Genomic DNA, 111237 nt, shown 5'->3' with positions numbered 1-111237 from the left:
GCCAAGGAGTCACCTGACCTTTTCTTCCACCCTCATGAACTTGGCAAAGAGGATTTTTGTCTTTGTCAAGAAGCTACCTAGCAGGCTACAAACTATGCTGAGCATTACACATGCAGTCGTCTCTTTTTGGCTGAGCAGTACGTTGTCACACAGTCTCACTCATGGAGATGGGCAAGAAATACATGCTGTTGCCGAGTAGCTGGATGCTGACATTTTGTTGTAAACAAGGAACAGAATTGGGAAAGAATACAAAAGGCAAGTTGCACTGAGAGACTGCATGATAACCAGTCAGGTGTCAGAGACTGAAACAGCCTGCTCCATGTTCTTGCCAGACAAAGCGCCCAACCTCTGCCATCATGGTCCATAAAAAGTGCAGCCTTTTGGGCTGGTTTTCCTTACCCATGCATACCATGAGGGATGGGGAAGGGTTGATATATTTATATAGAAATACACGTATTTATATGCAAAATGCATTACTTATGCAAAGGAAAATGTTGTTAAAGGCCGAACTTGAAACCCTGGTGAGTATTTTCAAGTAACATAGGAACTCTGCTACATAAACATCTGTTGAACTTTGAAAACATTTGTCCTCAACATTTGCCCATGCATACTGAATGTGAGGTACACTTTACCCTTGAATAGACATATTTTATTCCCACCATCCGGAGAACAGGAATCCTACCAAAATAAAAGTAGGTTTTTGTGTTACACTGTTTTAACAGCAAACATCACTCTTGTTTGAAACAAAGCTTGGTTCTAGATGCATAAGTCCAGTTCAGGGGAGAATAAACAGCTCTACGTGAGGCACTAGGTCATCAGAACTGACAGGTATTTCAGATGTTCCCAAAGTGTGTGGGAAATCACTTCAACCAGGTCTGCCAGTGCTCACCTGCCTCAGCCCTCAGGGAAGCTCCAAGCAAAACGCAGCGTAGCACAGTGAAGCTGGGCTGTGAGCTGCCTGCACTTGAACGGCACACCAGGCAAATGGGGAGAGTGGGAATTTCCTGCTGCTGGATCCCTCCCACGTCACTGAAGTTACATGTACTTCTTTTTGCGGAGCTGAATGAAATAGCACAAAACCCACAAGCTGATTCAGTTGTTGCAAGATTCTGTGATTCCACCTGTCCTGAATGAATACAAAGGAAAGGGCCTGTTACAAGTGCTATTTTTAAAACTAGAAACTACATTTTTTGTGACGAGTTTGTGCCTATGCAGCTTAACAGTTTAACCGTTACATGCTTAGACATAACTCTTTACAAGGTCCTGTGTCATTTGTCATCTGAAGCAATCTGAAGAGGCAGACCACGTTGATGAGACTTTTAGGAGTGTATCAGGCACCTAGTTTACATCTCAGATCCTGTGAACGAAGTGCTGCTTCCTGTGCCTCTGCTTTTCTCTCCATCTTTCTCAGTTTAGACTGCAAGGTCTATAGGCAAGGGTCATTTGCTCCTGCACCTACTTCGTGCCTACTCTGCTAGCTGTACAGCAGCGCAAATAACATCATCACCTGGAGGAACCTCACGGAGTAGAGGTCACTTGTTACTGTCAAGATATAAAAAATAGGGGTGCTGTTTTAATGTGGGAGATTTTCTGTTCAAACCAATACGTTAAAAATCTTCCTGTACGCATAAATCTCTCAAAGATAAAAGAAAAGAGATTCTCACCTGGATTGGTTTGATCTCAGAATTGTTACCTCTGTATTATTATCAGCTTTACTCCTGGAAGAAAGAGTGTCTAGTCAAAAACACCCATCTGCTAATCAAACGAGAACCAATTGCATCAGCTCCATGGTCTCGGTAGTGCTGCTGAATGACAGTGCCAAATTTCCACTTTTATTTAACTGTTTTCCCACAACTCAGGGAACAGCAGTGTCAGCTCACTTCCACATTTTGGGTTTTAATCACAAAACACCTGTGAGAGCACCTCTTACATTTTGCAGGAGTGTTGAAATAGCCTGCGGCAGATTGGGAGGTGTCATTTCTCCAAGTGTTTGGAGAAGTGTGATGGGCTTGCGCAGTCAGCAGGTACTAGGCAGGCAGTAGTATTCCCTCAAAAACACTATTCTATTTCCAGTTATTTGTACAGCATATACCTGAAGATCCACACTGTTAAAATGCAAATCTTGTTTCAGAATTTAATACTAAAAAGAGGACTTGGATACCAGTCCTAATGACAAAGCTCTTTTTTTTTTTTTTTTTTGCTCACAGAAGCAATTGCAGAGCAAACAGTAACACAAAGACTCTTTAATACACCATCAGCTCAAGAGACTTTAACACTTGCCTTCTTTTAAGAAGTGGTAAGATCTATGAAATTTATACAGTTTGTTGATTCTTTTCTAACCCTCACAGGAGAAACTATGAGAGATCTCGTCCTGCCTGAAATTCTGTAGTAGGTGGGAGAAGTAAGAAAGAACTGCTAATAGAAGTGAGAAACATCCCAGGTACCTGAGCTGAGACACGGCAGTAAGCTGCATCATTGTTTTCCTCAGTTTTAAAAATAACGGTAGGATAGCAGGGAAACTTCAGGATACCTTGACATTCCAGGCAATTCATTCAACAGCTGTAGGAGAGATGCAAGAAAAAAAGCAGAAAGGCTAGAATGCTGGTGACTGGTGCTTCATTTGCACCCAGTTGCAGCTCATTGTCCCTCTCAGCCTGAGAGCTGAGTGGGAGGCAGGAACAGGTGTACCTGGTGGAGCTGATTTTCCAGCAAATTAGCCCTCTGCTAATTTGAGTACCAAAGTTCATTCAGGTAGTCCTCCTCAGAGGAACAGCTAAAATACCTTTTGTTAGTCTGTGCTGTCTCTACCAGAGAGGAATAGAAGGTATTTTTCTATACGCTAGTGTAAGTAGAAGGTCTTAGACCGGTTTTGGTTTTTTGGGGGTTCTTTTGTTTGTTCAGTTGGTTTTGGTTGTTTTAGTTTTTTTAATGGGGAATTATGAGCAATATTTAAAAATGTGTTTTAGATAAAAAGACTAATATTCTTTAATGGAGGGTTACTTTTCTTGAAGGCTCTTGTGCACGTAAAGAACATACTGAAATTTAACTGCAATCTGTTTAAGTTTTTCCTCTAATACACATTCTGCATATCTAATATAGGAGATTACTTTGACTTCCTGGGATTTATTGAGGAGTAAATCTTTTAAAACAACCACTATAATAAAATGCATTCTCTTCTTTAAAACCATTCTGAGATTCTTACTATTGTTATATTTTTAAGCATCCATGGGGCTAAGGACATGTTCGTTAAGGTAAATGTTACTGCTTACAGAAATAGCAGTAGAAAAATAAACTTGGGGATCTTGACCCTGTACATATGAACCCAAGCTGCTGATGTGCAGGAAGCTTGTAATAAACCAATTCGAGAAAAACATTGAGTATTTATGTCTATTGCAATATGGATTAATAAATACTTAAATGTGATTTTCCTCTTTGCTTCACAAGATTATACAAGTGGCAACACTTGGGTTAAATGCTAGGGAAACATGTCGCTGTTTTTGAGAAAAGAACAATTTTCTTCTATCTAAAAGAAAAGCAGGGATCTAACTTCTTGAGGAGGGGGAGGTTGCTTCATTTTGTTTCTTGATGCACGGTCTGAGTAAAAAGACACAGTTCAGTGAAGTCTATATCCTTCTGGGGGCAAGTTGGTATTTCTACTACACAGGGGGAAATCCCTTCAGGGTCAAGGAGTTTGGTGTTCTGCCCCTGCAGGCAACCACGTCAGTCCCTCTCAGATGCACGCACCATCTCATGGGCTCTAGTTATAAAGCTGTTGTTTAATTTTCGTCTACCCCTACCAGAAGTCTGGTCTGTGATAGTGCTGTTCTGATAGGGTGGTTATGAGTAAAACCTGATCTTGGAGGATCTGAGGATGGCTGTTGCTGGCCGTGTAGGTTATATAGTTAACATACACTGGAGTCTTCACTGCGGCCCTGCTTCTTCCTTTAAAGCAAGGGTTATGTTTTGTGTGTGTTTTGAGTTTTGTTTTATAACATTGTGTACAGTCTTGTGGAGAGAAGCAATACAGTGTATTTTCAGAGCTGGGGAGTTGAAAGTGATAGTGTGATGGAAGGTAGGTAAGTAGCTGTAATATTGTGTGCAAAATATCACTTAATCTGACTCTTGGGAGCTTTGGCTAGTTTTATCTGGTATGTTATTATTATTTTTTTAAATAATACATCTCTTATAATGATCTAGATGCCATAGCTACCTTCCAATAGTATTGCTTCTTTCCCTTTCTTTCTGAAAACAAAGATTCAGTCAAGATGCTGATGCCTGTTACAGAGCTCTGTTCAAGTCCAGTCACATTCACTGGGTTACACTGGCTGATGGGATGGCATTCTCGGTGCTGATGTTTCAGCAGATGCTCTTTTTTTTGGGGTGAGAAACTGTGAGTGAAGTCGACAGTGGCATGGTGTAGGATGAGAACTCCCAGCTACTCGGTTCAGAGAAGGTTGTTGCAAGTTGCAGGGTAGAGATGGTACCTCACTTGAAAAGTGTCTCTATCCCTGTAAAATGCACCTCCCATGCCTTGCTCACACACATGCTTATCTTACTGGAAATACTTTTTTAGGTATTGCCTGGGAGAATAGACAGTAAAAATACAAAATAGAAGTGAAGCACCTCTGTGGGGTATGTTTCTTGGGTAATTCCCTGTGTGCTAGTGTGACAGCTGAGTAGTGGCTAATTAGTAACAGGAACAAGCGGGGTTTGTTTTTTTGTTCTTAAAGGCTTACTGAAATGCTGAAACTCTTGTTGCACTCACTTTTCCTGCTTCCCCCACCTCCCCTCAACCCAACACCCACAAAGTGCAAACCCAGAAAGACGGCCTAATATTTTCCTGAGAGTAAACTTTGTTTAAATCTTGGCTTCTGAAACCTGCCCTGAGATGGTTTCCAGAAGGCTGCAGGCTCAGAATACTTTGACTTGTGTAGCTCTGGCTGCAGGCTTTGACTGGGATGCCATGGAAAGAGACTAGACACTGATAATGTCTACAGCTGTGTGAGATAACAACAACTGTCCAGCTCTTTATTGAAGGTGTTAGGCTTGAGCAAAAGGCCATGGAAACAGAGAAGGACTATGTGCTACCAATATGATCAGAAGTAATAATTACAGAAGTTGTGCGAGGTTTTGTTTCTTTTGTTTCTTTAGTCTGAATAATATTGCTTAGTGCTTCCTTTAGTCTAAAAAGAAAGTTAGCTGCTAGGTTGCAGGGAGTTCTTCAGGGTTTTTTTGTCATGTCCCCCACACCTCCAACATGGTTATTGTATTTCAGAATAAGCAGTAAGTTTTCAGAAGGTATTTCTCTCTCTCTTCTCCACCTTTGCCAAATCCACATCGCTTCTAGTCTCCTGGAGAACTAAACACCACCACTGAAGGTTTCTGTCACAGCTGGTGTGTGGACCAAGGGTTTTCAAACCACTTGATACCAAAGCTCCAAGTTCTATGCTGAACAGAAAAAATTGGCACAGAGAATATGTGTATGTTGATCATCCTGACTTACATCTTGTCCCTATTCTTTCCAGATACTTTGCAAGACAGGGCAATCGATAATGTCTTCAGAACACGGAGCTAACAAACGGCATCATAACCCAGTGGACAGTATATGCAGAAAAATCAAATCAATCCAAATGCTGGACCAAGTCTCTAACCCAGCTTTGCAGATACCGAAATTTCAGTCCCGGAACTTTGACAGTCCACAGTGCAATACCAAAAAAAACCTAGAAGAAATACTGAAGAAAAGAACTTTTAGAAGTCATAACAGTACTGGTCCACACTTAATCAGTCCGAGCGGTGACAGTGATTTGTCTGCAAACTTGCAGTTGCTGTCACCTTGTCTCTGGCATAGCTCTGACTCCTGCTCTGCAAATGCTACCTATTCAATCATTAAAAGCGAAGAGCGATCCAGCAACTCATGGATGCCAGTATGCCCTGTGGAGAACTGTTCTCCATCCTACTTCAGATCCGGAGACGTTAATACCCAGAACAAACTGTATGCTTTCTCAAATGTTGAATCTAAAATGGTGCCTCGTGAACAGATGTATCTTACGTCAAGTCCAATATATTTCTTCACATCTGATAAAAAGTCAGAAAGTGCTGTGATGCAGTCTCCTGTGCCAAACAGATTACCTTTGACCGAAAGAGGTAAAAATCCTGGAAAAAAAAATCCCTCCCAATTCAAAATCCTAGACATCTGAACGTTCAGCCTACATAGATGACATTTATTTACTACTTAAACTAGTAACAGTATGTTTTAGAATCACTCAAGTCTAACAAGACTGCAAAAAGAGCTGAGTAAAATCTTGAATTTTCTCTAAAAAATATTGATGTGAATGTAAAAAGTGAGGAAGTAATGAATCAACTAAAAAGCTTTTTCAGATTTGGTAATTCCTCTCTGTAGATAAGAGATTTGGCTGTTAATTTAGTCTGCCTTTAATATAAAAAGATATAGGAGTTTGGGTGTGGGTTTTTTGTCGTGGGTTTTTTTTTTTGTGTTTTGTTGTTTTGTTTTGTTTTTTTTAAGGATTGTTTTCTTAATAACTTCATCTGACCATGATGATTTCCCTACAATATATCTGGAGGGGGAGGGAAGAAATAGCTGGCTTCTTAAAATATTCTGGTTTATATTTTTACTTCATGCAGAAGAATAGCTAGAGTTGCCAAAAATGCATGTGTAGAAGTAGATGCATAAACCAATTCGTAGCTTAAAGGCTTGAACAGCATGAACAGTTCCTGGTGTTATTTGGCAGTAAAAGCTCTGTTTATTGGTGGTGGGGAGGGAGCTGGTTGGTTGGTTTGGTTTGGGTTTTGTTTTGTTGTTTTTTCTTTAAAAAGATTATTAAAAAAAAGTGCCATTCAAGCTGTGGCATGCTATGTGTGCTCTTGCTATTACAAACATAATATTGTAGTTAGAATCTGTGGTGCATGAAAGTTACTATGAGCAAATAAAGATGGACAATAACAAACTTATTCTTCACAGGATGGAAGCAGTCGCTGGGGTACAAAGCTGACAACATGCATGATGTGAGCTTGATCTGTGAAGAAGACTTACTGACCACTATCTTCTGTGCCTGTGACACAGAGCATACAGGTTTGCCAATGGCTTTTCATTGCTCCATTTTATTCTCCTCTCAAAAAATTTTCAAGGCTGAGATCGTGTCATGATTCCCGAGACATGCCAATCCATGATGTGCTTAGCCTGACTGGCTCCTTTAGCTAGGTGGCTGTATGTGTGGCAGATGCAGAATAAATGTCTGTACCTCTTTTGCCTATCTCTTCCCTCCCCCTTCCCCCTGCAGCTGATTTTTGCTGTATTTTAATGCAGAGGAAGTAGAGGAGCAACATGCTTCTAGCAATTCTACCCCATTGGAAATGGCTGTTTATTTTTCTTTTAGGCTTTTTGCTGTTAGAAAAGAGAACGCTGGGAAACTTCAGAGCAAAAGAGCATTCCTCTGAATTCCACCTCAAATGTGACTAAAAGTGGTAGAGAAAGGAGTTGTCTAGCAGAGTAATATGATGTCAGTCACAGGGTTTGCTAAATTTGATGAGAGACCTCAAAGTAGTAATATAGCAAATGTGCCAGGTTTGTTCTTCTTAAACTGAAGTCCACAAAAGTAGTAAACTTGGACTTTCAAGCTTCTGTATTAGAAAAACCAGACAAAAGCTCTAAGCTATTCCTTTCCAAGTCACACTAGAGCTGCAGGGATCAGTGGCTTGCCTACAGCTCTTGAGGCCAATTGAATACGCATTAGTGCAGATCTAGTAGCATGCCCTTTTACATCTTTTTATAATGGCCTGCTAGACTTTAGAGTCTGGCACATGGACACCTGTATCTATTTTTAGGAAAAGTAGCAGTTTCCAAGATAGTTGATTATTTGAGACATACAACTAGTCGGGGATCGGAAGATAGTGGTCTTGAAGAGCTGTGTAACATGCTTGACCCAGATCAGAAAGATGTCTCCATGGACCTGGAAACATACCATGCCATCATGAAAGAGTGGATTGAAGACTGTAAGAGAAAATGGTAATAGCTTTTTATCAATCTATATCATAAAAGCTTCTGTGAAAACAGGAGAGCAAAATGTTCTCCTGTGCCTTGTGCCTTCCGTACAATGACAGTATCAGGACACTGTGACCACAGTGTGGGTTTTGGCTGAAAGCTTTTAAATGTTGCAAAGTTAGCAAGCTATCCAGTGTCATACTGATTCTGTGACTCTTGATGCTTCCTTATTTCAGGGAAGATAGTGCCACTGAGGAAGCAACAGCAAGCATGGAAGACCTGGAATTTAAAGTGCATAAAAACACCTCTGAAGGTGCAGATCATTTTATTCTGTTGTTATTCAGGAAAGCTCCACTTTCTTACCCTATAACCAAAACCCCCACCTCTTTCAGCAAAAAAGACGCATGTCAGGATGAATGTTACATCAGGAAGCTTGGAGGCTTTTGGGGGTGAAGTGTCTAAAGGAGACATGTAAGTCCATTTAACCAATTCTTTCTCAGAATTTAGCACTCCTAGCTTTGAATTACTTGAGAGCAATTCCTAGAACCACCATTCCAGAAAACTATCTTGGCAGAGTTTCTAAGGCTGACCTCAGTCTGCACTAGCCCTTGCTGCTATCGCAGTCTTCCTCACAGCTTCTGCTCAGACTTAAAAACACACTAGTAACTTTTCCCACTGATATCTTGGTCCCTCTGTGTCCATTTGCCTTTTTAATTCCCTGTGGTCAGAGTTTTTGCTGTGTGTTTCGTCTCCTTTTTAAACTGGTTCCTTCCCTCCCCCAGGTTCTTGGGTGTATGACAATAGAAGACATTATCTCCTGAAAATCTGGTCCTTGGTTTTGTTTGTTTAATTTTTTTATAGTCATGACTCTGACTTGGATTCTATTAATAGCAAAGCACTTAACAAACGCCAGAAGTTTCAAAGATAACTTGCATTTTATGTATAGTCAAAAATCTTAAGAACTGCTTTCTGATGCTTCCCTATTGTTTCTCAAGATCTTGAAAGGGTGAACCTTGATCAAGTTTCAGTTGCAAGCATAAGTGGTAGATGGTTTAGGGGAAAAGAAAGGATCCAGAAATTGTGGAGTCAATACAAAAGTATTAGTGGTGGCCTAAGAGGTGATTAGCAAAGGCTTAAGATACTGTCACACAGACATCCAGATATGGTACTTGTCTGGTGTCATACGTCAATTGCAGGGAGCATAAAAAAAAAAGTGCTTAAAACAAATCAGTTCCTGGTGTCCGTAGATTTAGAGAACTGATCTGAAGATGATCGGATATCTCTGTGCAGAGCAAATAACTACACTGCAGCATTACAAGTTCTCTGTGGGCTCTCCTCTTGCCTCTCTAATCAGCACAGCATCAGGATTTTCAAAAAGTCTAAATTGGATCAAATCTACTTTCTCAATCTTTCCCGGTTTTGTTACTGGAACAGGGAAACTTCTGACTTGATAACTTGTGTTGCGGACCTGCAGTACAACAACCAGAAGCTTCAGGAAGAGAACAACAAGCTGAAGCTCACACTGGAAGCTGTGGATGAGACCAACAATAAGCTATTGGCAGATAATGAGGATCTACGTCAACAAATAAAAAGGTTTGGAGACCCTGATGGCACCAGGTCTGCAGTGCAATGGCCTTGGGTAGACCTATCTTCTTGCAGGTGGACCAGCCTTGCTTTATGCTTTTAGCCTCACCAGTGTTTCAAAACAACTTTCTTGACTTAATGTAGTATCTATAAGGTTTAACCCTCTTGCCTGATGGTTCTGCTCTGTACCCCTTGGTTCTTATAAAATCAGTCATTCACCTTATAGCCTGGCTCTCGCAACATGAGGTGCTGTGAGTGCACAAAAGCAAGATCTTAAGGTAAAGCAAAATCAATCAAACAAACAAAATTACAAAAAAAGACCTTAATAAGCCTTAATATTACCAAGAGAACAGCCGAGCACCGGAAGGCTTCCAATCCTAGACAACACACTTGCTGCCAAGCAGAGGGGGAATGAGCAAGTAAGAGCTATTTTGCTAGTCCCTTGAGGAACTTAAGTGATTTGTTTCACTAGCTTAGTGTTGCTGCAGCCTGGGGACCCATCAGTGCCACAAATACAAGCGTATTTTTACAGTGAGTTTGTAACACTCATCTGACCCAACTAGTTCAAATGTGATATATCAACTGCCAACATTTCCCAGTGTCTTCTGGGGAAATTAAGGCAAGAGTCCTGCAGCGTAGCTAGTGTGAAACATGTGCCCGCATGTTTGGACCATGTGCTCTGGGGTACTCTGCAGCCTAGAGCTAGCCAGGAAAAGGGCCTTGCCCCACTGGTCAAACATGCATTGTCTGGGGTATCAGGTCAGGATAAGAAAATGATGCAGAGCTTAACTGAACTGGAGCGGCTCTGTAACTGCTAACAATGAAGTATTGTAAAGATGAATTCACGTCCTTAGGTAACCCGGTATGTTTCACTGTAACAAGCTAGGTTGTTAGGTGAATGCAAACAAAAGCGTGCTACCTTGGGTGCTATGTTTGCCTGGGGTTTCCTACCTTACTGTGAGCGTGGAAGGAGGTGATAGATAGAGGGTACATCTATGAGCCTTTACTTACTGGACAAAAATAATGGGCTTACTCTTTGGCACAGATACTTAACGGAAGAGCAACAGTCAAGTTTATGTCCCTCGTGGCTTCTAAAAATGCTGTTCTTGGTATTTCAACCCTATCTAATGACCAACAGTAACTCACTAAAGTTTCCTTGGATTTACTTCTCCCCACGCAGCATCCAGCATTCTGTGCTGAAAGCCAAATCATTGGAAGAAGAACTAGAAGAAGCAAAAAACAACCTGAACTTGTCAGAAGAGACGAGACGGCAGATTCTCTGCCAGAATAAACAGCTAGTAAGTGCTCTTATTTCTTAGCTTACATTGTACAGCATCTCATATCTTGCTGTAGCAATGGCTTGACCTCTCAGACCATAAAAATCAGTGCTATGACCTTCTCTGAACCAGTAGGTACTGAAGCTTTTTGAGGAAGTTTGAAATGTGGTTTATTAGTGTTACAAAAACACTGTGAAGTTTTTGCATGGAAATTTCTTTAAGTTATTGTCAGTTGCAATGAAGAAAACAATTACAAGGACCAGTCTCACATATAATTATGCTTAAAGACAACAGCTCTCATGCCGCCATCGAGCCATGTCTCTTTTCAAGCTGGTGATGTTCTGCTAGAAATTCATGTGGCTTTTCTGGAACGAGCAGGGACAGGAGACTCTGTTCAAATGTCAACACAAAAGCGTCATTTTTCCGAAACACCCCTAGGTTATTGTCAATGTCCGTATGGGCTGGCAGGCATGACAAGGGCCTATCAGAAAGCTGCTGACTCTGGACTGACAGCTGGAATCGAGGCAGCACACCTTGGCATGTCTCAAAGGGCACGAGTTGTCTACACAAGTACATCTCAATTGCACCCCAGGTGACTGAGTAGCGAAGCCTGTGATTGTAAGAGGTGTAAAGCAGCCTGGTAATGAGGCTGCTGTGGCTGCAGCTTTAGCAGGTGTTGCCAGACACCAGTGGGTAGGCTTTCCAGGGAACATATGTTTGCATTGCTGCCATGTGTGTTGTTCACACTACAGTGGCATCTCTACATCTTGCTGCGTGGGAGTAGGTGTAAATTGATGTTCCATAGCTCTGTGAACTGCTGATGGTGGGTATTTGGAAATCAAAAGAAGTCTTCCATGCTGAACAAGAACACAAGGTGCTATCCTGCTGCAGTGTGTGTATATTTTTGTTTTTTAAATTTGGATTACATGCACAATTCACCTTTTGAGAAGGAGATGGGGTAGGAGGGAGAAATATTATTAAAAGTTTCAGAGTTGTGCTTATAAACCCCGTTAGCTACTGTTCCCTGTGCAGTGGAGGCACAGAGTGAGGTGCTACTACCTTTCTTGGTGCCTGATAGGACAAAATTGTAGTGTGGCACATAAGCTTTCCAGGTTTGTCTTAACTCAAGCTTGAGTGCAACTAGACTTGCTCACTCTGCCTCCTTCCTATCATCTAGTGGTCTGAGTTTTACTCTGATTTGAAATGCCTGGGTCAAACCCTCCAAAGAGGGTTTACAGGCTGGACCAGCCTCAGTACTCCCCTTTTTTTCTGTGCTCTCTGAAGCAAGGGAATGCAAGCCACGGCTTTGTATTTGGCCCTGGATGTGTCTGCATCTGTGGCTTTTTGGCTTAGTTTGGCTTTGAATGTTGAACTTGACATGCTAAAAATTACTATCTTGCTTTCTCCTTTTTTTCTTTTTTTTTTAATAAACCTGATCAGGAAAAAGAAAATCAGTCTCTCATCGTCAAAATTACTTCTCTTCAGGAAGAGGTAAAATAAATCATGATTTTGCAAGTACTAGTTCTTCTAGCTAAAAGCTCACGATTAAGAAATGAGATGTTTGTCAGACTCTGAAGCCTGACATGCTAATTAGGTTATCAAAATATCTTACATTTTACAAGGATGACTTATCATAAAACTTCAGGGTATGAAGTTGCACTGTGCTTCAGACTTCCCGTTTGCTGCACAAGTAAGGATATAAGTTTGGGAACTATGGTGGACACGGACAAACAGCTTTTTTCCCCCCTCTTTTTCAAAGCTTTATAGATAAAGTCCAAACATTTCTAGTTAACGTAGCTATAAATATACTAATTCTAAATTGAAACAATTTCCTCTAACACTTTTTCATTTCATATTCACGTCTGTTTCTCTCCAAGATCCAAAGGAAGAGCCCTGTATAGAGCTGTAACTCCAAAAAAATGCAGTGGCTGGGGGCTCCACTCACAGATAGATCAATTGACACTGGCCGAGGACCTACAGGAGGCTTGTAGTGAATACACTACTAATGGAGCTACATCTCTACTCTAGGCTCTTTTCTTTTCCTTTTTTTTTTCTTTTTTTTTTGTTCAGATGAGAGCTATTCATTCTTTCTTTTATTTATTTCATTAAAGTAAATATTTTATAAACCAGTTTTTATCAGGTAATGTTTCAATACTTTCTTACAGCCTGTATTACAGACTATCTAGGAAGAAACAGAGAAATAGGTTAAGTCATACATAGTAATGAAAAGAAGCACCTCATGGATTCAGGAATCTATTATCTATTATAACAACATGGCAGTCATTGTTCTTTGCATGTTTACCGTGCTCAAGATTAGTCTTTCTGCAAAGCTCTTAAGTCCTAATAGCTATTAAGATGCATCTTTCAAAAAATGATTCTCATGCTGTAGGCCTGAAAGCTTTTCTTTAGCTTTCTAGGTCTGGTAGTGCTTATAAATCATATTTTGAGGTTTTCTGTTTTAACACTGCTCTGAAGGAATGAGAAGGAAAAGGCAGCAGAAACAGTTTTGATGAAGCAAGCACATACAATGTATGTGCATAAATGCTGGTAGTGCTTTAGAGTAGGCAGGAGCTTGGGGGTGGAGATGTCATTTTGCCTAGTTTCTCCAAGGAGAAGCTGTCAATCCATTCAGCTGTGCCTAAACAGTCTGTATCTTGTTCAGAATATTAGGAATAGCATGGACACCGATGGACTTCAAAAGAAGATTTTGGAGCTGTCTAAAAATGCAGCAGAGCTTCAAGTAAGCATTTCGGCTCTAGGAGGAACAAAAAGACAGCCTACAGTTTACTCCGGTCTAGTGAGGGGGATTTCTACCTCAGGGCTGTCTACCTTCCAGAACCTGTCTGTATTAAAGAATTGCAGTGCAGTCGTAGCTTGGACATTGCGACAGCTTTGACCAAGAAAGTTGCTGTCTGGAGGCTAAAAAATGAGCTAATATAAACAATCCACCGTTTCATTGTTTCCTCTAAGTTAAACTTTTAGGAAGCCTTTTCGCCACTGTTTGAGAAAATATGTCAGAAAGTCATGCTTTGGCTGATGTTGCTGAAACTATTAGCTCGGACAGACAAGATGAGGAAACAAAAGTGACTGTGAAAGCTGAGAATGCTTTCAGTTTTAATTGGGTACAAGATGAACTTTGAAGCACACCATGCAAGGTATTCAAAGAATAATTTGATTTTTCTAAGGAAGGAATATTGGTACCTGTTTTACCTTCCAAGCAGGAGAGAGGAACAGACTTGCAGTGTATACTGATGACTGGAATTCTTTTTGATCTTTTCATTTTTCAGATCCAAGCACAGATCTATGAGAACACTATGGTAAATAAAGAGGCAAGCTTGATCCAGGTTAGTCGCTTTTAATTCATTACTGTCTTGACTGAAAATACTGACTATGGGATGATTTGTAAAAAGGCAAGGCAAAAGTCTTCACTGTGGCACTTTTATTTCTACTGTTCTCACACTACAGAACCTGATCCTATAAATGGCTCCAAAGTAGGCGAGATCTGCTTTAGAACCTGATTATGAGTCAGCATAATTAAAGGCTTCAGGATTTGCTTTTATTTTTTTTTTTAAAAAAGGCACAACCTGTTAAAACAAAACAAACTTGCAAACTTCAGAAAAATGTACAGAAACCTCTAAAGGCTACTTCCTTCAACGGCTGCTAAAAGAATGTACCTGCAGAAGATCCTTCCCTTCATGTTTTTTTACTTAAGTTGCTTAATTTTTATGTCAAACTAGAAACAGTGATCCAGAGCCCAATGGAAAAACAAATTCCTTTCTCATCAATGAGGTGTAAATATCTAGGCTTTACTGAAGAGTGAACACTTCTAATGATGTTTTTAAACTTGTAATTTGTATTAGAAATCAAAGACATAAGACTGCATAAGGGTGTTGACATTCTCTGGATTCATGAATTGTGCAAATAGCCTTCTAAGCTAATGGAGTTTCTATTTAGCAGAATATGTTCTAAATCAGCTGATGAAATATTTGACTATTAGTCTGTCTGCAAAAAAGAGTGCAGCTGAAGTCAAATAGTGACAAGAGAGAACCTAACTTCAATATGATCCAGCTGATAATTTTGTAGATGAGTATGTCTTAATAGTTGGGGGTTTTTGGCCAGAAGCAGCTTAAGGGCACAAATGAATTAACTTTTTTAAATTTTTTAATAGCTTTCACTTTCTCCTCCTTGAATAAGTCAAAGCTTCTGGAGTATCCTTTTATTCTAAAAAGTTTTTTTTTTTTTAGTTTGACTAAATGGGAGTTTTGAAATCGGACTGCTAGATTGCATGTTCTTGTAGATAAAGGTGACTGGTTTGTATAATCTTGAAGAAACAGGTGTGGAAACCTGACTTTGCTTGCTGGCATTAGGATCTGTGTGGGATAAGGGTTTCCCTGTAAGCTAAAAAAATCCCTCTCATAGCTCTTTCTCCAAAGGCAGATTGGATAGGATTTATGGTCGCTGAAAATCATGACAACCTTTCTGTTCCAGGACTGCAGAAGGCATGTGAAGATAGAAAACACTTTAAATTTTTCACCCTTTTTTTTTTTTTTTTTTTTTTTTTTTTACTTAAACCTTCAGCACTATACATCAGTTGTCTCTGCCAAGGCTGGAAACCTGGTTCTATAACCTTACTTTTCCCGCTTATATTTCTGTGTATTTCACCTCTTTCAAAAACCTCAATTATTTTTAAAGAGGAAGAGTAGGAAGAAGTTATAAAAGGGGTGGGAGGACGAGAGTGCCTACTTGAAGTTCCTGTTTTCTTGAAGAAATTCTCTGCTTGTCTGTGCAGTGCCCTCTGTTGTAATGCCGTAACATGACTGAAGCCCACTGATCGTTTATGATGCTAAGAAAGCCGCTACTTCTACTAACCCCTCAGTCTTACCATGAGGGTTTATAAGTTCCCCATCAGCCCTTCCATTAGGCAGGGTTTAATCCGCAGAGTACTACGCTGTATGCCCTTAATCATGAAAACTAATAACAGTAAACCTGAAATGTTGCAACTTGTTTTAAGGGTCAGTTAAGATTAAAACTCATGCCAAGGATAATATAGTCCAGGTTTTCAGCTAAAACTAGGGTACTTCTGTCTAGTGTGATCTGATACTGCTGGTACAGTAACCAGCTAAGTAATAAAGCACAGCACCTGGAAAGAGATTTTCTGTCTCCTCAATTTCAGAAGTTACACAGAAAAGGTCTTCCGAGTACTTTCTGTTAGCCGTTGTGCAAGGTAATTGACTGTATTCTTTTAAACTTGCAACTATTTTTGATGTTACTTAATTAGATTCCTGCTCAAACCTAAATTGTCCAGTTTGCTGCTGTGATGTAGGATTGAGTATCGTATTATTTTGGTCACAAAGCATGAGAGCTGTAACTACTACAAATTCACTTCAACGTGCTAGTTGTCGGGTTGTGTACTTTAAAGGCTCTTTTCTTCACAATCTCTGCAGAAGGAGCAGGACATCAAGGAACTGAAGTTAACCATTGTGGAGTGTTCCTCAATAATAGAGGTATGGGACCCGAGTTTAGTTTTTGACTATGTGAGGGGAAAGCATGCATATCCTATGCTTATTCTGCATGACAAACTAACACTCTAACCAGGTCTGATGTATGTTTTAGACTTTACGGGCAGAAAAAAATAAGCTACTGGAGAACATACAACACATGCAGCAAGAGCTTATCTCGTGAGTATTGTGGGCAAGTAGGAGGAAATATAGTTCATCAAAAGTCAAAAAAAAGGCTTATACTTTTTTTTTTTCTCTGCTTCTTTTAGAAATGGGTTGAGTTTCCCATTGCTGTGTAAATTTAACAGTGATATTCCTGAAGGGATGAGTTCACTGCACTGTGAACTGGAACTTGCTCAGTCTTCTGAGGTATGAATCAAATCTTTATTGAATCTCACCCCAGCTGTCTTGCATCAGTAAAGGAAGAACAAAGCTCATTCCCTGTAGATCATTAGTAACCCTAGAACTCAAAGCCATTAGTCCTAGCACGCAAGCATACAATGTGAAGGTTACAATATTGTCCCAAGTACATTGGAGAAAGTCCAAAGAAAAGCAAACAAAGCACTTGGAAATTTAAAAAATGAGACCTACAAAGTAAATCTGGAAGAGCTAGGGTCATGCATTTAGCTGGCAGAAGAACAGACTGATAGGAGAAGATGTGAGTTTTCAAATACATAAAGGCTATTATGCTGAAGAAAGTAATGGTCTGTTTTCTTCTTCTATACTGCCTACACTGGACAGAAACAGTGGGTTTCAGTTGCAGGAGGGGAGACTCCTTTTTCCTTGAAGTTTAATGTAGTGAAAAAGAAAATTAAGCATTAGAGTAAGCATCTTGACAAGATTGTAGAGTCTTCACCTAATTTATTCTTTAGAAACCTTGACAAGCATCTGTCTGTAGGTACCATTCCCTTGCCCTCAGCGGGTATAATGGAGACCAATCCTTAGAAGTCCTGTCCAGCTTTTATTTTCCTGAGGCCTTTGGATAGGAACTTAGAGGAGGACTGGCACAGGCTGACAAAATCTTAGCACTGCAGTTGAGCCTCTTGGTTTGGAGTTGTAGTGTTCCCCATGCCCTCTGCAGAACACCCCACAGGTGATCTGGTGACTTTTGGGAGCTACACTTCTGATCAGATAGACTTCACATAACACTAGAAGTGTGGTCCCTAATTTACTGTTCTCGTAGCTTTCTGGCTCTCCAATGGAGAACTAGTTGGAAAAAAACAATTTACGTGTGCATTATGGGTTTGGTTCAGATTTTTATCTGAGCTATTCTTTGCCCATTTCCCTAAAGACGTTCCATGGACTCCCATCCTTCCTTACAGTGCTGTCTTCCCTTTAGATGCAAGATGTGCAGCAGAGCTGATTACAAATATCTAGTATTGCAGTGATTTTTCTTGTAAGCCTTCATCGTGCTGCTACTTGCTTTTGTGTGCGGTGCGTTTGCAGAATTAGCACTTGCAACAGAAAAAAAAATAATCTACTAATGGACTAAAACTACAGACCCAGAAATGAGAGGTATGCTTCGCTAGGCAGCTCCATTTCAAAAGTAACATATTGTCCCTTGTTGCATCTCCCCACAGCCACAGTGAGTCACTGTGTTTACCTTTCAAATGCTGTAATGAGACAAGATTCCACCAAATCACCTGTAAAGCAAGTAGGGGCTCTGCTTATTCATCACTTGGTAAAGCCTCTTCTGAATAAAGATAACTAATTATTGACTTCCTCTTGCCTACTCCTGACGTGAAAATTTACATTGGATCACTCAGCAGCTTGGCTGGCTTGCCTTTTTTTTTTTTTTTTTTAATTCCCATGACATGATGGTTTTGAAAAGCTTTTACAACCTTTAAGTTTCAGTAGCTCTGACCTTCTGGTAAATATGATGCAGGGATACTTCAGAAAAGTCTAAATGTCACTGATGCTGGATTGTAATAAGGAGATGTCAAAATAAGCTAGCTGGCTCTTCCATCTCTTCAAAGATTACCAAGACTGAGTGGACATCTCTGGACGAGACGCTGGACCGTGAAGTGCTGTTTTTACTTCAGGGACCTGAATATGTGGGAGAAAAATTTAAGACTATCATGCAAAACCTGGTCAGTGGTAAAGATTATGTGAATAAGGATGTGATTTTTCTGTCGGCCTTTTAATTAGGATTTCTCCAAACACCGATAATCAGGTTGCGTTTACTCCTTCTGGAAAAAATATTAGCTTCCGGGGGGGGGGGGGGGGGGTGCTCCTTACTCTAACAGTATCACTTGGCACCTACTCTAACACTGTAATTTATAACCTGGGTAATTCTGGGCAGGATTGTGTCACACTTGTACTAGAAATGGCAGGGTTTGGGTTTTTGTTGGGTTTGAGATTTTTGGTTGTGGTTTGTTTTTTTGGGGGGGTTTTGTGTGTGTTGTTGTGTGTTGTTGTTGGTTTGTTTGTTTGTTTTTTTCAGAAAGAGGAAGTTTCTGAAGCAGAGGAGCTTGTCATGACTTTACAATGGGTAAAAGATCCTGATGTGAACATGCAACAGGCTTGGGAAAGAAAACTTGTGGTAAGTAACTGTTTCTCTGAAGATATTTTTTTAAAATACTGGGGCTGTGCAAAAGCTTAAGGTGAGTATCTTGCTGCATGCTATGTGTAATTGATTACTCAAGATTATAGCAGCCCACCTGGAGGTCAGGGATGGCTCTATGGAGAGAAATATATTTTGTAACGCCTTTTTTTTTTGAGGCGGGAAGGGGATGATTGCTTTTCACTTAAATGCTGTACTGTTCCTGACTTGTGCAAGATCTCACTTTGTTAAAACAGTGCTTGAAGGAAAGGGTAGATGAAGCAAATCTTTTTGAAGAGGAAAATGAGGTCAGATGACAACACTACATTGTGTGAGCTATGAAGCTTTTCTGCTCACTGCACGTTTCTGTGTGCCTCAAGCATCCATTTTCCCTTATGCTCTGAAGCTGACTACAGTAGTGGACGGTTTCACCATCAGGAGGAGGAATCAGGTGACTTTATAACCAGATTTCCAAGACAAAACTTTCATAGGGTTTGCTTTCTTCTGAAAAGCAAATTGTTCCGCTTTTGCTGGACACACTACACAGGAAAAGTTTATATGAAAAGATGCTTTTACAACTTAATCTTGCATAATGTATTTTTTATGTATTTTTTTTTTACTGTTCCTCATACCTCCTGTAAGGATTGAAAGTAAGGACTTTTGCTCAAGGTAACTGGCAAGAATAACTACCCTGTGTGGTAGCAGCAGTCTGTGGACACAGCTGAACTCTCTTGCTCTTGTTCCCTCCTCCCATCCAATCTAACACTATGGTTTCTGAAATTTTCATCTCACTGGATGCAGCTTTTCCTTTAACCTGCTCCTTCTTACTAATCTGTTGCAAGGAACACTGCTGCAGAAACTTCCACCAAACTGTATATTAATGCTGTCTTCCAGCTCCTTAATAGATGCAAAACCCTCAGTTCATCGCACTTGGGTAGTGGCAGGTGGCACCACAGTACTTGCTGTCTTAAGCTGTCAGCTTTTCCTCTAGTGCTGCAAAGTGTAGCTGGCCCTCTTCATCTTTCCTGGGCATGTGGAAGCAATCATTGGAGCCATCCAGCCCTGCAGCCAGCTTTTTGTAGCTTTTTCTTCTTTATGTAAATCCTGAAAGCTTCACCTTGGAGAAGGTGAAAACTGTTTCAGTCTCCTCACCCTGGTGTGACTTTGGATAGAGTTTGGGAAACTGCTGGCTCATGCATTGCTGTAACTTCTTGATCTTGACTGAAAACTTCCTTTTTCAAAGATGTCACAGCTGAAAATACGCTCATTAACATACCATTCATGTTGGGATCGTATTCTTGTTAAACATGTGAGGCTAAAAACTCCTGATGTTGATCCAGTCAAATGAATCCCATTCTGGCTCCTAGAAAGTGATGCATTTGGAAACTAAGCTAACAGAGGATCAAGGAAGAACAAGATTCTTCAACAATAAAAGGTCCTGTCCTGAAACCCACGGGGATGGGAAGTGTCTTCACGTCAAACATACTGTCTTCACCTAGCTAGAACCAGCCACATGTGTGGGAAATATGGAACTGGACAACAGTAGACCCAAACAAAGAAATATTTGAAGTGGCTTCTTCCAGCCTTAGAGGAAGCTTTTATAAAAAAGGAATTGGACTATGCACTATCACTTGAAGCCTAAACACTTCCCCACCATTTCCTGTGAAATGTATTACGGACATGTTTGCTGGGTTTTAGTGTTTTTTAAGTATGTTTTAAAGTATATTGCACATAAAGTAAATCTTAAGTGTGCCTGTGTTTTTATGTGTATATACATACATTTAAGCATAAGTAGATGGTGACAGTAAAAACTTTTTCACCCTTCTCCTGCAGGAAGATAAGACTGTGGCCCATGTGCCCTGATAAGCCTATACCACTTGCACGTCAAAACCATGTTATTTTGAACAGCAAGTGCTGCCTGCCTTGGCTGAGAAACTGATCTTCAGGATGTGGGCGTTTGCACATGGTCACATCCCATGTCATCCTAGTAAACTTATCTAGCAAAACTGCTCAGGCTCTTTTTTTTTTTTTTTTTTTGTAGCATGATACTTGACGTGCTAGACTTTGTTTTGTTTGAAGCTCATGAACAACATTAGACTCTAACTTGCAAGTAGGTAACGTGGCCCATATTTGTAGGACTGATGTTTTCCCCTTTGACCTAATGTAAAATCCCAGAGATGTGAACCTCAGTCTTCCCTGACCTCTCACTGACTCTCATTAAGCATTTTTTAAAAGCTGAGGCCTCTATTGTGTATGTTCAACTGAACAAGGTCAGAGAAAGAGGATGGGACTCTTCTTTCTTGGTACTTTGTACTGTAAGTCAATGTTCAGAGAAATACAGCAGATGCAATGTTACTTAATGCTTCATTTTTACCATCTTCCACTTTTTCTTCCTATAAATCAGAGGTAAAACTGAAAGCCTTTGTCACAGGGGTCATCCCTTGGACACATTTCATCTGCTAGGCATGTGTGACAAACTGAAATATGGATTTATTGGGTTTTGGTTTGTTGTGTTTGTTTTTTTTTTTCACTTTGCTGTAATACAAACTCAAATTGGTGCCAGTGGACTTGGTTGTACTTTGAAGAAAGGGTCACGGAAGTCTAAATTATCAGTTTTAGGGCTTCCTGCAGGATGGTCATTATAAAACTTCCCCTTATGAAATATGTTTTTTTGTTGCTCTATCTGGGCGTCCTGTAATGGAGTTTATCTGGTATAAGTTGTAAAGACTCCCTCACGCACTGTGTAATCTCCTGCCCCACTAACCATAAATACTTGCTAACAATATATTTGTTTTACAAGGGATAAAGAGGACTATCTGTGTACCCTCACTTTTGACTTAGAAGTAACCTTTTGAAAGAAGTGGGAGCCATTTGTCCAATTAAACTAGCATACAGAAGACTTACATTTTCTTGTGCAAACTGCTAGGCGTTGATCCATCTAAAAAAAAAGTCTTAAAGTACTAACCCTTTGTAGGAGTCTAGCCTGTCTGTCCCCATATGCCATCAGATTCAGGAATTGGAAGGCACAGGTTTGAAGTCTAGGTAGCTTTGTTAACCTATTAGACTGCACAAAACACTGTTTTGTACAAAACAAACACCCATTTCTCCTTTATAATATCTTTCTAATTCAAATGTATTTTTCCTCATTTCTCTCACTCCCCCAACCAGACACTGTGTGAGAAGATTACAAATTATTGTTGATCATTCACCTTTATTGCTGATAGTGTTGGATGTAGGTGATGATACTAAATGGTAGAGTAGGGAAATCATTTCTCATTATATGAATTGGGGCTCTGGTTTACACTCTGGCTTTGCTCCTCATCCAACCACACGGCAACTCAGTTTCAAAACTTCACAGGTTCTCAAGCAAGAACTAAAAGAAAAAAGACACCTTTGGATCCAGAAACTTCATCTCTTAGAAAAATGCAGAGAATCCCTAGACAAGGATTTTATTCGAATGGCAGGCAACCTGAGGAGAACAAAGACAGAACAACTTCACCTAAGGAAAGAGCTCTCTGCCAGGTACCACTTCAAAGCATGTCTGTCTGGGTTTATGTTGTTGGTTTTTTATCTGTTTAGTGGTTGTTGTGTTGTTTGGTTTTTTTTTTTTCATTTTTGGGTTGGGATTTTTGCCTTGTGGAACAAAGTTTACTGAATTCTGAAGACTTTTTTTCACAGAGAAAAGTATATCTGCTGTTTTGGAGTGTGGATCTGGCTTTGGCATAATGTTTACACTATGTGGGAGTTAAGGTTTGTGTATGAAATAACATACCATCTTGGAGATGTATTTGAAAACACCAGGGAGACCACAGACAGAGCAGTCAAAGTAAGAGGGCACGGCCTATCTAGCAGGTGCAACCATTAAATAAACTGCTGGCTTTGTGTGAAGCAGAAGACCTGTGGAAGATGTGCCTGCAGGTGTTACTGCTTTGGGAGACAACTGCTAGTCCCAGTCGATATACTGTCTCAGTTTCTCAAGGGTATAACTTCAGTGAGATATCTCACTAAATATGAAAATGTAACTTTAAATTTTAGTTTATTGGTATGTGGTTCCGGGTGTGGGTTTTGATGTCACAGATATGGCAGCAAAAGACAGCAGGTGTAAACCTCTGCCCACCTGCCCTCCTCTCCTCAGACACTCAGGGAAGTAGCTAGTCAAGTGTTTGTTTTTTTTCCAGAGCAGCCAATCTGAATTTGTTGTCTTTGTAGAACCCAGGCTACTCATAGTGTCAGCTTTCTGCTATCCTACACTAAACGTAAATTTTTGCACGCCTGACTTTACCTGGGTTTGGGCTGTGAGCAGCTTCCTAAGGCTCTACATCCCTGAGAGCTAACGTGGAGCAATCATGCTGCACTTCTGCCTGACTTCTCTTCCACTAAGCATTGTTAATGTAGACCTCCCACATGCTCTCCCTTCACTCAGAAAAGAGTTGATAAAAATACTGATGGCTTGGTTTCTTAAAGCTGCCTCTCTGTATCAAAATTGTTTATGGTGGTAGCAACAAGGAAAAAAAAATGAAATGAGTTGGAGAAGAAATGGGCAAAGGGTTTCTGCAGTGGAAAAGAAAGGGTTACTCAAAAGCCATCATCTTTAGAACCGGTTCTGATTGCATCTGCTTGCTGTCAAGTGAAATACCCTCTGAAATACCGGGAAATTAATCTGATGAAGCTGTATATCTGCAGTAATGGCTCCAGGGTATCTTTTTCCAGAATGATTGACTTCATATTTGATTACTATTTCTCCCAAACCATGAGACAATGCATTCTTTTGACCAAATTGCAAAAGTTTACCCCACTAACCTCTTGCTCCCTGAGAGTTCTCTGGATATTCCACAAGTTTCCACTACGGTACCCAGCTGGCTGGGGCTCACACAGCCATTGCACCGTTCATCTGGGGAGAAACCTGGGAAAATCTCCATACCCTTCCTAATTTTGGAGCTGCTCTAACAACTCCCCGTCTGCCTCCTAGCACTTGTGCTTAGCAAGAACTAAGCCCCTGATGCTGGATCCTGAGGAGCTGCAATATGTAACAGCTGAATGTGGTTCTTGATGCATGTCTCAACAACCGGTGTGCGCTGCCTCCCAGGCACATGCCTGCTCTAAAATGTCAGTAACGGATTGCGGTTTGCGTTCTCTCACCCTGCAGGCAACGTGAGCTAGAAACTGTCAAACAGTTGCACGAAGAAACTGCTGGCCAGGCAGAAGCCCTTGGTTTAGAGCTGCAAAAAGCTACGAAGCAGCTTGAGGATGCCAGCAAACAGGTAAGGGGCGGTCTAGTTGCTTCTATGCAGGAAACAGGCAAGTAGATGCAAAAGGCTACGTACGATGCATTGCTGCTCTTGGGAAAGGAAATCGCATGTTCGGAATGGAGTGCCTGATTGCAAAAGTGGAACCGGCAGAGGAAGTCAAATTTGAGGGGGTGGTGACAACAGTTTGCTGATGAAAGAGGCAGAATTGCATATTTGTGGTGGCTTAAAAAAAAAAAAAAAAGAGGAAGAAAAAAAACCCAAAAATAGCTTCCATACACAGTCCACCCCAATGTAAAAATGCAGAAGTTCAGAGGGAGCTTTATCACTTCCTGAGAAAGAACAGATGCAGTTTGGTTTCATTTATATGAACTGTAGAGGCTCCTTGTGTTAGCTAGGCTGCTTTATTATCTTTTTTCATTCCCTTGTTTTTTCTTAAGTATTGTTTTGTGCTTAGGCGGAGGATCAAGTTGAAGCCTTTCACTCTGCTTGTGAGGAAGCCGCATCCTTGAAATGCAAGTTAGAGGAAGCCATTTCTGAGCAGCAAAATCTCAAGGATATGAATGCAGCTCTAACAAGCACTTGCCAGTGGCTTCAAGAAAAAGTGGAAGACCAGAAAAGTGAGTAACGCATGGCAGTGGGCCAGCATGCACTCTTGCATGGGCGAATGCTTTATGGTTTAGTTATGGCAAGAGGGAATAGGACTGATCTGCAGGTCGTCCGGTAAAATGCTTTGTCTTTTTTTTTTTTTTTTTCTCCTTCTTTCTTTCTATTTTTCTTTCTCTACTGAGAGATCTACAACCATAGCATCTGGGCTGAGAACGAGGTGGGATCCCAAAGAGTGGGTGTTAGGCTGGAACAAAGCTGCAGAACCTCCTGGCAAAATCTCCAGTCCTAGGAGGAAGGGCTAGTAACTCCATGGGTGGCACTGGCACTCCTTTACCGACGGTGCTGTTCCCACCCCTGAATAGCCCACCTTATTCCTAACAAAGTCATCCCTCTTTCTTAAGCTTTCTGTGCCAAATAGACCCGAGTTTTATGTTCTGCGTTCTGCTTGCTGCTTGTATTTGCTTTGTGGTTTTTAATAACTGCACAGCATTAGGCTGTTCTCTTCAGTAGAAAGCAATCGTGTCGTTGCATCATACACGTGCAACTTTTGCTACGGAACCATGGAAACTTCGTACTACCTCTTGCTCACTTGCTAATGTCAACACCTCAAAAAGCTTCGGCAATTAAGGAATGCAGTGGTTTGGTTCCAGCACATGTGGCTCTTTCTTTCCAAATTCTGGAGTGCAGATCACTCACAGGAAAAAAAAAATTTAGTGACTTTAAACCCACTGAATGTTTGGCTTCAGGCATGCATTTCCCAGGGCAATGTGACTGATGCTCAACATATATGTGCATTGTAAACAACTTTAATTTTGTCTTGTAGGTAAATTTACATGGGTCCCTACATCTTAGTTCTAAGACACAACTGTTAAGCACTGATGTGGCAGAAACAGCTCCAGACTGTTTGCTGACTTCTGACCAATATTTTGGCACTGTTCAAGTGTGTGCACTCATGTTGCTTTCATGAGTACTGCTTCCTTCAAACAGTGGGGTGGTTTTTTTTTTTAGCAAGAGGCATAACAATGGAAATAGTGTGTCATTTTCCAGCTCTCAATAGACAAAGCTCTTCAAAGAGAGCTAGAGTAAATTAAAAGAGAGAACCTTGGACATGTGGAAGAGATTGGTGGAATTGTGACTCCAAAAAGAAAAAAAAATATTAAGAAACCTCAGAGAGACCTCCCAAAAACCACTGTCACCCTGAAAATGACTGAGACTCACTTTAAATTAATTCAAGTAGTTTGGAGAAATCTTTCTGTAGTTAAACAGAAATAAACTGGTAGATGTGTTAGAGAAGTTGCAAAGTGTTATGAAGAACAGGGCTGACAAACAGGGATGGGAGTAGGGGAGGACAACACTTTACATTGGTACCTGCAGAAAGACAGACAGGTCTAGTGCCCCTTCTGACCGAAGGGCAGGGCTGTGGTCTCTTCTCCACCCACATACCCACTCCAATCCTCTATTTCCTCCCACCTGTGAGGTAAGAGATTAGAAATTAGGGAACCTGTTGGCCGAGGAAACTACTGCTCAACCTAAGCCTGGCACAGCTGCTTCTATGTTTCAGAGGTCTAATCTGAATCTTGCCACTAATTGCTACAGCCCTCATCTGGCAAAAAAGCTGAACAAGCTGCTGAGAGCTGCCTTCCATTTTTGCTTGGGCACTGAAGTGACAGTGCTAATGAGATGTCCTTTCACCACCACCACCTCCCCCCAACCCCCATTATTAGCTGCAGTAGAAAAGCTATGATAGACTTACATCAAGCTAGAAGTCACCAGAGGCAGGCTCTGGCACTACCGAACTTGAACAGAGGATGTTTCTAAGTATAATGTAAAGCCCATCGACTTTAAAACTTCCGTACAGGATGTCAAATTGGAAGGACAAATGCTTCTCTCCAAATAGGTCATAATGGAGTTGTTCATTTCCCTAGGGAACTGTGACACCTTAACGCTGGCGATGTGAGGAAGCTCTGCCTCCCCTTTATAGCAAGGGGAAACGTAACCACAGGGAAGAAAAAGTGTCCCGTGTTTTCAGTGGGGTGGAACTCCCAAAACAAAAATGCACTTCTAAAATTCTCTTTCCTGTGAAAAACTGTTGTAGATATAACTAGACTAAAGCAAAGTACAATGGGTTTTTGATAGGCAGTAGTCGGGTTTAAAGACGCTATAACATCCGACTACTTGTTATCAAATTACAAGGAACTCTGCAAGACTTGTAAATGTCTCTTCATAGCAACTGCTAATGAGCTGAGATGGGAACTGCTTCAAAGGCGACTCTGTGAATTGCTGTGTCAGGTATGATGCTTGTTTGGTGGGAGAAGAAAAGGTAGGCTTACACAGGAGGTGCTCTGGTGGAAGGACATCTACAGCTGAGATGAACCGCAAGTGATGTGGCAGCATCTGATTTCTTCTTTTCTAATATGCACGTAATTGCGGAGGCAGTAAACGGTCTGCACTGATCTGAACACTATTGTTTTCATTCTTCTGCCTTCAGGGGAAAAAATGGGCTAGAACTTACACGTATGGTGTTGGTCTTCTCTGTGAAAAATTGTTGGTGATCGTATCAAACGGGGCTGAGGGAAGCTTTCCCTGATGCATTGGGGTGATTTGGCCTCCCCAGTCAGCCCCCTCCTTCTGCAGACAGTCTTGAAAACTAAAGTTAAATCTTGTAATAAAATATCTTTCGATATCCAGATAGCGGCATAGGCAGAGAAACACTACCTTTGTGCTCCTTTGTGGAAATATGTTGGAAATTATATAACTCTGGAGTGCCTTGCTTTGAATAAAAATACTTTCTTCAAGTTTGGAAGGGGGTGGAGGGGGAGATGTTGTGGGAAGACTTTTTTTTTTTTTTTTTCCCCCAACCACCTCTAGTAAGGAACGCTATAGCTCTGGGTCTGAACAGTCTGGATTTAACATAGAATAACAAGGTATATATAAAGACAAACAGATGATCCTAAAATGTATCCTAGGCTGTAACAGGGGCATCGGAGGAACAGAATCAAAACCATGGACCACCTGCATGTGAATAAAACTTGTATTCGTGCATAAAGGTCTGCAGAATTAAAGGCTGAAAGTAGCAAGGGGAAACAACTGCCTGGTTTTCCTCATAGCTGAAAATAGTTTAATTAGAAAGATTAAATTCTGGTTTGTTCGTAATCAGTAGTAGTGTTCCTCCTCTCTTTCTACACTGTTTTTCTTCTACGTCTGCCTGCCTTAAACTATTTCTCTATCGCAACAGTGCTGTGCAGAGTTAGAATCTGACTACCGTCTGCTGCCCACATCAGCTGAGCCACTGAAAGAGAAGGTAAGCGCGCTTGCTATGACCTTTGCTGAGCCTGTTAAAATGTGACGCTCGTTTTGTTTGTTCTTATTTTTTTTATGACCTTGTCAGAAACTTCGCCAAGTTAAATATTCAATAAAAATAATTTGATACATGTTTATATATATATGCATGCACATGTATACACATATACAAAAGTATACTCAAAAGCTTATTGCAAAACCAGGTTCCTATTGCTCTGAACAGTCACTGTGACAAAAAAACAGGCGTTTGACAAATTGCATTTTAATAAGGATCAGAGGCTGAAATGGGGCTACATCTCCCCGTTTCTTTTCTATTTTTCAACACTTTAAGAAACATTAGGTCAAATGCAGCTGCGTAAGCGTGGCTTCAGAAGTTCCCTCTAGTCATCTTCAGGTGACACCTCTTCAGCTCTACACAGTACGGAAGTGGTCTGCATTCAGGGGCAGGGGTTGGGGAGGGCAATGCTTTGTCTCCGGGCAGCTGAGCTGGAGCTGCCCTCCTGCTCCTGCTGAGGGAAACCTGACCTGTGTAGCAGGTGCTGGACACTGGATGAATGTTCCCGTTCTCAGTTTGTCTGGTTGACTTGGCTTGGCTGAAAGGGGTTTTTTTAATTGTTGTTTTTTTGTTTGGTTTTAATTTGTTTGGTTTTTTTCACGGGGGTGGGTTGGTTGTGTGGGTGATTTTTTTTTTTTAATTTTTTTTTTCCTTTGGTTCTCCTGTCCTGCTCATCTTGCCTGTTTTTGTAGTAACTAGTTCAAGACCTAGCTTGAACCAGCATGCCTGTTGCAAATGTAGAGTTGAATTATTCTGCCTCTTCCTGTAACTGTTCTGTCCATTAAGAACGTAAGGTTTTCTAGACAAAAAAAAACAACAGATGAGGTATTTGTGTAACCGTTACTGTTACATTATGTAGATGTAACTGCATGTGTGTGTGGGGAGTTGGTGTCATTAATGTATTCAGCGTGATCGAACAACAGCAGCGCTTTCTATTTTTTCAATCAACAGCTCCACCGCTCTAAACGATTGCGGAGTGAAGGACCCACCTATTGCACTGACCTTCTCAGGGCACTGCCCTCAGATGTTTCATACCGGCGTAATACACTTCTGCTAGGTAAGACCTGGTGGTGGTGGCCATTTTTCTGTCTCTCTCCTGAAATATAGGAAGAATTGATAGAACAGTAACAGTGGTGCTGAACGTGATGGTAGAGCATGGAAAAATCTATCGTTTGCTTTAGCCTTTTTCTGAATGTAGTCCAGGAGGCTGAACCACGTTTATAACACTTGCAATGAGAGGCCTGAAAAGGTGTCTGGCTGTCAGCCGAACAGGAATCCCCAAAAGCTTAAGGAACTACTGGTATAAATCGTACATCCAAATATATTCCTGACAAGATGCTTGCTAGTCTGGATCGAGAGGGCTCAAATTATGCTCTTCCCATTCACTCTGACTGGCACGCTGAGATAGCGGTAGCAAGCCATGTCCTGCTACTTTGCTACTGAGCTGAGGTCAGTCCTGGTTTAAAAACTTGAACAGGTAACATAGCTACTGAGATTCATGTAATTGTATTTGTTGATTTCTCAATGAGGTGTTTGTACTTCCCTGCACCTCTCGGGCCTTATAAGTATTAAAAGCAACCACTGACAGACATGTATTGCAGGGCCACAGAACAGCAGAGGGCGTTTGGGATTTTATAGGCAAAGTGTTTCTTCCAGGAGTAATCTGGTACAGCATAGAGACTCTTCTCACACAAACCATAAAATGCTCAAATGTAATTCTATGTCATAGTGAGGGAGATGGAAGAAGATCTTGCTTGACTGCACATGCTCCTTATAAGAGCACTCTGCTGTTCTCAAAGAACTGTTTCAGTGGGTCAGCTTGGAATGTTCTTGCAACTTGCTGTAATATCACAATCCAGCCACAAATAAGGCAGGTATTCTTGGCTTGCACCGATCAAGTACTAATACAAGAAAGATCTATTTCCCAGTCCCATCTGCCACACAAAATAATTCACTACAAAAAAGCTGTCCTATGTGGAAGCTTCTATAACCTGACTGATGGAAAATCCCCATCCCCAGGTGCCACAGACTCTCCATCTACAAAATATGTTAAGGCCCCATAACCTAACCCTTCCATACCAAGATGGAAGCTGCCTTATAAACCTGTGTTTGGTTGGTCTGCTTCTCGATTATTTTACACTTAGTCAAAAATTGACACGTGACCAAATTCAGCTTTGCCAATGACCACCACTCGTCATGCTTATCTCTTAACAGATGCTCTGACCTTGGAAACCTCATGCCCAAATAACTCTCCTGTGCACAGCTGGGATTGGCCTTGCAGACAGAGCTCTGGTAGCTGCACGTTGGAAAGCTATGATCTGGGACACGCATCTACTTCAGATGTGACGTCAGTAGGGTGCAAGTAAGATGGCAGAACAACCTCTTTGGGGTGAAGGGCGGAAGAGTCCATGGGATCTAGCAGGTTCCAGGGGAAAGTTGTATCCCCAGTTCACTCTGAGTTCAGCAGCAGGGCATCTCTTATAGGAAATACTGAATGCTCGGTGGCCAGCTAATGGTGCTTTGGGGTAACACTGCTTCTATTCACAAAAGTAATAATAAAAATTTTACTGAAATTGATGGTTGGGACTGCCAGCCAAATACAGTGACAGTGTTTCTATCTCATGCTGGAGAACCAAGGCATGATGTAAGCATTCTTGTGTGTATTTTCACTGCTTAACTCACAACTGACACTCCCATTTAGGAGCCAAAATCCTATTAGCTTTGAGGAGTCACATTTTTGTTTGCAGCATTTAGAGCAGGAATTCTGCAGTCTTTACTTATCAAGCTGCCTCCTTAGATCTTTAAAATAGAGATTGAACTGCTTAAGATTATGAAATCTAGCTGACTATTGTCGGTGAATATTTTAAAAGATAAGGATGTTCCTGAAGATGCAGAGGCAGGCAGTCTGCAGCAGAAGACTCAGCAGCTCTTGAAGCCACTGGTTTTCTGTAGAATTGTGCGGTGTGGAGGAGGTTGGGAGAAGGACTGGTGGTGGTTCTTGCTGTTCGGGGGAGGAGGGATTGATGTTAGTGATGAATTTGTCTTTCTCTAAGAGACCAGCTGTCTGACTACACAGATATTCAGTTGTTATGTGCTTAAGGAAAATGGGCAATATGCAAATAAAACGTGTATTGCCAGGTGGAAAATATGCTCTGCTGGTAACTATACTGATGCAGACCTTCCTGTTTCCATTACAATGACGGACTCTTCACTTGCTGAGGTGAGTGCTGTCACAGAGATGTGGTTTTGAATGGGTTCAAACATTTAGTGCCTTACTGTGACCCAGATCCAGATTGAGCAGCTATAAATCAGTAATGCTTCAAAGTGAAGGGAGCTGACATCTGTCAGCAGGGTGCTGTGACGTCTTGTTGTGTGGGGGGTAGTCCCTTCTATTTGGGTATGCTTCTGGAGTATTGTAGTTCTACAATTTGGGCATGTAGACCCAAATGTCTTCATGTTCATGTGCCTCTGGGTCATGCTTTTAGCTGGGGGGTATTTTAAATGTGGTTTCGAGACTTGAGACAGCACTGTTTCTGCAGTAATACTCCATTCTGCCAGTGAAGTCTGAGTGATTTCTCTCTCTCTATCCACCTGCAAGAAGCCACAGGATGTTTTAGTTATGAATGGTGCCTTTCTCTGCACTTCTCCCACTGCTACCATGTAACAGCTGAAAAACGACGTCTTTGCTGTGTGAAAACTTGCCTTCAGGTGATGTGCTCCGATACACTTTCACTGCTGCGTAGAATCCTGCATCTACAGCTTGCGCTGTCAGTCTGCTTTCTCATGGCAACAGCAAGATGAGCTGCAGCTTAGCACACCTAGTTGTGCTCTGTGCTCAGTGCCACAATACTCACTATTGAATCTAGACCTCAGCCCTAGTACACAAGGCTTCTAATTAGCTTTACAAACTCCAGTATTGGCATTGGTGGCGATGACAGAAGAATATCGGTCAGTGGTTTCTGTGAATCTGGAAATAACCTTTGCAAGACTGATGAGCACTCAACCTCAGACCTACCTCAGCTGGTATGTGGTACCTGCAAGTGCAGTAGTGGTCTGGTGGTAGTGGCAAATCAAGGCAGAAAGTGCAGTGAGGGTAAAAGTTAAGAGTGATGGGGACTGCCTGTGGTTTCAGCACACTGCTCGGTTGGGGCGAAGCAGGTAAGGAACTCCAAGCTTGTGCAGCTACTCCTTAAACTACCTTGAAGAGGATAATCTCAAGAGCTTTTGCTTTATCCAGTCCTTCTGGAAAGTCACAGCCTTGCAAAGTTGTTTGAGATGCCTGTGCTTCATTGCTCTGGAGCTTTCTAACTCTAGCTGACCTCAGAAATGTTGTTTTCCATTTTTGCCTTTTTTTTTTTTTTTTAATTAATATAAACTTTCTGCATGAATATTCTGGAGGAGGAAAACGAAAATGTTAAAGCTTGCCCTGGAGAAAAGGCAAACAGGCTGAGTCCAGTATCTGTTCTAAAAACTATGATGTGCAGCAACATTTGAATATCCTTGTTTAATAGGAAAAGTCTCCCCAGACTTTTTTTTACTACACTGTAGTTGCAGATGTGTTTGAGCAGATCAAACCCTTCAGCATGTAAGTAACTCAAGTTATTTTGCCAAAGCATTGTCACTGTAGGCGTTTAGGGGTTATTTATTAAAGAAGCTCTTGCAAGAGCCGGGTGAAGCTTGGGCTTTTTATACTTACGAAAGTCATGTCACAGTCTAAAACCAGGTGTCAGTGCTTGTTTGGGAGGAATTATATGAGACTGTGGCCAGAATTCTCCTGTTGTGATAGAGGATACTGGGATTATTACGCTAATTGAAGGGATGGAGGGGGGAAAAAGTGATTGAGAATATACTGCGGGATCTTCTTTGACACAATCCTTTTATTAGGAAGAAAACCCAATCTTTAATGCAGTGTGCAAACAGATTTTGTTAGGAAATCTAGAATATGGGGTTTTCTTCTTGGTTCTCTTTACATGCACCCTGTGCAGTCCATGGGACCTCACAATCCTAATAGTCAGTATTGGGTTTTAGAAACTGAACCGAGGGTTTTTCCTTCATTGGAAAGAGAAACCACTGACCACATGATTACCTGGGGAGGGAAAGGGCATGTAGAATAATGTATCGCTTTAGTCAGTTCAGGTGGTACAAGGGGTTTTTTTGTTGCCTGTTTGGATGGTGTGGGCTGTATGCGTGTGTGTGTTTAAAAGCCCTTTAGATTTCTTTTGTTTTCACTCTAATGTGCTCTTTGTTTTCACCTTCTTCCCCAACGCTCCTAATGGCCTGAACAAGGCAATCGCAATGCTGTACTTCCTTATGCTTAATAGAGAATTCAAATAAGAACAAAAATAGCCTGGATTTGCATTAGGGGAGACATCTGGCTGGCTGGGGCAAGGCTCTGTGAGTGCAGTTGAGCTCTGATGGGTGGGCGAGCAAAGAGGAGAGAGAAGGCACTTACTGGTGCTGAGAGCAGTCAGTTGCTCTTGGAAATGATTGAGGGGCCTTGGTCACCTCCTTTTCTATTTTGCTGGGTTTCCTGGGTCCTCTGAGGATGTCTAAGGGGGAAAGAAATGTACCAGAACATAGGTGATCACTCGGTGATGTGTTTTTTCTGTTGTCTTGTGTGTCTGTGTGTCCCAATTCAACAGTGCTCTTGGGACACCCAAAGGTGGCTAGCCTCATACCTTCTCTGCTTAGAGATAGGTTTGGGTTTGGGGTTGACTTTTTTTTCTTTCTATTCAGCTCTTGCCTTCAGCAGTAGGTGGAGTTCATCACGAGTCATTACTGACTTAACCCTTTAAACTTCTGTTTCGCCTTGTATTTTCATCCATAAAGAGACCAATCTATCAATTGAACAAGCAAGCTGGAGTTACCCAGGGTGAAATGAGGAAGAGGGATATTTCCCACTCAGTATTTCCACTCAGTATTTCCCTTGCCATATTAAAAGGCTTAAGAGGGTGTCATGTGATAAGACTCAGGTCCAGAACCGCACTGTTAGCAGCTAAAAGAACATGAGCAAAACTACGCACCCGCCTTTTAACTGTGGAATTCCTCTCTGCTGTTTGCACATAAAGGAGGAGGCCTGAAGCCTTCTGAAGGGGTTAGGTAATAGTTTTCAATATTATACATAACAATGGTCGTTTGAAGACAGACACTAAAGTGTACAATACAACATGCAAGGCTTCTGCATTCTGGATTATCTGCTTGGTCAAGCTGTTCATTTCAATGCTTTCATTTACCTAAATGAGTCTGACATCTATAGCCGAGTGAAGCTCTGTGTGCTTCACTTGTAGGATTTGAGGTCAAGACCTTGAAAATGGATATATCTTGATGCATAGCATTAAGACAGAACAGTGCTGTGGTAACATGTACGTTGGTCATTTGAAAACATGCGTTAGAAGTGAAACATGAAGTTGGGAACAAAAATACATCTCTAAGTATGATATTCCTGAGATAAGATTTCTGCAGAAACGTAGTTGTCACTCCTAAGGATGATAACATGCTCAGCTACATACTGTATGCATGGGTGGCTTTAGACTAGCAGATGAATCTGCGTGCTCTTATCTAGTTCTTCGCTGCTGAAATAATTTGGGAACAGCTGGGGAATTATTAAAACTGACACACAAATTTTCTACCCGCACAGCAATCCTTTCCCTGATACTAAATGCTTCTCTCTTTCCATTAAGATTGACTGTGGAGAGCCAACGCTACCAGCCAGTCTGACCCCATCCAGGTCAGGTTTTGTACAACTTTTAAAAGCTTTTGTCAAGATTGTATCATGCAGATGAATATCTGAAAGAATTTTGTTTTGGCAGTGATCACTTAACATCACCCCAAGAGGTTCTTGCATCCTCTTTGGAAAGCACTGCACCAGTAACAGGTAAGCCCTTAATTTGGGGCACAAATATGTGAACTTTTTGCACTGAAAGTCTTGGAAATAGATATGCTCAAGTCTGTGCGCTTACTGAACAGTAATATCTCTGTCTTCTGTTGCCTGATATTACAGGTTGCCTTGTTATGGACAAAAGATCATCCAAGCGCTCACGTGAAAAAGAGGAAGAGGTGCCAACTTCTGTAGCAGTGGAGAAAAACAACGATAAGGATCCAGCTGGTCCTGTATCAGGTACAGTAACTGCTGCAGCACACTGGCACCCACTCAGTGAGGAAACGGCTTCCTTCCAGCATGTCTTTGACCTGAGGAAGCTGAGCAAGGGAAATAACTGTGATAACCTCTGATTTTCTGTTGTTGAACACACTTTTGCCTGCAAGTCCTTTCAACCCTTTCTGAAACCCTGGGTAGGAACAAGGCTTCACTCACATGCAGGAGGTCAGTAGCCTGCAAGAAGTAAATGTGAAATAACTTAGTGAAATCTTGATGCTTGCTCAGCTGGCAAAGCATTGTGTGGGTACTAAACCCCAGGCAATTTTGGGAGGAGAGAAAATGTTTTCATGGTTTTAAAAAGTTTAGTGACACAGCTAGACTATATAACACTTTCCTCTCTTTCAAAACTGATGTTCAGCACACAAGAAGCTGGGATGAGTCGAGAGGAGAGATGAGGATAGAGGCCTCTGTGTATGGTTTTGTCTTTTGCTGTAGCCATCATCACCCAGAAGAATTATTCTTGCCAGATCTGATGGTGCTTCTTCCACTTGAAAACTAAAAGCAAAACAAAACTGGTGTGTGTGTACACAGTCTATTTAAGCTATTTTTAAAAAGCTGATCTAAATAAGCAGCACAGGATATGTGTGCATGCTTGTTTGTAACCATTTTTTAACCTTTACCTAAATATAAGACGTTTCGTCATTGTTTCTTATTAGGTTTTGTTTCTTTCTTTAGTACTATCTTCCTGAAATCTAATTCAGTCCCCCCACTTAAATGTGTTTTCTTTCTACTAATTTGCCTCTACTGTTAATTTTCATATGTGGTCTAGGTGCCTCTGGCAAGGAGGAAACAGATATGCAAAACAGATCAGAAATAGTCCAAATAGCTTTAAAGTCTGAGAATCCTGCTGCCTGTTGTACATCTCTGAATAGAAAGTGTTTCTAGTATTAGAACGGAGGCACTGATGAATCTCTACTTGTGTTTTTTTGCTAGTACCACACAATGTCTTCTAAAGGTGCTTGGGAGCCAGGTCAGACAGAGGGGCTGCTGCAAAAATCATCAGGGACAAAAAAGAGCACTAAGCAGAGGTTAACGTGAAGGATGAAAAGAGAAAGCACTTCAAATTTGAAGCTGCTTCTTGTTGTTGTGCCATTTCTTTGGTTTGCATCTCTGTGGGGGTGTATGACTACATAAACAGCCAAAAAAGGAAAATTCTAGATGTTCTAAAAGGTATAAACAGCTACCAGGGTGACTGCTACGCAAGAAACTACCGTGACTCTTGGACTTTCTTCAGTTTCTTAAATATTTTCCTTTTAAAATCTTAATAGCTGTCCTTCTGGAGGTTATTTTTGCCCATTTAAAACCTTTTCTAAATTGAGGTACTTGAAAGTCTGTGTTGCATTTGAACTGGCATCATCTGTTCCTGAACTTACCGGTTCATCACTACTCGTCTTCTGGGAAAGAGAGTTTTTAGGCACAAAGGACAGCCCAAGTGGCAGATGAGGTTTGAAGCTTATGGACACCTGAAATGCCACAACTATATGCATTTCATGACCTGGTTGTGCTCAAGCTCCTCTGTAACAGCAGCTGAAGTAGCATCTATTTCTTGACTTCATCTGATATTCCATAACACAAAAGAAGATAATAAAAAATATTCATCGCTTCTCCTGTTAATTTGTGCATGGGATATTTTTTACATATTCCTGTGCTTATAGAATTCCAAATAAAAATTAATTATAAACTCTCCTTGAATAGCAAACAAAGAACCCATGGTGGTAGCAAATTAATAAAATTCATCTATCCAAGCGAATATTACTGTAACTTTTGCAACTTCAACTAGAGCAACTACAACCAGGAGTAATATTCTCACTTGTAGACGTGTAATGCTGCTTATTGGGATTTTTTCCAAGCCAAACATAATTATCATCACGCTTCCTCCTTTATGTCTTTGTAGTATTGTTCGCTGCTACCTCTCCTTCTTAACGCCCTCTCCTGGCATTTGCTGCAATTTTTTTTAGCCCTGTTGGTCCATGGCTAATACACCGGGCATTGGAGTCTTGCTTTGGTTTTACCATTATATTTCATTTTGGGAATGTTTATCCTCAGGAGTGGATCTGACCAAGAAGGAATTCTGCCCCGTGATGGATGAACACAAAACAGCATTTCAGAACACTTTAAAGCAAGATACGGTAAGAGTCCTAGTGACAGTGAAACATAGAACTGGTTTGGCTAAGCAGTGACAAGAAAAAAATACTGCAGGAGGGGACAGGCCCCTCCAGCAGCGGTGTGGCTGTTCCCTTGCTATAACTGCTCTCTGATACGCCTTTAGGAGGTGGACCAGGAAAAGAAAAACAAGAAAGAGCAGAGTGAGGAAGTGCCAGCTGTGGTTCCAAGTAGGAAAGGTAAGAATCATAGAAAGTGTTGGGTTGGAAGGGATCTCTAAAGGTCGTCTAGTCCAACCCCCCTACATTAAGCAGGGACATCTCTAACTAGATCAGGTTGCCCAGAGCCCCATCAAGCCTGATCTTGAATGTCACCAGGGATGGGGCCTTCACTACCTCTCTGGGCAAACTGCTCTAGTGCTTTACCACCCTTATGGTAGAGAACTTCCTCCTAATATCCAGTCTAAATCTACCTGTTTCTAGTTTAAAACTATTGCCCCTCGTCCTATCGCTACGTGCCCTGGTAAACAGTCCCTCCCCAGCTTTCCTGTAGGCCCCCCTCAGGTACTGGAAGGCCACTATAAGGTCTCCCAAGAGTCTTCTCTTCTCCAGGCTGAAAAACACAACTCTCTCAGCCTGTCCTCATAGGAGAGGTGCTCCAGCCCCCTGATCATTTTCGTGGCCCTCCTCTGGACATGCTCCAACAGGTCCACGTCCTTCTTGTGCTGGGGGCTCCAGAGCTGGACACAGTACTCCCTTCTTTTGATGCAGCCCAGGATGCAATTGGCCTTCTGGGCTGCAATTGCACACTGGTGGCTCATGCCCAGCTTTTCATCCACTGTCTTACTTTCATCCACTTTCATCCCCTAGTGCCCCCAAGTCTTCTTCCACAGGGCAGCTCTCTATCATGTCTTCTCCCAGCCTGTATTGATAATGGCAGTTGCCCTGGCCCAGGTGCAGGACCCTGCACTTGGCCTTATTGAACCTCGAGGTTCACTTGGGCCCACTTCTCCAGCTTGTCCAGGTCCTTCTGGATGGCATCCCTGTCCCTCTGGCATAACAACTGCACCACCCAGCTTGGTGTCATGTAATTTACTGGAGTGCATACCTTGGTCACCTAGGTCAAGAGCTGTGTAAAGAGAGCAGCCTGCCCCACACCAATTATTATGAGGAGGGTTTGTTTTAAGGAACAGTAGCTGCAGTTAAAGATCAAAATGGATTAGCAGTGGAGAGAAGGAAAATATTACCGTGCAAAATCTGCTTCTCTGATTTCTACAGATACTGATCTAACAGGCTCCATCTTCCTCTAGACAGGAGGGAAAATTTCTTAGGACCCACAAAGGAGCTGGGATATTTGAAACAGTTCTGGCATGCCTGCTCTCTCCAAAGATTTGTAAAGCAGCATCTTCTATGCTAGCTAGAGCTTGGAGTAATATGATATAGATAAACAGGATGATGTTTTTACTGAATTGTGCTCAGATATCTCCACTCTTCTAGTCACCTCACTTTTGCCTTTGGAATTCACTGAAAGCTAGTGATGTAGTAAGTCACATAACACCCTGAACCTGTGTGCTAGGGACTTAAGCCAAAACTTATAATTAACCATTCCTGTAGTAATTAGATGCCACTTGAAGCCAACTAAACAACTGACTTTTGGGGCTTTGGACGAGTGATAGTGCTGTGCTGTCTTACTGACGCTCTACCCCTAATATACTCTGAGCTACACAAGTTGATTTTATTGGCAAGAGCTTTAGCCGTGGCTTCTGTGGAAGTTTAAAAGACTTTCACAAACTGTTTTCGGCACTCTGTTTTTTCACTTTTGTCTGAGAACTTCCTTTTCTCTCTTCTCAGGGAGTTCACCCACTGCAGGTGGCATTAAAGGAGATAAAACAAAGCAAAATGAGCCGTAAGTGTTTTGACTTTCGATGATCACCTGCAGGTATGAGTTTAAAGCTGCAGTCTGTTACATGATTTCTTCTTCTTATCCTACAGTGACTCCCCTAATGAGAAAGAAGTGGAGGTAAGTCTTGACTGTCTTTGTATCCTTAAGTATCTCTGACAACAGAAAGATCTTGTAGATAAGCCCTGATTGATATCTTGTCCTACGTAAAAGAATGATGCTGAGTACCTTAAACTGGATGTATTTCTATAAGTTGGCTTCTGAAATTTGTCTTTCCAAGCCCAACGGAAATTTTGGAAGAGATAGCATGGGGAAAGGTGGAAATCTGTGTAAAACTGAACAAAAGATTTGTCACTACTGAAACATTTGCTTGCAAGCTTGAAGGAGCATAGCTGTGACCTCCTGCCAGGCGGAATGTGCTGATTTAAGACAGTTTTGTCAAAAGACACAGATGGCACACTGTGTGCTGCTGCCAGGATATCACCTATTCTGGCTGCAGATTATTTCCCCAGTCACTACAGGTAGGGAGACTGGCCTTGTGGAAGCAGGTTGTTGGCTTTCTCTTCTGTACCTCTCCTATGACTTTGTTCATGAGGTATAGTCCCAAATGTCATGCAGGTACCCAAATCTACTCTAAAAGCTTCTGCATCACCTGAATTACTCTGAAACCTTTTTCTCTCCCACAACAGGCTGAATTTCTGAGGTTGTCTTTAGGTTTTAAATGTGACTTGTTTACCTTGGACAAGAGAGTGAGGCTTGAAGAAAGGTCCCGAGACTTGGCTGAAGAAAATTTGAAAAAGGAGATCACAAATGCTCTGAAGATGCTAGAGGTTAGTATTGGCCACAGCTGGTGGGGTGGATGGGATGGACGGTTGTGAAAGTGCCTCTCCTAACACGACTGCTCTTAAGATTTGTGTATGTAATACATTATGAGCAAATCTGAATGAAGTTCTGAAGTGATGCCCTTGAAATATGACAGACTTTGCGTTTGAGGGGTAGCCTTCATCTGGGCGTATTTTGTGCTCAGGCAGTGGGGGAACTTCCTGTTGCGCAGGCGTTGGGCAAGAACCCCCGCTGCACCTGGTTTTATGCTGGGTAAGCGGAGGTCTCTGCCCAGTGGAGGTCTGTATCCAAGTTACACTGACTGAGGATATGGGGTGCTGATCTTGTGACTGTCTGGGCCCGAACACAACTCCTCAGTGTCATCAGTTGGGTTCACCCTTCTGTCTCTACTAATAGCTCACACTGTTTTTCTTACCAATATGTCTTTTAGTCTTTAGTTCCTTTGTGTGAAGAAGATAACCAAGCACAGGAGATCATTAAGAAGCTGCAGAAAAGCTTGCAGTTCCTTAGTCAGTATGCAGCCCGAGTCGCCAGCAGAGCAGAGATGTTGGGAGCTATTAATCAGGTAACTGTTTCCATGTAAACGTATTTTGTAAAGGGATAGCAGCAGCTGTTTGGTAGGCTTATGGTTCCAGAATTAGATTTGGAAATGTCGTGTAGGTAATGCAGACTGACCAGTACAGCTTAGTCCTGGTTCCCTCAGATCACTGTTTGTGCTACTATAAGGAATGCCAGGCACCATGAGAGCAGCTATGTTGCACTAGCGCTGTTCAAAAACACACAACAGAAATATGGTCTTGATTTTAAAGCAAAAAAAAAAAAACCCTAACAAACAAAAATCCAGAAAAAAACTGCATCAGAGGGATATATACAGTAGAGAGCACAAGAATGCAACGTGGTAACAATAGTCTTGATACTCTAATGGTAACCCTGTGCCTTATGGGAAGCGCAGCTAATAAGCTAAACTTATGGAAATTTACAAAGACATGCTCAAATGTATGTGTAACTGTGCATAACACCAAAGAACAGCATGAAAATATGACTTGGCAATACTACCAAATGCGTGGTGGCAGCTGAGACTGTAGATCAGAGAAAGAGATGAGGAGGAGTCGTAAGGGCTCAGAAAATGAAGACTAATTTATTTTAGGATAGGAGTAATCACTGCAGAAATGAGACCTGTGTAACTTGGGCACATGTTGGGAGATGGGTTGTAGAGAAACTTTGAAAGGGTGGAAAAAACGAGAGGATGCTGCAACACAGTGATACAAGATGAGAGGAGAACGTTGAAGGCGGGGGGAGGGGGGTGTCTTAAACTCTGCACACGATGCAGTTGCTCAAAGAGCCGCTGCTTTTTCCTACTGCTGTTGCACTCGCTCTGTTAGGAGAGCCGTGTCAGCAAGGCTGTGGAAGTAATGATTCAACACGTGGAAAACCTGAAACGCATGTATGCAAAAGAACACGCAGAACTCGAGGAGCTGAAACAGGTCCTGCTCCAGAATGAGAGATCCTTTAGTTCTCTTGGAGATCGAGGTAACCAAGAAAAGCTGCTGCTTCTTTTGTCTTTCTAGCCCCTGCCAGACAGACCCTTATCTAGTTGAAGCTTAAGATACTAGGAGGAGGGGCTACATGACTGTATCTTCTTTCCTAAAAATAGAGGGGGGGAGGAAAAAGGCATTTTACTAACAGTATTAGAAACAACTCTCCAAAATTAGACTTGTGTGTAAACTTGTCATGAATCTTGGGGTGGGGGAAACACTGCAAATATGCAGTAATGTTCTGGCTTTTAGAAAAGTGCATTGCATGTGGTGGAGATGATAATCTCATTCCTTGTGAGCAGTAGACTTGGCTGCTCACTCATGCTGAAGCATTCCCAGCAGCTATTTCTACATAGCCGAGCTTTGACAGCTCTCTGCAGGTGCTTACCGCTTTTTTCTAAACACGAATTACAGACCCCTTAAGTGCAGGTGCTCTGAATTTGCCCCTCTAAGCAGACGGCACAGTGGTCAGGTTCTCAGGTGGTGCTGTGCACTTGTGGCTTTGCCAGAAAAGTATTAAATTCCTCTGAAAAATAGGGCGTGTAATTTAAAAACAGAAAGGGCAGCCTTGCACACTGGGAAAATCCTCGCAGGAGCCTTCTGAATCACAGGCTATTCCTTCCTGACTGTAAAAGATTGTCCTGTAACAGGACACTGTCTTGATACTAGAATAACACATTTAATGATAGCATCAGAAATTGATGTTTGTAGATGATGCGTAATGTGTGAATATTATGAACTTACCCTATGAAATAGAAAGCTTTTTCCTGAGATCTCATTTCTGCTTTCTGAGAGTACTCTGATACACTCTTCGCTTAAAACATTTACTGCAAAGTCAGACCTTTAGTTGCAAATAAAGCTCACTGCATTCCTGCAAGCCTTTCTGATGTTTGATCTCTTCACAGATGAATCTACAAACAAAAAGCTACCAAATTCTTTTAACTTTAAGGTAATAGCCCTTGCAGCCTAACATTAAACTTAAAGTGTGGTTTTAAGTGTGTGTTTGTTTCTTTGCTTTGTCATGTGCTGGTGCTCTGCTACATGCTTGACTTGGTGGCTTTGTGTCTCAGATATGGTCTGTTGTCATCAAACATGAGGATATATTTTTCAATGACCCCTACCTCCGACCCCACCAACCCAACGGAACTGCATGTGGTCCTACTTGGAAGATGAAATGCTCACAGAAGCCGAAATGGCTGTGCTCTCATGCAGTGGTTAAGAAATATTGTTCATGTGTGGTTCTCTCACTGGGGTTACAGAAGAGGGGTTTAGCATAGAAAGGTGGAAAAAAATAGACTGGAGCAATTCAAATTGACTGTAGGAACGCACGTGAGCATCATTAGGGGAATTTAGACACATCCAGCTTTGGTATTTTGCTGGAAGTGGTGTAGCCAGCCTCGCTTCGGATGCTTGAGGGGGGAAAGCAGTTAATGTGGAAAGATGCTGGTTTAAAGAATATGGTTTGGGCTGTGCTTACGACTTGGTTCTTCTTTGTGTGTCACTTCAAGCTAAGCATCGACATCTATTTTTTTTTATACAGTTTGTATAAAAACAGATGGTGTTTTTATGTGATCAGTGAGTAATCCAGTCATTCCTTGATAGAGTCAGTAATGCCTCTTATTTGTATAGCCATCATCATCCCTACGAAGAGTTAGCATTGCAACATTGCCTAGGAGTGCTGGAAATGCAGGTGTTGGGTTGCCGCTGGTAAGTAAGGGCTCCCAGGTGGTGAGGCGCTTTACCTTCTCAAAACTGGCTGGGCTGAAGCGTGGAAATGCCAACGCAGTAAGAGCGTGCGTGTCGTTCTTCTCTAGGCCCAGCTCCATGAACCTGATGGAGATGAACGGAGCGATAAATTCAACAGGAGATCGAGCAGTTGGTAAAGTTACTTGGGTTTGTCTTCGAATAGGGTTACATTTTCAACTCGAACTGTGCCTGTATTAAGCTTATGGAGCTTCTTGAAGTTTAATAACATTTAGGCTGCATCCTTCACGTTAATTTTACATGCTTCAATAGGTAAACAAGCCTTCATGACTAAATGTTACAGCTTTTTTTTCTTTTTTTAATTATCTCAACTGTCTTGCATTAGAACTAGAATATGAAAGCTAGGCAGCAGGCATTGATGGATTGGTTTTTTAAAAAAAAAACAAATCCTAATTTCAGGCAACTGATTCTGAAACTTATTTGTCTGAGGCCCACTCAAATGAGTAGGCTGCTGCTGAATTTCTAATTTCCTGCTGTATATCTGATGGGGAAATTAAGGCAAATTTTGTTTAAAATATGACAGGGGGCGACTAGGAGCAAAGCAAAATGAGAAGCGTCCTTCACTACAGCGGTTCATCAGCACGTATTCCTGGGCAGAGTACGAAGACGAACATTCTGAAACAAAGTAAGTTCAACAGCAACCTCCTCCGAGGTGTGTGCACAGGGTGGGTTAGTTTGTTTTTCATTAACTCTTTAACTGTCCTGATGGGGCCTATAAAGCCAAGCTATTGCGAGCTCTGTCAGATTGAATGCTTGATGGGAAAGCTTTGGATCTGTTGATGCTTGCTTACAGAAATGAGGAGTCGGAATCACCTGCTGAAGTACAAGAACAACCATCCAGGAAGGAAAGCGTCTCTGAAAAAGGAAAACATTCATCAAAATGGAACCTAGAGTCAGCGTAAGTCTTCTCATCTCACGGTGAGGTAAAGCAATGTTTGGGTGGTGGGCACGGGAAGAGGAAGCAAAGTTCTAGATTTGGTTTGGTTGGTTAATGCCCGCTCCTTAAACAAACCAACTGGGAATGAGCAATCTCCACCAGGGATTCATTACTAATCCAAAACAGTGAGGTGAAGAGGAGCCCTGTGCTATGATCCCACCTTTTCGGTTACTCTGTGACAGCTGTTACAGCTATGCTGATAGGTCATGCTAACACGTACTCTTGTAAAAATGATGAAGGATTTGAGGCCTATGCAAAAGTTACCAGCAGCGTTGGCACACACTGACACATGAATAGTTATCAAGACTAACTCCAGACTATTCCAGCTAATTTCTCTGAACATCTCCAGTTAAGGAAGAGAGTGCCATCCCAAACAAGTACCCCTTGGAAGCCTCTGCCTTACAGGAAAGGAGGTCTGCTGTCTCTGCAGAGAAACTCTTTATTCCATATGAATATACAATGCTAAGTCTCCACTGTGAGCGTTCTTGATCAAGGGGGAGACACAACCATTATGCTAGTGTGTAAAACCGAGAAGACAGCAGGAACAAATATATGTTGTGGTTTTTTTTCCTACTGTTTGATAAAGGATAGAGGTACCCAATGTCATGAGAGGTCTAGGTTTTGGATAGTCAGTGAGGGTAAAACTTCTCCCTAACCTCAAGGAAGGCACCAAAGCCCCAGAAAACCATAAAACCTAAGGCCAGCACTTTCAGTGCTTTCTACAAGCAAGGTTTCTTGATGATCTGCAAGGCAGCTTTTGCAAATCCTCTTCAGAAGCATTGTGTGGTACAGGGAGCAGAGGTGGACTTACGAGTTGGGTCAGACACCTAAACAGCTTACCAAGGACTTGCTTACTGAGGCCTGCGCTTTAAGCCCCAAACGTAAGCCACCCACACTGCACACAGCTCCCAACACAGTAACAGCCTTGTCCCTTTGGGTAGCCAAGGATCTGTACATTTGTTTGTGGGGCAGGAAGAGGGCTTCCAGGCTTCAAAGAAAACTGAACCACTCTGTGACTTGCTCTTCCCTGCAGGTGCAATTTAATGTCATCGTGGGTATCCCATTTCAAGACGTCCTTTTCCAACGCTAACAAAACTCTCTGGGTTTCTGTTTCCATCCTGGTACTGCTTGCTGCTCTTACAAGCTTCCTCACCGGGCTGTCTCTTCAAAGACCAGCAGATGCAGCACCTGTAGGAACTGGGGACTCCTGGACTTCACTACAGCAACTGTTGTGGCCATATACAGGACTTCAACACAACGGACCGCCCCCAGTATAACAAAGGTTCTGACTTTTGTAGTTACACTTCCAAGTCCTGGACGACAGTGTGAGAAGCTGAGATTGTTTATTTAAGGTTACATGTTTGGGTTTGTTTTGTTGGGTTGTGGGTGTCGTTTTGGGGAGATGATTTTTTTTTTTAAGCATGACTTGAAATTGAAATTATTTTTTTTCCCCATTCTGACGAAAGTCATTTACAAGTACCTAAAAGGGTCTCAGTTCTGTTCAGGTTTACAATAAAACAGCAATTTTGAACATAGCTAACAACAAATATGACTAAGTGGTCTAGCCACAAGAGAAGAACTTATTTTTCTTTAACAAAAATAAAATGTTTGCATTTTAGTCATTGAAGCTGTTTCAATGATTTGAAAAGGATTCAAGACTAGGAAAGGATTCAAGACTTGAAATGTAACTTTATTGAAAGCTTTTGATAATAAAGTTTTAAAGGAAAGCATGCAGTATTCAAGAGTATGTTAAAACTCTTGTAGCAAGGAGCAGCTGATACACAACGTCGATAAACAGGAAGCTGGCTCTTTCCACTTTGTCAAGTGCTTCTTTCCTGGCAAAGTCCTTAAGCACATGGTAGAGCGTGGAGTGAAATTCAGAATCTTCTGCTAGCTCTTCTGAGAAAGTTTCACTGTTTTCAGTGATCTTGAGCTTTTGTGCTTTCTGACCATTAAACATATAAAGAGACCAGTCTTTGTCTTCGACAGACTCTGCTTTGAGATGCTCACTCACCTATTGCAGAAAAAATTGTGCCGTAAGATGAAGCCCCTATCACACTGACAGAGTACAAACTCTAGTATACTCATGAGTGTAACACAGAAACAAAACCAAGGCCCTGCTTCGAACCCCTAAAACAATATTAGCTCTCTGTGCCTAAAAGCCTGTGTACCAGGTACCGTATAGGCATCAAAATCTTCCATCTATTTTGTCTCTGAAAAGGCAAGGTTTGGCTACTCTGGCTGCTGCTCCTGACTCCTAGGGAGAGAGGAGCTAGGTGCCAAAGGCATCACTTTAGTTCTTGCTCTGGGGATAAATATTAGGCTAAACATTTGTACATCACATGCATTTAACTCCAGAGAGGGGAGAGCTGCTCCGCATTTCAGCAGCAGGGTATGTTCTGTACCCACAGCCACAACTGGGAGTGCAGTTCTGTCTGTATGGGAGAAGCTTTAACTAGAGGTGTTTTAGTTCACAGATAGAAACAGATCGATGCTTAAGTTGCTTATATCCCTCCTTTAGGGAACAAACGAAACCCTATATCGACACGAAGAAATTTCCAGATATTAATTATAAAAGCTGCAGATCAGATTGCTATTCAGGGGACCCTGACAGTGGGATACTTCCTGAAGAATCAGCATCCAGCTCTATCATCCCAGCCTTGCCTAAAGCCTCAACAGCTGTTTGTCACCGAGGTGTGTGCCCCATTAGAGATCTCTCAAATGCACGAGCTGTGAAGCAGCAGAGAGGCAGGCTCTGAACTTTTACTGACACACAAAGGACACTGCTAAGCAGTCAACCCCAAATCTTGAAACTGCCGCACTAAGGGCGTAGGCAGGGGTTGAAGACGACGTTTGAGATGAGCGTAACTTATGGGAGCAAATTGTTTCTGTCTGTTTAACTGGGGTAGAGGTCTAGGCTGGTTTTCTCTAGAAGTTTAGTCTAAATCCCCAAACCTTGAACACTGCTTGCTCTTGACCTGCTTCTAGATTCCACTTGCTCCGGGCAAAAGCAAAAGCAGACGCAACCAGTGCCATCTGTTGATAGGCCCTGACTTCTGCAAGGAGAGCCTGTAATCCAAAAGTACAAGTTAGAAAATATACGTATCAGTCTAATTCCCTGTGTTACACAGATGTGAGAAAAAGCCTGCTTCAACCAGAATCCACTGGCTAAGCTGGCAGAACACTTGTATGCTTGCCACCTGATTCTGCACAACAACAGGTCTTCACACAAGAGAATGTTACTTAAGTGAAAAATAGGTGGGAAAAACAACAGGAAAACCATCTTGCCCTTACCTTCTTGTTCACAGAGACATACTTGTGAGAACACTCTCCTGGGAAAATATTCACACCAGCTTTTTTCAAAACCGCTCTTAGGTCAACTGGACTTAGCCATTTTCCTGTGACATGGGAAAGCACATCCTTCTCTTCCACCACTACTGAAGACAACATACACTGATTACCCTGTTGTACAAACCAGTGAAAGCAACTTACTGGTCATGAAAGCTATTTTCTGCTTCAGGCATCAAATATTAAGATCTTTGCTGTTCTGGATATTGCATTCATGATCTGCCCCTCGGGGCTGTAAACTTCCATTCACACACGGCGAAGAAAGCCGCTTCTCCGCAGGCTTTCAGAAATGACGCTGGTCTCCTGGCCCGCGCTTATGCCCGTCACTGAGTCTTTTAAAATCACGTCTGTTACTGAACTGATTTACACGGCCATGAGCACACGGATGCGTAACTTGAACCTTTAGAAGGAACAAGTAGCCTTAGTAGTAGGTTGCTTGAAATGCTTTTCTTTCTCTTGGTGTAGTTGGGAGGAGAGAGGAACTATTTTGAAGTCTCGAGCTGGTGAAACAGTCTTGAATTCAGCAATGTAGAATTAGTATCAAAGCACTTACTGGAACTTTGCAGAACAATCATACAGAGGCCGCCTTCTAACCAGTTCACAAAAAATAAATTAAATCACCAGCAGTATCCCTTACAGTGCTTGGAAAGGAAGAGCTCCTCCCTCATTTTCACCAGTGCAGTGACGTGCAAATTGCTCTTGTGGAAGCATCCCATATTCTTCATAAAGGCCACTGCAATAATTCTATATGTTTTTTTTTTAAATCTGCAAATATTTTATTAAAAAATATATATACAGTACCTTAATTTGTATCTGAATTGTTGCAAAGACTGCAGTAACTGTAAGTAGTGCTTCATCTGTACCAGTAGGTCGCAATTCCCATGCCTGATACGGCATGTTGAGATGAGCATCCTGGAGAAGGGCTACTGTAGAAAAGGCACCCATCTCAAAGGTGACACGCTTGTCCTGAGTTTCGTATGTTACGTTGCTGATGCCGTCAGTCCGCCACTGTCGGCCTTTACAAAAGGGATGCAAAAATACAAAGCCGTATATGTAAAGCTTCTGCTTGTGATAGGTGCTGGGGAAGAACTGGTAAAGACATCCTAGGTTAACTAATGTTCACAGTTAAGATAAAATATTAGGCCCAAAATAAAGAGAATTAAAGGCAAAAACTCCCCTCATGTTAATTGTCTTTAAGTACAGGATTGGGCTAATTTTGACAGGAAAGCTTCTCCTTAACTTCAAAAGAAATACTAATACTAACTTAACTGTCATTTCTTACGTGCTATACAGCAGTCCACAAGCTTGTTCTCAAGAGTAACTTCAAACATCAAACCATTTTAATAGGTTCTACTGTCTTTCATGAACGTAAAGTCAGAGGTGTTGTATTAATCTAATAACTAAAATATCACATTTGGGTTTTAACATTTAATTTTCATATTTTAACTTAATACTAATACATGCAGTTAGGATCAAGGTGGACTTTACGTGGCTTCACCCTAGCAATACTTTATTTGTGGCATACAGTTGTACTACTGCCTGTGTATTTTTTTCCCTTCATACAAAAAAGCTACAGTAAAAAGCCTCAACAAGCAGTCCATTGTTACAGATGATACAGCAGCAAATAGAACAAAAAAAAAATGCAACAAACCTCAAATTAATTAAGACTGAAGTCCCCAAATTATTTCTGAGCTCTGAATTGGCTCTTATTTCACAGGTGGGTTCTGGAAACAGTCAAACTCAGGTATAAATTCCATTATTCAAACTTTTATCTGCAGTTCATACCTGCAGGATCCCATCGGGCTATCACAGGATCCTCAAAATACATCACGTTGTCAGAAAGCCTGAGGGTTATCTGTATTGGTGGATGTGTGGCATCTTCAGCCTCTTCTGGGGGGTATGGGTATGCCTCCAATCCAGCATCGACTAACTTTGGCAAGATGGGAACAGGACAGATAAGATTTTTATTAGAAAATGCAGTAGCCTACTGTTTGTTTTTCTTTAAGTCCACTTAATCACCTGTAGAGTTTCCTAACACACCATTTGAAATTTATTCATATTAATGGTTTCCTAACGTTGCACATTCCAGCTACAACGTTAAAGACAGTAGAAGGGTGACTACCAACAGGCCTTTGAACCCTTGATGTGCTGTTGACGGCACCCTTAAGGCAGTGCCACGCAGTAGGCATAGTCATTTTTTAACAGATTCGCAGCCTCCAAAAAATCCAAGAGCACCCGAGAGGCAAAAGCAGAGATAATTAATTCCACTTCATCCACACAGCGTCAAAGGGAAGGAAGGAGGTCACGCGTGACTGGTAATGCAGGTCCGCGTGCTCGGCTGGGAATGAAGATCCCCTGCCTCCTGGTCTGCCCGCAGTCCCGCTTTCCTAGTTAGTCTGTACGGGAATTTCACTTATTGAAGGTTTTCAGCTTCACAGTAAAAACTGTGAGGCAGCCTAGTGCTGCATCAGGCTCCACGAGTGGGAAGACTAGAGCGCATTGGCTATAGTCCTCAAATGTCTTGCAGAGCCTGGAACTGAACTGGCAATAATTTTGTTACCGCCGTTCCTTAAGTGTCCCTTCCTGACCCGAAGACCTGAGAACATCTCGCTTTGCTTTTACTATGGGCAAGAGCATTTTCCAGCACAACGGTCCGTGCCAGCCATGCTGATGAGCACTGACCGAGCACACAGCTCTCTAAGCGCAGGCTGATCTGTTGCCCCCCCGGCTGCTGCAAAAAGTCCGCCAAGTATAATTAAAAAAATGATTTGAACACTTGGTCCTTTAGTTTGCTGCTCAAGAAACCACGTGCACTGCACACCTACATGTTGACACACCTCAGGAACAGCTCTCCAAGGATGACAGGGAAGAGGTCTGCATGGGGTGCAATCGCTTTCCTCACTCACCTCCACCACACTCCAGTCCTTGATCTGTCTGACCTGCGGTGGAAGCCGCAGCGCGGCGATGTGGTACACGCCACCCACCGGCACAAACTGTTGCAAATCAACAATGTTTGAAACAGTCTCCGCCTCTTCTTTTTCATTCGGCTCTTGCTGCACCCGTGGATCCTGAACTAAAAAGAATAACAAAACAATATGAATTAACTTGGTGCTTAAACTAAGACATGGAAATTTCCCACTTATATTATTTTTTCAATTTGCACAAAAAGCCCATGTGCTTGAAGTGCTTTACACTCTGCAGCACTTCAGCACCATCTGCTGGTGTTCCCCAAATCTTCTACCAATGAACATGGGGAAAGACAGACGGTTGGGCAATGAAAGGCACTTCTTGGTTTGGTACTGAGCTTCTTAACAGATTAAGCTCTGCTCCAACTTTGTGGTCAATTCAAAATGCTTTATATAGGAATAAAGTTTTACTGACAAAATGAGTCACATCATTGTTAATCACAGAAGAATTTCACCGCTATACGATACAGTAGATTCTAGACAGGTTTAGTAAGTAAAATTGTATTGGTATGAAAAGAAATGAGAGAATAAAAAGATATGAGGCACCTACAGGTCATGCACTGAAGGTGAAAGACAGATGAAATTTATGAAGAGCAAGAGGGATTTAACACAAAACAAAATTTCAGATAACAAAGATAATTAATTCATATTTTTCTGTGCATAACTGTGTATATATTACATATATGTACGAATTTAAGTTTTAATTAATTGGAAAACGTTATTAGAAGGCATCAATGCCATAGAGAAAAATGCCTAGAAATATCTTTAAAAAAAAAGCCCCAAAGCCTACATGAAACATTGCACCAGATGTTACAGAAGGAGGACAAAGTTACCATTAGGGATCAAGAAAAAATGTCCAATACTGTAAAAACAGATACTGCGTTATGAAATTTGCTTTTAGAGAGTGAGATAATCTCCAAAAATGACAAATACCTATATAAACTGTCTTAAAGCTTTTTAAAAAACAAGTGAAAATGGTGTTTATTTTATAATGTCAGATTTAGTTGCACAGCGCGGAAGTTTTATTCTACTGTATTCACACAACAACATAACACCGTTCTGCAGTTGCACCAAGCAAAAAATTTACAGGAAGTAAAAACCATTTTACTACCAGCCACTGTGGTACTTTAACTTGCTTTTTAAAATAATAATACAAAATTATTTAAGTGTCCTCTAAACAAAACTATTCATTCTCCCAAGAGAAATTAACTTAACACTGGTACAATGAAGGTAAATCCAGAGAACTGCAGTAGTTCTTACTCTTTTCCCTGCTGTTGCATTCCTTTTTTTTTTTTTCCTCTCATCTACCTGGCTGCCTGTTTTCACTGAATTTGTGGTAACCGAGTATCCTTTCAAACTCTGTTCTGAAAAGCAGTTGAATGGGTTTGCAAGTCATTACCGTACCAGCAAAAGCATCGTTTCACAAGCCTCCTGTCCTTATCAAAGCAGATAAACAAGCTTGAAGACATGTTACACACACACACACACACACACACACACATTTCACCTAACCTTATGGTGGGGATTTTCAACGCCTTATCGAAATAAAACAGCCAATTCCTCCAAATGAAGGCCAAGTGCTTTATATTGTCTTGAAAACCACTTTGTTCGGGTGGTCTTTAGGGTCTAGTCTGACACCTGGCTGCTTGGACTGTGCTTAGTAGAAAGTGTTGTGGGGTGGGGTTTGTTTGGGGTTTTGTTTTACAAGGCAGCCGTACCGTTCAGCTGAACTATGCTGAAGAGTTCGCTGTTGTTTTAAGACAGCACTACAAGAAAACTCACCCTTATTAAACCAAAGGGCACAACACCAAAGAAATTTGTAACTTAACTTGTGTGGGACAGACAAACAGATCCCAGGATCAGGCCCTCTGTTAGCAAAGCGTACCAGCGTGTATCTCGCTTGAAGCACACGTGTGAGTACTGCTCAGTCACACCTACGCTACCCGCGTGCCCACCCTTACACCCATTTCAATCATTTTTTCTGAGGAGGACAATCTCATCAGGCAGCCTGGCAGACTGATAAAGATTGTATGTCTCACCCATAAACATACATAAACATATGCATAATAACATACAAATGTACATAAACATAAATATGTACATGAACATAAACAAGAAATAAATGAAAATAAGTGTAGGGACAAAATCCATGTTCCTATCTGTCCTATTTTCTTTCTGCATTTAACAATCATTAACAGAAATGTCAACAAAACTCAAGTGTTATCAAAACATCAATATATTTATAAACTTTGTTCCATTCACACAGAGATCTATATCACAATATTTCCATATTAAATATTTAGAATAAGTACTTTTGTAACGCTGCACATAAAAACCGACCAAATACCTTGTGATGGTATGTCCAAGATTTCTGATTTCTTCTCAGTTTCCTCCCCTGTCTCATTTATTTCTGCTATGCTATTAGTGTTTTCTTTGAATGAGATGGCACTCTACATAAAAAGCAAAAGACATTTTTCATTAGTCAGAGACAGACACAATAAAGAAGAGGGTACCGCCTCCGCCAAGGAGGCCCAAGGAGGAGGAGTACAGTCCCGCTCCTCCAGCAACATTTGCACCAATCTTGCTACAGGGTCAACGTTTTAGGAGAAATCATTTCTACCTGGCTAGCAAAAATAGCTTTGATTAAAGGCACTCTCCAACTTTGGAACTGGATACATAAATAGAGATAAACATAAAATAAATACTTCACATCCACAGCAAATTCCACCTCGAGCTCCCCGAGTACCCCACCAGCACTTAACCTTTTCAGCCGTGTGTGCACTCAAAAACTATGTTTACGCTGCCCTGACAGCCAGAAGAGCGACACAAAGAAAACTTAAGCCGATGTCGAATCCGAAGCCATACTGAACCTCTGCCGGAACCCCCACTTGCAGCCCGAGCCTGTGCCTTGCCCATGATGTTTATTCCCTTCCTCACACTGTTTTCTATTTTCAAAACATTACCCTGGATTTCCAGCCAAATTTCCAAGCCAGGTACGAATCCAGCCCTGTCATAGCAGACCCCTCTGGCAGCACAGCAGCGGGCAAACGGCAGTTCAGCGTACGAGCCATTTGTTTGGAGGCACGAGCACCTCCTGTGCCCCGGGCTGTGCCTGCCAGTGCGTGGGGAGAGCACACAACTCCTGAAACAGGGCAGAAGGTGAGGGGAAAGAAGCGTTTACGCACCTAAATGTGGGGGAACTCAAGGCGGAGCCAGACAGGAGGAGAGACTGCAGTAGCTGAGAGAAGTGGAGTCTTCAGAGGGAACAGGAAGATTCACAAAACTGAACTAAGAGAAAGACAGTAAGAGTTGGAAAATAACAAGACAAGGAATGAAATGAGGAGCTTGAATAAAGTCTGAAAAATGTGGGTGAAAACTGTCAAAAGACAAGATTTGTCACACAAAAAAAGAAAACAGGAACCAAGAAAAATGGGATTTCAGGCAGTGATTCACAACAAGGTGTCAGGGACTGAAAAGGAAAAAAAGATCATTGACCAAATGTATTAAGAAGGCATGAACCATGATGCTTTACAGTCATTTGTGCAGAGATTTTAGATAGAGAACCCAAGTCATCTATCTGCAGATGACACCAAAAGTGAAAAACCCAACCCCAGTAAGAAGAACACAAAACCAGGCAACCTGCACACCACCTAAAGCCAACATACTCCATCGTAGGGTGCCGACTAAGACAACCAGCAGCCAGAAACAGCACTGGCAAAGCCCTCTAGTGGGAAAAGCCTCAGCACACAGGCAAGGAGCAACCACGGAACTGCACAACCAACCCCTGCTGAACTCTGAATCCTCTCGTGCACGCTGTGAACTTTCCTCATACTGGATTCCCGCAGTGACTTTACGGGGCTGTCGGTTTCTCAGAAGCAGAATCCACTCATCTGGACACACAACAGATTTGTGGAAACATCTTACAATGGCACCCGACGTTCCTCACGGCTTGATCCGACTCTTGAACTGCCAGCCAAATGCCAACTCAGGCATGCCAACTGCACGGTAACTACCACACCCTGTCCAAACTTCCCTTTCTACCTTCTGCACAACAATCGTTGGTCATCCATCCTTCATTCCCTGGAGAAGGTCTATCACACAGTATTAATACAAGTTGCCTTTTTCTATAAAACATTTAAGAACCTGGTGCTCTCAGGCACAGGGCACATTAGGAAGTAGCTGGGCCTTGAGTAACAGCAGCACTGCAGAACACCCTTCCATGAGACACTTTTTACCTACCTTTCTCCCCCCAGAACACATTTCTTCTTCAGTGGGTGTGCTGGGCTCTTCTCTGCGTTTCTTTTCCTCTTCTGCTGGTTCTCCTACCTTGCCTTTTGAATGCTGAGCTGTTAACTCTTTGCTATCTAAGACTTCCCATTTCGGCATGCTCTGACACTGCAGCCAAAGCGGAGATACGTGATCGTAATGAGTATGCAATATGCGAACGGCAACACTGCTCACAGCCAGTGGCTTTGGAAGATCAAATCCATGCTGTGCATCACAAAACACGTGATTTTTGAACCTGTAAGTGACAGTTAAAAAAAGCATTCCCCAGTAAGACTGGCAGTGCTTACTTTTATATTTTTTCATAAGTATTCAAATTGATGTTTCACACTAAACGTCACCTAACCTCTCTTTTGTCGCATGGCACGGTCTAAGAAATAGAGTGGGATGTCACAATACGCTCCCTGTCTTGTGCTGACGGCTACCTGCAAGCCCCTCCAGAAAAGCTGTAACTGCATTAAGGGGATCAGGAGCTGAAAAAATAACAGTCCCGATAGGATGCCAATGAGGCAGAACCAGACAGCAGCTCTTCTACACAGGACATTCCCGGTAAAACCGACTCATTTAAGGGGCAAATCCTACACATGTGAAGGCACCAGCTGTCTGTGTTACATCAGTCTCAGTACCTTCCACATAAACCCCGAAGTGATACACAGATGTAAAGGTAATTTTGATAATCAACAGTATTACACAGCCACCGATCCTTGTGACAGTGCAGGAGACCGGCTAAGAGCAGCACAGGAGGCCAACCTGCATCCAGTCAAGTATCGAACTTGTGAACCTGGGTTCTTTCATCAGATTCAGAAGTTTCTTGCTCATTGCAAGTCCTGCCCAACTAAAACCAGAACAATTCAAATAATACCTTTGGATAAGATCAGCTGGTCACAAGTTCTAAAAATCTTCTAGTAAAGTAACATTTATTTTTTAATTCTTGGTTGAAAATGTTCAGTGCATCTCTAAGCTGGCCAAAAGGCTTTAACACTAACCCAAGGGGGCTCTTCCTGCGGGTCAGTCTGACACCACTCAGCACACAGCCTTCTTGTTATCTTGGCAAACCTCACAGCAACAGCTCCTTCATCAGGGCAAAGTCCTTTTACCAATTTATTCCTCATATTTGTGGAGTAGCAGCAGGAAGTCCACTCAAAAATCTTGTTTTGAAAAATGTATCAGTTAAATGCTAATCTAATTTAAAAAAAAAAAAAAAGTGTAGATTCAGAACCCACTATGGAGGATATTTGCATCCCAGGCTCTGGAATCTCTTATCTAACAGAGAACTGAGCACAAAGCATCATTCACCACTTTACAAGCAACTGTAACAGCTTAGAAACTGTTTAATGAATCAGCAAGAAATATTATTTCCACGGGAATTTCAATCTCTCTGTGTGAGTTTTACTGTTTTCCTTTAAAAATTGTTCTGGCAGTAGCAGGGTTCTACTGTAGCATTTTAAGAGATAAATATATATATATAAATGTGCGTGTGTATACATATATAAACCACTCCTGTTTCCTTACTAAAACCCTGATGCAACCAGTACCTTCCTTAGCACCAGGCTGGTACAACATCCATCAGCTGGGAGTCTGCAGAAGGAATGCTATTCACCATGAAACAGATTATGAGAAACAGGTTCTCGGTGTTTACTCGACTTGGGTAGGCAAGGCCAGGCCTCATTCCAAATTAAGAAGTTCAGCATGCTGTACCTTACTTTCTTCTTCAGATTGGCCCAAATACAGAAAGTAACATTTTTATCCTTTATGACCGCCTGCATGTTTCCGGTTTCAGAATCTTCATACATATTAGCTGTCTACAAAGAAAAAAAAGCTGATAAAATCATCTTTTCTTCTTATTTATACCACCTTGATTTACTCACATTTAGACTTGAATAAACAAAAAAAGACACATAGGAATAAAAATTCACCAGAGCAAGTTCAGGTATGTTGTACTTATGTACTACAACGTGACAGATATAAACTCCAATCTCTTTGTTAAAATTTCAGCTATGTTCTTTTTCTTCCTCTGACTTCATCAATTCTGTCAGTCAAATACTGCCAGATATGGGATCTTACATTATCCCCTTCAACGGTACTGCCTGTCTCCCTTAAGCATGTGCCCTCAAAAGTACTTCTCAGTACAAGTTTAAAAAAAGAAAAGGACTTACTGAGTCCTTTCCTGAGTGCACTCCTATCCCCTAGTCAGTGCACAGATTACTTGATTATTTTATAGTTTTGTCAATATAAAACTTGTGAAATGATAATTAGATTAGGAGTTTAATCCTAAACTCAGTAAAAAGACAATCAAGAATTTAACATTCCTTAATTTGCAGAGGGTTCTGACTGTGAACATACAACTGGTTCGCTATTTCCTTTACTCCTTTTCCTTTTTTTGTTTCCTCTAGCAATATTCTTTCTCTAAACAAACTTACACATATGATTAATATATAATTAAAACAGCAAGCAAGATCACTATCTATACACACAACCCAGAACACTGATTCCTAAGTACTGATTCCCAAACATTTTCTTGTTTAAATACTCTTTACTCTTCCCAAGATCTTAGTTTAAAAAATATTTGTCATATGAACTTGTATCAAAAACTATGTACAAGCTAACCTTATGACCTGTTTTTCACATTTGCAATTTTTTATACAGTATATAGCTGTAATTTGAATCACTGAGACAAAACAGGAAACAAATTTCACACAACGCCCCTTGTTTTCTCAAAATCTCACGGAATTTCACAATACTTTAATCTTAAATGTCGTAATGATGGGAATTTCCACTGTAAAGCTAAGATTTGCAGGGGTTTTGAAGAAATACAAGTCTGGTATCTGCTATATGCATGATTTGGAAACTCAAATACTAAATTTGGAAACTGAAACACTAAACTCTGACAATTTAAGAACAAACAAAACCAACCAGCCCAAGACACTTGTAGCTAACCCTACGTGCGTTGCGCGTATTACAGCTTCGAAGCAGTAAATCTTACTTACCTTAAGCAGGTGTTCTGTTGCTCCGTTGTACTTCTGATGAAGCAGATTCTGCAATTCCAGAATAGATTCCTGGTACTGGACTGTTTCTTTTTCTGTTATCTCACTTGGTGGTGTGTCCAATAAAAGAAACTGCAGCTTCTCAATTAACTAGAAGACATTATATGTGGGAAAATAATCTTTGACACCACCCTTAACACACCGTGTGTTTTGTCATAAAAAATGAGGCAAACTTCCTTCCTTTATCCCTAAACACATCTTGGTCACCAAAATAATATCTTTCTATTGTTTCTCTAGAATGCCAAGCCAGCATTACCAGACAGACAGTCAACCATGCATAGTGCTGGAAATTCCAGGGTCAAGTCTGCCTTCCTTCGTTCCTCCAGTCTAATTCCTTCACTCCTTAACCTGTGGGCTGTGAAATCTTAGCTTGTGAAACAGACCATTTATTGAACCGGTTTGGTCCTATGAAGAAACCTTTTGGTCAAAAGTTAGTTTTAATGAAAAGCTTACAGCTTTATTTTGGAACCATATTTTCAATAGTAATAATAATCTCAACTATGAAATCTTGGAAAACCAAAAATAATAGGAAGACATACAGCAACTACATTTCAGTTCTCAGAACAATCCTTATTGTGAAGTTTGGAACTCTGTCGTAACGTTGCTCTCTTCCACTACATGCTAATTTCTTAACATCTAAATGCTTGTATAGAACTAAAAAATCCCTAGCTGGCCAAAGTGACAGGCAGCGCTGAGATGATGGAAGGATGAGATGGTATTTTATGCCTCCCGTCCAGACTTGCCAGACTCTTCTTCCTCTTAGCTTGTGGAATCTCAGCGCTGCTGCTCGTTAAAGGTGAGGCAAAGCAGCAGCAGAATTGTAACTACCGCTGTCTCTTTCATGTCGCAGCTTTAACACGGTCTGCCTCAACAGTGAGGTGGTCCCTGCCACTGAGAACTGCTGATCTCCATGATCTCATAGTTCAGTGTTTAACAGTTTCATCCGAAAACATGCAGAACAGGAAAGAAATGCTCAAGTGTTTTAGACCAAGAGAAGACAGACAATCTTTTTGACATCACATCACATTTCCAGGAGGGGCGAAACAAAAACGCCTACCTTCTAGTTCTCCATAGCACTCTACTGAGCATACAGTGCGAGGCAGTATATGGTTACAGGGCCTGAAGCAGCTGCAACTGCTTCAGCGTCGGACGGGAAACACACAGCGGGGTGGAGGGGAGTGTGTTTGTGGGAACGATGTGAGCGCAGGGAGGAGAGGGGAGAGAAGGAACAGAAGCGGGCAATTGCCAGGCTTCCTGCTTGGGTGGCAGCGTGGAAGAGAAAGGGAGGAGTTATCTGTTGAAATTCTTGGAAAGGACCAGGACATTCCCCGCTGGCTCAGAAAAAGGCAGTACGTGGAAGGCAAAAATCGCAGCACCCAGCAAGCACTGCAAGATCAGAAACCTGACACTCGGAACCAAACCAGCCCACTGAAAATCGCGTTGCACAGGCGACTCTCCCTCCCAATTTCTGGAAGACCCCTTTTAACTTTCTGGAAAACACTATCAAGTTAGCATAAATGAAAATAAAATCCTAACTTTACAGAGCAGCCACAAATTGCTTAAAATTGCTTCACAAGCCATCAGTAGTTGGTGACTTGTATTTTGGGAACTGCTCTTACATGATACTTTACTGGTTGTAAGTGTTACACAATAAGGCTGCTGTCCACTGAGGCATCTGTGTATGACTTGAGATTACATGTTCTGGCTCAAGATGATTTAAAATGTACATAGCAGGGAAGACAGACGTCGGAATACTCGAGCTTAGTGTAGAAACATTACAGACAAATCTCTTAAATGCACTGCATATTTAAAGTCAATAGTCATCTTCTTCAGAGTTAACAATAAATCTGTAATTTAAAAAATGTAAAAACTGAAGAAAAACATCTGAGTTTTGAAGGTTATAGCCAATCTCAGCCATTTGGCTTGAAAAAAAAAAAAAGGGAGGTGGAGGGGGCTGTTAAGGATACGTTCTGGTAAGCTTAAACTGAAAAATACCATTTTAACACTTACATTTAGCACCTGTTCTCCTTTCTCCATCACAAGTTGAATGTCCTCATTTTGATCTTCACGCCATAAGCTCATGAAAGTATTTATTTCCTGCAGTACAGTTGGGTCAGGACTTCCATCACAACTGAGGTAATGCTCCCACTACAGGAAATGTTCAAAGAAAAGCAGATACAGGCAAGTGGCGCAAATGACTACCATTATTACAAGGAAAAGGAGGATCCTGAAAGACAAATATATTACAGTGATACATTCACACCTGCATCTCAACAGGACTGTAACACCACCTGGCTTATCAGTAGGCCAGAAAAAATGGTTTACTTCGATACTAATGTGTTAAGATATTTCTGCCCACCCAACATTTGCTGTTTATACTGACTCATTTATCAGTGGTTTCTGTTCTGCTAGGCAGAGCTTGCATGTCTACAAAAGCAATGAACTCAGTACCCGCCACAACGAGGGGCTGAAAGAATAAACGGCTGAGAACATAAATGAGGAACGGGTGCAGGCAGAAGACGCAGACGGTTCTCAAACCAGCGACTGCCAACAAAACTGAAAATCCCTACACTGGCAATAAAGCTGCTGAAGAGCTACTTCAACATGTTGATTCCTCCTTTCTCTGCCTCTGAAGGAGATTTCCTCCTCCTTACCAGGACCAGTTCAGCTGTTACAGAAACCTCTGGTGGGAATGTGAAATCCTAGATTTATTTTTCTTAATAATTTTATTTTCAAATCAGTTATTGGTCAACCTTACAGGTGGGGGAAGAAAAAAAAATCAGCGACAGGCTAAACTCACTTAACTCTATCCACAGGCATAACATTGGCTCATGGGATCAATTTATCACCTATAATGTAATTTTTTTCATCCATACAGCAAGATATTAAGGAAACATTGCCTCCCTGTTTACTGTGAAGATTAATAACACCATGTTACTGCAGGTTTACATTACCATGTAAAATGGATCTTTTAAAGTGAAAGCGCTTGTATAATTGCATTTCCAACCACTTCCATAACCATTTCCACAGACTTCAAAAAGAACAATAATAGGTGAGTACTCAGTGCACCGGAAACTCCTCTATAAGAGATTGATCGGTCTTCACCAATTAAAACATTCAGTTTCTTTTTTTTTTTACATCTTTGCACCTAAATAAGCGCTTCAGTTTCATCATCATGAAAACACATCCTTAAAAATAACAGCACTTGTTCTCTGAGAGAAAGGATAAATTTCATGATAATTTGTAAGTGTATCTGTTAATCTGAAGTGAAATTGTTCAGAAACAGACATGAAAACTCAGCATTTGGTACTATATAGATTTCTTTTGCCCTAAATAGTCTTAACAGCAGACTAATACAAACCCTGTTTTTTCCCATAATCTAACAGTATTTTAGATGAAGATTTCTTTTTAAAATAATAGTACTATTTTGCCATTACTTTTCAAAAGAAAAGAAAATCCTATGTTTCTCCTTCCAAGAAATACTCTTCAGAAACACCCAGAAACAACAACTGTCCCCTTTCCAAATAGCCAACAGATTCTCTTGTTCACAAGGATAATGAAGTCAGAGCTCATCATCAACTGAAAAAAGTAACAAAAATCATCATCATAAGGCATCAAGGCGTGACCACGCAGTTATCACGCTGCACCCGTGTGGCAACGAAGGCTGAGGGGCCCACGGGGCTACGCTGGGAAGAGTGTAACCAGCCAGCCTAGGGCTGTCCCCTCTGCAGGGCTCCTGAGGCCACACCTGCAGTGCTGCACCCAGTTTGGTAGACTGCAGGGTCCAGGGGAGGGACATTAAGAAGGTTAGGCTACTGGAGAAAACGACCCACGAGGAAAGGCTGAGCTTTGTTAGTCTGGAGAGGACTAACGAATGCAATCTAACGGTACGTAGAGAGGGGTTACAGAGGAGAGAGAGGCAAACTTTCCTCAGAGGCACACGGGGATGATGTGTCATAACAACTAGGCAATGATCACAAGTTGTAATGAGGGAAACACCAACTGGATTTAAAGAACAATTGTTACAATGAGAGTGGTAAAGCAGTCAAAAATACTGCAGTATCCCCATCCTCAGAAATTTTCAAAACCCGGCTGAGAACCTTGATCTAACTTCAGAGTTTGCACTGCTTTGTGCAGGAGGCTGAACTATACGAATGTCAGAAGTCCCTTCTAACATGATTTATCCTACAATTCTAAATTTGTTCTGCAGAGGCTTTATAAAGGATTAAGCGATACACAAGACAAAGAGAAAATCCTTGTGGCCACAAGTCTATTTAACCTTACCTGGAACCAAACTGACAAAATCTCATCCCAGACTGTTACTGAATGATGTTTCTGCAAGACGGATTCACAAAAGTGAAACGTTCTACTAGACTATTTCCATATCTTACCATTTAAAATTTACCTTTACAGGCATATAGTACTATTGGTGACGATTCAGGCACCATGTCTGTCACCCTAAACTGCAGACATTAACTCTGAGCTGCATTTTCACATTTTTCCAGCCTGATAGCTGACCCAGGTTTGTGCTGTGCCTGTCAAAGATTTGGCCAACCTCTCTCCAAATGATGACCTGTGATATTGATGAACCACTGGAACAACTGACTCAAATTCTACAAACACATTTTTAATCCCTGGTAGAGCTTTTTTTATAGAATGTTTAAAAGTAGAATGAATTAAACAAATAGAAAACGAAGGACAAATACCAGAACACCTGAAATTACAAGTCCTCTTGACTGCTGGGGTAAGCTGTGGGGCTGTAATACTCTGATCAGCCAGACAGGCTTCCCTTTGCCCATGCTTTTTTCCTGTGTACACCAAAGCACAGAAGAGCGAGGAGCGTGAGCATGGCCAGTTACTACCTTGAGACAGAACCTGAAATGCAGTCAGAGCACACACCTAAGTTCCAGAAAAGGAAGCATTCCTGGATCCCGTAATGGAGACACAGCCTAAAGTCTCTTCATTGTCGAACCGCCACGACAGTGGGCAGAATTTGGAAAGAAAGGTTACCTTTGCATATGCTCTACAAGCTGTTTTCCACTGTTGCGCAGACAAAAATTTCTGTTCCAGGGAATGAAGTTCTGCTAGTTCAGACTCCCTTCGTTCGTGATCCTGTTCAAACACATATATCAAACAGCGGGGCTAAATATTTACTTCTTACAATTATTTCATATCAAAGAAAAAAAAAAAGGGATATTTGAACAAGTGATCATTTAAACAAATCCAAACACTGATAACTTGTTTTTTTATGAAACATTCAATTGAGAAGACTGCAGCAGTTCACAATATGTTATTGTCATCACATTAGTTGCTGAGCCATATGATAAACATAATGTGTCGTATGATTGTAACCTCTCACTTGAACTGTTTCCATATCATCATCCTGGAACCACCTCTAATGAGAGCTGCTAAAAAATGTAAGCATATGTTGGAAAAATGTGTGCAAGATGATTTTATTTTTTTTCTTTATAACTTCTATTTTAAATTCCTCTTCTCCCTACAGAGGGGAAAAATATGCAGCGAAGCACAAGAGGCACAGGCAAGAGGGACTTTTTTCTGGGGGGGGAGAAAGAAGAGGGAAAAAAAAAGAATTTTTTTTGTGGTAAATCTGCTTCTTTCTTTCTTTTTTTTTTTTTGAAAACACAAAAGTATTTAGATATTACCCATCAGTTTTTGTTTTGAATTCTCAGAATAATAAACACACATATTCAAATACATGTACACACACACACATACATATACACACACAGATGCATGGACACAAATCAATGCATCTGACCTAACATGTAATAAGCACTTCTAGAATTTACACCAAAATCTTCCTGCCACAACCGTACCAAATGTAATTGTGGGGAACACAAAAAAATACATCCAATTGAAAGTATAGTGGAAATGGAAAAAAATTTAAAAAAAGAACTATTAATTGAAACTGGAGTATCACATATCCCAACAGTTAATGTATTAAACCACAGCGTCTTTATGTATCAAAACCAGGGAAGACTAACTCATCTCAGGAAATTTTTCTAATCCAAAGCCAAATATTGGCTTAGTGAAAGAATACTATTGAAAAAAATTCAGCACCATCTCTCTCGACTTTACGTCTATGGCATTTTACTCAATCACTAATCCAGCTCACTACCTTCTCAACTTGCAGGATCTTAGACAAGAGTGTCTTTCAGTGGCTTAATTTTAATCTAGTGATGCTAGAAAATATCCTCTACATTGTTCCTAACACTAGGGACATTAGGAAATTCCTTTCCATTCTCACACTAAATTAATAATGTTTTATAGACCTTGTCACAAGTTTAGAACAGGATTAGAATTTTTCAGTAGCTATTGAGTATGAACTAACTTTTGCCTCAAGCTTTTCCATCTGCTCTTGTTCAATTCTCTCCTTTTCAAGTCTTGCTGCTTCTTCTTGTTGAGCTTTCAGTCGGGCTTCCTCTGAAGATTAGGAAATACATCAAGAGCAGAATTATACTTTGCTTAACAAAACCAAGTTATTTTGTTATTAGCTGTAATGATAAAACAGCCATAATAATGAGCAACATAAAGTTGTACCTTATATTGCCCAGAAACCTTCCAAATGAGCCAAATTAATGTGAATCACAGTACTAAAACAATCTATGGCACCACCCCTATCAGTCGGTGACAATACAAGTGGAGATGAGGATCAGCAAGTCCTCTTCTTCCCTTCAGAAAGAGCAGCAGGCGTGCCCTCTCCCTTTATCTACAGCTTGAACAGGCCCAGGTTCTTAATCCAATGACCATGGTGAAACTGCCTGACTGCCTCTGTCCCAAGTTACTCTTCTCCTTTCCTACAACCTTCACTGGGTACCTCAGTCTTCCAGCTATTTCTTCACTGAAATCTTCTTCAGGATCAGGTACTGCTGATAGCAGTTTTAGCTTTTCTTTGCTGCCATAGGGACTAGAGCGGATGTGAAAAGTAAGATTGATTTCAGCCTCTAAGCCTACACCTTAAGCTAGCACAGCCTGTGTATCAATCCAAGATGCTCCCAAACAGCGGCTTGAGTGTCACCACCTACATGTAAATCACTTCAAGTATATCTGTGTTGCACAGAGGCAAAGGCAACGGTAGATCCCAAATCTGCCTGTACCCACCTGAGCTCCTACTCCCATCCACAAAGGTTACTAGTGATTTGCAGTCACTATTGCTAGCAGTCATAGCATGCCCAAACCCCCACCAGGCTGGACTAACAGCAGAAAGGGAAGTAGAAGGGATGGAACTGACATTCAGACAGGGGTATCCGTGGTGATACCAAACTGCAGAAGCAGACACGTTCGGATGGGGAGGACAGGTCAAGTCACGCAGCCGGGGTTTCATTTTGAGGGATACAGCGATACACAACAGAAAGATCTTGAAGAAGTGGGGGGAGAATCAGTCACTCAGCAGAGACAGAAGCCCAAGCAAACTACACTTTAATCTGTCCTAGTTTGTAGCCACCTTAACTGCTATCTCTGCAGAACACTAGCTAGCCCCCTGCCAACAGAAGTACTCTGTTGTCCTTCTCTGGGAAAGGTCCTTTTCAGAGAACGTCTCTTGACTATGGATAACCAGGCTTGAGAGGAGAGGGGCGGGGAAATAAAAACGCAATTTTCTGTGGTTTTCTAACTTGCTGAGAGTATTTCAAAAGGTAATCGTAAAAAAAGAGAAAAAAAAAAAAAATATTCTTCCAGCCATCCTCCTTCCGAAGTTCCTAATCACAGTAGAAACAACTAGAGAAAAGAGCAAAGCTCTAATAGGAAAGTGAGATGCGGTAACAAGTAACACAGAATCTGACCCACACAGGAAAAGAGAGAGGAATCGCCTGTGTTTGTGAAACGGAGACAGATAACGATGCACATATAGTTTAGGAAATTACTTTCTGTCCATTTATTTAAAAGAAGTGATTTGTGCCATCGCAGTCCGTACAAATGAAGTGCACAGTACCTTCCTCTTTCAGCCTCCTTTCTTCCTCTTCTTTCTGTAATCTCAGTCGTTCAGCTTTGCTAACTTTCTTTTTGCCACCAGACTTAATGTTTGCAATAAATTAAAATAAAACAAATGTCAATGTTAGTTTAATACATTTTAGGAGGTATTTGCCCTTATAACTTTGTCCTTCTAATGTGACCCTTGAATTAAGATTTTAGACTCCCTACACAGTCAATGAAGCCTCCAGACGGGCAAACCACATCCCAGACTCAATTTTCTTCTCATTTTCATGATGCAGTATGTGCACATACAATTAATATATTATTCTATGCTAGACATTCCTGCACAATAGGAGAATATTAAAACCTCTTGTTTTAACGTAGAAATTGAACAACAGGTAGATCTGCTAAAAAAGTAGATGTTACAACTTCAAACATTTTAGAAAATACTGGGAAATGTATTTTGGGACATAGGCAAGTCTGGCATTTAGAAGCATCTAATTCACAAGACAACAAAGAGATCTCTTCTCTGTCATTAAATCCTAACTGCAACTCAAACCAGTTAATGGCTCAACCTCTAGGCTAATCCTAGAATAACTGTATTTTAAATTCAGGTTTCTTGGAAATTATCTTCCTTCTAAATTTTTTGTGGTCCAGGTATACATTTTCAAAAAATAAAAGACAAGGTAAGTAACACGCAAACTCTACTGTCATGTAACAGATTAATCAAAGTAGAACACTTCTTTTTGTCCTGTAATTCATAGCATTCACAGATTCCTCACTGATGATACGCATGAAAATTTGATAACTGGATCATGCACATGAGGCCACGTTGTCTTCAAGAGCCTTGCACAGCTAGGGTGTGGAAAGCCTAATTAATTCTCTTTGGATTTGAAGATGTTTGCTAACGGTCCCTCACTTTTTTTTTTCCCTCACAAGCAAAAAGGAAGATTCTTGGATGGGTTTTTATTTTTTATTATCATTTTGTTTGGGTTTTGTGTTCGTTTGGGTTTTTTGTGTTGACACGGTCTAGCGATGCTTAATCAAACGCGTAGATCAGCACTGTGACTACAAAACAGCGCCTGAAATAAAGAAAGGAAAACATTGATTTTCCTGTTAATGCAGCAGCAAAAGCAGCCCCAGGTTGCAGTCTTTACCAACCACTGAGCTACTAAGGACTAAATTGTCTTTATTCAGTTCTACTCAGTGTTTACACAGGTAACACTGCCACTGTACTGCATGTGCATGACACCTGTAGTCAGTGTGCCTCGACGCCATCCGGGGTTGATGGAATGACACCAGGGAGGAATGCTGCTCCTGAAGGCAGATGCTGCAAAGACAAAGCCTGAATACAACAGATTTAAATTAAGAAAAAAAAAAAAGGCAGAGAGGGTGCACAGAGAAAAAGATGGGCCAGGAAGTAAACCGAAACAAGTTTGTGAAGCTTGTAAAAACGAGTAGGCTGATTTTGTACTGCACCGCAAAACTGATTCACAGCCAACATTACTGTTTAGAAGCAGGACAGATAAGGCTATTTTTTTTTTTTTTGTACACATGAGAAACTAAACCGTGACATTCTGCGTAGGCTCCAGCACAGGGAGATAACAAAGAGCGACAGCAGCCTAAACTAAGGCTGAAAGGAAAGGTACCTGTGACAACAGATGTCACGGAAAACAAATGACTTGCATTTGGTGGTGTATCTATGTACTGGCTGAGCAGTGGTATTTGCCACTGACACACACAAACAAAAGATAATTAAATTAAATCAAATGTTTACTTTTTTAAAACATAGAAAATTTGGGATGTAAATGCATTCAGAGCGCGAGGCAATGTGAAAAGAGGAGGAGACACACCTTCTACCCAGGCACCTAACCCGAGAGCTGTGCCGTCGCTGGTGAGAGAGCAGGGCTTACAAGGGCTCAGTCAGGTAAGGTAAAATGACTAAAGCAGTGCGAGTTTCATCCACGGTGTCAGCAAAAGAATATAGTTGGATGGCATCACAATGTAAACAAGCGCTAAGGATCAAAGGCTTCTGTTAGGAATCCAGTCCTGCCGTTCCGCAGAGAAATGGGTACAGAACGGTACCAGACCAGCACAGCAGCACAGCGCCGACCTTGCAGAGGCGTAAATAAGGCAGTACAGAAAGAGGTCTGACAAAGCTGAGAGGCAGAGGCAACAAAAGGAGACTTAAGTCCAGACAGTTGCAAATGAACACGATGGTACCATGAAGTCCTCCCACCCATTCCACCTGAGTGCTCCTAATAATTTGGTAAATACTGTTACAAGAAATCCAATTGATAGTGAACTTAGAAATAATCAAGGAGAATCTTTGTCGTTCATCACATAAAAAGTGTTTTACAAATACTGCTATTTCGCATTTTGATTCTGACTTGTATTTTTTCAGATATAAATAACCACTTGGAAAGCTATTTGCTTTACACTACTTTGCATGGCAATAAATATAGGCATAAATATAACTTTTAATACAAAGGTTATCACAAAGCTTGAACAAAAACAGTGGTGAAAATTTAGTGTCAACAACAAACGCTCACCCACCAGAGTTAGTGTGCATCTGATCGCAGTTATTACCAAAGCACTTATTTGTAAAATTCTCCTAGAACAGAGTCAGTAAAAACCACAATTCTACCTGTTAAGATTTCAGGGAAGAATCAGTTTATTTCAGTTCAAAAAAAAAACCAATAATAATAATAAAAAAAATCTTTGATTGCTTTTCTTCCAGGGAAAATGCAAAATCTGTTTGTTTCAATTACTTATAATCACTTTTTAGTCAACTTCTTTTTACATTCTTACGACTTAATATACTGCTGACAAAACTGAGAAGTACCATTCTCCAACGAACATATCACTATGTGTTCTTTTTCAGGGGAGGGCTGGATAATTTAATAATCACCAAATTAAAAATAAGCCACAGGACGAATTTATGCAATCCAGTTTCCCACGGACTTCTGTCTGTTGTCCCCCCTACCCATCGTGTTCTGTGTCCGCCCACGGCTCAAGGCCCGGACACCGGCGCTCTGCCCGGACACCCACTGCCAAGCCAGCACCCAGCGGCTGCGCTCGCCACCTTCTCTCTCGTAGTTCTGCAAGAACACGACTCGGTTTCCTTGCAAAAGGCACAGAAGCTTCGTGTTCTGGAGGTGCCTGTTCCTCTTCCGAATTCGACTGAGCCTGACCAATTAGCTCAGGAGAAACACAGATTTAAAAATAAAAACAAAAGCCACCTTTATTCTTTTTTAAAAGCACATTTGTATACTATTAAGGCGTCACAACACCTTTATTATGACAGATCCTCTTAAAAATACTGTTTTGTAGACATTACGTCCAGAAGTCCGATGCTTACTTTAATTTCAGCATGAAATGCTTTGTAATTTTACTCATATAATTTCAAAAATAACAGAACTGTGCTGGCACACTATCTGAACGGGTGCAGGGGTCAAAATGATGGATGTGAAATGGAGCATATTTCTGTCTACCTACCTTTTTTTCCTTTTTTGGACTCTAGAAGACCGGGGGGGCAGGGGAGGGGGGAGGAAAAAAAAAAAGGAAAGACAGCATCAGAGAACAGGATACCGATTATAACATAATAATTAAAAAATACAACTATTCTGTCAAATTAGATGAGATTAACTATTGAAAACCTATAATGACAATAGTGCAGAAGATCAGCCACTAACACATAACTCCAGACCATCATAATTTATCAGGCTAGATTACGCTTATGGTTATAGAAGCACGTCCACTTATTCCCACTGTTAAAAAATTAACGTACAACAAATATGTAATTTAGTTCGAGGCACAATTTTGTTAAAAAATTCTTTTCAGTGTTTTCTGAACTCATCACCTGATCCTGTGTGCACTTCCTAAAAACAATAAGCTACATCATGCGATGACCTAGAAGCACACACAGAACCACCACCGAGCCTTTCGTCATGCATGGGGAAACCGCACATGAAGCGAAGAAAAGTAACTCGGGGACTTCTCCAAGTGACTCCAGGAAACAAGAACAGATTCTAGAAAGCCGAACACCTAACAGTGAATCCCTTCTTTGGTTTGCCAAACAAATACCTTTCCTGTGCAACGTCTAAACACTGCCATGCGAATTTACAGAACGTCAGTGTGATTAATGACCCAGATGAGAATATTCCCTGGGGAAGGAGGAGGAGGAGAAGCCGGGCTGTGCGCAGAGGGCTCTGTTACGGCAGAGCGACTCTTCAGTTCGCTTGTTAGTTACCCCCACGCCGGGTATCACTCTAAGCAGCCACAGTAACAAACCACAGCACAAGAAGCCAGGGCGCGGGGTTGCGGGAAATCTCATGTGCCCTTCAGGGGATTTTTTGTCAGTCTTAAATCCTTTTTTTTCACATAGCCGTACTGCGGCAGCCCGTGTGCAATGCCCCAGGCCAACCCTCACCCATTTCACCGCCCCATCAGCGACTCCAGCCGCCCGTTACCGTCGCTCTTGCCTTCCCTCTTCACCTGCAGGAGCCCAAAGCCCTGCGGCTACACCGCCCACCGCCCGGGCCCAGGCCGCTACCGCCCACCGGCTGAGGGCGCCGGTGCAGCTCCGCGGCCGCCCGCAGCAGAGCGAGCCCTCACCGCCGGCAGCTCGGTGACCCGGGCCGGGCAGCGCGGGCCCCCGGAACGAACCGCCGGAACGGAGAGACGCCCCGGGCCGCCCCCCACCCCCCCCCGAAACCTCCCGCTCCCGCCGCCGCCATCCCGCTCTCACCATGGCGCCGCCGCGTTGCCTAGGCGACCGGCCCCTCCTCCCACGTGCGCCCCGCCACCAATGGCGTCCTTCCTCCCACCGCCCCGCCCCGCCCCTTGGCGCAGCCGCGAGAAGGGCGGTGCCCGCCGTTACGGCTTTGCCGTAAAGCGGCGCCGGGCGCGGAGCTGGTGAGAGGCTGACCTTCCCGGTCCCCTTCCCCCCGGGACCGGGGTCGTGCGCCGGTGGGTGGGTGGGTGGGTGGGCGGGCGGCGGGAAGCACAGGGCAGGGCGGCAGGCACCGGCCCCCGCCGGCAAGGCGGGGGGGGGGGGGCGGCAGCCCGAGCGGGCGGCCCCGGGCCCCCGGTTCCCCAGCGCCGGGAGGGCCGCCGAGGGGAGCGGGACGAGGTCGCTTTTATTTATGGAAATAAAAATCAGGTTACCTGGTTATTAACTTTTTTTTTTTTTTACGTTACGTTTTGCCAGTACGCGCTGGCCTCAATTCGTAACGCGTAGAACCGCTGTTAAAAAAAAAAAAAAAAAGCAGTTTATGAAGGCAAAAAGCTGCAGGAATTCCTGATTTTATTTCTATATATGTCCAAAGCCAAACGGGTGGGGCAGCAGCTGGAAGGTTTTGGGAGTTTCTTGTTTGCTGTTTGAGGTGAGGGGGCAGATGAGAGGGGCGGAGAGACGGAGAAACTGGCCAGAAACAAAAATGAAGAGAAGCCCGAAGCGGCAGGGACGGGGTAGAGCCCGCCCGGAGCAGGGCGAGAGCAAACAGGGCCCAGCGAGGTTAGAAACGTGCAAGTGCTGTGGAGGATGAGGCTGGGATTTACTGGCTCCCATGGAAGGCTAATGTCAAACTGGTTATTCTTCAGGTAAAAAAAAATTAAATCAGACGAGAATAAAGAGTTCACTGAAATGTCAGAATGGCCAATTCTTTAAGAGGTGAAGTGTTGAATCTGTACAAAAATGTAAGTGTCTTAAATGCCACGAGCACTTCCCTTTACCAGACAAAACCCTTTCACTGTGCACTCGATTTGTTTAAAAAAAAAAAAGTTTGTGTTTTTTTTTTTTTTTGTTCCCTTCAAGCTGCTGTACCTTGGAAGGGAGTATCCCAAAGGCGCAGACTACTTTAGAAGCCGTTTGAAAGCAGCTTTTCTAAAAAACAAAGATGTGAAAGATCCTGAAAAAATTAAGCAACTAATTGCACGAGGAGAATTTGTTATAAAAGAGCTGGAGGCTTTGTACTTTCTCAGAAAATACAGAGCTCTGAAACAGCGCTACTACAGTGACGACAATCAATAACCAGTGCCGATGACTTTGCATATACCGATATGAAGCCACAAACAATAAAAGAGCTGCAACCTCAAAAGAAATGAAATGTAAATCCTTCCAACCCATCCAGAGAACAAATCAGGGCTTTGCTTCCCCTTCAGTAGTCACTTGGAGGATTTGGGGTTTGTATTATGTGGGGAATCTGTTCTTCTCAACTACTTTTCACCTCCCTGAACTAAAACTTCACGTCTGAAACAATTCTGGAGGAAGCAGTGGTGACGTGACTCTGTCCTGTTGCACTCCGACGCGCACGTTGAGCAGGTAAGACAGCTCTTCTTACCTGGCGGCTGTCTGCGTGAATGCCGACGCACGGCCTTACGCTTCTCCTGTCACTTAGGAGATTTTGAAAGTCTTCCACCTTTGATCATCCGTTTCCACCGTAAAGGGACACCTCCTCCAACGTAAAGGAAACTCTTAAAGATTTTCCAGAGTCACGCTGGCAGGCTGGCAGAGGCGCTGTCTTACGGTGTTACAGAGAAGGCACTACGGGGTCAGGACAGGGGTGAATTTGCACACCGGTAGTTGAACCCTGAAGACAGTTCCTGCTCCTGCCCATTTCTGATGTTGTGTAACTGCTGTAGCGGGAACACAGAACTTGATCCTTTCCCCCGGAAGAGGAGTTTGACCGCGGATGGTCGCTCCGGGGCTCACTCTGTAGACCTTGGCTCGAGTAGCACAGACTTGTGCCAGAGCTGATGCTCCGTAGGTACTAGGGTCAGTTGGCATTTCCACACCAACACCTGCCTGCCCCCCCCCCCCCAAACTAAATGACACTGGAGATAGAACAGAAATAACCTTTGAAATACAGGCAAGTAATCACCGCAGTAAGGCTGTTGGGAAGAGCAAATCTTCACAGCTGGTAAACTCCAGAACAGGAAAAAAAAAAAAGGGGGAAATTAGACAGTACGCTACCTTGTGACCAAACGTGCGCGCTGCAGTCTCTAGCACCACACTGATGTGAAAACACAGTCCTTCCACATCAACTTACCTCCTCTGCAGTACGCGGCGGTTAAGCCTTTTCTGAATTAATACCTCTGTATGCAAAATTTAACCTGCCCTTCTCAGTAACGGCTAAAAGGTTACCCGGCCACGGGAACAAAGGGCCAAAGCGGGTGTTTGTGGAACAGCAGTAGTTTCACGCTTTTTTCCCCCCTAGGACACAGGCAGTACTAACAAGTGTCTTTTGTATTTTCTGCGCGTTTATGGAAGGCATTTGATCGAAGAAAATACACGTGCACCTGGGAATGACCACAGAATAGCTATTCAGAGTATTTTAAGCTTGCAGACTAGTTCAAATCAGACTAACGAAACCCAGGGCCCTGGGGCGTGATGAAGGGGGTGCAGCCCCAGCAGCGCCCGCCAGGGAAGGAGAAGCGCAGCCTCACCTGAAGCGAGGCTGTGCCCACCACGGAGCGTGGCACGGACCAGAGGGGGGGGAGTGGTACGAGGCAGCATTTTGTCAGAGCGCAGCAGCACCCGGAGTGGGAGGGAATGGAGCAGCCAGGGTAACGGCTTCGTGACAGGCAGCGAGAAGTACAAGAGATAAACGGGACAACTGCCGAAGGCGTGCAGCTGATGGGACACTCCGTTACAGAGACGAGGCGCTGAAACTCTTGGGAGAGAGAAAGGGAACTGGGCCAGAAACTCACAATAACTATTTTTTATTACATTACAATAAATAGGAGCAGTACAGTTTGACAAAAAAATGACAAGTTCCAGATCACCTCACGGCACATACTCCTAAAAACATTAAAAATTTTAAAACAAACAGTGGTCTTTTTTTTTTTTTTAACTTAATGTCTGGTATGACCAACATTCCTAGGTCACGCAACCAAATGATGGAAAAACTGGATCACACTGCATATGTTCCACATCAAATAAAGCACAATGTACAAAATGTGCATGTTTCAGTTTACACTATACAAAAATAGTTAAAATACATTCCAGGTAAACATATTACATTAAGAAGTCATTCTAGTAAGAAGTTGGCACTCAAGAGGAAAAAGCAGAAGTATTTTCAACATGAAAACACAAGACAGTGGAATAAAGAAATGTTAGGAAAGATTTACCATCTATGTAGCTTTATGTAAACTTCAGACAAAATGATTTGTTTGCAGTTTGATGGTCTTTGAAGGTAATAATTGTATTGCTTCATAGTACAGACAAAAGCAGAAGATTGTGTGTCAGTATTTACCCATTACAGAGGTCCTGTTGCTGTAACTAAATCTATACAGGGAAACTTTTTTTTAAGTTAGAAAAAAAAAAACAAACTTAGGGCAAGGAGGCTGGTCAAAATAATTAACTTTCAGTTATGATAAAACCAATGATAAAGGTGTTCGCCAGAGTTACATAAAGCTACTGTAAGAAGGTGTTACTCCCTGACACATGGCAATTTAATGTATTAACGTGGTCAGTGACTCTCATGTTCGTTTAGCTGTTGCTATCGGAACAGGTAGCATCCAGGTATGTTCTTTGAAAGCATTTCAAATAGGGAAAGACAGAATAATTGAGAGATCAACTCGTGCAAGCTGCAATCCAACATGCTTCACCAAATCTCAACAAATATTTAAGACAAAACTGCACAACAGTGGCAAGGATGTGGGGCTTTTTTTAATTAAACAAGGGCTAAACTAAATAGCTTTTGTACTAATTTAAAGAGTACAAAAAAGCTACAGATCACTGAAAAAGCCCAACTTTTATATAAAACTTTATTAGAACTATGTAAATCCACATTTGATGATTAAGACATTTCAGCTAAAATTTCTCCAAAGTTTTTAGTTAAATTAACCTAAGAATTTTAGACCAGCCCTAATTTTACATGCAGTGTGACTCAGTTAACCAAAACTCTCAAAGTAATCTTAAGATTACTTCCATTTCCTCAAGTTATACTATCCACTTTTGCTACATTCTTCATATATAATCAAGAGTGCCTAAAATGTGCAAATAACTGTCTCCAAAATGTTTTAACCTTGGAAGCTGTAAAGAGTTTTGCGACATTAAGAATCTGTTCTTGTTGGTCCTTACAATACAAACGTTAGCGTCTCTTATTACTGTTTTTCAGAATATTTCATAATCTAAATTTCACATCGAAGCTGACAGGAGGGGAGTGGAGTCTGGGGTTTGGTGGAGGGTGGGAAATGAGGGGCACAGGCAAGGAGGGAGATTATTTCCCTCAGCCACACTGAAATTAAAGAACACACAGCAATCCAGACAGTACACATCCCCTGCCAGCTTTGCAGCTCTCCACCTACAAGAGTCACTGTGGGTTTTTTTCGTAGACGCAAAAGACTGCTTTTCTCATGCAGCTGCACCTTGGACATCATCTAAACGGTCCGAGTTACACAGGTATATGAGAACTGTACTGTGTAAAATCTCCACCCCACTGTTTAGGTATACCTTAGGTTAGGGCAACGCTGCTATTCCCCGTTCCAAACTTTCTAGTGTCCTGAACTGTCCTACTTCAATGTCTTGTGGTTTATCCCTTAGGGTACACCAGAGTCACGTTTTCAGATTCTGCTCTGCAGCTGGGTTAGGTACTATGAAGAAGCGTACCTTCAGGAACCCAGGCCCTAACGAAACCATCACGCAGCGCAACATGTACAGGAACCGGCAACACTGGAATTGCTGGCTCTTACTTCAGTGCTCAATAACTTGACTACTGCAGTACCAAAAAATGGAAGCTTCTGTCAAAATTCTGCATTAGTTCCCATTAGAAAAAAGGCAGGGGGTGGTGTGGAAATTACGAGAGAACTTAATCACGGAGAAAGACAACATTAAAATCTTGGTCAAGCTTCGTGACAGTCTAGACACTGGAATGCCACTCACCAACCACTTAATCTGTGCGACAGAACTAGTACTTCACGAACATCACACGAACAACATTGACTCTGGAAACCATGTTCTATGCTGACAGTTTGTGCAAATTCCACACCATCTTTATGGCATAGTGGATTTCCAAATTATTTGCATGAAGCAGCTAAATTCAACTCATTCATTCACTCATTTGATGTTACTAGAACTTACAATTCCTCCCCTATTTTGCACAAAATGGGCAAGTGGAAATACTTAATGCCGCTCTTGCGGGGGAAAAAAAAGAATGGTTTCACTTCACTATATAATTCAGGATTCATTCCGATTTAATTCTTATGGTAAATTCTAGATCTGTGTATGCATTAACCTAAGAATTTGAATCAACTTATCTGTTAAGGCTTTCTAGTATTCCCTAGAGACACTGAGGGTGAAATCCTGCACCTACTGAACAAAGCTACTTAAAGATTTGCCACTGGGGATTAGGAAAGCTAGGCTTCCACCTTGGTCTTCAGACACAAAAAGTTAGTGAAAGTCTTAAAGCAATGCATTAACAACAGCAAATCAACCTAATTAGAACTTTTACTTTTTCCATTGCCAGATGTGCATTGTTGTCTTTTTTTAATTTTTCTTTTTTTATAGAAAAAATAGAGTATTTAAGGAGTGACCATGACAAATTGCGGTGAAAAATTTTTTTGTGAAAGTTTTCTCTTTACATTCATCAAAATTGATCTGAAATGCTACAAGACTAGATGCCTAGAAGCAAAATCTACAGGAAGACTATAAAGGCTTCTGGTCTCTCTATATTGCAGTCAGTCTAAAATAAAAGAAAGGCTGAAATGAAAGTCTCTTTTTCTAACTAGTCCTTTTTCCCAACGAGATTTAAAACCCAAAAAATTAAAGGGGATGTTAGAACGTGTAGAGCATCATTTCATAGTTTGGTTCACACACAGAACAGAAGTTCACAATCAGTAAGAAAAACAGAAAGTTAGCAACCGTACATGCACCAAAGAGTCCTAAAACAGTTCTCAGGTTTTTGTGTGTGGTTTTTTGTTTGGGTTTTTCTTTTTGTGGGTTTTTTTTTTGTTTTTTTTTCAGTGTTTTTTTGTTGTTGTTTTCACAGGCATCGCTAGTTCAAGAACCAACAGTCAAAGAATACTGGCACTTTAAGAGGAATGAAGTTTCCACTGTCATTTAAAACAAGCATTCAGGTAAAGCTAACAGGATCATGAAGCAGAAAGTAAAGTAATGCTAAAACAAATGCTAATAATTTAGTGTAATGTACAAAAATTACTTAAGTACTTCTTAAGAATAAGGATAAATTGTATTTACATAATTATACACTTTGTCTTTGTCTTCTTTTTCTTCTTTTTACCATCTTTGCTCATCTTCTCTTTGTGTTTTCTGATTTCTCGAACTAATGTATAGAAGGCATCATCAACACCCTGAAAAGATACAATGGCACACATTAAGATCACATTAACAGAGTTACATCCCAGCCTAGGGGCAGCCTGTTTTCACCTGACCTGTTCAGGTCAGGTGTGTTCAGTCTGGTTTGCTGCCTGCCAGGAGAGGTTACGCTGCCTTCTCCTTTCTGAGGCTTCCATAAGGTCCCCTTGAGCAGGCTGCGGGTTGGAGGAACCACTGGGGCAAGTCCTCCCAAGCATTCCTGTTCCTTGGGACGGGGCGTGCTGGGAAACACACACCCAGGTGGACGGGGAGCTACAGTTGCCTCCTGTCACGCAAGAGGAACGCATCCAACTGGATTTCTGCGCATGGGCAGGGGGGCCTGCGGGAGAGCAGCTCTGGGGAGTGGGCTGCCGCAACGAATCCTGGCTACAGGCTGTGCCACCCCTGGGTACTGAGGAGCACTGAAACAACCACCTGCATGAACTGTTTCGATGCCAGCAACAGCCAGCCTGCCCTCTTCCGCAGCTGCTGCCCAAACTGGGCTTACAGCGGCCTGCCGGTGACTTACTGCTCAGGGGTTGACCACTGATAGCCCATAGGTCCAACTCTGTTATTAATGTGGTAAGGAAAGTAACTTAGTGTACTGCCCTCCTTCCCATCTTGAGGGCACACGTTGTCTCACCTCAAACTAGAAAAGCAGAGGTACCGCATGTTTAGAAGTATGTATATTATTACCACAGAATAAAGTTAGCTTTGGTTTTGCCTTAATAACCTATATGCACTTTTAAAAAGTAAATACAAATATTGGTAGCAAGAATTCAATACCAAAGACAGTTAGGATTAATCTACATATTCAGATCATTTCTCAGGCACACCAATACAGTAATCACACCATAGTTTTATAAATCTTTACATATGCAAATCAATCAAATCAATCCCAAGTTCCAATGATAAATTATTATTTGATAAATCATTTTACTCACCTTACATACTTAAAGACACTTGGAACACACTAACTATGCTGCTCTAACATGTACAGTCCCTTAAAATCTCCCCTGCTCCAACAGCTGAGCTACAGACATAAAAGCTAATGTTTCTTCACACTGAGTTTTCCTTTTTTTTTGGAGGGGGGTAATTATAGCCAACAAAAATTAACTCTGGCCAAGAGACTAGCATATCCTAAAGCCTGACAAGAACCACTATCAAGTCTAATGCTATTGCCTACCTTTCAGGTTGCTCCAAATTCCAATCAAGTACCCATGTTGTCAGTCAGCCTTTACAATTAATAGTTTGAGTACTGACAGTCATAAAATCATTAAGATAAAAATTGACCTTGATTCTTCACCGCCTTACTTCTTATATTATCTTTTAGATAGATCAGAAATAGTTGTATAATGTTAATGTATCACAGCAGCCAACTGCACCACTGCAGAACTGGGTCTAGAAATTTAGCCCTACAACTGGCAGGCAGCTTCCTACCTTGTCAGCTACAGAGTTTGCCTTCAAGCTGCCAACAGAAGTTAACAGTCTGTTTATTTCTGTAGGCCTACTTCAGTAAAAGAACTGAAAGTTAACTCAAAAAAGCACAACAAAAGAGCCAAAAATCACCTAATTCATTACCGTTTCAGTCAGACACCAAATGGTGATGAAACCTAGTACGGTAAGTCCAAACCACAGTGAGGTGTCAAACAGCTTCACTTTCAAAGCAATGCTTCCCCTATAGCCTAAACTTATTTAGAATTTCAAGTTCATAAAACATTTACAAGTAACTGATGTTAGATGAAAGTCTTTGGCAGCCTGTCTCCCAATACTAACAGCACACTTCCGCAAGGTCTTGTAATATAAAAAATACGAGTAACTTACTCTACATTTTAAAATATTATTTATTGATCAATATAAAAGTGGCGTAGCACACCTAATAGAAGAGTAGCCTAGTTCTTGAAAAGGTCACGTCCCCATGAATCTTTTGAGAATTAGAAATGCTTGGTATTATTTTAGAGAGACCTACTGTATTTTGCTTATAATTTCAGCATTAATGCACAAAGTGAGTATTTAGCAATGTTTGTGTAGGGAAACGATCTAGAAGTAGTGTGGGTTCAAAGCGTATCTACTGCAGTTCTCATCTCAGCCAGCTAGGAGGACAGCATTAAGAATCAATCACAACAGACAGAAGTATAGTTTCCATTCTCAGAACACAACAACAGTGTAAGAAAAATCCCTGCACAATATTCTTGCACAAGACTGTTCACATTTCCTTACAAAACTACCTTTCACTATTTCTCACTCATCATTACTGTGTTGGAAAAATACTCATTACAAGGACAGTCACTGGCTTTCAGTGGTGTCTCCAAAGGAGACACTAAACAAAAACTGCAATTTAAGTCTTCAAATGAACAACCCTCCCTCATTAAACTGGATTTAAAATAACTTCAGAGAAAATAAGTCATACAAAGTAATATCCAGAGATTATTATTGGTCTTTGAACACACAGCTTCACAACTAAGGCTGAAATATTTATTCTACCTGGTAAAGTGATCATCTTTTAAATAGAGCACTTGTTGCTAAGTACTAGGGAATTGACTTGGCTTTTGTCCCTGCATTTACACCTTTGTAGATCAAGCCTTTAAAATTATTAATTATGTATTTAATAGTTTGGTCCGGCCACAATTCCTCTCAAATTCAGGTAATGAAAGAACACGCTATACAAAACTACGAGTGGAGTATTTGTGAATTAGAACTGGAGAACCCAAGATAAATGGCGGTCTTTCACTTTTCAGTCTGTGGATTAAATTCTACATATAAGTAGTGGATACTCTGTTTACAGGAGGTCCCTAAAGGCATCAACACTGTAAGATCAAAGGCAGTCAACCCTTCCAGTTACTTCCTTCAGTAAGAAGGGACTGCATGCGGCCGACCTTCCTCCCTCTAACAACGGAGTTATTGTGTGTGAGGTTTTTGGAAAGCGTAAGACTTTCTGAATGAGTGCTCTAAATCCAGGCTCGGGATCAGAAACTCCAAATTCACTGTGCATGCTCAGAAGTATACCACGCTGCCTCAGTAAAGGTGCATTGAAGGAGCTTGCTCCTGGCACTGGTTTTTCCAAGGGCAACTACGAAAGGCAAAGGGACCAGAAAAATCAGAACTGTTCCCACAGAAACAGCCTGCTCCCGGCTACAAGCTTTCTTCGGAGCATCACATGGTCCCATGACCATACAGAAGTCTGGATGTGTGGCTGCAAGCATACACAGGACTCTGCAACCTGGCTATCAATAAGAAACCCTAAATTCATAGGGAATCAGGAATTAATACCCCAGCCCCAAAAATAGACCCTTAAGTTTTAAATTGTAGAAAAGTATTTTCTGTATTTTTCTTAATAGATAATACACATATACATGCACACATCTTATCAGTCACAAGGAAGGGAAATGGTCCTACTACTCTGTAGTACTATAGAAAGATTATAAAATTACAGTTTTAATCAAGAATCTAGAAATTTTTTAATTCAAATTTAGAACTTTCATAATTCAAACTTTTTACTATTAACTCATCTCAGTCTGAATTATATTATCTAGATGTATGATTTGTGCCCTAGAGAAACTTTTTGTCACAGTTTGCTTTTTATCTAAAAACTTTAATGCTTTCAAGGAAGAGATCTTTTGAGGATTTTATATTTGAGTTTTAGAAATTTCTTCTTGCTAGTTAAAAATTACAAACACAGCAAAAGATGTTATGTACTTTCTGCTTTATTGTGTAATAGCCAAAGGAAAGAACCTCTTGGAAAGCATCAGCAGCTAATGGTAATCTGGGTAGGCAGGGTTTTCAGTTACCTTGTGCAAGATTAATACAGAAGGCATCCCCTAAGCAGCAAGAAGACAAACTGAATATTCCAAGAGGTAGCAAAACACTCTGAACCATCAAATTTGATTATCCACAGACAAAAAAGGAAAATAAATACCGTCTATCGTTGCAAAGTGTGTAATAATGAATATTTTAAGTCTAAAATTCAAGCTGAAAGACTCGCGTGATGGGGTGCTGCTTAGCTATCTACTACGCATCAGACTGAAATAAGTATTACTTTCCACTCAGTAAGATGATACAAGTTGGACTGTTTTAAATGCCAGATTTCTTATTCCTCTAGAATCACTACTGAACTACACCTGTACCACAATAATTTTGGAATAAGCTTTCTCCAGCTTAACCTCCTAAATACAAAGTTGCTGAAATGACTATCAATACTATGTAGAATTCACTTGAGTATAAAGACAAATGTTTCCTCTGAGCAGACTCTTGAAGTTCTAGACTCTTATATCCAAGACTATTTTCTAAACAGGGTACAGGGAAAAGACAAGCAAGCAAACAAAAACCCCCAACAATATCCATTGCTGACGGAAGTTATTTCCCCCATCTAGGGGGAAAATAAAAAAAAAAAAAACAACTCTCACAAAACCCCAAAAACATACTTCTCTGACACAGGCAGAAAAAGAAAGCAGGAGGCTGGCAGAAAGAAAGCAGATGTTCACTGAGCTATCAAAAAGAATCTTAAGATCTGAAAAGATGCTTCCACTGAAAAAATAATGAAAACCACAATTTCTACCATCCTGTTCTCTTCCCAAGGAAGCCCACAGAAAGGAAAAGCAGACAGAATTCAGGATCTTTAAAGTCCCAGTATACAAAAAGAAATTCCACTCTGAGGTATGGCTACGTTAGTAAGACAACAAGAAAAAGCAAAGTTGGTTTCCAGAAGGCTAAAGGAAGCGGGCTTAAGCAAGTTAATTCATATTGCTCTCATCAAAAGTAATCTTGCCAAGCGGCTCTTAGGTGTTTTTTTGCTAACTAGGAAAGAACAAAACAAGGTATTTTGATGGCATCAATTTTATTGATATTTGGATGCAAGACTGGGGAGCTTTGTAACCGAAGTTTCCCACTTCCTGCAAAAGGAAACTGTTGATACAAATAGTATCACAAAGTGTATCTTTTTTAAGGAAACATCTAAAGAATTCTCTTAGAGCAGTCACTCATCACTTAAAAGCTGAGAATATAATAAGCCTGAGCAGATCTAGTAAAAACTGATATAAAACAAAATTCCTCCTCCCTCCTCTGGAAAGAGGAATAAAACTCCCTTATTGAAGGGAATATTCCTACAGTTGTGACTTTAGTCTCTTTAGGACACAAGTCAAATTCCACTGCCTCTCTGCGAGATGTTCTGAAGTGTGCAAAAACACCTCGAAAAGCGAACAGTTTTTCTTTTACACAATGGGAAATTCCAGGTCATCCTCCTGTTGGACAAGTACATAAGGAGTAACAACCCACCCTCTGCACTGGTGCAGTAAGAGGTAAAGAATTAATGGGACAGGAATGTATGTGAGGAGCTATTCAGATGGTTTGTTCAAAAAGCACTGGGAGTGATTTACACTAGCACTTCTTCCATACCACAGTTTCTCCTTGCCTCTCCTCCTCCCTTTTCTTACAGTGGACTCTACAGATACAAAACAATTTTGTGAGAATTTCTGTATTGTTTTTTTGGTGCTTTTTTTCGTTCTTGTTTTTGTTTCCTCCCCTCCCTCCTCCAGTTTTACTCCACTGTTGCTTCCCCCCCAGCCCTTGCAGGAGCTCTCAAAAAAAGTGAAACCTTACCATTTTGTCCAAATCTGTGTCACTCATGGCATTATAGTTGACAAAAAAAAGAACACTAATGTATTTCTGGATGGGGTGAGAGTAAATTTAAGCTGGGAGAAAACAAGGGAAAAATGGCATGGCATAAGGAAGGGCCTGAGAATAGAGAAACTCCAAACGCCAGCTGCTAGCCAAATACTGCTTTGCTGGATTAGGAACCTCCTGTTTCTCCGTCTGAGAAGGACTACAAATATCACGCTCCTCTCCCTCAGTTCATCAACCTGAAGATTCAATCAATGTTCACTTCAACAGTATCTGCGATATAGCTGTAATAAAGCTTTTCCTCTTAACTTCTTCACACTCAAAACTAGGTCTCCATTTCACAGAGGAGAACTCGATATGCAGTAAAGACTGTTTATCAAAAACCTATTTATCAAAAAATCTGTTTATCAAAAACCCATGAAACAAAGCAAATCCATAGCACTTGGGTGTTCACTAGGAATATTATTCGGGACTACTTGAAATCTGATTGGTTTTATATCTTAGATTATGTCATCGATTAACCATAAAATGACTGATTTGCAAGACACTGTCAATCATTTTTATTTGGCAAGTGATTTGTAAAACTTACCCTGTTACATTACAAGGCATTTTTTAATTTTCACGCACCCTGGAGTCTTTTCTTCTTTGCTGATTTTTTTCACTCTGTATTGTCGAATCTCTCGCACCAATGTATAAAAAGCATCCTCCACTCTCTGCATTGTAAAACACAACTCCTTAAAAATTGCTTCATTAACAATTGTGATATATTTGGACACCCATGACAGGGGAAAAAAAAAAAAAAACAACAAACCCATGAAATTATGAGCTTTACTTGAAAGAAATATAGAGCTCCATTTATATATTTAAAAAGCTGGGCTTGCACATTTGCTGGTTGATAAATACTTTTTAATGCAAGCAAGAGAGACGCACTTGAAGAATACATGGATTAGCAATTATTGTGAGTATCTACACTTCAAGCCTTCCTTTTTTCCTTTGCAAGGTAACACTCGGACCAAAAAAAAAGATTAAGAATCATTTTCTTCCATTGCATACCATACTGAGAATACTACTGCTTGTGTTACTGAATCTTTTCACACAATTTTGTGGTCATGGATGTATTTAGCAGGCACAAAACCTTATTACATTGGTAACTGGGGGGGTACTTATAAACACACACAGTTAACCACCTATTTTCACTTCTTAGCCAACGTGAGAACCTGTTACTGTTTGGGCAGGCAAAGAAAGGTAAGCTTCTTTATGTCCTGTTCTTTATATAAGAAGGTGTACTTTCTTTGCAAAAATATGTGGAACAAACTAACAAAGTACAGAAAAAGTCTGAACAGGTAATTTCTTAAAGAGGTTACAACGAAATAACATCTTCAAAGAATACTAAGTTTTGGGCAATATTGTCTTTAAAGCTGCTTACTTTACAAGGCAACCACTACGCTATTAGATTTAGGAAAAGAGATATTGGAGTCATGACAAAGTGCTTTTAAGAAGCACCTTAAGTTGGACTTGATGATCCAATCTTAATGATTCTGTGATTCTATATTATGTTTCAGAGTAACTTTCAAAAGTTAGCGTAATTATAGAAGTTATTCTTCCATATGGGAAAAGCAACAAGTTCGTTATTATCATGTTTAAGAGCTTGTTTCACATCAACATCCAAGGCACACCTGATGTGTTCTCTCTGGGCCAGACCTGGGCAGCCACAAGGGTCCTGTAACAACCACTACACGCAAGCAGCCTGTGAAGTTCTGCTGCTCAGATTTTTCTCTGGTCAAGGAGAGCCTTTCAAGTATTCCAAGGATGACACAGAGCTACATGTTTTACGTCTCATCTCACACCCTACCTTTCTGCAGCTCTGTGATTAGGCTACTTTGAGATCATGATACAGTAAGCATTTAAAAAAAAAAAGAGTATAAAGAGTATGAGGACTGAAGATATCTTAAAGTAAATACAAGATAAAGAGGTACGGCATCAGCTTTAAGTTATATCATGTGTTATTTTAAACTGATTATATCTGTGCATAAACTTAAAAGTTTAGATAAATCTGTGAGGATGTTCTTGTTATAAAACAAGATGCAAGATGTTTAGCTGCAGCCTTTAAAGGGGAGAGCAAAATCTCTCCTCTGCCTTACTGTCAATCTCATTACTTGTCTCCTCAGTCAGATCAACAGGGTTGTTAATGTAATACAAGCTCATTATTTGAATATAAATACAGAACAGACGGATGATCATGGAAAACAGTATGTAATACAAGCTTATTATTTGAATATAAATACAGAACAGACTGATGATTGTGGAAAATAGTACCATTTAAGCCTCAGAACTTTACTACTATGCAAACACACAATCTGGGCTTGCATTTGGCAGATTTTTCCATAAATTATCTCTCCAACTCATCTTCATATTATGCACCTAGTAACAAAAATAGCTAACATTGACTGCCACAGTTACTGGGTCATTTTAGCATGGCCTGTGCCATACGTTATCACATTTAAGATTCATTCTTAACACATTGCTGCTTATCTGAGGGTTCTTCTGAACTTCAGCCACTTGAATTTAAAGATTAAACGAATTAGATTTATTTCTCCGATTGTGTTTCTCTAGTATATGTAACGTGCCCTGTTAGGATGTTGTGAAGTATTGACGAGGTGACAAGCCTTACATTCCAGGTCTGAGAGTTTGCAAAATATAAAGGAAGCCATTAAAAAAACCAATAAAACTTAGTAAAGCTCATACTTTCATGTTTTCCTGGAAGGAATGGAAGTTTATTCCTGAAGAGGAAACAGTAAACTTTGATCAGGTGATATGTGCCAAAGCACAGGCTGTACAAGAATCAACATTTTTGCAAATCTATTGTTTTGTAGTAAAAACAGGTAATTTGATTATAGAGCTTTCACATGAATAATTAGATAACAATTCTTCAGTCAGCATTTATTGCCAACCTTCCCATCACCAATACGAGCTGTAATTTGCTTTAGCAATGCAGAGAGAGGGAGACACACGAAGTGAGAAAAGAAATCGCTACTATGCCACCACCAAGAACAGTCTTATGAATCCTGCTGAAAGCAATTATTCTGAAAGAAAAATCTGCATAAAGCCACATTTCCTAATGCCATTAGCACAAGGTGACATTTTAAAGAGCCTGGCACCAGCCTTATAAACTTAAGAAGTCATTTTAATACAAATTTCTTTTAATATTCTTCAGTATTTTTTCCCTTAAATGAGCACGGACCATAGATCTAAAATATGATTAACCAGCTCTTTTAGCTGTCAGAACTGGAAGCATAAATATCCTTTGGCAGATACTAAAAACTTCAAAATCTAAACAGCCCAAAGAACCCATGACCTTGAGGCAGTGTTTTCAAGACGCTTCTGACTCCTAGGAGACAGCCAAACATTCAATTTAAAATATGACTATGTGCAAAGAAAGACTATTTCAAATACTGACCATAGGACAAACAGGAATTTTCACATGTTCCACTTCTGTAAATATCTCTTGAAGGAAACTAATGAAAAGTTAGCCTTGACATCAAGTGTGTTCTGTGTCCACCTTTATATGCTTTATCAGAACTGGTCTTCTCAAACCAACTCTTAGACAAATAAAAATCAAAATTATTCTATGATTCCGTAGTTTGAAGAGGGAGGCGGCATTAAGACAATCATGTTATTACCTTATGATGGTCAAATACCACACATACATAAGTTCATATTAAATACTGCACAAAATCATGATTAAAGTTACAAAGTTAATCACTCTAAAGTTAAGAAGGGCCAGAATTACAGCTGTCAGCCCTACCTGAATTTCACTCCTTGTGCATATGTACCCTTTTTTGCTGCACATATTTATGTTAGGTAAAAAACAAACCTGTTTCCTCAGCATCCTGGAGTCATTCAGCACACAAGCTGGGTGCTAGAATTTGTTTCAACATAATCAGAACTTCCCCCCCGACACTGCCCCACCCCCTGCCCCGGGGCTTTGTTCTTGGGTAGGACTAAGTTTTTTTGGAAGTTTCACCTTGCAACTGCACCAATTACTGCATCAGAGCAGCCACAGGTTCTGAACTTTTCTGTCACAGGTTTGGGGCCCAACCTATTGTACATCAGACAGCTGAAATATCTATAATGCTTGCCTTTTTATTTTTTTAACAGCATCCTTGTGATTTAGGTCAAGTTCTTCATTAAACACTTTAAAAATGTGTTTAAGTAGATATTCTCAACGAGATCTAACACTTTAGGGAATCCTTTACTATGCTTATATGTATCTGCTTTTCCTTTGAATTCAGTGCTAGCAGGACAGCTGAAATGTTCCAAGGAAAACAAAATCCTACAGTCAAACCACATCTGGGGTACAGCCTTACAGCTTTTCCTTGTGTAACTCACAGGCAAATGGAAGCCCAGTAAAGAATACAGGATGCAGCCTTGGTGGGCACAAATCAAGTTGGCCCCTCATCTCTCGTTGATGCGACTGGGAGCTTTATGCTCATGTGGCCAGGGAAGAATTTGAATTTAAAGCTTATGTCAAACAGAAAAGCAAAACCAGCTATTAACATAAACCTAAGAAATTCACCCTTCTGCGTAAGGATTGTGAAAAGATGAGTGTAAGTGATGCAACATGCCTTACAAAACCACCCATATTGACACGTGTTTACATTTAGAAATAGCACTATTGCTATTTTTCATAAATTACTTTTTTTTTAATTAGACCACTGACTGAAATGAACATAATCTACAGCCTTACACCCAAGTTGCAGGGTCCACTAAGCGAATGTTTCACTGATGAGCTCAGTGATTTGTATGAAAATTCACACAGAGATTTGGCTTAACATGTGACTTTTCTGCAGTAAGTTAAAATTTACATCTTTATTGCCAGTCAGAACCAAATAAAAAACAACTACACTAACTTTTAGAACAAATTATTTCTGCACTTCATTTCAGTGTTGTTCTCTTTCCTGTTTTTGAAAATCTTAAAAACTGACTTAGTTGGAACTGAGATACTCTGCATGAGCATCATTTTTAAAAAAGTATCTTGGAAGTGAAAACAGACATGGACAACTCTTTCTTTTCCATCTCCCCTTTTTCCTTCCCCAGAAACCCTTCTGATTCTCTCTGAGCTCCAGCAGAAGTGGAGCACAGGGAAGGGCTGAAGCAAGATGGTGAGGGCCCCTTCAACAGGGCGTTAGTGCTGACATTTCAGTGTGGTGGGAGAAGTGTACAGGAAAGGAAAAGAAGGTTCCTACTTCTAAATATTCATGTCAGACTTTCTACAGACTCCAGAAGTTACCAGGCCACCAGCTACATCTATTCATACTTGGAAGTTCTGCATGTAACCACAGAGGACCAGATTTATTTCTATATTTTCTTTGTTTTTAGACAAGGACTGAATTCTGCCTCATAAAAATACACTTCATGGGCCACAAGCAGCTCACCAAATGATTTTAATCCCCTAATTAAAAAAAGTTACTTTGGAAGAAGGTGTATATCTATGCATGTATTTTTTTATATGTGACTGAAAAATCATAATACATAAATGCATATGTATACACACACACATATATATAAACACATACATGAATATTTAGATGATCTTGCTGTAATTAAAGATCAGGTTTTTCCTCCAATTCCTTTTTGTCTTGTCAAAAATATTTTAACACAGCATCTTATAAAACAGTTTCATAACACAACATGTTATGAACAGCACTGCCAAAGAATCAGCAACCATACCTAGCAGTTCCAATTTTTAGAAGCCAACATTCTCAAATGAGTCTATGGGGTACCTTCATTTTAAAATCCATGAGCTACCTTTAGGGATTTCTTATCTGCAGGGGGTGTAAAGCTCAGCTTTGAAAAATAAAAGCCAAGAGTCAGATCCCTTCTGTAACATTTCAGTTAGCACCTCCAGAGATATAGTCACAGATAAAAGCAGTCAAATTACAGAATGACAGTTATATAGGACTGATCCATTGTCCTCAGAAACAAGTACAAACCCCTGGCAGACCTCTTAAAATCTGAAAGATAAAGTAGCAGCTGCTACTTTGTGCAAACAAAGATTATAAAACTGGAGTCGTGATTTTTAAGCACGTGATTTTTGTATTGGCTAGGCATAGTGGGGCTGCTTGTAGGATTAAACTGCAGGCAGGGTGGGGAGAAGAAATCTTTGAAAATACACCACCATATCAACATACTTTTTAAAAGTGGCTATGCAAAAAGGAGTTTTTCCTCAACAAAGTCTGACGCTCTATAAAACAGGCTGAATAAAGTCTAGATGTCAGTACAGAACTTCTATTATTTCAAACCTCAAATGCAATTTCACAGCTCTTCATTTTTTATCCTAACATCAGAATGACAGCCACTAATACAGCACCTTCCAAAAAAGGACACTGTAATTATTCAGTCCAGTTATATGCCACGTTCTTCTGAACACTCTTGCGGCCTAATTTATTCTCGGCCATTGAAGTTGCATAGTTCTGGTTTTTTAATCCTACCTAACAAAGACTTTCTCTATTGCCAGAAGTCAGCATTCCTTTCATTCCTCTGTAAAGTTTTACTAATTAGTCCAGGTTTCAAATTGTCAGAAACCTGGGTGGGTGTAGCAAAATTTGCACTAATAAAATATTAATTTCTTACATCCAAAAATAACTTACATACTGTCTATGAGGAAATTCTGCCAAGTGATGCAGCTGAATCTATTCAGCAGTTACACTGAGCAGTTACTCAAATTGCAGTATTCTGCTCTTATTTGCCTCCTTTTGCTACACCTCATTCCTAGTTCATAACTTGCACACAACAGTTCTGATTATGCAGAGTACGAGATATCTGGCCACTCAGGCCTGATCTAATTTGTACTGCTAGTAAGTCTTTACTCTTAAAAACCCACAAATCAGCATTTTTCAAAAGAATGCTTTCTCTGGAAATACAGAACCAGTTTCACCTCTATATAGCTGATCTTCTCCTGAATGCACAGAGGTACCACTATGAGCACCTTTGTCCTAGCAAAGCCTGAAAGAAGCACTGAAAGGACCCTAATGGCTGCCTCTCACCTATACTGGTGGGGTAGAATAAACCAACAGTGAGCTCTGAAGTCTTAGAAGACTATCAGTTTACACAAGCAATTAATCCAGTAATTTCAAAAAAGACTTATGGTCAATTGCTTAGCTATAAAAAGATCTATCAAGCATGTCCCACTAACACTGAATCAATGCCTCAAAGAAAAATTCCTTTTGTAATTAAAAAGATTTAAAACAAAATAAACTAGTTAGCTGTTTGTCTGCTTAATCCTCTCGCTGAGGAAAAAAAGCATTTCACCTCTAAGTAGAAATGCTTTTTATTCTATAAAAACCTATCACAACATAAGAATGCTGCAACCATCTGACAGTAATAGCAGGCCAGGTCTCATTCTTTGAGTTTGCACAACTGAAGCGAACCACTCATTAATAAACAATTACCAGTTGCCAGTGAGTTGACAGAGAGAAGAGACACCACAAGAATTTCTGCTCTGGAGAAACATATCTATTGCTATGACCAAGCAACTGTCAATGCCTAGAGTAATCAACATTATGATAATTCAGATGCAAGTTCTGCATCTGTATCTGGTAAGTTTTGAGCTTTACCTGTCTTGTCTTTGCTGATGTTTCAATGAAAGGAATTCCATAACTTCTTGCTAAATCCTGAGCTTGTTTTGTATCTACTGTCCTGGAAGGCAAATCACATTTGTTTCCTACTAGCACCATTGGGACATCTTCAGAGTCTTTAACTCTCTTTATTTGTTCCCTAAAAGGGAGAAAAAAAAAAAAAGACAGATTGTATTTAACAGGTTTCAATATTAATAGTTCATATGGTAGATTTTAAAGCAACGAAAAAATTTAACAGATTCCAACATCATTCTTTATGTTAATTTACTGCACATACACTACTAGAAGCCACCAAAAAATAAATTCACCAATCCTGTCACAATCAAGTTTATCATATTAAAAATAAAGAAAAAAGGAAAAAAAAAAAAAAAAAAAGAGGTTGACATTTCACAAACTACTATAGATTTTGAGGTCATTACACTTTTTTTTTTCTTTAAAGTTTTTAACAGCTAATGCTAGAACAAACCTGAGAAGCTCTGGTACAAATCTTACTACTTATATCTCATACTCAGCACTCATAATACTCAATTCATTTGCTAAGGTAACTATGCCTGTGGTCTCGATTTTGGTTTGGTTTTGGGACAGGTTTTTTTGTTGCTTTTTTTTTTTTTTTAATTCAAGACAGCATTACAAACTCTGCATTTAGATAGGGGTTTTTAAACTTTGAAGACCACTGGTCTGATTCTCTACAAAGAAATATTTGGTAAAAGAGTCAAACACTAGTTAGAAAGTATCTTGAACTATTAGTTAAATGTACTTGTCAAGAACGTCAAATAACAATCATTCATTTCATTACTTTTGCCTTCCCAAATAATCTAGCAGTATGTTCCTTAATCAATATAGTCACTGTTTTCAGTTACTTATAAATAAGTCTTCAGCTTCAGTCTGCAAGGTCATCCACAGGTGTGTGAACGCACAGCAGAAACTCCAGCATTCAACTCACAACATTCTTTGAAATAAACCGGGAAGGCCTTATGCAAATCTGCAACCCTCTCTTTAAAAACAAAAATTCCACATAAAAACCTCTATGCCCCTTCTTCCCCTCACATCATCTATCTTACCTCTTCCCTCCTTCCTCTACAATCAAAGGAAACCCATTTGTAATAATCTGGTTAGATAATGAAGAGAAATTTATGGGTTTTCTAATGTATGTTTTTTTCTATATTTTTTAAATTCGTCATCCCTGCTGTGCTCACTCTTTACTGTTCCATTTATTTTTTAAGCCACCAATGCAAATCCATTCAATTAGAGCTTTTTATATATAATGAAATTTATACAATGGCTGGCTAGCTCCATTTAAATATAAAAAAGACACAGTCCTGAAAGTGCCCACATTCTCCACCCTGATCTCTCCCTGGGTTAGTGTGCAGCAGTTTTGCCCCTCTCATTTGCAACAGTACTCCCCTGATCCTGCAGGTGCTGCAGGGAGATAAGCCAGCAGTAAGCCATTTCTGTAGGCAGGCACATCTACCTGCTTAGCTACCCAGCACGCCACACAATCAAATGAGCTGATTTGATGGCGTACAGGAGAAAAACTATGTGATCAGGGCAGTCACACCCGCTGACTTCGACTACCTTGAACTGTCATCAGGGTACCTCACCTTAAATGAGGAACTGGAACTTCTATTCATAACAGAAATGTGCAGCTTCAGCTTACGAGTGGATGTTGGGTTTGTGGGCAATACTGAAAACAAAACACTCCTCACACTGCAACACAGACCCGACGGCATTATAAACACCTAAGTATGAACAGCTTAACATTATGTGTTTGGGACTAATCTTAAACTGATGCTGCTGAACTCTGATCTTTGGTGGGATTTGCATTGCCTTCTAACACAATACCCAAGGAGAATTCAGGCTAATGGTACGCTACTAAGTGATCAACAATCTGGTAAGGTAATCACCAGAGACTGCTTCTATTTCCATATTAGTTTAGCTGACAAAGAAAGCAGGAGTTGAAATTCTTAGCTAATAAAAAAAATACAGAATGTGAAGAAACTAGAAACAGGTTGGGTTTTAGCAGTCATCCTGGAGCTCTGATTTTGCATTTGTCTGCCCTCCTTAAGCATCATGGCTCACACATGTTACTCTTCTAGTAACATTCTACAGGTATTTCCCCTCCACCCCCAGAACAAAAACTAACAATTGACATTATTGGTTGTACAATTTCAACCGCATAAGTTTTTCCATCTTAGCACACAATTATACCTATCAAATGGGCAGCGCTGACCTTTAGATAAGGCTTCACTATGAACAGGCAGAAATACTAAGTCATATCAGGTTATACCAGAAGAGCTTTCAGATATTTTGTCTGCCTAACTTGCAAACGAGGCAGCAGACTTTCAGATTACCCAGAATTCCAGACATACAAACGCACAGGTACGTTGCAATATTGCTAAGTTGCAAATTTCCCCTTAGACACTATTTCATAAGAGATCATCCTATTACCTAGTGGAAAAGCAAGGGACATATTCACCCAATACAAGAGTTAGTCAAGTATATTTCAATATGCACACCTATAATGGTGGATATCTTCAAAAGACTTTGTATTGTTTATAGCAAATACACACAGGAAGCCTTCCCCTGTTCTCATATATTGGTCCCTCATTGCACTGTATTCTTCTTGACCTGCTGTATCAAGAATATCCAAGAGACAGGTTTCTCCATCAATTACTACTTGCTTCCTGTAGGAATCCTAAGAAGAGAAAAAAACATAAACCTTAGTTAAACATAAACAAGTAAGATTTTAAACACCTATAACTCAGGAAATATTGAACTTGCTTACTAGTAATCGAGTATAACTGAAAACACTTAAGAGTTAAAATCCAACTTTATGGACGGGGAAATGACTGTAGGAAAGTAGTGTCCCATATTTACATGTATACAGTAACCCAGAAGTGGAAAGAACGCTAAAAGGACATATTCTTATCGGTATTCTGAATCTTCAGTAACAGCACCTGTGTGCACACACGCAGAAAAAGGGCAGTGTTCTTATTTCTTCTTTTGCACAAAAGGACAAAAAGTACAAATTTGATCCAGATCAGAAGCACCTCTCCTTTGTCTCCGTTAATAGAGGAATTGAAGAAACCTGTAATCCTGATTTTAAAAGGCTTGACTTTGTTTAAGCTTACTCGATTTACCGAATTTTGTTTAGAAGTAAAATTTTACCTTCATTCCATGGACATTTACAAAAGTATTGTGCCACGACAATGAACAAAATAGAAAGAGTACACCAGTAAGATAAGGGCAAAAAACTATGCCACTGAAAAGGAAATGAAGTATAAAAAGCCTTCAGTGTTTGGGACAGAAAACCTGTTTTGTATGCCTAAGCAGGCGCATATAATGATATTTGTTATTAAGTTATCAAAGTTGAGTTGATATATTTGAAGTTCAAGCCTTTTAGCCAAGACATGCCAACAGAGTCATATAAAAGCTCCGATGGGTTGGTTCACAGAGATGTTGGAACAAATTATTTCAATGCTATCAGAGTTTTCAGGTCACTGATTCAAGTGGCTAAAATCTGCAAAGTCCCAAGCAACTAGATATTAATGTCTACTTACAGCTCTTTTTGGTGCTAGGTTTCTATGAGTGCAGATTTTCAGCGATAAGAACATAAACATTACTGTCCCAAATAACTTCTATAAACATCTATATATTTGAAATAAAACCATATCAATAAGTTTTAAAAATAGGTCATCAAGCAGTGCCATGAATTATCCTCAGTAAACAGTACTTGTAACAAATAAAAGGTATAAACACAGAAACTTGGTATTACCTTTCAGATCCCTTAGCTAGAGAGTTAAGGCAATATTGCTCCTGTTCTTTTTAACGCTATGCAGGAGTGAACCTAAGCTACTGGGAAGGGAATTAAAAGTTGCGATTCTAGCCAACTTCAAGATGAATTCAGAATGACCTTCCTTCCTTTGTACCCGCTTTCAGGCGCAGCACACCTGCTCCTGTGCACTTTCTATCTATTTGTATTTTTACTAAAGGCTTTCTTCTTTCCTGTTGCTCGTGCTAAAAAACAAGTGGGAGATAATTGTATAGAATCAGTATCTTAGACTAAAACTCTGTAACATCAAATTTACCTTAAGCCTGGATGACATTTAACAGTATCAGGTAAAACACTATTGACTGTTTACCTTAAAGATAAAAGTTTACCTCCAACATGATTTTGGAAATATTTATTTCACAGAAATGCAAATCTAGTGTTCAAGTGAGAAGTAGGTAACTTGCTCTAGAAACATGTAAGTCATTCTTGAATAGTGACACAGCCGAGGCAAATACACAAGCTCCAACGTGTTTTAAAGTGAGGTTAATACTCTTTCTCATTGCTTAAAGGAAAAAACCCACCAAAACCACCCCCAAAGGACGCATCTCTATTCCAATTCACTTACATTCAATAGCAGATCCCTCATGTCCTATGATACCTTTACCACAGAGTTCACAGTGAAGTGATAGTTGAATATCTAGTGGATAGATGAAGTTCACAGTTCACAGGTACTATCATTATACTAGGCATATTTACAAAGCTTTCTAGTTCTCTTCTTGCAATTTGACTGCTAGTTTAAAAATATGAAAAACAGTTCTTGAAAAGCCTGTATAGCTTTTCAAGCCTGTTCATATGTTTCAAGCCTTTTCCTATGAAAAGCCTGTAACATTTCCTTTGAAGAATATTTCTTTCTCTTTCCTTCCTTCAAAGGAAAAGAAATCCCCCTCAACTGAGCTGCAAACAAAAGCTTTAAGTAATTTTCATCAAAGGAAATGATTTTTAAGATAAAAGAAAATCACTTTTAAGAACTGCTGGCTTTAGCATGCCTACCATGTTAGCAGGAGCAGCAAAGATGCACCATCATAAAGCACAGCACAGGTACAAAAAGGAGGGACGCTTTGAGATGATACCTGTTGTGGCCACTTTTGGAGAGAAAATTTTGTCACTAACTAGAAAGGGGATTTGAAGCAGAAGGGGAAAAAAAAAAGACACGGAGAGAAAATTCAAGCTTATTATTTCCTTCCAAGCTACTGAAATAATAGACATTTTGCTTTTTTGCCTTCCCCTCCCCCCCTCCCCTGCAAAATATCAAACCCAAAGTCACATTTGTCACTGTAGGAAAGAAAACTGATGCGCCACATTAAAAGCTCAAGCTACTGGGACCCCCACCCGCTACCAGTGTAAACACACTCAAGATAAAATTTGTTTATTGAAGTTACCGTACTGTAAAAATTATCAAGTTCTGCAAAACAAAATGTAGGACGTAACAAAAAGTTATGCCACTATAGTACTTGCAATTGCATGTTGAAGCAGAAGTGCTGCAGAAACAAAATGGCCAGACTCCCTTTCAGCAACAGAAAAACCCAACATTCCAATCTATAAGTTTCATCATTTATAAAAACCCAGTAGCTTTACTGCACTTTGGAAGATTTGTAGTAATGAATGCAATGAAGAAACATCCAATCTAAGGCTACTAAGTAAAAACAAAATGCAAACTAGAAGCTAATTTCAAAATAGTGCCTGACTCCAAATATGAATTTGCAATTTTCCCCCAATATACAGATCCAGCACATCTATTAAAAAAGTTTTTATTTCATGAATCACTTAACCTGCTTTTATTGGCCTTTCACAAGCCATAAAAATAAGCATTAATTATGCTAAAGGAGTAATAATTCCATCTGTTCACAAGAACGGATAAGAAAATGTGATAGGAAATCTCAGCTATACGCTACATATGGAATTTACCTAAAAGAAAAACCCCCACTGCTTAATCAATCCCATCTAAGCAAGTAACTATTATTTTGTAAAAAAAAAAAATTATACCAGTGATTCAATGTTAAAATATCACAGCTACTAAGACTAAGCTATTGCCACAATATTGGTGGAAGTTTCACAGGTGCATAGATCATTTAAGAACACAATCTTAAATATCAGTATTCCTAAATCAGACGAGGGATTTTGCTAATCCAATTGAAAAACCTCTGACAAGCAATTAAGAAAGCTCTTCTTTATCTAGGACATTTAGAAGACAGCATATATTTAGCACTAAAACATGCTGAAGCTGTAAAAAAAAATTAACATTAAAAATTTAAAAATTATCACGCGAAGTATCACGAATAAAGCAAACCTCGACCAGCAGAGGGCAATAGTCCAACTGTTCTGTTGTATCAGGCCAGATTTACAAGGGTTAGTGTACATACAGTTAAAAAACCACTTAAAATTACTGGGCTATAAATCTCTGCTTGGACATCTAGTTCAAGTAAGATATGAAATCGTGAAACACATATGAAGGATACATATTTGAACAACAGTAGCCACCCAAACAGGCACTAATTTTAATTCCTCTCCTTGCTATGCTCAGATGTAAGTAAAATACTCAAGCAGGCCATGAAACTTGACATGTTCCAAACAAGTTGTGTTGAATCATTAAGTCTATTCCACTCAAAATAGCAACCTCATTAACACTGGACGTGCATCTGTGATTAAGTAACTAGCATCTTTTTCCTCTCTTCAGCTGCATCATGCCTTCACAACATGAGAATTTCAGAGGCGTTGAGTTTTACTTTGTTAATCACAGGAAAGATTTAAAATTATCCAATAACTGTGTAGTTATGGAATCCACTATAGCTAATGAACACTGAAGTCTTTTCTCTCTCTACCCCAAAATATTTAGCTTGATTTTTATCTGCAAGGGAAAATGAGTATTTTGACAACAGCCATACAGCAATGAAAGAAACAGTAATGAGAAACAATAGTAATGACACTATTGAACCGCCTTAACTGTTATTATTTACCAGTCAGAGCAACTTTAGCCTTATTTCCTCATATTGCATAAAACCCACTCCACAGCTATTGTTCTTTGATCAGCCCCTACCACCACAACTGCATCTATACAGGAAACACAATCAAGCAACCCTTCTCAGCTGCATGGGATCCTGCCCAGGCAAGGACTGAAGCATTTAAACCCAGTTACAAGGCCATTCTCTGGAACCTGTTTGCCCCTCCAAATCACAATTGAATTACTTCTCCCCTGCCTACACGATTATAGCACTGTGAGCACACACAAGGTGATTTACCCCAAGTGGGAAGATACAGTTTCCATCCTCAAGGTCTCAGAATTTACAAGACAAAACCAGTAAGTAGTACTCAGACAAGAGCTTGCAGGAGTTGCAGAAGGTTAATACTGTTGCACACAACAAGCTGTGGATGCTGGTAAAACCCATCAGGTTAAGGGTTTCTTTCTTTCAGAAGAACATACTGATACTGGACCGCACCACAGCATTACAGTCACCTTGCACGTTACAGAATAAAAGCCACAGTTCTGGGATTTGAGGTTCTTTCTCAGAGGAACTCTATTTTCATTTTATTATTTTACATTAAAATGTATTTGGTATTCCTCAAAATAATCTGCTTGCTGACTACCAAAATCCCTCAAGGGATTCAGGAATACCAGCACTTAAGTTTTTGTGTTCCTAAATTGTTTACACAGTGCTGGCTCTACATGACAACTTCTAACACAGCAACCCCACAATACTTTTTGTAACACATAAACACACCTCTAACTTAAGAAAAAAAACAATGATTACGAACAAGTATGTCAAAGACCAACATCCTCCAAAGTTCCTTTTGCAGGAAAAAGTAAAATCCCATTTTGCTTGTTCCTCTCAATGAGTTTTGTGTATTTTCTGGTTTCTAAGCATGTTTTGGGTTGTTGTTGTTTTCAGATTTCACATCTTAGTAACTGAAAGAGCCACTCTCCTAGAGCAAGTCAAACACTCTTCCTCTCTCCATAGGTCTAATTCACAGACTCTTCTACAAGCACACAGGAGGTTACCCTGCCATGCCACAGAGAGACAAGAAGACACACAGGCACATTGAGGTAAACTCAAGCCAACACATCTCTATTTGGGGCACATTAACTCAGGCCTGTACTTCGCTAAAGACAGCCAGCTTCCTACCATCTCAGGGCACTGGCTCCTCTCACTTATGTCTACCTGAAAATGACTACTTAGCCATTTCCAAGTCACCATTTTAAGCCTAGATTTAAACCGTTGTCATTCCTTCATGTGAGCTTGGAAGTGCCTCTTTCTATAAACACATAAATGAAGCCATAAGCTACAGAGCTTCAGTGTTGGGAACGTAAAAATCCTGGGTAAATTACAGTGTCATTTCTCCTTTTATGCAGTCTGAGGTTATTAAATCCAATGATCCACAGGAGATTTCAGACAACACTAGTATTTCTCTTGTCTTTAAAAGTCAGAGCTTGCCTGCTCATTAAAAGAAAAAAACCACGTTAAAATACTGCAAATTTTAAAGCTTAAATACAATTTCAGATTTTGAGGAACTGTGCCATGCATTTCAAACAATCCACTAGAGCAGCTGTCTTATAACTTTTTTTTCTAGACATGGAAACATGCACTAGTGTGTTTTTTTAAAAAACAAAACAAAACACCAAAAACATCCCAAACAACTAAACAAAACACACCATTAAAATCAGGCTCCAAATTTTTGCTTCAGTCACCATAACATTCCAGGACACATTTCTCACTGTGTGAAACAGATCCTAATGATAAGAGCTGAGAAAGCTTGACACATACACTTCAGAACTACAAATTTTCCCTCTTGATATCAAAAAGGAAAGCCACATTTAAAAAGTTGCACGTAAAGCCATGAAGTTTTGCCAAGCATTTTCAAGTAAATTTGGCAAATACTTTGTCACAGAGATGCTAAAAACATGCATCCAAACTGTCCAACAAAACATGGCAATTAACACCACACTTATTGATCAACATCATTAATTTTTTACTGCAGCTATTGTTCCACAGGCAGATCAAGAAGCACAGTGATTTCCTCTCCAATGCTGGTCTGATGCTGACCATTATCTTTGAGCTTATTTTGTTATCATTCTATGTTTTCACAGTAATTGTCCAAAAAGTATACTACCATTATTACTGATAATCTCTCTTAACAAAAAGTATAAGATGAAATTGTTTACCTCTATTGTAGGGTCATATTCATCCACAAAGTGATTCTGAATTAGCTGTATTGTCAAGGCGCTCTTGCCTACACCACCAGCTCCAACGACAACAAGTTTATATTCTGTCATTTTTCAGCAGACCTGATGACAAAGAAACCAACATTAAGCAGAAAGAGACAGCCTCCGACTAACGAGGATGCTGTTGGTGCGTTTTCAGTCAGTATCACGTTCCTTTACTATTACCGGAAAGCAACTCCCTCCCTGAAAGACAAGACAAAAAGCTACGAGGGAATGCTGCTTCTCAAACAAAATTATACATAGGAGACATAGCGTGGGCACTAAGCTGAAAGGCACGGATTACAACGAGATAAAAAAAAAAAAAAAAAAACAAGGACACACTAAATTCTGAAAAAGGTCAGACTATTTCTTGCAGGGCAAAGACTTTGTTCTCCGCTGCCTCCTCCCAAAGCCCCGGTGACTCTGGGAGACCTCCCGGATTTTCAGGAAAGCGGGGCCAAACCCAGCGCCCCCCAAGTTGAACCACAAACCCGGGAACCCGCCTCCCGCACTCAGCAGTGGCGGGACAGGCGCGTTTGCGAGCACGGCTTCACCTGACGGCTTCACCGCCGCAATTAATTCTTTTCCCGGGCGAGCTCGGAGCGACCGACCGCCCTCCCCGAGCTCCGCCGCGGGGCCAGCGGCGGGACCTCCCCTCGGCCACCGCCGCCTCCCCCGGGGCTCGGGGTGCCGCTGCCCGCCCCGCCCCGGCTCCCCTCAGCCGGGAGGCGGCCGGGCCGCTGAAACTTTCCGGCCCGGCGCCTCGGCCCCGCGCACGGGGGATTTAAGGATTTAGGAGGGGGCGGGAAATAAAAATAAATATATGAGGAGAAGGGGAGGCGGGGGGGGAAGCTTGACTCGGCATAAGCCGCCGGGTGCCGGGCTCCCGGAGGGCGTTGGCCACCTGTCCCGCCGCCCCCTCCCGCGGCCGCCGAGCCACCGCCCGCGCCGCGGGGAACGACGGCGGAGGGGCCGGCGAAGGCTGCTCCGGGGGATGCCGGCGGAGGGGAAGCGGGGCAGGGCGCAGCCCCGCGGGCGGCAGCGGGACGGACGGCGGGAGGCGGCCCCCGCCCGGTTGCCGGCGTTTCTGCCCCTCAGCGGGGCAACGTCGGGAAGGGGAACGGGGGAAGAGGGGTGCCCGGCTCCGGGAAGCCGCGCCGCTTCCCCCTGCCCCACCTCGAAGAGAAACGGGAAGGGGGTGGGGGAAGGAAGAAAGCAAGCGCGGCGGTTCGGTCCCGGTTCAGCGAGGTAGGGATAAGGATAGGCGGGTACCTGCCTGGCAGCTGCAACGGGCCGCGGCGAAACACGCCGGCGCCTCCCTCGCCCGCCCCGCCGCGGCGGTCGCTCCGCGTCCCTTTCCGTCCCGGTCTGAAATGGCGGGGGACGGGGAGGGCTGGGGCTGGAGCTGCCGAGGGAGCCGAGCGCCGAGAGGGTGGATGGATGGATGGATGGACGGGCGCGATCGATGCGCTCCGCGCTCCCCCGCCCCTTGCGGCAGCCCCGGCCCCTCCCTCCTCCTCCTCCTCCTCCTCCTCCTCCCGCCGCGCCGCCTCAACCGCCCGCGGCCGCGGGCGGTTGAGGCGGCGCGGCGGGAGGAGGGGGAGGGAGCGGTGGGGACCGCCCGTCGCGGGCACCGGGAGGCTCGGAGGCGGTGTTTTATGTCTCCCCGTGAGGGAAAGTCTGTCCGGGAAGCGTGCGCTGGAAGGGGGTGAAGGGAAATAAGTCCCAATTCCAGCGTTTCCTCGCCATTTCCCGCCCCCTCCCTCATCGCCGACGGGGAGCCGGCGCGCACCGCCGCAGCTCCTCAGAGCGGGGCGCTGAGGGGAAGAGGTTTAACGATCGCCGTAAGGCTTTTTACCGGCGACAGCCCGGCCGGGGCAGGCGTAAGACGGCGCTTGGCTGAAGATAAAAAAGCATTTTGATCCGTAGCCGGTCACGCAAATGTCAGCAGAGGCCTTGCGGAACTGCTGCGAAACTTAAGCGTTTGTTAAAGGTGGTCGGCTTGTAACTCGTATCGAAATAAAACACAGGGCTTTATTATTAGTTATCGGGATGCTCTGTATAAAAGTTAATAAACACAGAGGGGTTTTTTTGGAAGCAAGTTAACAGTTGCACAGTGAAGCCTGTTTTCTTATTAAAAGGCCAAACCCACAATTCCCTGTAATCAAAAGGCTCTAATATATTGATTAATACACTATAATGTCATTTATGCATCTGTGCTACATCCCAAGCAGAAGGGTTTTCTTGAAACACATCTCAGACAAAGGTAGCGAACTTTATTCCTAAAGAAGCTTTCACTCCAGTGATGCCAACTGGCACACACGAGGGATTCATTTGGCCAGTTTGGCTTTCCCTCTTCAAATTGGAAGGCCAGAAATAAACACGTCGTGTCTACGCATCTGGTGTGCAAGAGTTTTAATTTAAGAGGCCGGGGCTTTGTTCTCTGCAACTGCGTGTGACAACTTCCAGCTTCTTTCATTCTCAGTGTGCATCTAAGGGGCTCTGCTTTTGGGCCGTACCCAGCTGAGCGTCGAAGGCATTAACCCTCTGGGGCTACGCCGTCTAATTTAGAGAGTGTGTTCCTGTGATTAATTCGCGTAAATAAGCCAAAGCCCCTGTGGTGTTGTTCAGCACTACTCCCTGACGCTAAGGGGTTACGACTCGGGTGGAAAACAAACACATCTTTGAGCTGTTGTGTGAAAAACGCCGTCTCTTCAGGCAGAGACCGCGAAAGATCAGATGAGCTTTTCTCATATTCTTGAAATGAGTCTATTCTGTCACTGAAATCAGTGACAAAAGTCCTGTGGACTCCTATGGGAGCTTCTGTAAGGACACTCACTCGCAGTGGGAGGAGGGTATATACTATCATGAACTGCGGAGAAAATGAAACTGGGAAACTCTTTATGATCCCCATTTCTCCTCTCCCAGGGATTCAGGTGTTAGCAACCCGGTCATTTTTGTGTTAAATGTTATTACTTTGTTTCCCAACAGCCTCAATAAAAAAAGACTCGCAAAAACACATGTGACGTTGTAACATGAAATCACCTCACAAATTAGAGTTCAAACTGAGTGATTCAGTTTGCTTATTAAGTAGGCGACCTCACGTGAGCAGCTGTGAAAACCAAAAGACAGACCTGCTTTCAAAGAACAAGTAGCCTGGTGGTAAAACCACAAGCCTGGGATGTGGGAAACCCACATTCCCGTCTGTGGTGTGACAGAAGCAAAGAAAGGATTCGAATGCAGATATTTGGTAACTGAGGTAAACGCCCCGATCAGCACTTTTAGGATAGCCAGATCTCACTTTCCTATTTTGCCCCCCCTAGGAAAACTATTTGAGTGTTGTGGTTCTTCCTAATGGGGTGGGAAAGTGCCTGCGTAACAGGAAAACTTGCCCAGTTGTGCACAGAATGCTGGTGCTCCACAAACAGCTTTGATGGTTTGTTCTCATCTGCAGGGCTTTATGTGGGGAGAAGCTGTTCATCTTTAAACCCACACAGTCACAGCTGGGATCAGAAGAGTATCCGGAGAGCAGCTGCCTTTGCTAAAACTTAGGTCCCGATGACAGCTTGAATCGCCGTATCTCCATAGGACCTCAATGAAATGTGCCAACAATCGTCTTGCATATCGTTGGGAGGGAAGATGAATTGTTGGGGCTCTGGAAAAAGCAGAACGCAAAACTTGACTTTTTTTTTTTTTTTTTTTTTGGTGCACAGATTTGTTTATAAATGTCCATTATGAAATTGTTGTTTGCTTGAATTAAATTTCGTTTAGAAATATCTTCTCAGGCTTATGTGTGAAGTGGTTTGGGAACAGGCTGATCAAAGATATTAAGTGCCAGCCCATATGCTGCATTGATGCGAAAGCTGGTGAAAAGTCAGCACGAGCGACGCGAAACCTCCTGGCTTTTGCAGAAGTGCTGCTGTATGAGTTACTGACTTCATTTGAGTGGATGTTTCTTCAGTGCAATTTGCACAGAGGATTCTGAACACAGGCAAAGAAGATGCACATCCTCGAGTCCCAAAACACTTCAGAGTGCTAGAGCTAAATACTTTTGTTAAGTTAAAGCATATTCATCAATTCAAAGGCTTCTTCACATTTGCATTAAAATATTCCTTCTGGATCCTCTGTGGATATGGATCTTTGAGGGCAAACCACCAGTCACAGCTCCTTACTCTGACAAGATGCTTCCCTTATGATATCAAGCACTAGGCCAAGCGTAATCCCGTCAGCCACATAGTTACACTACTTAGATTTGCCCAATCCTAAACATTATACAATAAATTCAGTGACATTTTAACTTTGAGAATATATGAGCTTTCACCACCCGTCAGCAGTCGCGAGGTGGGGGGGAGGAAATGTAAAATACAGCTCCAGCCTCAAGATAAATAGTAAGCTTTCCCTGTTAACAGAGGGTGACAGACAAGCTGAGACAAGAGTTAATTTTCCTGCGGCTTTTCCTGGCATCGAGCTCTATGCAAAGCAGATGCAAAGCCAACTTCAAGTTTGCCTGCCGTGAATTAGGAATACCGGCAAAGAGGATTTTTCTGTCACACATAGATAGGCCAAGGGTCCCTGGCTCATACGGCCGGTGGCGATGCCTACGTTGTCAGCCACAGGCTCAGCCCAGGCCATGCATAAGCACACGGCTGTCCTTCAGCTGGTTTAGCCAGAGGCCGCAATACTGGTGTGAATGGTGGTTTCATGATTCTCGGCCGTTATGGCACTTGGCGCAAGGGCAGACACCTCCTGATCAGCCTGCACGTGCGAAGTGTTTACATGACAAAGGTTCCGAGGACGTTTGAGCTGACGGCTGCATGGGTTTATATGGGCTGTGCGCTTTGTTTTAAGCAGGCACGTTATTTCACTCTGGTGTAAGATTCCGTGCGTCACCCAGGAGCAGCAGTTGAGACATTCTTGTCATTTGGATGTACCAGCCTTCAGTTTTTACCTTTTCCTCTTCTCCTCCCAGGAAAATGAAGACTTTTAAAGAAGTCCTGCCAACTTTGTTATGCTGCCCTATCGCTGTTAAGACCACCTACAGAAGATTTTTCTTTTTAAGTCCTGTCTAGAGCAGCACAAATGCCCTTGCAAATTGTTGTCTGCTGACACAGCAGGACGCACTTATATTCCCCAAGACTTTTAACTCACTAACTCTACTCAAGACAGGATCTACAAGACACATATAGGACAGCATACAGTGAACTTAAATATATAAGTATTTAAATCCATAGATAAATATCTCTATAGATGCAATTTTAAATATGTAAGTTTATATTAAAATAAAGCCTATAGTTCTCATGGGTTGTTAATTCTTGTGCCCTGCCAAAGTTCCTGTAGTGGAATGGACCTCCTTGTAATTTTACATGTATAGACTGAAGTTTAACATAGATGAACTCACACAGGATATGAACATGGCATATATGGACTCACACTGAACGTGAACATGTTTTGCCTTGTCACTGCAAATCCTTTTCAAATTATCTGGTGAACCCCAAGAAATCCACAAACCCTAAACCAAAAATTACCTTTCAGATGCCCAGCTATATAAAGCACAAGTCTAGGTTCTGCTCCTTTGGCCTCAGTGGCAGCTAAGTTGTCCACTACCGCTTTAAACACAAGAATAGCGCAAGGTTCTGCAAACCTCCCTTCTATTTGATATGTAGGCGCTAAGGAAACACAGTTAATGTATTTTTCTGCAATAACATTACATTTGGCTTGAAAGTAATCTGCTAAGATGCACCGCATTACTGGTATTTGTAAATGGTTTGACTTTTCGTTTAATTCAGCTGTCTCTGACTTTTTGAATATAGTTCTCTGCTAAAAATGGGGTGGGGAGAGAGAAACAGTTCAACTGTGAACTATTCTTCAGAAAACTGGATGCTTTTGCCATCCCACTAATGTCATCTGGCATTAATTAACATAGCATCTCTCTAATTATATTGTCAGCGTACAGCCACTAAATTAAAATACAAAAAAGAATTGTTAAAATTTCCCAATTTAACTTTGGTATTTCTTTTAAAACGTAATTTTTCAAGTTTTGTGTATATAGGAAATCATCCAAAGCCCACTGAAGTCAATGGGCTTCATTCCGATTAGGCCCAGAAATGTTTGGAAAAATCAGCAGGGTGTCCAATTTGCCTCTCTAAACCGAGCGATTAGATGCCTCATTTCTATTACCAGCACCCGCAGCTCAGCCCCAACACTAACTGAGTATGAGACACTGCAGATCTAACGGGTCTTTCAAGGGACTGAAGACTACCTCAGGGGGAGAAAAAGAGAGTATTAGGAAGAAGGACTTAAGGAACTAGATCTTTCCTACCTGAGACAGCGTGGAAGAGGAGGGGAAGCTCCACGCCACACACTTGCAGGGTGACTGGGTTGGTTGCAGCAAAACATAGTCCTGAGACATGCCAGACATCTGCTCCTCCAGTGGAACTTGCAGGAGGTGAGCAGGACGCCAGCCCCGGCATGACCAACTTCCTCGCAAGCAGCTCCCACCTCTCTCCTGTGTGTTTTCCTCTTCCCATCCTCGTGAGTCGGCGTGTCAGGCACAGCAGAGTGACAGGCTCTGTGAGTTGCCCCTCAGCTCTAGCTGGTGGGAGAAGTCAGGTAGCTGCGGAGACGTGGCCGTGCTGCATGGCGGCACGCCTTGCTACATCCCATGCTTTTGGAGTCGTGCTAGGGTCAGCTGCTCCCTGACGCCCTCCTAATGAGTTCTGTGCCTCTCTTTCTCCGACTGGGGAGAACTGTGGAGAGTAAACAGTGCCTTAGCAGAGCTTGTGTGCTCAGTGCAGAGCTGAGAAGCCTTGAGCAAAACCTTCGGTTCCAGCTAAGTCCATCCTGCTTAAAAGCACCCTGTCTGTGGGCAAGAGGTATCTGCGTGTGCGGCTGAACCAGGCTGGGAGTGACACTGAAGTAAAACACGGGGTTAACTTCACCTTTTGGCATGACCTGGAGTTCAGTCCCGCTCTCAGTGGATGGCCCTTCTGCCACTTGCTTATGCCTGGGTGTACATATTAGCACTGCCTACCCTTGAGCATCACTAGCCTCCACATGTATCCCTTAGTATTATTAAAATCTTTACTATCTCGCTGATTTCTAGCTCACCAAGAGTTTTATTTCTCTGGAGTTTGGAAAAACTATACATCTCCCTGAGATGATCAGAAACACATGGAAAAATATTAAAATGGTGTATGAAGAGAAAAAGAATGAAATATTTTCTTTCCAAGACAGCTACTCTTTTGCTGCAGATTTTTACTTCAGGAAAAAAAAATCAAAATGTTGTCAGCACTTTGGAAACTACATCCCTTTTTCCACCCCAACAGTCTTTTGCCTGTTTTGCCTAGACCTGTAAGCTGAGCACATTGCTACAGCTCAGGACAAAGCACGAAGACCTAATGTTTTTCAAAGAAGTAAAAAGCATTCCAGCAGCAGTAGCAGTTCACATTTTTCTTGGACAGGATGTATTTCCCCAGCTCCCCTGGGAAACTGGAAGCAGAATCCCAGGGCAGCCCTCCTCACAAACTGCTGTGCTTGGGAGTCAGCTGTTTCAGGGATATGAAACCGGCTTGGGACACTCAGCCACAGGAGACTCTGGACAACTCGCAGATTTAAGGAAGGCTGGAAGCCCCTGATCTCAGTGGTCCACAGACCTCTCAGACAGCAGAAGAGCTCAGAGCCTGAAAAGCCAAGGCACCCAGGCTTGCAGTCCAAGGAACTGCCTGGCAGGTTTGGAGCCCAGGATCCTGGCAAGGCGAAGGGCAGGCAAGCAAGAAGTTTAAATTGAAATCACCGTTTTCACACAGAACGTTCTGGTTGGCAAATCCCTGTTTCTCGATCGGGGCCATCATCTGGATGCAGCTGTTTGCCAGCTGAAGCTTGGTGAGCGCAGGGCTGCGTTAAGTCCTGCTGGGACGCCCTGAACGCAGGTGGCAAGGAGCGTGCTGGCCTCATCTTACGTAGCCTCTCCCACAGAAGACTCGGTGCTGCCCCTTCTGTGAAGAAGCGCGCGTATCTGGCTGCGCTACCTTCGTGACCTGTCAATGATTTTCATTCACTGCTGTCCCAAAGGCTAAAATATGGCTCATTGAATGGAATTTTTGGCCCGTCCAAGTGATGCAGGACTGGCCTCCCTGTGCTGTGTGCCTTCTGCATTCATGCACACCCGTGCCAAAATCTGTGTGGGTGGGGTGTATTTAAAAGGCCACTAAAGGAAAGTGGTGGGATTTTACACAGAGAGAGGGGGATGCATGCACCCATGTTTCCAGTCATGGCGCACTTAAAACACATCTGCTCCCTGAGCAAATTATTCTGTAAACGGGGAACCCAGCTTGAATATACCAGATTTTGTGCTCACGCCTCTTGGTTGCATCATGCACTAAGTTAGATGGTAAACGGCCTGGGGCAACCCCTGTGGCCAGACCCTCCACCAGCGTAAAAGAGCATAGTGTGTGTGGAGTAGCAGAATACCCTGTTGCAGCCAGTGCTGGGCTTCCCACGGCTATAGGTGAAACTGAGTCTTGCAACTCAAATACGGGAGATAGAGTGGCCAGAGGCAGAGCGGGCCTTGCCATTTCTGCGGTGGGAGACAACGATGTGTCAACAAGGACAAAACCTCTGGCGAGCTGCACTGTCCGTTCCCGTTGCTGCCAAGGCACGAGGAGGCACGGGGAGGTAGTTGCTACTGTTGGGTACAGCCAGCCCCAACCATGTTGGTCATCTTTATCCCCTATAACCGAGCTCTTCCTCAGCATGCAGCTTCCACATGCTGTCACAGCCATGGGCAAAAAAAAGTAGGGCCACACTGTTCCTGCCTCTTCCCTTGCTGTCCTGGTCTGCTGTCCTCACTCTACATTGAGAGCCAGCCCAAATGAATTATGTTAATATATGTATTTTATAGCAACCCACAAAACAATTCTTTGATCTCGGTTTAGGCCTTTGGTTGTTACTACGATACGAGCGACGATAAACAAATAAATAAACACAGAAAGAAGTAACATGTATCTGCAGCAGCAGCAGTTTGGTTACCTGCTTCCTCACACATACACACACTCCAATGCTAGAATTTCATTTTAGGAAAAGGTCCACTGTACTTGAGATCACAGGTCCTCCTTTGCTGTGCAGTAATTCAGTTTTCATCCCATTTCATTTCAGGAGATTCCACTGTACGTTTATCAGCTTACACACTCAGAATTGTTCGGGAATGGCTGCATTTACTCCAGACTTGAATTAGAACAAGTTATAGCAAAATTAGCCTAATGGTGGGCGGTGAGTCCAACAGCAGTGTACAGCCCTAGGAAACACACCTAGAAGCACTGCAAGAATGTGAGTACAGCGGGAAGTACCGCTGAGGTGTAACACGTACACTCAGGGATGGTTCTAAAAATAAAAGAAACTTCTGTTTCGGCAGGATTTTTAGGTTCGCTTGCTCTTGCAGAGGCAGTTAAATAGATCCTGACATAGAGTACCAAGGAAGGAAATGTACGTGTTTATTTTGGAATGTTTGGATCATTGGATAGAAAGCTTATAGGAAAATGGAAAACATGCAGCAGTAATTTATTTCTAAAAGGGAAAGGGGGAGAAAAGTCAAGGAAATTCCCTCACAGTCTGTTTGGAGCCAAGTTTTCAGCTGGTGTAAATCTGCAGGCTAGGTTAAAATTATTGGAACCAGCTCGTGTCCCGCATCAATAGAAAGCAGTACAGCAATGTTGATTTACATTAGCTGGTGATTTGAGGCCCTAAGGAGAGTCAGCATTACCAGACTCCTGCATCAGGGTAAGATCAGGGCTTTGTCCTAAGATCAGATCCAGCTCTCATCTGCAGCAGAGCTGTGTGGCCAGGTAGCAGCCCCTGTCCCTGGTTATGTGTCAGGAAACGTCAGCCTCTTCCTCTCTCTTCACCACACTGACAAGCCCCTCCCTGACCACATCAAAATAAAATTTGAGCTTTGCAACAACGATTCCCGTTTGCTCGTCCCTAGGTCCCGGCTCTCCACAGCTTTGCAGACCAAAAGTGTATTCTTTGTGACCTCCTCAATATGTTTGCATTATCAGCTGTTAGATTTTTTAATGCATATCGTTGGATTTGACGCATCAAGACTTTCAGGCAGCTTGCCCCTGCTGTCTAGGAATTTCACAAATAAATCACTGACATGCACTGCAAACTGTCAAAAGAGTTGCTGACATAGAAAGGCATTGGATAACCTTTTGCACTAGAATGCTACTTTAAAGTGCTTTAATGAAGAGCACTATTGTTTTCGAAAATATATGGCTATGGTGAAAGGAGTTAATGGTTTGCACATGATGTATCACACCCATGATAAAATTCTTCACAGAAAAGTTAAAAATCCCAAGCAGTAACCACGCACACAAAATTGTTAAGGATACGGTGTGGGCTGAAGCTGTTGTTTTTGTCTGAGCATTTAGACCTTTCTGAGCGTCCTTTGTGTAACAGAGCACAGATATAAAAGCCAGGACTAATGATCCAGCCACTTTTCCACACCACAGGGTCAGAGCCTTGGGCAAAGGTTTCCTCCATCCAAAGGCAGGGAAGGAGGAGAGAAAGGGGTGCTGGATGTGTCTAAACAGCTGCCTCTCAGTTTTGTGAGTGCCCTGAAAAGAAAGGGTACCAAAGCAGCTGTTTCTTGGGACAAGGCCATGGTTTTTCTGCAAAGGGGAATTGACTGTGTGCTGTTTATAACCACCCTTGTGGTAATCAGCAAGTGTCTGTGTGTTCTTTAAATAGACACGTTACCCTAAGGAAATACCCAAGTCAGCACCTCTGTATCCTGCTCTTAGAGAGGAAACCTGACCTACAAGGCATCAAAATTTGCTGTTGCTTGGCGAAGGGGCAGAAATATTTTAGCTAAGGCCTGACTGCTGCTTGCTTTTCTTGGAGACATAGCTCCATCACACTTGGTTCAGCTCTCATGCATGTCAGATTTAGTCTGGGGTGACTCCAGTTACTCAGAGGAGTTGCTCCATAATTAAACAAGTGACCATAAGAAAAAAAACAAGCCTCAAGGAAATGCTTCCTAAGTAAAGCAAGAAGGATATGATCGAGTGATTGATTATAGATTCCTCATTTATTCTCACTAATTGCTGTTAAATATGGAAATATGTATTTCCAAATATTTGTCCTGTGAAATTACTGCTCTTTTATCTGATACTCAAGTCTTACTGTATGAATCATTTAAAACTAGACAAGACAAACCACCAGTGTGTTAAGCAAAATGAGGGTAGAGTTGCAGTTGATCAGAAGAACAGACAAGATAGTCTTCCTCTTTTCTCAATGCCTACAGAAGAAAGTTCTGTACTATAGTTTTTTAAACTGACATGGTGCTTGAGACAGCAATTCTAAAAAGAGCTTCAGTGAAATACTTACCTTTAAAGAGGTCTTCATAACCAGGTGACATCTGGAAAAATGTGACTTCCAAAATATTATATAAGTATACATTTAGAAAAAAGAAGGGGGAAAAAAAAGCCACTGAAAAGGCATTGCGAACTATAGCATTACACACATCCATTAAACTGCATTTTGCTACCTCAGTGGAGTCAGAAACTTTGCAACTATAAACAAGAAACAGAAGACAGAGATTAACATTCTAGATTTTTTACACAGTATTTTACATCAGAATCTGGTTGTATAAGCTAAAGTAAGGATATCGAAGTCAACGAAGGCACTTGGGAATGACCTTACCATGAGTGAGATCAGAACTG

The 111237-nt window shown here is 41.5% G+C and overlaps 4 protein-coding genes across 9 annotated transcripts; 2 read left to right on the top strand and 2 right to left on the bottom strand.

Moving 5' to 3' along the window:
• The first annotated feature begins 5552 nt into the window (after window positions 1-5552).
• On the top strand, window positions 5553-46077 carry IRAG2 (inositol 1,4,5-triphosphate receptor associated 2). The gene is made up of 40 exons (XM_086479053.1): window positions 5553-6144; window positions 6980-7090; window positions 7843-8023; window positions 8236-8312; window positions 8392-8470; window positions 9434-9592; window positions 10764-10881; window positions 12301-12351; window positions 13523-13600; window positions 14148-14204; window positions 16305-16364; window positions 16474-16538; window positions 16628-16727; window positions 18335-18448; window positions 18802-18900; window positions 22259-22422; window positions 24047-24161; window positions 24604-24766; window positions 26983-27044; window positions 27991-28056; window positions 28589-28591; window positions 29062-29167; window positions 30325-30472; window positions 31249-31330; window positions 34791-34837; window positions 34920-34984; window positions 35111-35227; window positions 37313-37395; window positions 37536-37608; window positions 39220-39274; window positions 39361-39388; window positions 39958-40098; window positions 40542-40676; window positions 41494-41641; window positions 42552-42595; window positions 43276-43353; window positions 43461-43525; window positions 43934-44035; window positions 44204-44308; window positions 45381-46077. Exons 1-40 carry the CDS (start codon window positions 5553-5555, stop codon window positions 45622-45624), a joined length of 4380 nt encoding a protein of 1459 aa, XP_086335179.1. The 3' UTR covers window positions 45625-46077.
• A 5-nt stretch (window positions 46078-46082) lies between these two features.
• Window positions 46083-64377, bottom strand: DNAI7 (dynein axonemal intermediate chain 7). 4 transcript variants are annotated; one of them, XM_086479085.1, is made up of 14 exons: window positions 64342-64377; window positions 63000-63101; window positions 60000-60137; window positions 57933-58079; window positions 56644-56747; window positions 54901-55183; window positions 53753-53755; window positions 53009-53111; window positions 50602-50768; window positions 49481-49625; window positions 48497-48711; window positions 47642-47809; window positions 47303-47416; window positions 46083-46361 (listed from the first exon to the last, which is right to left on the bottom strand). In XM_086479085.1, the coding sequence occupies exons 1-14, from the start codon at window positions 64360-64362 to the stop codon at window positions 46086-46088; spliced, it is 1986 nt and encodes a 661-aa protein (XP_086335211.1). In that variant the 5' UTR covers window positions 64363-64377; the 3' UTR covers window positions 46083-46085. The 4 variants fall into 4 exon arrangements, with proteins under 4 accessions (XP_086335211.1, XP_086335201.1, XP_009944599.2 ...); XM_086479075.1 differs by lacking the exon at window positions 53753-53755 and having other exon boundaries at window positions 50602-50763; window positions 52998-53111; XM_009946297.2 differs by lacking the exon at window positions 53753-53755 and having other exon boundaries at window positions 49481-49621; window positions 50598-50768.
• A 6443-nt stretch (window positions 64378-70820) lies between these two features.
• ETFRF1 (electron transfer flavoprotein regulatory factor 1) lies at window positions 70821-77008 on the top strand. Of its 2 annotated transcripts, XR_015183529.1 has the most exons (4): window positions 70821-70838; window positions 71526-71621; window positions 71740-72246; window positions 76916-77008. XR_015183529.1 is itself a non-coding variant. In XM_086466570.1 (3 exons), exons 2-3 carry the CDS (start codon window positions 71577-71579, stop codon window positions 71953-71955), a joined length of 261 nt encoding a protein of 86 aa, XP_086322696.1. In that variant the 5' UTR covers window positions 70821-70838; window positions 71526-71576; the 3' UTR covers window positions 71956-72298. The 2 variants fall into 2 exon arrangements, 1 of the variants encoding a protein (XP_086322696.1); XM_086466570.1 differs by lacking the exon at window positions 76916-77008 and having other exon boundaries at window positions 71740-72298.
• Window positions 77009-77120: 112 nt separating this feature from the next.
• Window positions 77121-99592, bottom strand: KRAS (KRas proto-oncogene, GTPase). 2 transcript variants are annotated; one of them, XM_009951073.2, is made up of 6 exons: window positions 99482-99592; window positions 93011-93189; window positions 90474-90633; window positions 83455-83570; window position 82513; window positions 77121-77237 (listed from the first exon to the last, which is right to left on the bottom strand). In XM_009951073.2, the coding sequence occupies exons 1-6, from the start codon at window positions 99590-99592 to the stop codon at window positions 77121-77123; spliced, it is 684 nt and encodes a 227-aa protein (XP_009949375.1). The 2 variants fall into 2 exon arrangements, with proteins under 2 accessions (XP_009949375.1, XP_009949376.1); XM_009951074.2 differs by lacking the exons at window position 82513; window positions 83455-83570.
• Window positions 99593-111237: the final 11645 nt, after the last annotated feature.

This window comes from Leptosomus discolor, chromosome 1 (assembly GCF_034619465.1).
Source record: "Leptosomus discolor isolate bLepDis1 chromosome 1, bLepDis1.hap2, whole genome shotgun sequence".
In the NCBI taxonomy this organism is placed as follows: Eukaryota; Metazoa; Chordata; class Aves; order Leptosomiformes; family Leptosomidae; genus Leptosomus; species Leptosomus discolor.
This window is presented reverse-complemented; position numbering and strand designations above follow the sequence as displayed.

Excerpts from the sequence above, each read along its gene's own strand:
- DNAI7 (XM_086479075.1), bottom strand. The coding sequence starts at position 64,362 with ATGGAAAAGCTTGAGGCAAAA. Across the intron at positions 47,810-48,496 it reads CAATTCAGATACAAATTAAG|GGTAATCAGTGTATGTTGTC; the intron begins GTACTGTATATA and ends TTTGTACAACAG. Across the intron at positions 47,417-47,641 it reads ATGTCTCTGTGAACAAGAAG|GCTCTCCTTGCAGAAGTCAG; the intron begins GTAAGGGCAAGA and ends TTTGGATTACAG.
- IRAG2 (XM_086479053.1), top strand. The coding sequence starts at position 5,553 with ATGTCTTCAGAACACGGAGCTAACAAACGGCATCATAACCCAGTGGAC. Across the intron at positions 8,313-8,391 it reads GCATAAAAACACCTCTGAAG|CAAAAAAGACGCATGTCAGG; the intron begins GTGCAGATCATT and ends CACCTCTTTCAG. Across the intron at positions 24,767-26,982 it reads AAAAGTGGAAGACCAGAAAA|CAACTGCTAATGAGCTGAGA; the intron begins GTGAGTAACGCA and ends GTCTCTTCATAG.
- ETFRF1 (XM_086466570.1), top strand. The coding sequence starts at position 71,577 with ATGGCCAATTCTTTAAGAGGTGAAGTGTTGAATCTGTACAAAAAT. Across the intron at positions 71,622-71,739 it reads TGTTGAATCTGTACAAAAAT|CTGCTGTACCTTGGAAGGGA; the intron begins GTAAGTGTCTTA and ends GTTCCCTTCAAG.
- KRAS (XM_009951073.2), bottom strand. The coding sequence starts at position 99,592 with ATGACAGAATATAAACTTGTTGTCGTTGGAGCTGGTGGTGTAGGCAAG. Across the intron at positions 90,634-93,010 it reads GAAGATATCCACCATTATAG|GGAACAAATAAAGAGAGTTA; the intron begins GTGTGCATATTG and ends TCTCCCTTTTAG. Across the intron at positions 83,571-90,473 it reads CATCAGCAAAGACAAGACAG|AGAGTGGAGGATGCTTTTTA; the intron begins GTAAAGCTCAAA and ends TTTACAATGCAG.